Source organism: Prionailurus bengalensis, chromosome E2, assembly GCF_016509475.1.
Source record: "Prionailurus bengalensis isolate Pbe53 chromosome E2, Fcat_Pben_1.1_paternal_pri, whole genome shotgun sequence".
Classification (NCBI taxonomy): Eukaryota; Metazoa; Chordata; class Mammalia; order Carnivora; family Felidae; genus Prionailurus; species Prionailurus bengalensis.
Genome location: NC_057352.1, coordinates 704,286 through 841,269, shown reverse-complemented (window position 1 = coordinate 841,269; position 136,984 = coordinate 704,286). Strand labels below are relative to the sequence as shown.

General features: G+C 44.9%; 5 protein-coding genes and 1 long non-coding RNA gene across 12 annotated transcripts; 1 reads left to right on the top strand and 5 right to left on the bottom strand.

Moving 5' to 3' along the window:
* Nucleotides 1–33,526: 33,526 nt before the first annotated feature.
* Nucleotides 33,527–44,911, bottom strand: CE2H19orf18 (chromosome E2 C19orf18 homolog). 2 transcript variants are annotated; one of them, XM_043600035.1, is made up of 6 exons: nucleotides 44,100–44,911; nucleotides 42,930–43,976; nucleotides 39,868–39,960; nucleotides 39,151–39,253; nucleotides 35,188–35,354; nucleotides 33,527–33,813 (listed from the first exon to the last, which is right to left on the bottom strand). In XM_043600035.1, the coding sequence occupies exons 2-6, from the start codon at nucleotides 42,955–42,957 to the stop codon at nucleotides 33,698–33,700; spliced, it is 507 nt and encodes a 168-aa protein (XP_043455970.1). In that variant the 5' UTR covers nucleotides 42,958–43,976; nucleotides 44,100–44,911; the 3' UTR covers nucleotides 33,527–33,697. The 2 variants fall into 2 exon arrangements, with proteins under 2 accessions (XP_043455970.1, XP_043455969.1); XM_043600034.1 differs by having other exon boundaries at nucleotides 42,930–44,911.
* Nucleotides 44,912–47,807: 2,896 nt separating this feature from the next.
* Nucleotides 47,808–49,373, bottom strand: LOC122495200 (leucine-rich repeat extensin-like protein 5). The gene is made up of 2 exons (XM_043600958.1): nucleotides 49,314–49,373; nucleotides 47,808–48,482 (listed from the first exon to the last, which is right to left on the bottom strand). Exons 1-2 carry the CDS (start codon nucleotides 49,371–49,373, stop codon nucleotides 47,808–47,810), a joined length of 735 nt encoding a protein of 244 aa, XP_043456893.1.
* A 651-nt stretch (nucleotides 49,374–50,024) lies between these two features.
* On the bottom strand, nucleotides 50,025–77,687 carry ZNF606 (zinc finger protein 606). Of its 5 annotated transcripts, none has more exons than XM_043599986.1 (8): nucleotides 77,201–77,687; nucleotides 76,698–77,040; nucleotides 76,017–76,123; nucleotides 74,675–74,731; nucleotides 74,038–74,126; nucleotides 65,077–65,203; nucleotides 64,508–64,603; nucleotides 50,025–50,601 (listed from the first exon to the last, which is right to left on the bottom strand). In XM_043599986.1, exons 3-8 carry the CDS (start codon nucleotides 76,045–76,047, stop codon nucleotides 50,534–50,536), a joined length of 468 nt encoding a protein of 155 aa, XP_043455921.1. In that variant the 5' UTR covers nucleotides 76,048–76,123; nucleotides 76,698–77,040; nucleotides 77,201–77,687; the 3' UTR covers nucleotides 50,025–50,533. The 5 variants fall into 5 exon arrangements, with proteins under 5 accessions (XP_043455921.1, XP_043455922.1, XP_043455918.1 ...); XM_043599987.1 differs by having other exon boundaries at nucleotides 50,025–50,458; XM_043599983.1 differs by lacking the exon at nucleotides 50,025–50,601 and adding an exon at nucleotides 54,927–58,939 and having other exon boundaries at nucleotides 77,201–77,682.
* Nucleotides 77,688–90,705: 13,018 nt separating this feature from the next.
* On the bottom strand, nucleotides 90,706–102,614 carry LOC122494680. Of its 2 annotated transcripts, XR_006300248.1 has the most exons (3): nucleotides 102,140–102,561; nucleotides 100,688–100,783; nucleotides 90,706–91,512 (listed from the first exon to the last, which is right to left on the bottom strand). It is a non-coding gene; the product is annotated as an uncharacterized LOC122494680 (long non-coding RNA). The 2 variants fall into 2 exon arrangements; XR_006300247.1 differs by having other exon boundaries at nucleotides 100,688–102,614.
* Nucleotides 102,615–105,152: 2,538 nt separating this feature from the next.
* LOC122495199 (translation initiation factor IF-2-like) lies at nucleotides 105,153–115,297 on the bottom strand. The gene is made up of 5 exons (XM_043600957.1): nucleotides 115,277–115,297; nucleotides 113,395–114,038; nucleotides 108,886–108,968; nucleotides 106,516–106,659; nucleotides 105,153–106,086 (listed from the first exon to the last, which is right to left on the bottom strand). The coding sequence occupies exons 1-5, from the start codon at nucleotides 115,295–115,297 to the stop codon at nucleotides 106,082–106,084; spliced, it is 897 nt and encodes a 298-aa protein (XP_043456892.1). The 3' UTR covers nucleotides 105,153–106,081.
* ZSCAN1 (zinc finger and SCAN domain containing 1) lies at nucleotides 114,137–136,581 on the top strand. The gene is made up of 7 exons (XM_043600956.1): nucleotides 114,137–114,255; nucleotides 114,624–116,943; nucleotides 123,889–124,030; nucleotides 124,253–124,338; nucleotides 130,497–130,722; nucleotides 130,844–130,902; nucleotides 131,005–136,581. Exons 2-7 carry the CDS (start codon nucleotides 116,574–116,576, stop codon nucleotides 132,099–132,101), a joined length of 1,980 nt encoding a protein of 659 aa, XP_043456891.1. The 5' UTR covers nucleotides 114,137–114,255; nucleotides 114,624–116,573; the 3' UTR covers nucleotides 132,102–136,581.
* The last annotated feature ends 403 nt before the right edge of the window (nucleotides 136,582–136,984 follow it).

Genomic DNA, 136,984 nt, shown 5'->3' with positions numbered 1-136,984 from the left:
AGATTACTAAAACAAAAGAAAAAACATAAAAGAAACTTAAAACACACACACACACACATTAATAGTAAGAGAAAGATACTAACAAAGTGCTTAGAATGTGCCTTTTTTTAAAGGGGTTTCCACAATGTTCCAATCACTATAGCTGTGAAGTATTGGTAGATACAGAACTTCTCTGACCTGAACTGTGAATCTTCTATAGCATAAGGCACAGTGGGATAAAATAATCTAAAAGTTTCGTGGATTCTTGTAGCCTCTCTGGGATGTCCTCCAGGCCATTTCCATGCAGAGAAAAATATGAGTACAGAGAGAAGGGATAGCTCTTCTTCAAGTTATGGGAACCTTAGGACCCAGCCAGGATTCCTACTGAATCTGGTGCTAAGTCTTCATTATTCACTTAATTTTTGGCCACTGAGGCAAGAAGCCCTTCCCAGGGCATGAGGAGAGAGATGATGAAGTCAATGTAAGGGATTCTTAAAATAGGACATTGAAATTTCTTTCGAATTATATTTTTAAAATGTTAATGAGACATAAATGATAAAATATATTTTCAAAATGCAATTTGATAAATTTTGACATTTATATATAAATAAATGAAACCATCATGTTTGTAATTCACCTATCCCTCACCCCCACGCTTATCTTTAATGATGTCACTGTGCTCTGTAGTCAAATATTGATTTACCTTTCATTACAATATATTCATCTGCATTGTCTGGAACTTTATGATTAAAGTCATTAAGCGTTTGTTCTGTGGATTTGCCACTATTAGTTTACGCATTCATCAGTAGGAATACGAGTTGTCTTCAGTTTTTGACTGTTGCAGGTAAAACTACAGGTTTGAATACAAATTTTCATATGGATAGGTTTCATTTTTCTTTTGTTAATACTTTGGAGTACATGTCTGAGTTACAGGGTTAGTGGATATATAGCTTTTTAACGAACTCCATACTGTGATCTAAAACAGTTGTTTCCTTTTGTATTCCTAACAGGAGTGTTTGGAACTTCTAATTCTTCCATATCCTTGGCAGTAGTGGGCATGGTTAATCTTTTTAAAACCTTTAACCCTTTTAATAATTGTGTAGCAGTGTCCTACTGTGGCTTTAAACTGTATTTCTCAGATATTTTATGATGTTGAGCATTTTTTCATTTGTTGATTTGCCAGCTGTGCGTCCCTTTTGGCAAAATGTCTTTTTTATACTTTCGCCAAGTTTTTAAGATATATATAAAAGAATGAAACAACAACGACTTATTCAGAACTTTATTCACTCTTTAGTGATGTGACATTTTGGCAATAAAAAGAATTGCTTTTAAATACCAGAAGAATATTTCCTAAATCATCTTCTGCTATACACAATACAGTGGCCACACACAGCATATACTTTAGAGTTTAATATGCATTAACATGTTCTCCATCACATAAGTCTAAATATCTAACAACAAAATAAATAAAGCCATCACTTGTAGTGTTTGCAGTTTCCCCAGTGTAAATATTCCCACCGTGGCCAAGTGAAAACCGCCAGTGTGATATCACTGTAGCTGGAGTTCCAAGGTGCCAGGAGTATGCTAATCTATCTTTTTTTCCACCATAGCGATCCAGTGGCCACAAATAACCTCAAGAACACAGAAAACAAATGTAGTGGAGTGACTAGAAAGGTACAAGTTTTTATATATTTTTAAGCAGTTTTGTTTTGTACAATTGCATAAAATAAGCTGCACATATTTCAAACGTATGTGTTCATGTACTTGGTTACAACTTAAACCAAAAGCTTCCTATTACCACCCCTCATTTCCCCCTGTTTTTATTTTAAAGAGGCGGCTCCCAGATATTTGAGAAAGACATTTCTGTTCATCAAGGTGGAATAAAAGGGAGAGACCTATCTTTCAAAGGGATATACCTTAAAGAGATGCAGAATTAACAAGTTTTCTAAGGTAAATGAGGAAAGGGAGGGGAGTAGAAACACCCCATTGTCTTTCTTTCTTTTTTTTTAATGTTTATTTTTGAGAGCGAGCAAGAGAGAGACAGAGCACGAGTTAGGGAGGAGCAGAGAGAGAGAGGAAGACACAGAATCTGAAGTAAGCAGGCTCCAGGCTCTGAGCTGTCAGCACAGAGCCCGATGTGGGGTTCAAACTCATCAACTGTGAAATCATGACCTGAGCTTAAGTCAGATGCTTAACTGACTAAGTCCATCAGGTGCCCCAAACACCTCATTTTCAAAAGAGAATTAAGCCTCTTATTTTTAATTTATATTTGTCTTTACATGACATACCTGTGATGAAGGAGCATGAAGCAAGCTGAGGGCAAAGTACAAGTTAGCACACACCCCCCTCCCCAGGTGGGACATGAATGATATTCCTTGGACACTCCCAGCTGCCCCAAAACAGGAAAGGACAAAACAAACCAACCAACCAAACAAACAAATAAAAACATGGACAAACGATAAGAGTCTCCACCATTTTACCAGAAAAAGGCAATCCCATCGTAGCCTAAAGTCCAGGAACTTCCTACTGTCTTAATGTTAATGCCTTGCTAGAGAGAAAAACAACCTTAGCTTGACAAGAGCTAGGCTTCCAATAAGTCTTCAGCATGTGAAAGTCTCTTTGGAAACTCCCTCTTGACTTTATCTACCCTCTGGACTTTATCTCCCCTGACTCCATAAAACACTCACCCCCACAACCCCAGTGCAGCTCTTCCTGCCCACGGGTCCTGTCCTTGTGCTTTAATAAAATCACCTTTTTGTACAAAAGACATCTTCAAGAATTCTTTCTTGGTCGTCAGCTCCAGACCTCATGAACCCCCCATCACTCTAAAACTTCATCACCTGGAAACACAAAAAGCGTAACTGTGTTTTCCTAGCACATAGTTCCACAGCCTGGAATCAAACATTTCAGATATCAAATGTGACCAGTATGTGGTGATGATACCAAAGCACAGCCTGGAGACCAAAGTGGACTGGGCACCCTGTGTGACAGATGTAGGCTTTAGGAGACCCTAGATCCAGGTCTAGCCTGGGTCAACAGAAACAGATCAGGAAGAACTTTAATACAGGAAAAGAATTGTTTTACTTGAGCCACATTAGTATAGCTGCCTAGGAAACGTGATCTTCATGGGGAAAAAAATGCTCCAGAGAATGAACAGTTTTTATAGGATTATATACTTTTTACATAAAGAGCCACAAATCGGTGTATCAGAGGTATGTTCTTGTAAAAGTTTAAAAAGATCATAGATTAACATGTAGGCAGGAATAACAAGTTTCAATGTCCAGGAATGCAAGGAGTAGGAGCACTGATCAATACTGTAAGGGTGGGGAAAAAAATTGTAAGGGTGTACATTTAAGGCTATTCGTTTACAAAGCAGACATACAATTTATGCTTGATGGGCCATGAGTCAGGCTTTTAGTTCAAACAAACTTTAAGTATAATCGTACTGACTTAGAAAGAAATCTAAAATGGCTTCCCTTAGGGGTGCCTGGGTGGCTCAGTCAGTTAAGCTTCTGACCAGCTCAGGTCATGATCTCTGGCTCTCGAGTTCGAGCCCCACATCAGGCTCTGTGCTGACAGCTCAGAGCCTGGAGCCTGCTTCGAATTCTCTGTCTCCATCTGTCTCTACCCCTTCCCCGCTCGTCCTTTCTCTCTCTCTCCCTCTCTCCCTCCCTCCCTCTCTCTTTCAAAAATAAACATTGAAAAAATTAAAAAATAAATAAAATAAAATGGCTTCCCTTATATATTGGGCTTTTAGAGTTTTTCTCTCATTATTTCTCCCTTTTGATCATATTCTTTCAACAGAAAGCATTGCTGATTATTTTGTCCCTCAATGCCAAGGTGACGACTCATTTGCCCTAGATCCAACATGTGCCTCCATTCTAGGCCAATTTAGGTTGCTTAGGAGTCTACATGGAGGTGTCAACAGTGCAGCCTTTAATAGGGTATATTATTACCATTTGTTCAGTGAGGATCCAATTGTTGTGCAAACACTCTATGTGTGCTTTGTGGTTTTTCTCTTTACATTTTTAATAATATTTATAGCATAAATACAGAAATCATAATAAAAATCCAGTCAATAATATTTGAAGCAACCAGTGGGGAGTAGGTACAGAATTAGAAGGGCAAGACAAGAATCCAAAAAATCTATTACAGATATTTTGATAATCTTGAATTAATTTAAATATGTTTGCCCCCTTTATCCACAGTTATTTGTGCTTTGTGATATGTTTGAGCTTTAAGATAAAATACATGCCTTACAAAACTACATAGGCCTTTATCCCCTCTTCTCTAGCTCTGGGAACCAGAAATGTCTTTCTCAAGAACCCAGGACCTGTCCCTTCAAAATGCAAAAGCATCAAGGGAGACATCTCCTCTATTAGTTCCTGATAGTCCCCTGCCCCGGAGGGTGGGAGCCTCCTCTTCGTGGACACCTTGCTCCAACCCACAAAACTACCTCCCGTTATTAGGATAAGGTTTGTCTTTCCTCAATTCCTTTTCCAATAAGCTAACACAGATAGTCACCTCAATGACCAAGTTAGAACAAACTCTATGACAAATACTGCTGTCAAGCTGTCTTACTTGAGGACTAGTTACTGTGTATCTGAAATATATGTACCTACTGGGTTGTATCTGTTGGCTCTAGAAGGAAGTGAGATTTTTTCCCCCTGTCTTTGCAGTTTCATGGTGAATGATAGCAATTCATGGCACATTGTGCCATTGACTAACAGTGTTTTCTGTCTCTACTGTCTCTGTGGAGAGGATCTGTGGGTGGAAGAAGATTGTTTTGTGTCCCCAACAGTTACCATCACACAAGTCTGCAGCAACAAACCTCATCGTCCGTCTCATCACTATTTAGTGTACACATCATGGGTGAGGGGGATCAGCTGGACAGTGTCAGAGACTCCATAAGCTACACCTAGAACATACCAAATTTTAATGAAAATGCCCCCAGCAACATCAACAAATAAGAATTTAAAAAGGTAAGCAGACCCTGAATGTTAAAAGACTTCTGAGACACAGCTACTGAAAACTGGAAAGGATGTATTTTGGATGCTGATTGCAATTAATCTGACTTAGAAACAAACACATTTTGGGGCACCTGGGTGGCTCAGTCAGGTAAGCATCTGATTTTGGCTCAGGTCATTATCTTGTGATTCATGAATTCAAGCCCCACATCAGGCTGTGTGCTGACCGCTCAGAGCCTGGAGCCGGCTTCGGATTCTGTGTCTCCCTCTCTCTCTGCCCCTTCCCACTCATGCTTTGTCTCTCTCTCTCTCTCTCTCTCTCTCTCTCTCTCTCTCAAAAATAAAAACATTAAAAATTTAAAAAGAACACATTTTGAGACGACTGAACATTGATAAAACATATTTTTGTGGTAACTACTGGCTTATAAAGGAGACCTTACATTTTAAAAATGCATTCTGAAGAGAGTATGCATTAAATGATAACAATGTCTGGAAAAATATGTAAACTAACCCACTTGTATACACAGGGATAGACAAAGCAAAAACAGCCATGAAACGATAAATAATGGTGGAAAATTGAAGAAGGGTTCACCTGGCTTCTAATATTGTCATTTCCTTCGTGAGTGTGTGTACACTTATATATTTTTTTAATGTAAGCTCTATGCCCAATGTGAGGCTCACAACCCTGAGATGAAGAGTCACATGCTCTAACAACTGAATCAGCCAGGAGCCCCTTGTAAATATTTGAAAATAACCATAACCAAAGATAGACGGTGTTGCTGTATCAGTAATTTTATGTGTTGACAAGGATGAATTTTATTTTATTGTATTTTTTTTTTATGTTTATATTTGAGAGAGGATACAGCGCAAGCATGGGAGGGTTAGAGAGAGCCAGAGAGAGAATCTGAAGCAGTCTCCAGGTTCTGAGCTGTCAGCACAGAGCCACGCAGGTCTGGAACTCACAGATTGAGAGATCACGACCTGAGCCGAAGACACTTAACCGACTGAGCCACCCAGGCCCTGCGAGAAGGATGAATTTTAAAAGGAAGGATATTTTTGGTTTCAGGGTGTAAGCATGAATCAAAACATCAAAATGTACATGTTAAGTATGTGTAGTTTGGGTACCTGGGTGGCTCAATCAGTTGGTGTCTGACTCGTGATTTCAGCTCAGGTCATGATCCCAGGGTTGTGGGATCAAGCCCTGCATGCGGGTCCGCGCTCTGTGTGGGGCCTGCTTGGGATTCTTTCTCTTTCTCTCTCTCTCCCTCTGCCCTACTCCCCCGTTCTCATTCTCTTTCTCTCTCTAAAACAAAAACAAAACAAAAAAAGTTATGCACAGTTTAAGTCAATACACCTCCACTGTTTTAAAAATCAAATATAAAAACTACTGATTTCCTAGTGATTATACTACATTTTATTATTTTTATGTTCTTGGGTTAATTGCAGCATTCTATCAGTATGGTAGAAATAGAATACAACAGTAGGCTACTGGCAATTCTTCCCAGTTCCACTTTCCCAACTGCCTTTTCCACTGATGTTTTTAAATTGGTCATGCTGGCAGTATTTACACCAGAAAAATTGACAAAATGAACACTACAAATCATGGCTTGATTTATTGTACTGTTGAATATCTACACCTAAAAATGTGATGGAGAATATATTAATAATGAGATAAAACTTAAAAGCATATGCTATATGTGGTCACTGCACTGTGTACAGCACAACATTTTGAAAATATTCTCCTGGTATTCAAAAACAGTATGGCTGACAGCAAACAAGTCACATCAATGAAAAATGAATGAGGTTCTTAACATAAGTGTTTGTTGTTTCATTCTTATCTGTTAACAAAAAGAGAAATGGCCAAAGTTCACTTTTAAAAATAAGCAAAATTTGGGGCGCCTGGGTGGCGCAGTCGGTTAAGCGTCCGACTTCAGCCAGGTCACGATCTCGCGGTCCGGGAGTTCGAGCCCCGCGTCGGGCTCTGGGCTGATGGCTCGGAGCCTGGAGCCTGTTTCCGATCCTGTGTCTCCCTCTCTCTCTGCTCCTCCCCCGTTCATGCTCTGTCTCTCTCTGTCCCAAAAATAAAATTAAAAAACATTGAAAAAAATTAAAAAAAAAAAAAAAAAGAAAAAGAAAATAAAAGGGCTAGGTCAGATTTCCGGGGAGTACTGTCTGCAGCTAATCAACCAAGTGTTTGGAGACAGGATCTTGGATTCTAGAAGCTCGGCATGTTCCTAGTGACTAAAAATATTTCTAGATGCTTTACAAGTTCACAAATCCAGGGGCGCCCGGGGTGGCTCAGTTGGTTGAGCATCCGATCTGACTCTTGATTTCAGATGAGGTCATAACCCCAGGGTCATGGGATCCAGCCCTGCTGGGGGGGGGGGGGGGGGGCTCCGCGCTAAGCATGGAGCCTACTTAAGATTCTGTCTCGTACTCTACCCCTCTCTCCTGCTAGCGCTCTAAAATTAAAAAAAAAAAAGGCACAAATCCAAATGCTTATCTTATCCCATAGAGTCATTCAAACACAAAATACATTCACTGGAAGCTGAATCTAAAGTAATCTAACCACACTCAAAATATGGTCACATATGGTAAGCCCCATGTCAGCACACCAAAATATAACTGAATTTCTTTGTTCACCTTTCCTAGAGAAGGAATGCTTAGGTCAACCAATTAGTACTTGCCTGACCCACACGTCACCTGACTGGGCTCCAAAACTTTTCTTTGCTCCATTTAAGGAATGTAACTCTGCCTTAACCAATCAGCAAAAATGCCTTGTATGATTTGTCTGTTCCTGCTCCCTTCTGTCTATACAAATCATTCATTGGTACAGATCTCAGAGCTACTTCCTATCTGCTAGATTGGATGCTGCCCAATTCATGAATTGCCAAGTAAAGGCAATAAGATCTTTAAAATTTACTCAGTTGAATTTTGGTTTTTAATACCAATGAACAGTACCCACTGTAGCTCAATTGCATCACTCTGAAGCTTTAAAATCATTTTTTTCAGTCACCTTTGTGTATATTTGGTCAGCAATAAGAGAAAAAATAATCCTCATAATGACATGGCAAGGAAGGTGGGGGGAGGGGGATGTTGGGCCATGCTGAAGCAGGAGTATAAAAATGGACCTTCATAGTTCCCACAGAAAACATTTCTCCTGCCTTTAATCATATACAATTTATTGAGCAACACATATCTGTTGAATTTATCTCTCTTTATATTCTTCTTAAATAAACTCTACTCCCCCAACATGGAGCTCAAAGACAGGACCTCAACATCAAGACTCTCATGCACTACTGACCCAGCCAGGTGCCCCTCTCTCATTTTATATTCTGACATATATTTCTTTAGGAATCCGATACCAATCTCAAAAAGAGAACCAGAAAAACCATGCTGTTTGATACAGAGCAGTGACTGCAGTGTTCAAAGGTAGAGCACAAATGCAAAGGTTGTTCTGAAAACTGAGATATTGGGAATATCTTAAATCCATGATTTCATCTCTTTGCTAGGAAATTACCATCATTTCTCTTGTGGTTGCAGAGGCTGATATCCATGGGAATTGATATTATCTCAGAAAAAAAGTTGTAAAATGCAACTTACAAACAGCTAATAACAGTATCTATGTAGTTATTCAAAAGTGGTGGCAAAAGGGCACCTGGGTGGCTCAGTAGGTTGAGTGTCCAACTCTTGATATCAGCTCAGGTCTTGATCTCAGGGTCATGAGTTCAAGCCCTGTGTTGGGCTCTGCACTGAGTGTGAAGCCTACTTTAAAAAGCATGGGTGTAATATCATAGATGGTGAAAAAAGGTAATACCTCAGAGAAGTTGCAGCAATGTCTGAGAACAGATAAGAGTTAAGCTGAGCACATGAATAAAATGGTCATTCTTTTTTTTTTTTTTTAATTTTTTTTTTCAACGTTTATTTATTTTTGGGACAGAGAGAGACAGAGCATGAACGGGGGAGGGGCAGAGAGAGAGGGAGACACAGGATCAGAAACAGGCTCCAGGCTCCGAGCCATCAGCCCTGAGCCTGACGCGGGGCTCGAACTCCCGGACCGCGAGATCGTGACCTGGCTGAAGTCGGACGCTTAACCGACTGCGCCACCCAGGCGCCCCTAAAATGGTCATTCTTAATGTTTCATTCTCCAAAATGCGAATCTTTTTCATTCTTGAGAACGTTGAACAATACCAGCATGTAGGGAGAACCAAAGAGGACATTTACAGCAGCCAGAATCATCAAAAAATAAACTGAAGCTGAGGATCGGGTGATGAGTGTGATGTATGTTTGCTACTTGTAACAATGTACCATTCTGATGGTAGATATTGATAATGGAGGAGACTATGCATGTGTAGGTGAAGAGATATAGGGAAAAATCTCAGTACTTTCTGCTTAATTTTGCTGTGAACCTAAACTGTTCCAAAAAAGAAAGTCGATTTTTAAAATGCAGAGGGATTTTGTGAGCGCCTGGGTGGCTCAGTTGGTTGAGCATCAGACTCTTGATTTTGGCTCAAGTTGTGAATGATCTCGCAGTTCATGAGTTTGAGCCCCACATCAGGCTCTGCACTGACAGTGTGGAGCCTGCTTGGGATCCTCTCTCTCCCCCTCTCTCTCTGCCCTTCCCACTCTCTCTCTCTGTCACAAAATAAGTAAACTTAAAATGCAGAGGAATTTAAACATGTATCTACTTTTGGGGCCACCTGGGTGGCTCAGTTGGTTGAGCTTCCAACTTCAGCTCAGGTCATGGTCTCGTGGTTTGTGAGTTCAGGCCTCATATTGGGTTAGCTGCTGTCAGCTTGTCAGTGAAGAGCCTGCTTGGGATCCTTGGTCCCCCTCTTCCAGCCCCTCCCCCACTTGCACTCTCCCAAAAATAAATAAATATTTTAAAATAATAATAATAAATAAACGTGTATCTATTTTTTATAAACAAGGCAGGAAATAAGTAAAAGGTTATTGACATATCTTCATATAGGGAGGAGACATCAATCATCAGGAAGCAACAATTACCTGAATTTTATGTTATTGTTTTGACATTTCAACAACTGTAAACATTTTACCTAATTATAAAACAGTAATCAAAAACATTAAAACAAAAGCAATCTTTAAAAATATTCTGAATACTTGGAAAATTAGTGACATTTTCACATCAAGAGAGATTTGATTATTAGATTTAAAAAGATAAACTACAGACTCTACATCACTAGTCGATTATATCTTAAAGAAAAATACCTGAAAATATTCAAACTGTTTTCCATTATATTATTAGTAAATTAATGGCATTGACATTTTTTTTTAAAAAATGTTTATTTATTTTTTAAAGAGAAAGAGACACAGAATGCAAGCAGGGGAGGGACAGAGAGAAAGGGAGACACAGAATCTGAAACAGCTTCCAGGCTCTGAGCTGTCAGCACAGAGCCCAATGCGGCGCCCTAATCCATGACCCGTAAGATCATGACCTAAGCTGAAGTTTGATGCTTAACTGACTGAGCCACCCAGGAACCCATGGAATTGCTATTTTCAAGTATGAATGTTATTGAGAACCAAAGTTTTCATCCCAAGAGAAAAAAATGCAAGTATAAGATCAAATAATTAAAATTGTGTAATTCTAAATCCAACTAGAAAAATCATTATTACTATTCTCATGAGATTCATTAAAATGAGAAGTTTTTTGAAACAGTTCTTGGTTGTTTACATTAAATAATTAAAAATTTTAAAAGTAAAACACATTACATTTGGAGGGGAAGAAAATAGTAAGTCTTAATAAACCAAAAATTTAACCATGGAAAAGAAAATCAGGTGTATGGAACATCCTAATGGCATTGGTCATTTCGTGTTTCATGATCATAAATCAGATTCAGTTAAAGATGGTTTGAGGAGAATGAATTCAGCAGTTAAGGTACATAGAAAATGAGCAAATGAGGCACCTGGGTGGCTCAGTTGGTTGGGTGACTGACTTTGGCTCAGGTCATGATCTCACAGTTTGTGAGTTCGAGCCCCAAGTCGGGCTCTGTGCTGACAGCTCAGAGCCTGGAGCCTGCTTCGGATTCTGTGTCTCCCTATCTCTCTGCCCCTCTCCTGCTCACACTCTGGGTCTTTCTGTCTCTCAATAATAAATAAATGTTTTTAAAAAAATTTTTTTAAAGAAAAGAAAATGAGCAAATGAGTATAAGGAGATTTCCCACCACATTTGAATAGGATAGAAAATATTTCTGGAGAAATACACGAATTAAAAAGAGTGCTCTCAGTCTGTTATACAGCAGGTGATTCAGAGAAGCAAATATGCTAAGCAATGTACATGTATGGCCTAGTTAAAATAAGGGAAGGAGGGAAGAAGGGAGAGAGAAGACAAGAAAGAAGAGAGCAGAGAGTAAGTTCTCTGAGGTCTCTTATAACAACATTAATCCCACCATGAGGGTTTCATACTCTCAACCTCATTTAAACTCTATTTCCCAAAGGCCCCACCTTCAAATCCCATCACACTGAGGAACAGGGCTTCAACATATGAATTTAGGGTGAAGGAACATCATCCAGGCGGTGGTAATGACAAAGGCAGAAGCAAAGTTCAGGCTTTCTTCCCCTCCATCTGGCTGTGCAGAACACCAAGAATCGCCATTGGCCAGAACTGTCAACTACCGTGGGGTGCCCCCTCAACCACCTACTTGCACAGCCCACTTGTGTTCTCTGCATCTGATCCAGCTAAATCTTGGTTATAACCAGGAGGTATACATTATACGTGTATAAACGTATACATTTCCATAATAATGGAATATAGCAAGGCTGTTCTGGATGCGTGATTTGATGCCTCATATTTAACTATTCTGTTCTTATGTGAGGACAGTGACACAACAGGAATTGTTTCAAAATGATGTAGAAATCTGGACTTCAGGTGGCATGGACATCCTCCAGAGAGGCAGGAGCATGCATGGTGATTCTCTGGCTAGGGACTGCCCGAAACCAAGCACTGGACATCTTCCCACCACCAATGCCTTCAGTTCGAAGGGGTCTGTTAGATCATGTGGCCTGAGTGGCAGGACTGCTTGCACCACAACCAGGACATTCTGGAGTCCCTTCCTACTCTAGGATTCCCTCAATGCTGACCATCTTCCATGTCCCCTGTTTTATCAGCTCTATTTCTAGTTGACAAAAAGTTGCCTTTTAAAGTTAAAGGAAGTTACCAGGTACTGTGCTTTTTTTTTTTTTTTTTTTTTGCAAGAAGATTCAAGAAACACTTTGGAGAATGACAAAAATTAAAAGGACTGATTAAGCCAATTGTTGGTGAGGATCTGGATAAGCTAAAATTCTCAAACAATACTGGTGCTGGTGAGACTGTAAAATTGTCTAACCACTTTAAAAACAGTCTGACAGTTCCTTAACAATAGATACACTCACCTATCATCTGTATGAGTGATTATACTCTTACGTCTTAACTTCAAGGAAATGAAACAAATTTCCACATAAAGACTTAATATAAAATATAAATGTCTGTGGCAACATTATCTCTAACAGCCAAAACACCAGAAACAACCACATGTCAATTAGCAGATGAATATATAAATAGATTGTGTTCTATACATACAATAGAATATTTAGGGAAACACACACACACACACACAACTAATCAAAAAATCCCAAATCTACTTATACACCATATGCACAAGGATGAATCTCAAAATAATTATGCAGTAGGAAACAGACCACACAACAAAAAATAAAGATTCAATTGATATAAAATTCTAGAAAAGGCAAACTAATCTATACTGAAGTAAACAAACAGTTGTCGGGAAAGGAAAACCATGGAAGACAGCAAGAGAGAAATTGTCTAGGGGCAGGAGGTAACATTGGGAAGGAAGGATAAGTTCATCATTTTGTTTGTGAAAATTGTTGCACCAGTGTGTTTGTTCTCATTTCCACAATCAACAAACCTGCAGGAATGATGGAGAAGGTGGTTGTCTCCAAGCCAGGCTGTGCCTGCCTTGTCACACCCAATCCACGGACACTGTGTGACTGCATGTGTGTCTCAAACACCAGCTTTGGCATAACCCTGTCGCATGCCCATCTCACACGTCTCTATGTAGTATGTGTGGTTTCTTTTTTTTTTTTTAATTTTTTTTTAACGTTTATTTATTTTTGAGACAGAGAGAGACAGAGCATGAACGGGGGAGGGTCAGAGACAGAGGGAGACACAGTATATGAAACAGGCTCCAGGCTCTGAGCAGTCAGCACAGAGCCCGACACGGGGCTCGAACTCACGGACCGCGAGGTCGTGACCTGAGCCACAGTCGGACGCTTAACCGACTGAGCCACCCAGGCGCCCCAGTATGCGTGTTTTCCTATGGCCACACCTGCTGTTGTGTGTCAGCACCTTCCTTTTCACCACGGGCCTATGGCCTTTTACAAATGCAGGTTCCGTCTCACGCTTGTCAAACTTGTTTTGTGGACGGGGTGGTATATGTGTATGTGGGTCCAGGCTGTCTTGAGGAGCATCAGCATCCCACACCTGTCCTCAGGCTGGAAGTGGGGCCTCCACAGGTTTGTCAGTACCACATAACTGTCACAGAGAGCTGCTGGGATGTATATTTCTCTAGACTATGCTGCAGTGTAACAGGTGCATATTTGTCATATACTGGGGCATATGGTATCTGAAATGTTTGGGTTTCCAGGCAGGGAGGACATGTCCTCACAAACACCGTATGAGCTTCCAGGTATATCACCAACACACTCATCTGGGACTACAGCTCTCTGATCCATCTCATTGATACCTAGTTTATGAGAAATTTAGGGAAAGGGTAACCAAATTAAACTGCATCAGATATGCAAAAAAGACAAATCCAGAATGTGACAAATGCTAATGGACAAATGATTCAGGAACTTCAAGAATAAATAAGAAGAAAAAAAGGTTGAAAAAAAAACATTAGCTATAAGTTAAAAGAGAATTATGAGACAGAACTACTTAAGTCATAGATACATTTGGAACCCGATTGCAACCAACCTGCCTTAAAAAGCAAGCACAGGAGTACCTGGGTAGCTCAGTTGGTTAAGCATCTGACTCTTGATTTCAGTTCTGGTCATGATCTCACAGTTCATGAGATTGAGCCCTACATCAGGCTCTGCACAGCCTGCTTGGGATTCTCTCTCCCTCTCTCTGCCCCTACCCCACTCATGCTCGCTCACTCTCTCTCTCTCTCTCTCTCTCTCAAAATAAATAAACATTTAAAAAAAAGGAGCACATATTTTAGATAATAGAAAAAATTGGGCATTGAAAACATTTTATTATACTTTAAATATTTTTTGAACAAGTTGTTGAGGCCTTTAAACTTGAAAATGTGTTCTGCAGATTATGCATTAAGAGAGATGTCAGGGTGACTGGGTGGCTCAGTTGGTTAAGCCTCTGACTCTTGATTTCAGCTCAGGTCATGATCTCTCGATTTGTGAGTTCAAGCCCTGCATCAGGCTCTGCACTAAGCCTGCGCAGAGCCTGCTTGGGATTTTCTCACTGCCTCTCTCTCTGTCCATCCCATGCTTGCATGTACTCTGTCTCAAAATAAATAAAAACATTAAAAAAAATTTTAAAGACAGATAAGATGTCAAGATTAGAAGTAAAACAGCATAGCAATGTGCATCATAATAGAAGAAACAAGAATGATGATGAAATGATAAATGATGGAAAACTGGGGAAAAGTTTATGGAACTTAATAACACAGTCCTTTCCTTTATGTATATATTTGAAAATATCCATTATAAAAGGTAAAATATGTCCTTGATTCAGTAATTTTATATATTAATGATGGATTATGAAGGGCAAGAAGGAACTTTTAGTCTCAAAAGTTTAAGAATACCAAAACACAAATCGTATGCTTTAACTATACAACAATTTATGACAAGACAACTATATAGTCAATACTCATTTTTCATGGATTTTGTTATTTATAAATTTGCCTACTTGCTAAAATTTGAAACTATAAAATCAATACTCACACTTTTATATTTACCCAGACACATGCAGAGCTACAAAAAATTTGAGTCACCTGATGTGCATGAGATCTACAAAGCCACAGGATGCCTTCTCATTCACACTGAAAACAAGTGTTCTTCTCATGATCTACTTATTGACATACTTGCAGTTTTCATGATTTTGTGGTTCCAAATGGCCTCCAAGCCTAGTACCTAAGTGCTGTCTAATATTCCTAAGCACAAGGAATGTGCCTTAAAGAAAATACATGGTAGGTAAATATTGGTTAGGCATGAGTTACAGTGCTGTTGGCTATAAATTCAATGTTATTCAATCAACAATATACAGTAAATGAGTTGCATTTAAATAGAAACACATGTAGGGGGGGCCTGGGTGGCTCAGTCAGTTGAGCGTCTGACTCTTGGTTTTGGCTCAAGTCAAGATCTCACAGTTTTGTGAGTTTGAGCCCTGCACTGGGCTCTGCACTGGCAGTGCAAAGACTGCTTGGGATTCTCTTTCCCTCGCTCTCTGCTCCTCCCCCACTCGCACTGTCTCTAAAATAAAATTTTAAAAAATATGTTCAACAGAAATACATGTAAAACAATGTTATGTATTGACTGACTGATGAAAATGTGACCAGAGGCCCTTAGGAACCTTATTTCCCCAGGAACAACGGCTCTGTATTCACTAATTCAGTGCTCCCAGTAACTTTCTAGAACATAACTATCATGAATAACAAGAACTGACTGTACTTCAATAAAGCTGTTAAAAGAGCAAAGTAATTCTTAAAATTTGTGACTTCCTAATTATTTTACTATGTTTTTATATGTTCTTGGCATTATTCATGGCTACCTATCAAGTCCAGTGAAAACAGAATATGCTGTGGTACAAAGAAATTTGTATCTTTGTCCCCTCTCAGTCTGCCCTAACAAAATACCAGGCTAGTTGGCTTAAACAGCAGAAATTTATTTTCTCACGCTTTAGAGGTTAGAACTCCAAGACCAAGGTGCCATCAGGATTGATTTGTGATGAGGCCACTCTTCCTGACTTACAGCTGTCTTTATTAGATGGTCTGTCTTTTGTTAATGGAGAGAGAGAGAAAGACAGAGCACACAAAAGTACACAAGGGCCACACCTTCTGGTATCTCCTCTTCTTAAAAGGACGCCAGTCACATTGGATTAGGACCCCATCTTTATGACCTCATTTATCCTTAATTATCTTAGTAAAAAAGTCACATCTGAAATACTTACATTAGGGATTAGGACTTGAACATATGAATTTTGAGGGGACACAATGCAGTCTATAACAGACTTACCTGTGTTATGTAAAGGGCTTTTTTCCTTGTGGATATTCTGGTGTTTTAGGAGATGACAGTTGAAGGTAAATGATTTTCCATGTTCACTACATCCATAGGGTCTTTCTCTAGTGTGAACTCTCTGATGATTAATGAGGTTAGAACTCTGGCTAAAGGATTTCCCACATGTACTGCATTCATAAGGCCTTTCCCCAGTATGAACTCTTTGGTGCTTAATGAGGCTAGAGCTGTTGCTAAAGGATTTCTGACACTCATTACATTCACAAGACCTTTCTCCAGTGTGACTTCTCTGGTGTCTAATGAGGCTAGAGCTGTGGCTAAAGGATTTCCCACATTCACTGCACTCATTCAGGCCTTTCCCTCATATGAACTCTCCAGTGTAGAAGGAGCATAGAGCCATGGCTAAGTGATTTCCCACATTCCCCAGAATCAAAAGGCCTCACTCCAGTGTGAATTCTCCAGAGTGTAATGAGGTAGGATTTGCAGCTAAAGAATTTCCCACATTCACTACACTCAAATGGCCTGTCTCCAGTGTGAACTCTCTGGTGCTTAATGAGGTTGGACAAGTTGGTAAATAATTTTCCACATTCATCACATTTGTGAGGTCTTAAACAACTGTGAATTCTCTGATGTTGAAAGAATCGGTAACTAGAGATGAAGAATTTCCCACACTCATTGCACTCATAAGATCTTTCTCCAGCATGAACTCTCTGTGGTGTTTAATAAGGTGAGAACTCTGGCTAAAGGATTTCCCACATTCCCCACCCTCATAAGGCCTTTCTCCAGTGTGAATTCTCTGGTATTTAATGAGACTGGAGCTGTGGCTAAAGGCTTTCCCACCTTCACTGCTCTCATAAGACCTTGTTCCAGTATGAATTCTCTGGTGAGTAATGAGGTCAGATTTGTAGCTAAAGAATTTCCCACACTCACCACAATCATATGGCTTTTTACCAGTGTGAACTTTCTGATCATAATGAAATTGTACTTCTTGCTAAGTAATTTTCTGCATTCATCACATTCATGAGTTCTTAGCCTAGTGTGAACTCTCTGGTGTTGAATGAGGCCAGAGCTTTGCCTAAAGGATTTCCCACACTCCCCACACTTATAAAGCTTTTCTCTAGTGTGAACTTTCAAACGGTCATGGAGGCTACAGCTTTTGCTAAAGGATTTCCCACATTCACTGCAGCTATAACATCTTTCCCTCGTGAGGACTTGTTGGTGCTGAATAAACGTGTGTTTGGGGCTAAAAGTTTTCATGCAGTCTCCCTGGTTACAATGACAGTTTACATTGTGGAAGGCCACCACACACTCAGTTACACTGTTTGACTTCTCCCCAGTGTGAGTGACCTGTTGCCAGAGAAAGTTGAGCTGGCCAAGAAGTCCTTCCTAATTTCTTTGCAGGTAAAGGGCTTCACTGACATCGAATTTGCAGTTCTCTAAAAGCAAGGCTCCGCCCATATTGCTTCTGAAGTGCTTCTCTCCAATGTGCTGCTAATGGTGCTGATGAAGGTTTGCAGTGACATGAAATTATTTTCCAAATGCCCCACATATGTACAATTTCTGCTTATGATGAGTGTCCTGGTGCTCGATCAAATGCAAAATGTCTCTCAAGATGGGTCCACAAATCTTCTGGGGAGACATACCTGCTTTGGAAGTCCCGTCCTGTGACAATACTCTCGCAGAAATGCACTGCTCAAAACATATGGCCTTATCCTCCACTCCACACCGACAACCTGAAGGAAAGAAACATTGATGAAGTGCATGTTGACTCTGGTGAGAAGAGGAAACCTGTAGAAAAGTTATCTGACTAACCCAGGAATGAATCAGTGGGGCTATTCTGAGGACCAGAGATCTGGGTACAGATTGTGGATGGGCAGCTTATCAGAACTGGGCCTCTAAAGATCATGGGATGGGGGAGGCCACACAAGGTAAAAGACACAACCATGGGGTGCAATACAGGAAGGAGCAGCATGGTCTACTACTTGTCCCTCTACAAACAACATTCAGCATATCTTGTCTTCTGCTGCCGTGGGTGATGTTAGGTAGAAGAATGTGTTCAGGCAGGAAAATGTGACTGCAACAGAGCAGCTGGTATGTGATGACTGTCTATGTGCACACATCATGACCCAACATGTAGACGCCAGTGTTAGAGCGCTCCAGGCAGAGCAATAACAGGTGAGATGGAGTCCACCAATGTGGGGGAATAACCCTGCTCTGGAAGTAAGAGTAGAAGCAATAAACAGCAGACATGACAGTTGGCAGTGTCAAGAATGGGAAAGGCACTAATAAGGTTTAGTCACCCCTGTCATTACACCACAATATCAAACAATAAGTTTCTGATATGATTTGAACACAGCCCTGACACTGTGCCTCCCCCAGGGCCAGGTTTCCATTGAGCTCATCTTGCTGGGGCTGGATTCATGCTATGGACTCAATGTTTGTGTGTCTGCAAAATTCTCATGGTGAAATCTTAACCCTCAAGGTGATGGTATTAGGAGGTGTGTGTGGCCTGTGGCAGGTGATTAGATCATGAGGGTGAAGTCCTCATGAACGGGATTAGTGCCTTTGTAGAAGTGACTCTAGAGAGCCCTCTCATGCTCTTTCTGCCATGTGAGGACATGGGTACAAGATGGCCATTTATGAACCAGGAAGAGGCCCTTACCACTGAATCTGCCAGTACCTCCACTGAGGGCTGCCCAGACATCACACTTGTGAAATACATATTTCTGTTCTAAACACCCAGCCTATGTTAGTTTGTTATAGCAGTTGAAGTGGGCCAAAACAGAAATTGGTACGAGAAGTGGGGGCCTGCTGCAACAAATACCTAAGAAAGTGGAAGCAGCTTTGACACTGGGAGGTGGTGGGTAGGCTGGAACAGCTTTGTGGTGTGTACCAGCAAAGGCCAATACTGTCACGAAGGGAGTGCTAACAGCAATTCTCATGAGACTTTAGGAAGAGGAGAGTTGTACAGAAAGTTTCCATCATCTTAGATGATACTTAAGTAATCATGAACAGAATGTTGGTAGAAATATGGATGGACTTCACCAGAATGATGGAGGAAATAAGGAACATGTTATTGGACAATGGATATAAAAGGATGAATTTTGTTCATGTTCTAGTATTTCGTAGAAGTAAAATGTAAAAGCAATTAAACTGGATATTTAGCTGGGAAAATTTCTAAGCAAAGTATTGAAGGAGTTGCTTGGTTCTTCTTGAATGCTTATAGTAAAATGTAATTAGAACTGATTTGAAGATGGGTGCTCTGGTTAAGCAAAAAGGAACCAGAACTTGGGGAGCCTGGGTGGCTCAGTTGGTAAAGCGTCTGACTTCGGTTCAGGTCACGATCTCACGGTTCATGAGTTCCAGCCACACGATGGGCTCTGTGATGGCAGCTCAGAGCCTGGAGCCTGCTTCAGATTCTGTGTCTCCCTCTCTCTGCCCCTTACCGACTCATACCCTGTCTCTCTCTCTCAAAAGTAAATAAACATTTAAAAAAAATTTTTTTTTAAGGAACGAGAACTTAAAGATGTGGAAAATTCTCAGCCTATCCACGCTGAAAAAAATGAAAAAGCAGTTTTCTTAAGAAAACACTAAGGACGTGGGCAAGTGACTGATAAGGGTATCAGAATGCATATGAACCAGACGTTATCAGCCACCTCCATAGAAGCCAGGTGCTATTCTTCAAGACAAGGGAAGAATGACACCCTCCTGCCCAGCACCTCAGGGTCATCAGACCCTCAGGGCTGCCATTCCCACCAACAGACCAGAGTATGGGCCAGTGGGGTACAGTGATTTCATTGGGGGTGGGGGGGAGAGGGTCCACTTCCCTGGTTCAGCCGGGCCAGATGTGCCTACCGGGGCCTCAGGAAGGGGCTCTGGCAGAGAGCTGTAGTGTGCTCGCCAGAGAGAGGGGGCCAATATTCAGAATAGTAGGGCCAGGACCCAAAGCGATAGAGTCACCAGCTTATAGTTCCAGTTTGAAAAGAGCTACAGTCATGAAGTCCCAATTCAGGAGAGCACCAGAGGCAGGACTGCTGCCTACGAGAGCCTTGAAGGTGGGACTGCTGCTCCGTGGACCCAGATGGCACACCACGGAACCATAAAGTATTCTTCAGGCTTAAGGTTTAATGAAATTTGCCTGTGTGTTTTGAACTTATTTGCTATCTATCACTTCTCTTTCTCATGTCTTCCTTTTGGAACAGGAATATCTACTCTACCTCTGTTCTACCACCATAGTTCATAAGCACGTAACTTGTTTGGTTATATAGGTTCACAGCTGGAAAGAAATTTTGTTGCAGGACAAATCATACCTCAAGTTTCACCCACACCTGATACAGATGGTATTTAGATAAGGCTTTAGAATTCAAAGTTGATGCTAGAACCCGTTAAGATTTGGGGGCTGCTAGAATGGGATGAATGCATTTTGCATGTGAGAAAGACATGAATTTTAGGAGCCAGGGGTGGAATGCTATGGACTGAAAGTCTGTGTCCCCCCAAAATGCATGCTGAAATTCTAACCCTCAATGTGATGCTATTAGGAGGTGGGGACTCCGTGAGGGGATGAAGGTAGAGCCCTCATGAATGAAATTAGTGCCCTTATAAATGAGACCCCAGAGAGCTCCCTAATGCCTTTTACTATGTTAGGACACAAAGAGAAGGCAGCAGCTATTAACCAAGAACAAGGTCCTCAGCAGAACTAGACCATGCTGGTGATGGACTTCCCAGCCTCCAGAAGTGTGAGGAATAAATGTATGTTTAACGGCCCAGCCATGTTGGTTTTTTACAGCAGTATGAAGACAATTCATTTCCATCCTGTGAACCACAGGAGCTCTCCACCTCACCCCCAAAATAAGCAACTACACAGGACCTGGGTGATACAAGGATTCAGGGAAAGACAGAAGGGCACCAAAGATGGGCCCAGAACAACTCAGCATGTGATATACCGCAGGAAAGAAAACTAACAAAGAGAGCTTCAGAGGAGGGTCTTGAAAGAATAGATTCTGATCCATGAGTAGTGACTGTCAGTAATAACAACACCTGGCACAGGCAAGCATGAAGAAATGTCGGCTAGAGGAAGGAAGGACACCTAGGCACACATGTGCCTTGGATCTGCACACAATGACCTGGCCTGTGAGAAAGTAAGCAACGTAGGATTCATTAGGATGACTGCATCCTGACCCTCCTGACCCTGCATCCTTCCCTGGGAGTCTGCAGGGAAGCAGGTGCTAGGGCTGCTAAAGGACAGAAGAGGGCAGTGCACATACCTTTGCCCAACCAACCACAGCACCTACCCAGGAAACTGAGGAAGGAAGCAATGCCCATGACCCTGGTGTGAGAATACAGCTGTCCCTTGGGAAAGAGGAAGGGCAAAAAGTATCTTAGGGCACAGGGGTAGGTTTAAGAGCCTTACCCAGGGAGGTCATAAGTGCCAAGTTCTCCAGCATCACATTGTGGTATAGGCACATCTGAGCCTCATCAAGGAGACCCCATTCCTCCCAGGAAAAGTACACAGTCAAGTCCTTGAAGATCACAGTGCCCTGCTGCGATGGTGACAAATGAACTATAGACAGTCCACTTCTAAGGAGACACAATCCCTTCCCCTACACATCTACAGCATGCCCACCCTCCTTCCAAGCTCCCCAACTCAGAGGAGAAACTATGCTCTGGCACCACTGGTATCACTGTGTCTTCATGGGCCCATTAATCATGGAGTCCAGACATTAGCAACAAGAGGCAGGTGGACAAATGTGTATCTAAGTTGTAGGCCTGGCATACAGGGATCCAGCTGCTCATATTATCCTGTTATGGCCAAGGTCTCAACACCAGGTCCTGGGACCATCAGGTATACTCTCTCTCCAAGGACACATCATTCTTTATAGGGCACATCCCCTACATCTCTGGAACCCACGGCCACATGCCCACGGCCACCAACACCTCATTGGCCCACTCCATGTGGCCAGGCATGTCCCTGAACTCTCCACACATTATTTGTGTTTTATTCAGCATCTCTTCAACCCACTGGTGAGGGTGGATTTCCCACCCTACAGTTATGGAGATGGCCAAACGTGAAGTCTGACACTGGCCAGATGAGAGCAACAGCAATTTATTAAGCACACATACTCACAGCATAGGAGTGAGACAATGCTACACCACACAGGGCCACACGGAGGTGGTACTCCAGAAAAGAATGAAGAACAGAATGAGTCACCAGGGGCTCTGAGATGGAAGCTTTGTAGTATCAAGAAGTAGTGTACCTTAGTTCCCATGGGAAGAGGTGACTGGCTTGTCACATAAGTCCATGGATTGGTAGGAAACTGAGACCTGCTGCAGAGAGATACACTGGAACTGCTCTAGTCTTCTTGATAAAAAGGGGGTGTTTGGTTTGGAGAGCTGACCCACAGGAGCAGAGTGGGGATGGGAACTTGCACTCAGGTCATCTTAGCCATCCCATTTTCACCATATTTTAAGGGTATCCATAATAGGTCTTAATTTTAGGCCTATGCTAAACTTGGCAGATGGCATCCAGACTATGCTTGACCTATCCAAACAGGATCCAGTATCATCTCAGACATCCTATGGCTTCCTTAGTGGTCACAGCACCAAAGTCTACAAAGATTTTCCTTCCTGTTTCCATCCCTTGCCTCAGACTCAACCACACAGAACCACGGATGGCTCTCAGATACCCGTGGCCCTCTTCCACTTCTGAGCTGCCCCTGTTGTCCTCTCAATAGTCACTGCCTACTCCTCATTCAAAGCTCAGCCCATTGGTGGCCCACACCAGTTCTAGTGACTCTTACCAATGACCACATGTGCTCCTGACCCTCTTGTTCAAGATGAATGAAATACCATAAGCCCCATAAAAGTTCCTACAAAATCCTGGTGTGTAGAGAGTGGTGAATAGGCACCTGCTCTGACCTGAGACCTTGCCTCATTCTCGGCCTCTCTATCCAGCTCATGTCCACACTTCTCTTGGAAGCCTTGGCCACCTGCCAGACAACACTGTCGCTGGGGCCGGCCCCTCCCCACTTTCCCATCCCTCTACCCCCACTGATAACCACTTGCCTCCCTCATCTGTGTTTGCAAAGCTTGGTAACACCAGCCAGGTAGGTATCCAGGCCAGAGACCCAGGCCTCTGCCTCCACCCATCCCTTCAGCTCCCTTTAGAGCTTTACATCATAGCTTGAAGATCACCCCTCCTAAATGTGACCAACATTCATTCACTGGGTTCCACAGAGCAGCCACCACATTTTTGGATGCTTTCACCCTGAATCACTCCCCATATTTCAGACCTATGTATTCAGCTGCCCACTTAAAGGCCTCCCCTTAGTGGTCTCCAAAACATTTCAGACACTTAACAGGGTTAAAACACAGTTCCTGACATCCCCAGTGAATACTGCTCCTATAACCAAGTTCCTCATGGCAGATGATGGAACTTCCATCCCTACTTTTTTAAGTTTATTTACTTATTTATTGTGAGAAAGAGTGAGAAAGAGAGAGCACATGTGCATAGGGGAGGGGCAGAGAGAGAGAGAGAGGGAGAGAGAGAGAGAGAATCCCAAGCAGGCTCCGCACTGTCAGCAAAGAGCCTGACTCCTGGATCAATCTCATGAGCCATGAGATCATGACCTGAGCTGAAATCAAGAGAAGGATGCTTCACCAGCAGAGCCACCCAGGCACCCCCCTTCCCTACTTCAAGACCAAAACCCATCTCTGAACTCTGTTTCACACCTTCAGCATTCACATCAGAAAATCTAGTTGCCCCTTTAAAAACACAGATCCAGGGGCGCCTGGGTGGCGCAGTCGGTTAAGCGTCCGACTTCAGCCAGGTCACGATCTCGCGGTCCGTGAGTTCGAGCCCCGCGTCAGGCTCTGGGCTGATGGCTCAGAGCCTGGAGCCTGTTTCCGATTCTGTGTCTCCTTCTCTCTCTGCCCCTCCCCCGTTCATGCTCTGTCTCTCTCTGTCCCAAAAAAAAATAAACGTTGAAAAAAAATAAAAAATAAAAATAAAAACACAGATCCAGAATCCAACCATATCTCAGCTATGACTGGGCCACTGACATTCACCTGGATTTTGGCAGTAGCCTCCACCCTGATCGTCCTTCCTCCTTCTCAAGCCCAGCCTTTGCCTCCTAATACTGCATCCAGTTGCAGCCTGTGAAGACCCTGGTTAAGATCGCCTCCCTCTTCTGATGCAAACTTCGCACTACCTCCAGAGTAGACACCCAAGTTTTCAGGCAGCCACTGCAGTCCTGACTCCTATTCCCCTGCTCTTTGTTCCCACCTGAAAGAAAGTCTTGTGGTTTCCTGACTATTCTGAGCTCAGTATTACCTCTAAGAATTTGCACATCCTGGTATCAAATCTAGGAATAAACTTCCACATGTGTTTACACTGACTGCTGGAACAGGCACACCTCCATATAACCCCTGGCATGGACTTAGGACCCTATTTTGGGGTCCCTAGGCCCAAAGACCGAGTGAAGGGCACTGGAGTTCCAAGACACCACAATCCACAGGACATGTGGTTCAGGGTGAGGGACTGAGACACCCTCCCGTCCCTGGAGTTCCAGAGCCGCTTCTGAAGCCATGGGAAATGTGGAAAAAGACTGGCCTTGGATGAATGAGTCCATGGTGGGGTTCGATGGACTCAGGTTTCCCTGTACCCCTGCCCGGTCCTGAAAAGGAGACAGGTGACTTCGTGCTGGCTGCTCAACCTGAGGCACAGATCTCAATATCGCCGCTCACCATGCGTCCCGCACCCGGTCACGTCGGCGCTCAGACACGGGGCCCCCGCCCTCCAGCTCCTCCCCCTGCCCGGGCACCGGGACGTGGGCCGCAGGGACGCGAGCAGGTGCCCCGCGCTCGGGCCTCGAGGGTCTGCGTGGGGAGAGGGCGGGGAGGGCCGGGGGCCGCGCGTTCACCTGGGCGAAGGGGATACTCTGTGGGCGGAGGGGACACTCGGCCCCGGCGCCGGGCAGCCAGTTGGCGTCGTCGAGCCACAGACCCCTGGCTGCGCGCCGAGGTCGGCTCCTCCCCTCGCGCCTTCTCGGTCAGTTCTCTTGGTCCCAACCCCAACGCTCCTAACCCTCGACCCGGATGACAAAACTCCAGCGTAATTACTCCAAAGTAATTACTGGAAAGACGCCGGAAGTCTCTCCCCGACGTTTTGTGCCTCCTACCAAACGGCAATTTTCTGGGTCTTAATTGGCTGGGCAACGCTATCTCTGCCCCCACGCCCCCACCCCCTCTTCCGTCGCACCTCACCTCCAATCGAAAAGGCCCAGCTCCGCCGCGAGGGGCGCTGGGAAATGGCGACTCCAGGTCCCGGGGCTGAGGAGGGTCTTAGCGCCTTCTTAAAGAGGCGGTACTCAGATTTCTGGATAGTCTGGCAGCAACTGGTCATTTATTTAGAGACCTGTCATTTTAGAGTCCCTGAAACTCAGCATGCTCTCAGAAGCTAAACATACTCTTCCAGATGGTCCCAAAAGCTACAGATCCAGATGCACATATTATTTCAGAGTTAGTCACAAAATGTGTCCAATGGTAGAGGAAACTAATAAAAATTACCGTACTGTAATTCAAATGTATGAGCTCTGAAGAATTAGAGCCAGTTTTAGAAACTGAAATATATGTGGGATGCCTGGGTGGCTCAGTTAGTTAAGCACCTGACTTCGGCTCAGGTCATGATCTCAGGGTTCGTGGGTTGGAGCTGCACGTCAAGCTCTGTGATGGCAGCTCAGAGCCTGGAGCCTGCTTTGGATCCTGTGTCTCCGTCTGTCTTTGTTCCTCCTCCATTCTCATTCTCTCTCTCTCTCTCTCTCTCTCTCTCTTCCTCTCTCTCTCTATCTCAAATAAAGATTTTTTTTTTTTAAAGAAAAAAAGAAAAGAAACTGAACTGTATGTTCAATTAGAGACAAGAGGAATGCTCCAGATAGGGGCATGACAAGAAAGATGGAGGAGGATGTTGTGCCAGCCTGAAGCAGGAGTACAAAAATGGATCTGTAGAATGTATGGTGTCCAGTTTGGTGGGCAACACTTTTATCCATTCACATTTTCTATTCAATGTCCTTATATTCACTTCCTTTAAGATCTGACATTGATCTCAAAAAGAGAACAATGAAAGAAATACTTATTTTGATATAGGACAATGTCTGCAGTGTTCACAGGTGGAGCATGCATGCAAAGGGTGCTCTGAATCCTGAAATATAAGAGGATCTTAAATCCATGATCTCATCTCATTTCTGGGAAGTATTATCCTTTTCCCTGTGATTATAGTTCTATACTGCATGAGGAATTGATATTATCTCAGAAAAACAGTTGTAAAATGCAAATTATAGAAAGCTATTAATTTTTGTAACTGTGAGATGATGGACATTACTTAACTAGAGTTATTGTAATCATTTCACAATGTATACAAACATGCAATCTTTATGTTGTACACCTGAAACTAATATAATGTTATACATCATTATACCACAATTAAAACAGATTTTATTTTTCTAAGTTTATTTACTATTGAGAGAGAGAGAGCAGGGGAGGGGCAGACAGAGAGGGAGGGAGAGAATTCCAGACTGTCTCTGAACCATCAGCACGGAGCCTGATACAGGGCTCCAAAAACCTATGAACTGTGAGATCATGACCTGGGCCAAAACAGAGAGTCGGATACTTAACCAACTGGGCCACCCAGTGCCCCAATTAAAACAAATTTTAAGGAAGGTTATTAATTATGATTATGTAGTGATTCAAAGATGGTGGCAGAAATGTCTCTGGAGAAATACTTTGTATGGTGAAAAGAGTAAAGATCTCTGAGTAGCTTCAGTAGTGATGTCGTTGGTGGTCCATGGATAATTTGGGGATTTTTGAATTGGAATTCCAAGAGCTGATCATCTTGTTTTACCATTAAAAGATTGCACATTCGGGGCGCCTGGGTGGCGCAGTCTGTTAAGCATCCGACTTCAGCCAGGTCACGATCTCGCGGTCCGTGAGTTCGAGCCCCGCGTCAGGCTCTGGGCTGACGGCTCAGAGCCTGGAGCCTGTTTCCGATTCTGTGTCTCCCTCTCTCTCTGCCCCTCCCCCGTTCATGCTCTGTCTCTCTCTGTCCCAAAAATAAATAAACGTTGAAAAAAAAAAAGATTGCACATTCCCTAAGGGCGTCAAGGTGGCTCAGTAGAATAAGCAGCTGACTTCAGCTAAGGTTCAGATCTCACTGCTTGTGTGTTCCTGTGTTCATGGGTTTGAGCCCTGAATCAGGATCTCTGCCCTCAACACAGAACCCGCCTTGGATCCTTTGTCTCCCTGGCTCTCTGCCACTCCCCTGCTTGCGCTCTCTCTCTTCCTCTCTCAAAAATAAAAATAAAACATAAAAAAAAGTTTCCACATTCCCAAGTAATAGAGTACCATTCAATTGAGACAATTTCACTATGAAAACATTGAGCCTGTGAAGAATATTAATACATCTAATTAAAAGACTTTAAAAAGACCAGAAAATCCTAGTTTATCTGGGCATAAGACTCTCTGAGAAGAAATAGCTCTTTCATGTAAAAATAGCATTGCCATTGAGTTTGTTGAAAGTAGGGAAGTTTTTTAGAAATGATTGCTTTTTATAGCATCCATGTAAACATATTGTTTTAAAATGCTATTTAGACAATCCAGTTACATGTTTTATGTTTAAATATATTTGACTATTTTACATTTCTAACTTTCAAAATTAAGAAATCAAAAGTAATTTTCAAATTGTTAACCTTAAAAATAACAACTGTCAGTTATTTTTCCAGCAAAAGCTTTATTGGGGAATAAAAGAGAATTGCAATCCAGGACAAAGAAGCTGCAGCAAAGCCACGGGCAATTATGGAGAACAAAGGATAAATACATTTTTTAAAAATAAGAAAAGAGGTAAATTGGGAAGGCAGTTATAAACTAAAAGTCCAGGAGCACTTGGGTGTCTCAGTAGGATAACCGTCTGACTTCAGGGAAGGTCATGATCTCACGGTTCACGGGTTCGAGGCCCACTTTGGGCTCTGTGCTGACAGCTCAGAGTCTGGAGCCTGCTTTGGATCTGTACTTCCCTCTCTGTGTCCCTTCCCTGATTGCACCCTGTCTCACTCTCTCTCTCAAAAATAAAGATTTTTTAAAAATTTAAAGGGGCTCCTGGGTGGCTCAGTCAGTTAAGCGTCCAACTTCGGCTCAGGTCACAATCTCACAGTTCATGAGTTTGAGCCCCGCGTCAGGCCATATGCTGACAGCTCAGAGCTTGGAGCCTGCTTCAGATTCTGTGTCTACCTCTCTCTCTGCCCCTCCCCTGCTTGCTCTCTGTCCCTCTCTTGAAAATAAATAAACATTAAAAATTTTTTAAATAAATAAATTTTTAAATTTAAAAAATAAAAGAGCAGCTACATAATTAATAAATTCAGTTAATAAGTAAGTCCCACAAATTAGTGAGACAAAAATCATCTCAAAAGAATGCAAAACTTCTGTATAGATGACAAGAATTCCAAAAGGCCCACTATGCCAATAAGAAAAACAATTTTGAGGGTTGCCTGGGTGGCTCAGTAGGTTAAGCATCCGACTTCAGCTCAGGTCATGATCCCACAGTTCATGGGTTCAAGTCCTGCATCGGGCTCTGTGCTGACAGCTCAGACCTGGAGCCTGCTTTAGATTCTGTGTCTCCCTCTCTCTCTGCTCCTCCCCTGCTCATGCTCTGTCTCTCTCTCTCTCTCTCTCTCTCTCTCTCAAAAATAAAAAATTAAAAAATTAAAAAAAAAAAGAAAACCAATTTTGCAAGTTTAACCTTAAATCAGAGTGACATCAGTAAATGGCAGATTATGGAACTATAGGCCCTTGCTACGTTTAAAAACACTTGAATAAACAAAAACATGCTGACCAAAATACTTTATGAGTACTTACAAATCAGTTGAAGGTCTGTAGAAACCCAGGAAGGATGGAAAACAGTGGGGCTTGATTGCAATGTTCTAACTTGTCTGAAGGCTGAGGATAGGACCAGTTTCTGCATCTCCTGCCTCTGCACTGATGGGAATGGTGGCAATAGTTTGGAAACCAGGTAGGAGGCCAGTAAGGATATTGGCAGATTCCAAACTCAGGATAGCTGCAGGAAGACAGCAGTCCAGCAGGTGCCGGGGATAGATTAGGCAGAGGAATACAACAGAACATTTATGCCCTGAGAAGAAGCGGGTGTGAGACCTTTAGGAAAATTAAGACATGTGTACCGCAGAATTGGGGAAAACACGCACGCGCGCGCGCACACATACACACCAGGGGAGATGTATATGCCCGGAAAAGATCCAAGAAGGCCTCAACGTTTCATACTGTGTTGATTAGCACAAGTTTTTCCCTGCATTGAGCCAGTCCCTAACGACTTGGGGATGTGTCTCTCCAATTTGCTAAGTCAGAGTCTTCTGTAATGTAGCAATAAAAAAGCAACTATCCTATCACCTCCGCCTAGTCATGGGAATGCTACATGTCACATTTTCATATTCGCAGAGACACACTCAAGGGAGGAAATGATACAGCTGTGAACACCAAAGGCAAGAATCTTGGGGGGGGGGGGCATCGTAGAACTCACCATAGCACAGCGGTTTCTGCTAAGAGACATTTGCCCATGAAGACTCATGTTCTTCCCTTGTTTACTCAATATAATGAAAAGCAGTCCAGCCTCTCATGCTGGTGTCTATATTCGGGATGGGGTGCACTGCTCACAGAACCAACACTGGAATATGTACCAGGTTGTCTGACAGTGCCCAGAGGGCCTGGCCACAACTCTCAATGGATTCCAGAGGCATAGAGATATACTGGACCCTGGCCTCCCCACCTTCTGGGACCTGCCTCCTCCAGGACCACCTCGCTACCAGGAGAGTTTGTCTTTCCCAGGAGGGATAGGACGGCCACTACGGGGCAAGGAAAGAGGTCTGAGGAGACACCAGCCCTATTGAGACCCTTAATCTCAGACTTCTGACTTCCAGCACTGAGAGAGAATAAACACCTGTTGATTAATAACGCAAAAAAAAAAATTGCAGGGCAGACTTCAAGCTGTATTACAAACCTGTAATCAAGACAGTATTGTACTGGCACAAAAACAGACACTCAGATCAATGGAACAGAATAGAGAACCCAGAAATGGACACACAAACATATGGCCAACTAATCTTTGACAAAACAGGAAAGAATATCTAATGAAATAAAGACAGTCTCTTCAGCAAGTGGTGCTGGGAAAACTGGACAGCGACATGCAGAAAAATGAACCTGGACCACTTTCTTACACAATATACAACAATAAACCCAAAATGGATAAAAACCTAAATGTAAGACAGGAGCCATCAAAATCCTTGAGGAGAAATCAGGAAAAAACCTCTTTGACACTGGCCGCAGCAACTTTTTACTCAACACATCTCCAGAGGCAAGGGAAACAAAAGCAAAAATTAACTATTGGGACCTCATCAAAATAAAAAGCTCCTGCACAGCGAAGGAAACAATCAACAAAACTAAAAGGCAACCGACAGAATGGAAGAAGATATTTGCAAATGACATATCAGATAAAGGGTTAGTATCCAAAACCTATAAAGAACTTATCAAACTCAATACCCTAAAAACAAATAATCCAGTGAAGAAATGGGAAAAACATATGAATAGACACTTTTCCAAAGAAGACATCCAGACAGCAAACTGACATATGAAAAATGTTCAACATCACTCATCATCAGGGAAATACAAATCAAAACCACAATGAGATACCACCTCACAACTGTCAGAATGACTAACATTAACAACTCAGGTACAACAGATGTTGGTGAGGATGCAGAGAAAGAGGATCTCTTTTGTACTGCTGGTGGGAATGCAAACGGGTGCAGCCATTCTGGAAAACAGTGTGGGGGTTCCTCAAAAAATTAAAAATAGAACTACCCTACGACCCAGCAGTTGCACTACTAGATATTTATCCAAGGGATATAGGTGTGCTGTTTCGAAGGGGCATATGCACCCCAATGTTTATAGCAGCACTATAAACAATAGCCAAAGTATGGAAAGAGCCCAAATGTCCACTGATGGATGAATGGATAAAGAAGATGTGGTGTGTGTGTGTGTGTGTGTGTGTGTATATATATATATATATATATATATATATATATACGTACACATACGAGGAAGTATTACTCGGCAACCAAAAGGAATGAAATCTTGCCATTTGCAACTACATGGATGGAAGTGGAGGGTATTATGCTAAGCAAAACTAGTCAGAGAAAGACAAATATCATATGACTTCACTCATATGATGACTTCAAGATACAAAACAGATGAACATAAGGGAAGGGAAGCAAAAATAATATAAAAACAGGGAGGGGGACAAAACATAAGAGACTCTTAAATATGGAGAACAAACAGAGGGTTACTGGAGAGGTTGTGGGACAGGGGATGGGCTAAGGGGCATTAAGGAATCTACTCCTGAAATCACTGTTGCACTATATGCTAACTAACTTGGATATAAATTTAAAAATAAATTAAATAATAAAGAAAATTTAAAAATTATAGGGCATAACCAGATGGCACTGGCAGAGAGTTTCTTAGAGTTGGTACCTACTCCTTCAGATACATTGTACACTACAGGTAATCCAGAAGTCATAATATTTATTGAGAAATATTTAAACTTGCTTGGCCACATTGTCTATCATATGAATAAGCTGCCAGCACATGGTGGCCACTCAACAAATATTTTCCGAAGAGCAAAATGTATTTTCAATGTTTGTTTATTTTTGAAAAAGACAGACAGCAAGACAGAGCTCCACCAGGGGTGGGGGAGGGAGAGAAGGAGACACAGATGTTTAAGTTGGATGCTTAACCAACTGAGCCACCCAGGTGCCCCACAACTAGCTAATTTTTAAACATTTTCATTGCCCCAAATGGAAACCCCACAGCCATCAGCAGTCATTTCCTTTTCTCCCCTCAGCCAGTTCCTGTACACTTATCCACTTTCTGCCTCTGTAGATCTGCCTCTGTGATTATTCTGGGCATTTTGTATAAACAAAATCATACAATGTCTGACCTCTGTGTCTAACTTATTTCATTTAGCATGTTTTCAAGGTTTTTCTATGTTGCAGATATATCAATATTTCTTTTTCTTATTTAAAAAAATTTTAACATTTATTTGTTTTTGAGAGACAGGAGAGAGACAGAGCATGAGCGGGCGGGGGGGGGGGGAGGGGAGCAGAGAGAGAGGGAGACACAGCATCCGAAGCAGGCTTCAGGCTCTGAGCTGTCAGCACAGAGCCCAACACAGATCTCAAACTCCTGAACTGTGAGATCATGACCTGAGCCAAAGTCAGATGCTCAACTGACTTAGCCACCCAGGTGCCCCTCTTTTTTAATTTTTATTTAAGAGAGAGAGAGGGCACACCAGTGCGGTAAGGGAAGAGAGAGAGGGAGAGGAAATCCCAAGGAGGCTCCATACTGTCAGCGCAGAACTCCATGCAGGGCTCGAATCTACAAACCATGAGATTATGACCTGAGCTGAGATCAAGAGTCATATACTTAACCAAGTGAGCCACCCAGACACCCCTGATGTATCAATATCTCTATCTTTCTTCTGGCTGAGGAATATTCCATTGTATGGATAGATTCCCATTTTATTTATCTTTTTATCAGTTGATGAGACATTTGGGTTGTTTCTGCCTTCTTGCTCTTATGCATAACATTGCTGTGAACATTTGTGTTTAGGTTTTTCTGTGTGTGTTTTCAATTCTCTTGGATATAACCCTAGGAGTGGAACTGTTGGATCATATAGTGACTCTGTGTATAACTTTTTAAGGAACCATCAGACCATTTTCCAAAGCACTGAGCCATGTGAATTGAGCCCTGACTCTTGTATTTCCGTACCTCTCCACAGCTCCCAGCTTTTGCAGCAGCCAACACATCTGGCCGTGCTTTACAGCAACTTGCCTGCAGACCCTTTTTCTTTGCCAGGGCCCAGCTCCTTAAAAACAGGGATGATTGCATTTTAATCCAGTGTGGTGTCTATTTTGATATTTTCAGTCTCCTTTTGAGTAAAACGGAGACAAGGTGCTGGAACTGATAGATAATATCCCTGGAAAACTTTTGTATCATGAGAGAGATCCCTTAGCATGGCCTGGGAATGTGCCCAAAGAAATGATTTGTGCTTCTGTTCAGGAGCAAGAAAAGAAAATCCTGAAAAACATTAAAAAAATTTTTTTGAGAAAAAAGATAAAGAAAATTCTGAGAATTTCTCTTTTGTACATATGAAATTGGATTTTTCTCTTTTCCAATTAAGTTATAATTATTAATGAACTATGCAAGAATTGTTGTGCATATGGATTTATTTTCTCTTAAATACTTCCAGTTGGCTTCTCTAGAGTGCTCCGAACAGAACTCTCCAGGAGTAAGTCATACTCAGGTCCCCCATCGTGGGTTGTCCCTGCAGCCGTGGGCTCCACGCTGGCTAGCGCATCCTGCGTCTCTTTCATTTGCTCTCACAGATTCTCCGGGCTCACACTCTGCATAGAATTATCTAGACTTGTTTCCCTTGATAACGACTGTTCTTTCTTCAGTCTGTTTTCCATATGTTTTCTTCTTTTGGATCTAATAACTAAAACGTAGACATGATGTTATTGAGATGCTATTAAATGAGGAATAGAGACAAAAGAGGTAAGGGAAAACATGGAAAAATTAAGGTACAAACAATAGAATTTTCAAGATATAATGAAAGCTATCTGTCTGAAAAAGATGGTGAAATTTGAATTTTAAAATTATTCCCCCCCCCCAAAAAAATAAAATTATTTTCCCACTTCCTATATACAGGCTTTATAAATGCCCAGTTTAAAAAAAAAAAAGAATTTTGGCTGATGAATGAATATGTGGTATATAGATACAAAGAAATATTACTCAGCCATAAAAATTAATGAAATCTTTCCATTTGCAATGACATGGATGGAACTAGATTGTATCCTGCTAAGTGAAATAAGTCAGTCAGACAAAGACAACTACCATATGATTTCACTCATATGTGTAATTTAAGAAAAACAAATGAGCAAAGGTGGGGGGAAGGAGGGGGAGGCAATTCAAGAAACAGACTCCTACCTATAGAGAACAAACTGCTGGCGACCAGAGAGGAGGCAGGTGGGGGATGGGTTATGTAGGTGATGGGGATTAAGGAGGGCACTGGTGGTGAGCACTGGGTGATATATAGAAGCGCTGATGTATATTGTGTACCTGAAATTACTATTACACTGTATGTTAACCAACTGGAATTTAAATAAAAACTTTTAAAAAATGTATACTTCAATGTAAGGAAAAGACATTGAAAAACCATTTCCTAAGGGTAAGCATTGGCATCAGTGAGGATCACTGACCACCATACTCCTGACCTTGCAGCCTGTTTCTGACTGTCGCATCTGGGACCGTTACAGAGGAGATGCATACAAGGGATGACAGACATGGTTGAATCAGACACTGCACTCTACATAGTTTTGCTCTAGAATTTTTTAAAGCAAGTATCCAAGAATCCCTGAACTCCTACAAAAGCAGGTTCATATGAACATATGTGCTGCCCTCTCCTCACAAAGATTTGCAGGCATGGTGAGCATCTCGCACACAAGGGTCTGTTCTGTGCACCTGGATCCTATTCCCACATCAGGTGGAGGCAGACGGTGCAAGAAGGACATCTGTCTAGCTGTGTTCTAGGCTCAGCAATAACACTGCACTGATAAGTGTTTGGGGCAAGTTTTGTCTCCTGAACTCTGTGTTTAGTCCTGGGAATTGCAGTCCGTGGCTATTTGCCCCTCTGTATAATTTGATGAGAACAGTTCATTTATGTAGGTGTGGCTATGAATATTCACCTTTATTACCTCAAGCTCCATTAAATCCCACCCAACTTTGCCTTTGAAAACCAAACCATCACTGCCCACTCAGCTTTCATGTGACTTTGCATCTGACAAGATAAACTTGTGGGTCGGGTGTTCACCTGAGTGAATGAACTTTTCCAGCTCCTTCTCGTTCTCTGGAAGTAGGTAGGTGGACTCATCCTGGCTCTCATCCTCAGAACCCTCGTCCTTGTCTCCCAGTAATGGTATCCTGACATTGTTATAAAGCCAGGCAAGTTGCTGTCTTTCCTCAGCCTGGACCAGCCGACTGGAGAATAATGTAGAGGAATTTTTTTTTAATGTTTATTTCTTTTTGAGAGAGAGACAGAGTGGAAGCAGGGGAGGGGCAGTGAGAGAGGGAGACACAGAATCCGAAGCAGGCTCCAGGCTCTGAGCTGTCAGCACAGAGCCCGATGCGGGGCTCAAACTCACAAGCTATCGTGAGATCAAGACCCCAACCGAAGTCAAATGCTTAACTGACTGAGCCACCCAAGTGCCCCAGTAAATTATCACATCTAATCCTGTGACTTTTGACTGAATAGGAGTCACTGGTACATGATAGTAGGCGGGGGAGGGAGGCAGAAACAGATTGCTCTCCAATGGACGCTGATAGGCAGAAAAGGAGTAACTGCCAATGCCAAATGTGGTTCCCAGCCAGGACAGGGTGAGGTGAGGAAGGAACTCATGTGGGGTACAAAACCCCATAATCAAGATAAATAGTATATTCAAGATAAATAATATCATAATGCAATATTTTACTAAAGAAAAATGAATGCCAAGAAATCCACAATGAACAAAATATCAACATTCTTAAATAAAGTCCATACAGGTATTAGGGATTTTTCCTTTTGTTCACTCTCTAACATGGCTTGGCCTAGCACTGCTACTGAGGCTATATTTAAAATGTTGGTAATTTGGGGGCACCTGAGTGGCTCAGTAGGTTAAGCGTCCAACTCTTGATTTCAGTCCAGGTCATGATCTCACAGTTCGTGCGTTTGAACCCCGTGTCAGGCTCTGCACTAACAGCTAGGATCCTGCTTGGGATTCTCTCTCTCTCCTTCTATCTCTGCCCCTACCCAGCCTTCTCTCTCTCTCTCTCTGTCTCTCTCAAAATAAATAAAAATAAACTTCAAAAAATAAAAACAAAACAAAATGTTGGCATTTTGTTCATCATGGATATTTTTTGAAATAAATTTAGGTTTTATAAAATATTGAATCAAAATATTATTCATCTTGATGACTGAATTTCTTGGCAACCCCTTAAATTTTGCACCCGAGGTGAGTGCCTTGCTCAGTGCGTTCTAGATCCAGCCCTGGAATTGGATTTTCAAGCAGCTACTTCTGTTTGATATGAAAAGGAGTAATAGAGGGATTTCCTTTTTGCTAATATACATATCTTCCTAATTCTGTTTGACATACATAATCAGGAAGAACTGGTCTGATCCTAAACGTGATTAACAGTAATCATCCAAATCCTGGTCTCATCCCAATGTCTTGATTCCAGTTATAAAATTTAAGGGGGTGCCAAAAAACTCAGTAATGATAAATATTTGAGCTCAATCTTTTAACAAGTTGAAATGAATGGGGAAAAAATCCATGATAAACCAAATATCAAAATTTTAAATAAACATAAGATCCAACAGTGCTGTGATGAACCATATGGGAACCAGAGTCAAAAGAAAGATGTGAGTCCCTATATACATGTTTTTTGTGTTTTTAAGTGGATATTCTTTTCCAAAACACTAACGTTGATAATGTATTACCAATTTGAAAAGTAGTGTATCAAAACTCACCTTATGTTAAGTTTAAATATTTTATCTATGCAAGAAACAGAGTTTATTATAATTTTACCTTCCTAGTTTAATTGAATGAAACTTACCAACAGTATTTTCAAAACCTCTTCTGGAAAAAATTCACCACTAAAAATTACATGAAAACCTGTACTTTGCTGGGGCTCAGTCAGTTAAGCATCTGACTTAGGCTCAGGTCATGATCTCACAGTTTGTGAGTTCGAGCCCTGCATTGGGGCTGGCAGTGTGGAGCCTGCTTGGGATTCTTGCTCTCCTCTTTCTCCTCTCTGAACCTCTCCTGCTCATACTTTCTCTCTCTCTCTCAAATAAATTTTTTTTTTCAAAAAAAATTTTTTTTCAATGTTTATTTATTTTTGGGACAGAGAGAGACAGAGCATGAACGGGGGAGGGGCAGAGAGAGAGGGAGACACAGAATTGGAAACAGGCTCCAGGCTCTGAGCCATCAGCCCAGAGCCTGACGCGGGGCTCGAACTCACGGACCGTGAGATCGTGACCTGGCTGAAGTTGGACGCTTAACCGACTGCGCCACCCAGGCGCCCCTCTCAAATAAATTTTAAAAAATTAAAAAAAAAAACATGTAACTTTGGAACATATATTTTTCCTTTTGCCTCATGCTCTAAAATAACTTGTTGTGGGGGCGCCTGGGTGGCGCAGTCGGTTAAGCGTCCGACTTCAGCCAGGTCACGATCTCGCGCTCCGTGAGTTCAAGCCCCGCGTCAGGCTCTGGGCTGATGGCTCAGAGCCTGGAGCCTGTTTCCGATTCTGTGTCTCCCTCTCTCTCTGCCCCTCCCCCGTTCATGCTCTGTCTCTCTCTGTCCCAAAAATAAATAAACGTTGAAAAAAAAATTAAAAAAAAAATAAATAAATAAATAAAATAAAATAAAATAAAATAAAATAACTTGTTGTGGCCTATGAGTAGCATGAGTGTAAAAGCTGTAAGAGTTGACATTAGCTCAGCAACTTAACTGGACACTGCAAGTCCTGGAGGATACATTTGAGGGAATTCTCATAGAAAACTCTATGTATGCTAACATCTTTGTGTACACTACTGAAAAGAAGCTGAAATTGCAATGACATAAATTGAGTGAAAGATCACCGCACTAGATGTCCCAGAACTAAACATGCTGCTTACACTCTCTCATTAGTAAATGTCTTCAACTTTACCTTTAGTCTTATTTGCCTTTACTGGACATACTGTGAAGTGGTCCTAAAGTGGCCACCTTAAAATACCCAACACATGGCAACAGGCTCTTTGTGTTCATACTCAATTCCAATAGAGCAAGTAATTTACTACTTCCTCAAGCTGTTGGTTTTTTTTTTTTTTAAGAATCATTATCTTTGCAATCTTTTTTTAGTGTTTATTCATTTTTGAAAGAGAAAGCATGAGTCAGGGAGGAGCGGGGGGGGGGGGGGGGTACAGAGGATCCAAAGTGGGCTCTGTGCTGACAGCAGAGAGCCGGATGCAGGCCTTGAACTCATGAGAACTGTGAGATCAAGACCTGAGCTGAATTCGGAGGTTCAACCAACCCAACAATCCAGGCGCCTACACTGTTTCTGATGGGATATAATGGAATCCCAGCACTGAATCCTGGAGAAGGAATCAGTATATATAGTTCTGGTCAGAGTAGCATCATGTCACAGTACAGATCATTTTTGTCTAATACTAATTTCAAAATGATCACATCACTTAAAAGAGTTTGACCACAAACTTTATTTGTGCAAACAAGATGAAGTATCTTCCCCAAATGCTACTGTTTCCCTAGATAATAAATATCTAACGAAAAAGAGAGTGATCACTCTTTTCTGCTTTGCACTAAGGTTCCTTCCAAAGTATCAAGTTCACTTTAGAACACCATGTTTTGGAAGGATGCCATCATCTCAGACAGTGGTTTTCAAACATTTTGACCGTGATCCACAGTAAGAAATATGTTTTACCTCATAATTATGTATCTGTTTGTCTGAAAAGTTAAAAAATGAGCATTTATGTTAAGACTTGTAATGCTTTCTAATATTTTCTATCCTACTAAATTGTATTCTGTCCTATTTCATTTTTTTTCCATTTATATTATGACCCAACATGAGTACAGTCCATATTCTGAAAAACCCTGATGTGGAAATTCAGGATGACCATAATACTTTAATGATTATAAGAATTATCATCATCATTGTTATCATTATCATTACTAAATAATAACCTAGTTAATCTATTATGTCTTACTTAAGGATGGTAAATGTTACTTAGTATATACCTACTATATCACATAGGAAATACTGATTCCACATATCAGAGCAATGCTGAAGGCTATACACGCAATCACAATTACTTGAACAAGAGCAGGTCTACGTGGAATCAGTGCTAAAAATGGAAAGAAAAGATTTCATTTTACTTGTGTCTATCGGTTAATATATTTGTTAAGCATATTGTTATTCCAAAGGGGAATGGGAGACAAAATCAGAAGTACCATAACAAACAGCATCTTTAATTTTTAAAAATATGGAGGCTACATTGCACAGGGAACATATATAATTTGAACTCCCACGTAAAGTAATCCCTAACTCCTTTTTCTTTCTCTGGCTCTTGTCCTTTGTCAAAACCCTCTTTTACTCTGTAGAGATACAGGACCCCTGACTCAGTACAGCAGCACCTGCTGTCCCTGTAGCTGAAAGGAGAGTGGCTTTAGTTTCACGACTTGGGCGCTGCACTCATGGTCCGGGGTGTGCAGCACTGTGCTGAGATTGATACCTTAGGGAGATTCCGAATGCAATTCCAGGGGCACCTGGGTGGCTCAGGCAGTTAAGCAACCAACGCCGGCTCAGGTCATGGTCTCACTGTTCATGAGTTGGAGCTCTGCATCAGGCTCCATGTCGTGGAGTCTGCTTCTGGATTCTGTCTCCCTCTCTCTCTGTCTCCCCACCCCCCCACACACAATAAATAAATAAACGTAAAAAAGTGAATGCAATTCCACAAACCTGCATTCCAGGTATCAGCATTCAGGGGTGCTGCATAGGTTGTTAGACTCCCGTTAGTCTTTATAGGGTTATGTGTATCACCCTTCCCGTTACCTGGGATTAAAAAAAATAATAACCAGAGAGTTATTGTTTATACAAACTGGACAAAAAAGCAATTGGCAAAGTAAGTACATTATTCAGCCACTTGTAAAACCTGATAAATTGAGGTGATTACTCTTCGTCCTGCACTTGGCCTTCCCTCACTGTCTGTCCCTTCCCTAGCACAGAAAGAGTTCAGCAACTGAACTGAAAAACGCCCTGAGTTTCACCCATCAATGAAAGGTCACCTGAGCCTGACAAAAAGAACCTGGACTGTGAAAAGTCTAGCGGTGTAAAATGCTTGATTGCAGACCTCAAACGTGGGAAATATGGGTGTTCATTCTATGGTTTTCTCTACCCTTCTGTGTGCTTTCAGGCTTTCACAATGAAATTCTGGGGCAGCGAGAAAAAAAATGGGCTACAGATGGTTTCAGTATAGTGAGTACTAAAAACTGGCCGCTGGGTTTGGCCACAGGAAGGTCACTGGAGACCTAGACCACATTGGTGCTAGCCACGTGGGGAGGGGGGAATGCCAGAGTGACCGAAACAGTTCAAGAGAGAACAGGAGGAAAGGAATTGGAGACTGTGAGTTTTAGGAACTCTTTTGAGGAACTCCAGTGTTGTAGGGGGAGAAATGAGGGCAGCTCCCAGAAGGGCTGAGGGATCCACAGATGGGTTTTGCTTTCTCAGATGGGAGAACCAGCAGCACGTTCACAGGAGAAGGGAAGTGATATGTTAAATTGCAATACCACAGGAAATGGGGAGAGAACTTCCGGTAGTGCGGAGGGTTGGCGGAGCTGGAAGTTGGCACACCCGCAGGGCTAGTCCTTGGGCTGAACCGGAAGGAAGGCAGAGAAAGAGGGTGCAATTGCAGGTAGATGGAGCAGGGATGGGGGTGAGGTGGCGACACTCTGTTTTGACCGCTTGTATTTTGCCAGTGATGGAGGTAACAAGGTCATCCCCTGAGGGTGAGGCTGAGGTAAATATGATGGGGTTTTGCAGAGCAGAAAAAATAGATGAGAAAGTCACCAAGCAGAAGGAGAGTAAGTGTGCTAGGTAAATGAGAAACACATTTTTAAATAAAATGTCCAAGAAATGAAACTTCTAGGTATATTGGCTATATATATATATATATATATATATATATATATATATATTTTGTCCTTCCAAATTATTTTATTTCTTTTTTTTTTAATTTACATCCAAGTTAGTTAGCATATACTGCAACAATGATTTCAGGAGTAGATTCCTTAATGCCCCTTACCCATTTAGCCCATCCCCCTCCCACAACCCCTCCAGTACCCTCTGTGTGTTCTCCATATTTTTTAATTTTCTTTAAAGATATTTTACTTTTAAGTAATTTCTACACCCAGCATGGGGCTTGAACTTACAAGCCCGAGCCTACGAGTCACACACTCCACCAAATGAACCAGACAGATGCCCATATTTTCTGTATATTGATGCTCTGGCATTTACTGGCTTGATCCTGGACAGAACAGCCCTCCCAGGGCTATTTGCTACAGATTGCAAACAACTCCCCTGCAAGTGTGCCTTTGATATAAACCAACCAATCCAGAGCCCACACCCTCAGCCACCTTCTTTATCAAACTCTCACACACCAAGCCAATGTTTCCCCTGACCTAAATTATCCCAGGACCAGGCACTGGACAACTAGGAACCACTCCTATAGCCTAGAGCCCACCAAAATCATTCCAACTATCCACTACTCTGTGTACCTACCTCACCCACTCCTTCCCATGAAAACACCAATAAAGACTCTGGGCCAAGCTCTCCCCTCTTGTCTCCCCCACCTCTTGCTTCTAGGAGTGTGTGAGTATAATGTTCTTCCTCCATGACAATCATTTCCATGTCTGTATGTCTTATCATACCTGATTAAAATAAATCCCAGGTATATTTCATCACTCTAGGGCAAAAAGTGAATACATTCTTTTTATATTTATAAGAATTGCCAATTGCCCTCGATAGACGTTGCACTCATTCCTAGCCTACATATGAGATTATATTCACTTGAAACTAGTAGGATATTATATGTTAATTATACTTCAATTAGAAAAAAATACAAGATATTTCCCAAATCCTTTGCCGTTTTTTTTTTTTTTAATTTTTTTTTTCAACGTTTTTATTTATTTTTGGGACAGAGAGAGACACAGCATGAACGGGGGAGGGGCAGAGAGAGAGGGAGACACAGAATCGGAAACAGGCTCCAGGCTCCGAGCCATCAGCCCAGAGCCTGACGCGGGGCTCGAACTCACGGAATGCGAGATCGTGACCTGGCTGAAGTCGGACGCTTAACCGACTGCGCCACCCAGGCACCCCATGCCGTTTTTTTTTTAAATGAAACATTTTGCTCACTTTCAACATGACAGCTGAAAACTGGAATGAGTATTTCCTTATTATGAGTTAGGCTTCTTTCCATATAAACAAGAGCTCAGGGTTACAGAGAAAATTGGAGTCTTCCAGTGATCTAAAACAATTCTGTCCTCTATCTCCATATCGGAACCTGCACCTGGGACCCGAAGCTCAGGCACAGCAGAGGTCTTAGCTGTGCAAACCTCTAGTGCAAGCTCACAACACAAGTTAGTTTCAAAGTAAAGATTAGTTGCAGGCCTCCTGATACCTTGGCCAGAATTCAATCTCTGGGTAGTGGGGTGAACAGGCAAGTGAGATATTCATAGCTGAGTTTTAGAAAAATTAATGATGTGTTTGGGATGGCTGGATGTATTAATCACGTTTTTAAGATCAACTGTATTTCCTGATGCTTCAACATCTGTGCTATTTTAGAATCTGCTCCTAGTGGCATCATGACTAACCCAACCATCCAGAGGGCACTTCTTTTTCTAATTTGCACAAAGAGCTGTACAGATTAGTGCTGACCACCGTGGGGCGCCCTCTGGAGCCCTAGACCACAACAGCCTTGGGAATGTCCCTGTATCCCAGCCACCCTCCAAGACCCCTTGACTTACCATTATTGCCTGGTAATTGCCTGGGCATAGGACGTTTCAGAGCTCAAAGTCGTTCAAAGGATCAGAGAGAAGAGACAAGTTCAAGATAGATTTAGGAAAATAAAGAAATAACTTGTATTAGACAAGGGGACCTAAAAGCTAAGATGGTAAATGTCGTTAATACATTTATTACAATGCCTTATAGAAATATGTGGCTTAATTTGGAAAAGCATGGTGTTCTGTTTGCATCCACGAATATGGGGTGTTAAGAACATAATGCATTTGGCTTCTGGTCTGTTTTTGCAGTCACGTGAGCTGGTTGAGGACCTGATAGATTTAGCACAGAGTTGAAGGGGTCTGGGCGGTCATCAGAAAGTCAGAGAGCCAGTGCCAGAAAGCCATGGCAATACCCTTTCCTCCTACAGAAATTAGATGCTTTTATACTGTGCAGATGGCATTTCCCTTGTACAGAACAGAGATTGTTTATAAGTACCACATATCTTCACAAAGAGTTGCTGCCTGATTTCACAGATTGGCAGGGTCAGTTTCTCTGTTTTGAGATAAACAAAGTTCCCTTGAGGACTCAAAATGCAAAGCATAGAAGACAGATGATTATAAAGAATATTTTACACTCACAAAACATCTGTATCTGGACTCGTATGGTCTACCGACAAATGTATACTCAATTACAATTAAAGTCATACAGACACATTCAAACCACTCTGATTTGGTCAAGGTTTCTGTGTGTGCCAAGTGAAATAAAAGAGAAGCAAACCAGTCCCTAAAGAGAAAGCACAGCTTCCAGAGACAGAATAATATCAATTTCCAAGTTTCCAGAGACATAATAATATTGGATTAATTTCCAAGCAATGCTTATCTAATTATATTATTGTATGGACCATGCTCCTAACAAATACACAAGAAAAGACACATTCATACAGCAGATGAGAGGACCCCAGTCTATGGTTCTCATTTCACCAAATGAGTAATACAATTACTTACCTCTAAGTCTTGAGGAAACACTTTCCTGCTTAGTGATATTTGTGGATGTTTGTGACTGATTGTAACCTTGAAAAGAAAACTCGTAGCAGTGAAATATTATTAACCCTTTTTACTTCCCCTGAAACAAGTAAAAACAATGGTTGAAGCTACCCATTAAGCCTGTTGCTAGTTCAACTGGTTTGAACTCACCTTCATAAGGCAAACATAAAGGTGGGCATTCCATTAAAAACAAAACTAGAAAGGTGAAAGAACTCTGAACCTTGTCCATCACTCCAAAACTGTTAGTCTTTTATCACATGGAGAAAAGGAAATATTTAGCTATAGTGCAGTTTCTGCCCTATATTTCTCTGAGAAACTAAGAAACTCTGCTCTCTACAGAATGTTGGGGTTCTGACTTGGAGCCACCAGTGTGAGGTCAGCTAACGTTGCCAACACAGCCTTCCTTCACGGAACCAAGTCAGCCAATGGGGAGACTAACAGGATGGGGTGTGGGAGAAGGAGGCACATCTGTGGGTATAGATATGGATAATACCAGGGCCCTCCCCTCAGGGAGTATACAGACCAGTGAGGAGGCAGAAAAGATCAGTTACAATTCAATGGGACATACATAAGAAGCAAACAGAATGCAGTAGGGCTCTGTAGTCAGATGCCTGACTTCTAATCCTAATCTCTGCCTTCCTACACATTTTTGCTTGATCAGGTTACTTAACCCCTTTGGACTTCAGCTTCCTCATCTGTAAAACAGAAGGAAGAAATAGCACCTACCTCACAGCGTTATAGCAATATTCAAATAACGAAATCCATGCAAAGCTCAAAAATAGCGTTAGTACTGAGCGTTAGTTCTGGAGAGCATTTGCAAAAAAGCAATTCAGTACACCTCCACCTGATGGGTACCGTTCAGAAAACTAGACTCCAGGGGCTGCCTCCAAAAGTTTTTTTAGAGGAAATTAATTGAGGGGCACCTGGGTGGCTCAGTTAAGCGTCCGACTTCAGCTCAGGTCATGATCTCAGAGTTTGTGGGATGGAGCCCCACATCAGGCTCTGTGCTGACTGTGTGGAGCCTGCTTGGGATTCTCTCTCTCTCTCTCTCTCTCTCTCTCTCTCTCTCTCTCTGCTCCTACCCCACTTGTGTTCTTTCTCTCAAAATAAATAAACTTAAAAAATAAATAAATAAATAAAATAAAATAAAATAAAATAAAATAAAGGAGATTAACTGAATCATCTCAAAATATGGAAATGGCATTGAAAAGTAGATAGCATAGAAGAAGGTTGTCCCGTATACTTGTCTTTTGTCCATCCAGTAGTTCTCAAAATATAGACAGCACGTTTCGATTCACCTCTACCAGTTACAATAAGAGACCAGATCTTTTGATGCTTGTAAAGCTTCCTAGGTTTAGAAATTGGTTCCACTTGCACTGTACCCCAAAGGCAAACTATCCTTTCTGAATGTTTGTGAGATGACAATGCTAAGATCCTCTAGACATACCCATGAAGCAGACCACTGCCACCTTCTTGCTTAATTCTTACAACACCTGAATTCCCACTCCTGTCTTCCTTTCATCCAGCCATGCCTACAGGATGATCCATATAAGAACTTGGTTTCCACTCTCTAGAAGTCCTGCAATCTCAGAACTGCCTCTGGTCAAACCCATCTGAATAAGTTCATCTGCTGTATCTCCTTGAACTTGTTTTTGGACTTCCAATCTCCCTATGGGCACTGCTGCCGTTAGACTTGATTTTGAACTGCCAGGCTCCCCACGGACACTGTTTTCTTTGGAGTTGGTTTTAGGATACCAACTTCCCAATGGTTACTGCTGCTTTGCTCAGTCTTTTCCCTTAGGAAAAGGGAACACCTGGGAACACCTTAGGGAACACCTAAGGAACACCATAGGGCTGTGAACACCTGGCTTTTCCCAGACTTGGTTCTTGAATTGACTCATATATCCCATGCACCCAGACCAGCTGGATGAATTACCAATCCATCGGAATACCACTATGGGTTAATGATACTGACAGATGTGTAGATCAGGTCAAGCTATGAAAATTAGGCTAAGAGATAAAGGTCTTTCATAACATAACCAAAACTTTCCAACAGATTCCCTTAAATCCAGAGTGCCCAACCTGTTCTCTTGACTTTCTCCCACCAAGTGGGATCCCTGGTTGAGAACTGGGTCCCACACCCCCCTCACATGCCTAATAGGACTCTTCCTAGTTGTCACCTTTATCAAAGTTTGCCTTTGGTGGCTAGTCAAGCAATACCAGTCATCTTTCACATCGTCACAACCTGGGTGGCAAGCGTTATCCATCCCAATTAGTATTGTTAATGATGTTGAGACACCACAAAGTAGATTGTATCGTAGTTTTTTGAGTTCTAATTGACAAAACATCATATTAGTTTCTGGTGTACAACCATGACTTGATATTTGTACACACTGCAAAATGATCACAATAAGTCTAGCTAACCTCTATCACCATACAGTTACAAAACTTTTTTGAGATTGGAACTTTTTTTTTTTTAATGTTTATTTATTTTTGAGACAGAGAGAGACAGAACATGAACGGGGGAGGGTCAGAGAGAGGGAGACACAGAATCTGAAACAGGCTCCAGGCTCTGAGCTGTTAGCACAGAGCCCGACGCAGGGCTTGAACTCACGAGCCTTCGAGCTGTGAGATCATGACCTGAGCCAAAGTTGGCCGCTTAACCAATTGAGCCACCCAGGCGCCCCGAGATTGGAACTTTTAAGGTCTACTTTCATAGCAACTATAGCATTAAATATGCAATATAATATTATTAACTTTAGTCACTATGCTGTACATTACATCCCCATGACTTATTTATTTTATAACTGGAAGTTTGTACCTTTTTACCTCCTTTACTCATTTTGTTGTATTGTAAATTTTAAAACTATATTTTCCTGCTGCCTCCATATCCATGCAAACAGGTTGTGAGCACCCCACCCAGGTGACCAGGTTACCTAGGTGATAAGGCTAGTTCTGGCCACAAGCTCCCTTCTGCCCTTCCCTTCAACATTCAAATGTAGCAACGATATCCTCTCCCGCCTATTCCTGTGTACTCCATCCTGACCCCTGATAAATGGACTTGCCCATGGATACTCACCTTCTGCTCCCCACCTGCTTGGTTGAGCCCGCTCTGTAGGTGTCCCTATTTTGCCGCCCCTCATGGCGGTGCACTTGACTTCTGGTATTATAATTCAATGGGTTTTGACAAATGTATCGTGACATGTATCCAACTTTTTATTATTATACAACATAACTGCTCTACTCTAAAAATCCTTTATACTCCACCTATTCATCTCTCCCTCTACCCTGGCAATCACCAATCTTTTTACTGTTTACATAATTTTGCCTTTTCCAGAATGTCATATAGCTAGAATCACATATGAAGCCTTTTCAGAATGGCTTCTTTCACTTAGTAATATGTATTTGAGGTTCTTCCAAGTTTTTTTCATGGCTTGATAGCTTATTTATTTTTAAAAGCTATAATTTTGGATAATCAGTTTGGATGTTCTTAAGTTTGTTGATTAATTTAGGAAACACATTTCTACATTACCGAGTCTACTCAAGCAGGAACCACTTAGATTGTATCTTTTAATTATTCACATTTGCATTTATGTCTCTTGAAAATGTGTGTAAATGTATTGCCATAGGATTCGGTTCTTTTCATTTTCCCCTCAACATTAAAATTTTTGTATATTTGCAAAATGGGATTCCTCTTCACACATCCCATCTGCGGTGGGCGTATTAGCAGAACGATTGTTCCAATATTTGCAAGCTGCCCACAGGCTAGCCCGGGTGCAGCGACCCACGTCGTATCCTCCCAGGGACGTGGAGGACCTGCTTTGGGAGATTTGAGCCGGGCCGTGAGCCAGACGACGTTCACGCAGCTCCAGGACCTCTGCCGCCGCTCAAGGGGCCAACAGCAGAAAGAGGCGGGCTGGGCGAGGAGGTGGGCCCCGAAAGGGGAGAAGGCGGTTCACCGAGCGTTTCCATTGGGCGGAGCGCGGCGCGATGCCTTCCGGGCGTTGTAGTCTGAGGCTCCAGGGCAGGTGGACTACAAGTCCCAGAAGGCCGCGCAACCCGGCCGAGTGTGCTAGGTAACCCTCGCCTGTGCTGCGCTCCGTGCCTCCAGGCTGACAGTGGTCGGGCGCCCGAATCCCTCTCGAGGCCGAGCGGGGCGGCGGGACCACCGAGGGCAACGTCTGGAGGCGGCAAAGGCCGGAGTGGTTCCGGGAGCGGCCAGGAGGCTGGGGCAGGGTCCGCCGGAGACCGGGGCGGGACGGGGTGCTGTAGGTCTGGCCAGGAGGTTCCGCTGCCGGCGCCTGGTGTGAGGGCAACGTGCGTGCAGCTGGGGTTGTCTCCCCTGGGGCTCCCTCGGTTTCCAGCTATGGCGACCCCTGGCTCCGTCTTCGGCCTACTGGGCCAGGAAGACTGCCGCTCCTCCGTGCCTGTGCCCAGATGCGGAGTTCGTCTGGGCGGGTTCTCTTCTTGCGGGGACAGGGCCGCTAGGGCTTCTCCCTGCTCCCATCGTCCCCCGGTTGCCTTGGCGTTTTCCTTAAGGTTGGGAGTTCCAGTTATTGCTGCCAGTAATGTAAGTCGGATCCAAGCTTCTCTGCCATGGCCGTGACCTTTTGCTGCTTTTAAGCTTCTCTTGGCCTTCAGTACTTTCGCTAGGATGTGGTTGGTGTGTGTTTATCTTGCTTTGCGGTCCTTGTCTGAAACTGCAGGTTGAAGTGTTTCATCACTTCTCTCCACATCCTCCGCACCACGTTGGTCCAAGCCTCCAGTAGCCCCCAGGCTTCTCTTCCTATCGTACCATTATCTCCATTAGTCCATTACCCACACAGCAGCCAGAAGAGGCTTTGTCAATACAGGAGCATTCTTTCCTTCCTGGTTAAAGCTGCTTGGTGGTTCCCGAAACCCCAATATCATTCCAATACAGAAACAGGGCTTTCATGAATGTTTTCAGGCATCAGCATATTGGAAATGAAGATGTGAGGGTTGGGATGTTTGTGAGTAACTGGGCTATTTATATCATGACCTTAAGAGACTTGTTTACATGCATTTACCTATAATATTAATTGTGGAAGATCTCCCTGCCCTCTCTTTGGGGTCTTTGCACCCCCTGACAGTGTTAAGGCACTGGAAGATCCACTGAGCCTTATGACAGTCCCAACCCAGTTTACACCAAGTTCCAAAGGAACAAACTCACAGCCTCCCAATCCAGGTGGTTTTTTCACTGAACAATTATAACATCCAGTAAGTAAACCAGGGCAAGTAGAGCACCCAAGAAGTCCTTAAGCATAGAGGTTTATTTTTCCAAATATTCAAAATCCAGATCAGCCTCACCTGTTATTCCCTCTGTCTGCTCTAACAAATCCATACCCCCAACTTCTTCCCTTTGGCCTGGGCTGCCTTCCCTGGACTCTGATGGGGCCCTTCCATTGTCATAACATGGGAGGGTGTTTAGAGTCTGAGCTGGGAATAACCCTAATGTCAGTTTAGCCTTTTGTTCAATAGACATTTGTTGAGAACTTGCTATGTGACAGACACTTCCCAGGTCCTGGAGATACAACACTGAACAAGTGAAAAACCATGCCCTATTGGAGCTTGTATCTAGTTAGAGTGATACAGGCAATGAAAAGAAATATAATTTGGTTACATAGTATGCTTGAAGTTGATAGGTGTTAATGAATATTTAGAATAAAAGAATAGAGTAGGGTAAGGGAATCAAGAATGAGGGATCTGCTGCTTTATTTTTTTTTTTAATTTCTTTTTTTTTTTTTTTTTTTGCATTTATTTATTTTTGAGAGACCGAGAGTAAGTGGGGGAGGAGCAGAGAGAGAATGAGACAGAATCCGAAGCAGGCTCCAGGCTCTGAGCTGTCAACACAGAGCCCGACATGGGGCTCGAACCCACAAACTGTGAGATCATGACCTGAGCCAAAGTCACACGCTTAACTGACTGAGCCACCCAGGTGCCCCTGCTGCTTTATTTTTTATTTATTTTTTTAAGCGCTTCTTTTTGAGAGAGGGGAGGGGATGGGCAGAAAGAAGGAGACAGAGAACCCGAAGCAGCAGGCCCTGTGCTGTTAGCACAAAGCCCAACACAGGCTGGAACCTACAAACCTTGAGATCATGACCTGAGCCAAAGTTGGACACTCAACCAACTGAGCCACCCAGGCGCCCCAAGGGATCTGCCATTTTAAATAGAACCTCTTGGCCTTGGACTTGCCTGTGCTGTGTGCTGCTCCTACGGAGAAGTTGAGAGAATAAGGGGAGCTGTAATGGGACGTGGTCTCAAAACCTCATGTTGAGACAATGTACTCAAAGAAGATTCACAACAGAGATTCCCGTTTTGGTTCATACAAGCCAATTCAACCACAGACACCTACCTGAGATAAACCCAGGTATAACCTAAGAGGCAAAAGATCTGGGAATATCAGAAACTGCTAGAAAGACTTGGGTTGGTACCTGATTTGAACTAGTATGCTGGGCTGGCTGGCTGGAGCAGGAGATGGTATAGCTCAGCTGTAATAAAAAAACAAAAGGAACTTCTGGAGTTTGCACTTGTTTCTTCTCTTCCTTTGCCTTAGAACAGTGTGCTCACAGCTGCTGTAACCCAACTTCTGGTCCAGACATCCTGAGGAGTGGAATTAAGGCAAGGCAGTAGCCTGTGAGCAGCAGAGAAACAGGCACAGAACACATCACCTCAGGCAAGTGTTTCTCCATCCTGCCTCCTCAAAGCTCTGGGATGGTGAATCACATTCCAAGGAGTTATCTCATGGGACGAGGAATCATTGACTAGCTTTCTGAGGCCTCAACCTCCCCTCCCAGGATCCATTGTCTCTACCCCTGAACTCAGTGGGGTTTATAGGTACCAGGATCTGATCCCATCACATGTATGCGTAACAATTGATAAAATAGCCAGTGATCCCAAAAGATATATACTCACTGGCCCAAGTAATAAGCAATTTTCAGAGCATAACAATTTCAAGAGAAAACAAACATTGGATTACAGAATCCATCAGAAACAGATATATTAGAACAGATGGAACAAAATTTTAAATTAGTCTATTAAATGCATTTAAGGAGTAAAGCATGGTAGTAACAATAAGAAATGAGAATAATGACACATAAAAAAGAACCAAGTATAAATATTAGGTATGTAAAACAATAGTTGAAATGAAGACACAGTAGAGGCAATAAATAGCAAAATGGACAGCTGAAAAATAAACTTAGCAAACTGGAAGAGCAAATTGAGAAAATGTCCAGACAAAAGAAAAAAAAGAAAGGAAAAGGAATTAGAGAACATAAAAGAAAGGCTAAGAAATATGGACAACAGACACAGGTGTGCTAACCTTTGAATAATCAGAGTCATAAAAGAGAAACTTTTTAAATGGAAAGGATGAAATATTAAAAATAAGATAAATTTCCATAAAGTATTTAGCACTGGTCCTAGAACATCTCATTCAAAATTCCTTTACTATATTATGACATATAAAATTCTAAATTTGTATATTTTTGTTTGTGCTAATAACAATAACAGTACAGTTACTGTCATAATTTACCTTGTTTTTACTACAGACATAACACCGCTTATATGCAAAGCTACTCAAGATAAAATCGGAAACACAGGAATTTGATCTTAGAAGGAAATGTAACATTTGTCAAATCTGACTACCCCTGGGATGATTTATTGCCTCTTAGTTCTTTTTTCTTCTTCTTTTAGTCATCAATGCAAAGAAGGGAGGCAGTTACTCCCTGGTAAACAAGGAAAATACACGAGAGGGAAATAAATGTTAAAAAGCTCAGAAAGGAAATTTAGAGGCATAGAATGAGAAGAGGAATTTGGGAATACCTGATTGCTTTCCAAAGAAGTGGGCTAGAGCTGGTGAGCAGAGCACCCTGGTAGATTAGCAAGGTGAATGCGTATAACCAACTGTGCCTGTACATAACTGTCAAGGATGTATAAAACTAACAGTGGAAGTTCAGAAAAACAAAGCCCACTATATGCTATGTGGCTAAAAGAGTCGTAATCAAGGAGGTTTAACAGAAATCCAGGCAGAAAGAGCCTTAAACCTATAGACTGGCCTGACTTGTTCCTTGTTTTCTATATTTACCAATCCTTGTACAAGCCTCACTACCATCATTCTGTTACCATTTGTCACTGGAACAAAAGTAAGCCTTTATTTGTTGGTCTCAGATTTAAGCATATCACAGACTTCTAAAAACTGACCTTTTTATCTCTTGTAATGCTCCCTATGCTTGTATCCTCCTTGTGCAATAATGTTTTGTGGTTCTTATTTTTTTTTAATGTGTTTATTTATTTTTGAGACAGAGAGAGACAGAGCATGAGCAGGGGAGGGGTAGAGAGAGAGGGAGACACAGAATCTGAAGCAGGCTCCAGGCTCTGAGCCATCAGCACAGAGCCCGATACAGGGTTCAAACTCACGAACTATGAGATCGTGACCTGAGCTGAAGTTGGATGCTTAACCAACTGAGCCACCCAGGTGCACACCCCCCCCTTTTTTTTTTCTAACATTTATTCATTTTTGAAAAGCAGAGAGAGAGCACGAAGTGCTTCTTATTCTTTAAAAAAAAATGGATAATATCACAAAAAAAGACATTTCCCAGAATGTAAAACAGATTAAAGACATCAGACTAAAAGCCCACAGAGAGTATCTTAGGAAGTTATGCATATACTTCAAACCCAGCCACTCCACTCCTAGGTTTTTACCCAAGATAAATGCAAACTTACACACACAAAAGCCCTGTGGTAGAATGTCTGTATCAGCTATATTTACAATAGCCAACAAATGGAAACAACTTTATGCTCATCAGCAGGTGAAGAGGATAAGTAATGGTAGCACATTCACAGAATGGAATGCTACTCAGCAAAAAAAAAAAAAAAAAAAAAAAAGGAGTAAACTACTGATACGAACTACAACATGGATGAACCTCAAAAACAGACAAAAAAACATGTGGAGAAAAGACCTGATCCCAAAAGTGTCCACATAGTAAAAGTAGTATATGAATAAAATACCGTGTGATTCTATTTATATGAAACTCTAAAAGACAATCTTAGTATGTAGTGGCAGAGCAGACAGGTGTTGCCCAGAGGTTAGGGCAGTGGGGTGTGATGGGGATTAACTAAAGAGACATAAAGGAACTTTTTGGGAAAGGGAAAATATAGTTTTGATTGTAGTGATAGTAACAAGGGTGTAGACATTTTTCAACACTCATCAAACTGTAGCCCTAAAAGGAAAGTCCTCAGCATAACAGTGGTGTTTGAAGCCTCAAGACTGGATGAGAACTTCAGGGATGTAAACAGGAAATGGGGCACCCTGACAGTAAGAGGTAAGGGAAGTGGGGGAGGAAACAGCTAAGGGGGCCTGAAATGAAGGCCAGAATCAGGTGTAAAGTCCTGAAAGCCATGTGAAAAACATGCTTCAAGGAGGTAATGATCCATGATCCATAATGCTGCTGGTATTTCAAGGAAGTAAAAAACAGAATTGACTACTAGGTTTAGCAATGTGGAGGACATCTGGCAGTGAGGTAGGTTTGGAGAGGTTTCAAGAATGGAAAAGAAGTGGAGACAGCAAAACAGACAACTCTTGAAAAATTTTTGCTTTCTATAATGAAGCAGAGAAATTATGCAGGAGCTAGAAGGGAATGTGTTATCGAGAGTTGTTTTTTTTTTTAAGTATGTTTACATATTGGTGGGAATAATCTAGTACATAGGCAAAACGTGATGATACAGGAGATAAGGCAAACTTGCTAGAGCAATGCCCTCGAGATAGGCTCTGGAGTCAACCCAGCCAGTTTGTATGTAGGTCCCTGTGGGACAGCGCAGACACTGTGGACAATGGGTAGATGTTATGGAAGGCTTCTACCGATTCCTTCTGTTCTCAGGTAAGCGGGAAGCAAAGTCACCTGCTGGCAGTGAGCCTGAGGGAAGGTTAAGTCAAGGAATTGTTGGAATTTTGATACTAAATAGCCAAGCAGCTTAGGAAACAGATGGTGGAGGGGTTCCAGTCACTAGTAATGGAATGGTCCTAGGGATGACCATGGGAGTGACTGACTGTGGCAAGTGGTTGACAAAACCATAAGCAGAGGGGTCCTGTGAGGTCAGGACATGGGAAGATCATTCAGATGGATGATGGAATGGTTCTAGATGCAGTAAGGCAGGTGCCGAATTCTTTGATATGTGGATGAGTGACTCATAATAGATGACTGGAATGAAGGGAAGCAAGTGTGATGGTCTCATGTCCCAAGAGTCAGAGGTGAGTTTTAGAGAGAAGGGAGGAACAATCTAGAGGCTGCAAATGAGAAAAGTGGGGGGGTGGAGGGGAGGAGAAAGGAGCCACCCCTTGAAGCCATCATAAGAGACACTGTGCATAGGGGAGACTCAAGCTTCAGTCACAGCAGGAAGGTTTCAAGGAAGAGATCATGATGAAATGAGTTCCAGTTGGGCCCAGCAGAAGGTTCCAGAGTTGGGGAGTTGAACATGGGGTTAAAAAAAGGGGGGGGGGGCAATGAACTAAGCCATACATAGGTTAGAGGGTTGGAGTAAGGGAGGTGAAGGGGTGTGGGAGTCCTGAACATCCAAGGCACACTGTGCATATAAGGCTGTGTGATAGATGATAGAGATGTAGGGATCCTTCCAGGAGGAAGCAGAAGTCTGGGACTTTCTCTTGACTTGTGATATGGGCTGGGCCACAAAAGGCACTTTTAGAAAAACTTTTTTAAAAGATATTAAGCTGCGTAATATAGAGTGACTTGTCAGGATGCTTGTGTAATATTGTATATGAATTATGAGATTCTTTGGAGTCGCTAAATCAAAGAATCTCGGTTTGCTCAAAGCGTATTACACTGGGTATTAGAATACTCTACCCATATATTCACAGTATTACTTGACACATACTACTTTCTCTTACAGAGATAACATTGCTAATTCTATTCTAAAGATATTTGCAGAAATCACATGAGAAATGCATTCAGTTAATTTACTCCTGCAACATTTATTGGGTGACCACTATGCACTAAGCCCTGAAAGGTAAGGAATCAGAGGTTACATACCTATGTGAGTTCCAGCTACAGAACACACACCCTCCCACACCAGTAGGCCACTGTTTCTCAACCAATGGGGAGTCATGGACCCTGTAAGAACTAGATGAACCTTTTGTATCCTGGATTTCTAACCAATGTCCTTGAAGCCTATCCAAGGATTCCTGGCCCGTAATTATAGTCCTACTTTAGGGAAATAGAGGAAATATCTGTGAACAGGAGAGAAGCCACCTAAATCTGCTTATCCATCCTGCCTCCTTTCCCCTAGGAGCACTCAGAGAGACTTCCTCACTCTGATGAATTGGTGAGTTTCCTTCCCTTCTGAAGTGCCCCTACTATCAAGCAATCTTCTCATCAAGAGAAGATAAAGAAAGCATAAACACTGAATTTGAGAGAGACCTTGAGAAACAATGCTCCCATGTGCTGTAGTGTCTCTTGCTCTCTGCCCCACAAGGGCCATTCTAACCCCATCAAGAGGCATTCCTCAGCATTGCCCAAACCTCCGATTTGTGTTCCAGTCACTGTTGTGCTATAATGCTCAGTATTGTGGGTGGTGAAATCTTAGGGAACCCAAGTCCTAGAAAATGGCAGTGATTCTGACTGTCCAATCCAGACTTCATATTCCAAAGGCAGCTTAGCTCTCATGTTACCAGAAATCATTCAGGTCAGAGAGCCAGGTAACTTTATTTCTCACTGTTTAGGAATTTCTCGGTTTTTATTATCAAGTTATCTACTATAGAAAACTGAACAAAAGAAAAATTTAGGGGAAAAAAAAATCACTGGAGAGGCAGCATAACATGGTATTTAAAAACATGACTCTAGAGCCAAACAATCTTGGTTCCATTCCTTAATAGCTGTGTGTCCTTAGGTAGGTTTCTCAACACTCTGCACGAGTTTCTCCATTTGTAAAACTGGGATAATAATAGTACCTATCTCATAGAGTTAAGGAGATTGAACAAGTTAATATTTGAAAGCATTTAAAACAAAGCCTAGCACATAGGTGCTGTGTTTATAAAAATTTTTTAAAAATCTTAAATTAACAAGGTTAATTTCTCCATGGATCCTTCCAGTCCTTATCCATATACATTTTTTAGATGTTATAATAGATACGTATATACAATTTTGTGTCCTTTTCATTCCTTAACATTATGTATATCGATGCAGTGTCCACAACTGTAACTTACAGTGATTGCCTAAAACAGATTACAAGTGAATTGTCCAACAATGCAATCATGAGTAAACCATGGACACTGACACAATGGGTCATAAACTGTCAACTTTTGTTCTAACAACATCAGTCTCATACTTCTAGGTAATAATCTTTCCACCATTAGTAAAATCACTTACTAATGTTTTCTAAGGTTAATCTTGATCGACAGTAAATATCCCATTCAATACTAATTTTTTTTCTTAAATTCAGATTTAGTATTTCATATTGTGTTCCTTAAACGGCACCCACATTCTCCCTTTGTAACAGCAAAATCTGTATTTCCATAATTATGCACAAGATGTTATTATAAAGCTTCCTATCCATTATTCCAGCTTGATGCAAAACAGTGTACTTTCAGTTAAAAAACTTTTCCTAGAATAAGGTTCCCCTTAACAATGCACTGCGATCCACAAATTCAGACCTCAGTTGAGATCTCTTACTGAAAGAAGTCTTATTCTCTATATTCATGTTCCTCAAGTAGGATTCCTGGTAGGAATCAAGTAGGACCATGAGGGGATTTGAGGTTTCTTCACTGTAATTCTCTGATGTTAAATAAAGGCTACATAACTGCTGAAAGCTTTGTTCTATTCTTTTCATTCATAGGTTTCTTCTAAGGAGATATTTTCTACCAAATAATAAAAAGAAGTCTTTCTGAATTCTTACTAAACAATTTGCCCTCTTGATTATATTTATAGGGTTTTTTTTTCAGTGTGTTACCAAATGTACAATAAAAGAAAAATGTCTTATCAATTCAATTCACAGTTTCTCTTCACTATGATTTCTCTGATGCTGAAGTAGGGCTGAGTGACCACTAAAGGCTTTTCCACAGTCATTGCATATAAAGCGTTTCTCTCCACTATGCATTCTCTGATGAATAATGAGAGAAGAATTCTTACAGAAAGCTTTCTCACAATGATTACATTTGTAGGGTTTTTCTCCAGTATGGTTTCTTAGATGTACAATAAGGGAAGAACTCTCATTAAATGCTTTCCCACATTCATTACATCTATATGGTTTCTCTCCAGTATGAGTTCTCCGGTGTGCAATAAGGTGAGAGCTACAGTTAAAAGATCTTTCACATTGATTACATTTATAGGGTTTCTCACCAGTGTGAATTCTCCGATGAGCAACAAGGTGACAGCTCTGACTGAAGGATTTTCCACATTTATTACACTCATAGGGCTTTTCTCCAGTATGAGTCCTTTGATGTCTAACAAGGTGAGCCATCTGGCTGCAGGACTTCCCACATTTATTACATTCATAAGGCTTGATTCCAGAATGAATTATTTCATGTTTAGTGAGGGCTGAGCGTTCTCTGAATGCTTTGCCACATTCCTGACAGTTATAGGGTTTCTCTCCTGTGTGAGTTCTCTGATGGGCAATAAGATGGGAACTCCAGCTGAAGGATTTTCCACATTCAGTACATTTATATGGTTTTGCTCCAGAGTGAGTTCTTTCGTGTTTACTAAGGGCTGAGTAATCCCTGAAAGCTTTTTCACATTCATCACATTTAAAGGGCTTCTCTCCAGTATGCATTCTCATGTGGGCAATAAGATGGGAGCTCCAGCTGAAAGATTTCCCACATTCAGTACATTCAAAGGGTTTCTCTCCGGTATGAGTTCTCTGATGTCCAATAAGATGGGAGTTCCAGTTGAAAGATTTCCCACATTCATTACATACATAAGGTTTCTCTCCTGTATGAATTCTCTTATGTACAATAAGATGAGAATTCCAGCTGAAGGCTTTTCCACATTTATTACATTCATAGGGCTTTATTCCAGTGTGAGTCCGTTCATGTTTAGTAAGGGCCGAACGATTCCTAAATACTTTTCCACATTTATCACATTCATAGGGTTTCTCTCCAGTATGAGTTTTCTTATGCTGGATAAGGTAAGAGCTCCAGATGAAAGATGTTCCACATTCATTATATTCATAGGGTTTCTCTGAGGTGTATGTGCTTGTATGTTGAGTAAGGAATGAGTCATACCCAAAGACTTTCTCCCATTCATTGTATTTATATGCTTTCTCTACAGTACCAATTTTTTGACGCTCCATAAATGATGAAAAATAAAAGATATTCTCATATTCTTTGTAATCATACTGGTTTTCTCCAATATGAAGTCGTGGGTGTTCATTAAATGATGGGCTCTGGTTAAAGATTTGATGGCATTCCTTATATTCATAGAGTTTTTCTCCTGTATGCATTCCCTTATGATCACCAAAATGTAGTATATGATTGAAAGATTTCACAGCATCAGTACATTTAAGAAGATTATCTCCAGTTTGCATCCTTTCAGGCTGATTAGGTTGTATGGACTGGTAGAAAGTTTTGTCATAATCATGATTTCCACAGGTAATCTTATCTGCATACATTATGGCTGAGTTACACCGCCAGCTTTCAGCATTTGTATCAGGCTTATAGAAATGTTCTATTTGAGAAACTCTCTGAGATGGAACAAAGTTTAAGCTCTGGCTACACTCTGCTCCAAGTTCACAGAATTCTGAACCTCTTTGAGATAGTACTTGCTTTTGCATGAAGACCATTTGCCTCATAGCTGTACTCTGGTTCATGTGATACATTTCCAACTGGTCTTTACATCCCAAGACTTCTAACCTGGAGAACCAAGGATCATCCCATATGTATCTTTCCAGCTTCATGCTATGGGATTGTTCTTCCTCAAAAATGCTTTGTGTTGGGATCAATGCTTTGCTTTCAAGATTTCTCATCCACTCTGAAATAATCAGAAAAAAAAGCCATGAGAGCACAGAGAAAAAATTTCCGAGAATAGAGTGGGAAAAGTGAGATTTATTGTCCATATTATTGAAAAGGCAGGTGTGACCTTGTTTTCAAATAGATTTGTAACACAAAGATCATAACAGGGAAGAGGAGAATAGTGAAAAAAAAAAGTATGTGAACCAGCGTAAGTGTATACTGGATACCAATAACAACCATTTAGGGGCATTTTCCCATAGAAAAAAAGACCAGGATAAAGGTGTATGGTAAAGGAATCGAGGTCCTGGAATGGTCTAAGAGTGTTTTGCATGCTTGAGGCCTTGAAGCACACTGTGTAGTATCTCTCTAGATAATGTGTACAAATGGCATTTATGGTCATTTATGGTGAACATCTGCTTTCCTTCTGGGGGTCTGGAGCTTCAGTGGTTACAGTCAGTTACACAGGCACTGTGTATTCAAATCTCCAATAAACACCCTGGACTCCTAGGCTCTGGCCAGCTTTCCTAGTAGATGACATGTCATATGTGTTGTCACAACTCACTGCTGAAGGAATTAAACGTGTGTGTCCTCTGCAACTCCACTGGAAAAGGACTACTGAAAGCTTGCACTTGGTTTCCCCCAGACTTATATTCATGTGCTTTCTCCCTCTGCATTGCTTTGTATCCTTTCACTGTCATACACCATTACAAAAGTACAATGACTTTTGAGTCCTGTGCATCCTAGTGAAATCACTGAACCCAAGGGTGGCCTGGGGGATCCCTGACAAAGGGACCCAGTGAATATTATTAAGGTGAAAAAATAAGAAATAACTTGCTTACAAGATAAACAAGCAACCAGGCCTTTAACTTATGTTTAAATGATGAAAGTGTCCTAATTCACTTCTGTGTTTTAATATCCTGACTCCTTCCCTATTTTGACACCTGCCCCCCAAAAAGGAGGGACTGGCAGTAAGAGAAAGTATCACCAGCAGAAGCTTCAAGCAAGGATCTTATCTATGATAATATGCTGTCGCATTGTTTCATATTCCATTCAGTCAATGACACAAAATTCGTCAGCCCACAAATCACCATAGATTAAGAACACTCCTACAGTTACAACCCTTCTAACTACAGAATGATTTGCAAAGCAATGGCACACAAGACAGACTCGAAAGGCAACACATTATGATGAAGACACAGGAGTTATAGCCTGATATAATCTGTATTTAAGTTGTGGCTCCGGGCACCTGGCTGGCTCAGTCAGTAGAGCGTGCAACTCTTGATCCTGGGGTTGTGAATTCAAGCCCCACGTTGGGTGTAGAGATTACTTACAAATAAAATTTTTAAAAATCTATGTATATATAAACACACACACACACACACACACACACACACACACACATTCATACATACTGGCTCTATACTATCCACAGAGGATGTTTCCAATATCTTCGCGAGATTGTGAATCCAGTGAAATGTCTGGCAAGTTCAACATATGAAAGCTATCCACCATCACTGCTGAGGTAACAGTCCTCCAACAACTGAAGGGGTCTGTCTGAGTTTCCTACTGCTGCTGTAACAAATTACCACATATGCAGCAGCTTAAAATCACACAATCTTATTACTTTACAGCTTTGGAAGTCAGAAGTCCAAAATGGCTTTTACTGGGCTACAATCAGGGGAGCCTCCCTCTAGGGCAGAATCTACAGCGTGGCCTTCTCCTACTTTTAGAAGCTGCCTGCATTCTTTGGCTTATAGCTCCTTCCTCCGTCTGCAGAGCATAACACTTCATCCTCTGTTTCTGTCACCACATCTCTCTGTGTCTCAGACACTCCTGCCTCGCTCTTACAAGGACCTTGCAATTACCATGGTCATTCAGATAATACAAGATAATCCCTCCATCTCAAAATTTATTCACATCTGAGAAGCCCCTTTGCCATACGAAGTACCATATTCACAAGTTTAAGATGTGGACATCCTTTGGGAGAAAGGGGGTGTCATTATTTACCCTACCGCAGGGTCTAAGCCACAGATACCTTATTCGACACAGACTCTTGTCCGCTTTCTCTAGGTTTTTCTTCTGTCTTCACTATACACCATTTCCTTCCTTTTACTATCCAACTCCATTACAACAGGGGCCCTACTTTGCTCAAGATGTGGCATTTATTACTAATTTCAAGCTTAGCTCCTAGAAGTTAGGGAATGATCAATCTTCATATAGATTTTGAATCCTTCCAGTAGAAACTTTAAGAAATGGTAGCTGAGCAAATGAACAATTCTTGTCCTACTTTATAGTTGGTACTTGTAGTCTGAGTATCCAGAACCAGAGACAGGACAACAAAGTATCATCTAACCTGAGAGTTAGAACCTATGTGATGAGAGGACATACTAAACAGTTGTCAACAATACACACAGTGTATCACTGAGCCTGAGGGGATGCAGTTGCTGGGCGGGTGGGAGGCTAGGAAAGGAGATCAGAGATTAGTACTCAACAGAAACAATCTAGGAAGGTTTCGCACAAGAGAAATGACATGAGCTCAGCCTTCAGGCTTTACTTGAATATAGACATACTGCTCCTGTACAGCACGAGCTAGTGACAAAATGAGAAAAATAACAGAAAAAAATGGAAGGTCTTGAAATCTAGTCAGAGTTATTTAAAAGGCTACTCGAATCACTGCAGATTTACTGACAGAGAGCTCATAATAGAAGATTTCAGGGAGGTAGATCAAGAAAAAACACCTGAGGTAGCTAATAATAAGTACAGATTTATTCATTAACTTGATCTGGAATTTGGTAAGGGACCTGCGGGTGATGTTGGTAGAAGCTGAGTGACACACAACTAACATTTCAGAGGCAGAAAATCTCAGGAGCTAGAAGAACCATTACATCTTGGAGAAGAAAAGGAAGGTAAGACTTCTCAATTTCCAGCTTGGAGGACTCACAGGAGGCTGGTAGCAGCGATATGCATCAAAAAGAGGAGGAAACATAATTTAGAAGGAAGAGATGAGCTTCCCGGTTCTAGCAGGATCACAGAGTTGGTTGAGGTGATTTGCAAGACAGTAGAAGTTTAAGAATGGAGGTGGTGGAACCAAACCTCAGGACGGTGGTTCAGGATAGTAACTCAGAATGGTCAGCACCAAGAGTAGGAGAGTTAAAGCTCCTGGAATTCAGAGCCCTTGATGGAAGGTTTCAGATATGAATGGGGGCAACTGATGAGACTCCAAAAAGCCTACTTCATTAGAATGGATGGGAAGATAGCCACCTTCACAACTCAAGAACAGGCTGTTGTACATTATTAAATTAAAAACAGCAAGATACACAACAGAATAGATTATAATCTACTTTTAGAAAGGTGAAAATAACCGTATCTCTATATGCTTTTAGCTGTGTAAGGAAACTCTGGAAACATAATAGAAATTATTAAAACTGCTTATCTTGGGCAAGAGGTCAATAAAAATGGCAAAATAGGGCCTCTGAAATTTCACCGTTCCATAAAAGCAACCAAAAACTGTCAGAATCAATTTCCTCAGAATTCTATAAATTAACCAAAGTCCTCTGGCAGCCCAGAGAAGAGTTTATTCAAGAAAGACAGCTGCATTTTTGGAACAGTGGGCTTTGGGGCACTGTAACTTACCCTGGTCCCATCTCTGGCTCCCCGGCTCAGCAGCAGCCTTGTAAAATAACAGCCAATATTTCTGGTACTAGAGGGAACAGAATGAAGCTGGGGGTTCCCCAAAGCCTCATTCCCAAAGAATAGTCATTATTTGACCCATTTGGTGGTTGTCAGGCCCTTGAAAGGTTGTCAGGGGCTGGAAGCCTCTAGGAAGCAGGTATTTGTCAAACATTTACAGGCAGTATATTAAAAAGTCATTACTGGGGCGCCTGGGTGGCTCAGTCAGTTGAGCGTCCGACTTCAGCTCAGGTCACGATCCCACGGTTTGTGAGTTTGAGCCCCGCATCAGGCTCTGGGCTGATGGCTCAGAGCCTGCAGCCTGCTTCCGATTCTGTGTCTCCCTCTCTCTCTGCCCCTCCCTCATTCATGCTCTGTCTCTGTCTCAAAAATAAATAAACATTAAAAAAAAATTAAAAAAAAAAAAAGTCATTACCGCCTGAGACGATGGCAAACAGCTAAAGCAAACAATACGCAAAACCAAAACGATTTTTAAAAAGCCAAGGAAAAAGACGTTCTTAGGGGCTTTGAAAAGTTCTAAAACATTTCTGGGAACCTAGAATACCCATCATAATTAAACTGTCAAAAGCCAAAGCCTGATAGAGGATGCTGAAACCAGCAAGCAAGAGAAAAGGTATTCATCATATCCAAGTGATTTTCATATGACCAACAGGGCATACCTGTCTGGAAACCATGGAGGTAAGAAAGAAAAATACTGCCAACCAAGAATCCTGTATGTGGCAAAACTCTCCTTCCAAAATGAGGGGGAAAGGAAAGCACTCCAAGATAAACCATCTGAGAGAGTCTGCTGCCAGCAAACCTGCCCTAAAACAAATGGAGTCCTTTGGGTGAAATGACAGGACACAGGCAGTAACTCAAAATACAGGACACCAATAAATGTAACTACATAGGTAAATATGACAAGGCTGTCTAAACACATTTTTTGCTTGTAATTTTTTTTTCCTATCTGATTTAAAAGCCAAAAACAGGCACCTAGGTGGTTCAGTTGGTTAAACGTCTGACTTCAGCTCAGATCATGATCTCACAGCTCTTGAGTTCAGGCCCCACACCAGAGGCCTAGAGCCTGCTTTGGATTTTGTGTCTCCCTCTCTCTCTACCCCTCCCCCAGTCACGCTCTGTCTCTCTCTCAAAAATAAAAAAGAAATTAAAAAAAAGACAAAAACAAAGCAATAATTGCAAGTCTGTGTTGATGGACATACTATGTATAGATGTAATTTCTGACAATAACAGCATAAATGGGTGAGGATAGAAATACACAGAAGAAAAGTTTTTGTATGCTACCAAAATTAATGGTATTAACCAAAGTACATTACTATAAATTATTAATTATAATCCCCAGGGAAACCACTAAGAAAATAGCTGAAACATTTATAATAAAAGAAAAGTGGTTACCTGTGTGTACGTGCCCTGTGGGGAGGTGGGGTAAAATAATGTGGATAACAGCAGCAAAAATAAGTGAGATTTTTCAGCTCACACATTCTATGTAGCTCTGAATTTTTTGAATCATGTGAATACATTACCTATATAAAACCCTTAAAAAAAAAAAAAAGAGTCTGTGGCTCCTGGCTATGAGTCTGTCACAAAAGGAAATGAACACACTAAAAAGCAGGTAAGTGAGTGAGAAATTATCTCAGAGAAAGGGGCAGCAGAGAATATGAGAGGCATCAGGAGAATGGATGGAGAAGAATGGAAACTGCAGCTCATACAATCTGCTACCTTGTTAATAGGGTGGCCACCTTTGCTCTGAATCAACAGCTACAAAAAAGTCAATACATGGGATACAGCTCCTTGGAGGAAATTGTGAATGTCTCTGAGGAAGGTAACTCCTCATGGCCTCAGCCCCTTTCTCAAACAAGGAGGGCTTGGAGGAAAGTTCCTTGCTCCCACCTGCCCTCACCTGGACAAGTGCTTTGAGGATATGCTTGTTCCACTGACCATGGTTCTTCTCCTTGCTCCAACAGAGAGATGACCTCCGGCTTGGCAATCTGATTCCCTACACATGGAGGAAAAAACACAGACTTGTGTAGCCTTGAAAATGTCCTTGCCTGTTCTTCCCTGACTTATCATTTGGGCAGAATAAGCATACTTTATGCTTTATAAGTATTAGGAATTTTGTTCTTGAACCTCAGGGAGGCCTCAAGATCATCTCAGCCCTTTTGAGACCCCCCATGAGCTCTTTTTTATTTATTTATTTTTTATTTATTGAGTGTTATTGGTCAGTGGTGGTGTTATGCATTGCTAATTTTTAAAACTGAGATGTAATTGACACAGAACATTATATCAGTTTCAGATGTACATGTTTCAATATTTGTATACATTGTGAAATTATCATTTAGTGTTATTATCATAACACTAAATCTAGTTAACATATATTACCAATAGTTACAGCCTGTGAGCTCTTAAACACAGAGAACCAGAAGGTATTGCATGGAAACACCTTCATTTACTCAGGCAGCACCACCTTACCCACAGAGAGCAGATGCCCATAGGTCTCCAGCATCACGTCACGGTACAGGGTCCTCTGAATAGGGTCCAACTGCCCCCACTCCTCTTGGGTGAAGTCTACAGCCACATCCTTGAAAGTCACTGGTTCCTAAAAGAGCACAGATGTTCCTCCTCAGCCTGCAGCCACATCCTCTAATGTTTTCTGGGGATGGAGTGAGGCTGACCGCACTGGGGAGGAGACAGGATATAGAATTATCCTGGATATGTTCAGTACTATAGCTGATTTGTCAGGCCTCACTGGGAGCCACCTAAGGGCCCCCTATTTGGGATACTCTTAGGAAATTAGGTATCTAGGCCCATGATAACCACAACAAAAATGAATAGGTCTCTCTTAAGGCTCTTACCCAGTTCTAGTAATACTGGCTGGTATGGACAGGACTCCCACCAGGCCAGTGGCGCCCTTCTCTGGAGATAAAGATACTCAAGTCCAGGACCAGGGAGGAAACAGACTACAAGCACTGCCTGCAGGCTAAACAGGTTGGAGTCTTTGCTCAACATGTGGATCTAGTACCTGGAAGGGTGATATTAAATATTCACAGACTGTCTTCCTAGGGACTATATGGAGGTTTCCATTCCCAGATCATCTCTGTCCCAAGGACTGGAGCTAAGAGTATGATAGCTTTGAGCAGAGCAGCCCAAGCCAGAGAATCAGGTACGGTTGCTGTCAAAAAACCCTTGAGTTTTGGGACACCTGGGTGGCTCAGTCGGTTAAACGTCCGACTTCGGCTCAGGTCATGATCTCACGGTCTGTGAGTTCCAGCACTGCATCCAGCTCTGTGCTGACAGCTCAGAGCCTGGAGCCTGCTTCAGATTATCTCCTTCTCTCTCTGCCCCTTCCCTGCTCACACTGTCTCTCTCAAAAATAAACATTAAAAATTTAAAGAAAAAAAAACAACCTTGAGTTTTAAAATGTTCCAACTGATGTTTTTAGGAAAAATAGAACCAGGAATGCTCACTAGAAACATAGAGGGGAAGATGATTATAACCTTTTGCAATGAACCCATCGCTCGGCCCACAGTGCTCTTAAGCACTCAGTGTGAGCTTCAGTTATCTGGGCACTTCCAGGGTGGAGTGGGAGCGTGCTTTCCCTTGTGGTGGTGGTGGAGTGAGCTGTCCATCAGGGGTGGTATACTACAATTCCCACAGGCCCTGATAGCTTCTAGGTCCTTCCCTCCATCTGGAAACCAGCTTTCTGGTCCACCTCCGTGTCAGGGAATTTCCACACTGAGCCTCCTGTGAACTTCTCCCCACGCCTTCATGGCCCGCTATGTTACTGCTTCCCCCATACAGCCTTTCTCACGCCCTTCTTTTCTGTCCCTGCTGGTCAAAGCTCACAAATTGAGCTCGGTATCTCTGATCAGGTTCACCCTCATGGCTGGTCTTCAATGTAACAACTTTTATTCTGTCAATCCCAACTGCTCCCCCTCCACCAAACAATGCTTAGCTTAAAACACACAACTGATTCTGCTGCAGTAATTCCCTTACTCTGAAAAGCACTTAAAACTGCAGAGCAAAACTTCCTAGTGCAACTATCCCTAACCTTGGACTCATCAAGCCAATACTTTGGCTTTCTTCTACAGATCTGCCTAGGGCCTCAGTTTCCTTGCTGGGTGATGCTTCTATGTTTTTAAGTAATAAAAACTTTTTATTATAAGTGTAACATTCGGACAGTGAAGTGCACAAAGCCCAAGTGAGCTGAAATAATAAGCTCAGTGTACTTTCACAGAGCAATCACACCCAATCACACGCAGCTGGGAGGCCATGCTTTCTCACCAGGGTGCCCTTGGTGTGCTCCCTCATGCCACCTAACTCCTCCAGAGGGTGGCATCTACTTGATGGCTTCAGTTCAGCTACACTTAACAAGCTTCAAACCCACACCCTAGCAGCTGTTAAGCTGGTGAACTGAGTCATAAGTTAACCTCCCACCCCTCCCAAGACCCCAATGGAATCCCTATACGCACCTAAGGAATAAAAGAACTACATCTAACAGACACTGCAGGGAGCGATTCTGCAACCTTTAATCAAGTAGTCGACATTGGCAATGATCATCAGGAACTGCTACATCACACATGGAAGGCAGACACTGAACATGTCTGAATAACGTGAAGAATAATGGAGGGGCGGCTATAGTTAGCCTGACTAATCCATCACATCTTCCGAAAATGGGACAATCAGACGTCCTGTACCCACTAATGCAACAGAGTAGGAAGGACCCAGCACCTCCTATGGTGTACTCTCACCAAAAATATGGGACCTGAATCTACTCACCCCTCTAGTCCAATTATCAGCTTATGGAAGGCAAAGGGATGGAGGAACTCACCCAATGTCATCAAGAGGGCAAAATCAGGCAACCAACAAGAAAGTGACCTGGTTCTTCAGCATATTAAGCACACAGTGTGTGGTCCTCGTTTGGATCCTGATTTGAACCAAATGTAAAACATATTTTGGGGACAATTGGAAAAAACTGAACATTGCTGGGTATTAACTAATAACAGGGACTTACTGTCGTTAATTTTGTTGGGTGTGAAAAAGGTGTTGATAAAGTTATTATTTTCTAAAAAGGATGTTATCTCTTAGAAATTACACAGAAGTGTTGATAAGCAAAATGATAGAATATCTGAAATTTGCTTTAAAATATTCCAGTTTTTGTGTCAGGATAGAGAAAAAGGCACAAAGCTAAAAGCTGACAGTTGAAGTTATTGAACATGGGTGTTTGTAATAACACCCCTCACCAAGACATGGCAACATCCTAAATCCCAGAACCTATAACCATTATGTTAAAGGGGCTCTGCAGAAATGTGATTACATTAAGGATATTGATTTGGGGAGATTATCTTGGATCATCTAGGTGGGCTCAATGTAATCACAAGGAGGAAGGAGGAGGGTCTGAGTAAAAGGAGACATGATGTTGGATCAAGGCATCCTGAAGATGGAGGGTGGGGACCACAGGCCAAGAAATTAGGGTAATCTCCAGAAGCTGGGAAAAGCAAGGAAGCAGATTCTCCCCTGTAGCCTCCAGAAGGAACACGGCCTTACAGACCCATTTTTTTTTTCCTTGTCTTTGAAAAAGGTTGCTATTTATTGACATCTGAAGGGGAGAGAGAAGACATAACAATATGTCAAAGAAGTGGTATCAATGAGAACACAGAACTGGCTGACTGCCAAGAGCCTACAAACCCATTTTAAACTTCTGAGCTCTAAAACAAGACAGTAAATTCATATTATTCTAAGACATTAAGTTTGTAGTAATTTGTTACAATGCTAACAGGAATTAACACAAGGTCCAGATTCCACTTTAGGGTTTAAATATCTCCTAAATAAAGTTTGAGAAAGAGAAACATCCCAGCCAGTGAAAAGAAGAGGCCATTGGCACGTGTTGTTCCACACGTTCTTGCAAGATGGGGAACAGATGAAAGAGTAGCAGACCAAGGAAACAAAGCAGAGGGAATCCCAGCCCCCACACATTAGAAGGGCTACGGTGGAAGAGGTTCCCAGGAGAGGCTTGGGGCTCTGAGCTTAAACGATTGTTAAGTCAGGAGTGAGAGGCAGGCTGAAAACAGGTGACAAGGCAAGTCCATACTCAGGACAGCTTTGCTAGCTATCCCAGCTCCCAACCAGCCACTTGTGGGCAACACCACCACCAAATGCCCTGCACTTACACTCGGGTAACACTGCCTTGACCCTGCTCAGACACAGGAGTGCATGAGGTTCTCCAGCTGCTCGGGTGACCAACAACCCCAGAGTTGAAACCTCAACAACGTGGGGTAGGAGGTCTGTGGCCTGACAGCCAGCTGCATGCCCGGAAACACAACCAACCTGAGGATCCTGGCCCAAGCAGGTCCATGGAGCTCAGAGTGAGATTCGTTGGGAGGGAGACACACACACACACACACACACACACACACACACACACACACAGGAAGGCCAATCAGGAACCAAACCTGCTCAGCCACAGGAAAGCAGAACACTCAAACACAGCCTCACAGCTCTTCCCTGGTAAGCAAAGGAGACCACAAGAGCCCTGGATACGCAAGGAACATGTGCAGCACAGGCGGGGAGACCAAACGCAGAAGCCAAAAGTACACAGAATACTGGCAGTATCTACAATCCTACTTTCAATGAACTGCAATCCCAATTCTCTGATTGGAGGGATTTCAGTATAAAACAGGATGACACAAGAGGGGCCCTGAAAGAACAAGAATTTATTAAATGTGAACACACAGCAATTGCTTCAGGAGGCCCACCATGTAAGAGAAGACCTCAGAAACAACCTAAAGGAACAGAATTTTTTTTTTTTAAATATGTGAATTCTTTAAACAAGAAACAAAAACACTAGCTATAAACAAATACAGATACGGGAAACATGGGACTGACAAAAGAACACCACAAAGTTAAGACAAGCTACAGACTGGGAGAAGACAATTCATACATGGCAAAGAACCAGGATCCAGAATGCATACAAAATGCCTACGTATCAACAGGTCAGAGTCTACACAGAGGTAGGAGTGGGAGAGAGACAGAGAGAAGAAATCCAGATGACCAGTAACAATATGTAAAGATACACAACCTTGCTAGCAATCAAGGAATCTACCATTGAATCTACCGTACAATCTACCATTTTGGTCTTGAGCTATGCAAAAATTAAAAGACCCGACACTGCCACTCAGCAGCAGAGATGCAGGGAGACAGGCTCTCTTCCATGGCGGTGAGAACGAGAGGAGGCCCTTTCCAAGAGCCACAGGGCAGCGCTGGTCATACTGCAAACGTGCACCCTAAAACTCAGCATACTTCTGCTTTGAGGGGTATGTCTAGATAAACATTTAGATGCATGCACAAAATGATATTACAAGAAGGTCCACACAGCTTTTCAAGGAATAAAAATGGGGGGGGGGGGGGCTTCTACGCCCATCCATAAAAGGGATGAACAGAGGGCAAAAGGAATGAACTTATCACATGGATGGATCTCAAAGTTGACCCTGAATAAGCAAAGAAAGGTATAGAAAGGCTACGGGTAGGAAAAGCATGCAACTCTTGATCTCGGGGTTGGGAGTTTGAGCCCCACACTGGAGTATAGAGATGACTTAGGGAAAAAAAAAACTTAAAAAGAATTAGACCACTATCTATGTGATGTCTATATAAATAGCTTATTATCTACATATGAGTAAGACAATTGATTAGCTGTGTATACACCATAAGCAGTTATTCTGGGTAAACATGGGAAGAGAATGTGACTGGGGAAAACTAAGCAAATATTACAAAACATTAACAACTTCATTCTGAGTAATGGAGACCATATTTGATTACTTTCCATACTTTTCTGTACTTACGGGATTTGTCAAAACAAAACTTTGAATAAGTAAAAAGAAATATTTCCAGATTTGTAGATGTTATCAAAGGGGAAGGAACTCACGCGCTGCCAAAGGGGAAGAAAAAAAGATGCCCAGCTGAGTATGTCCCCATGTTGGGGTCCACACTTCATGGAGGCCTTGAAGAGGCAGAAAAGGCAAAACCAGGGGCACCTCAATGGCTCAGTCGGTTAAGCGTCCGACTTCGGCTCAGGTCATTCATGATCTCATGGTTCGTGAGCTTGAGCCCCACGTCGGGCTCTGGGCTGACAGCTCAGAGCCTGGAGCCCGCTTCAGATTCTGTGTCTCCCTGTCTGCCCCTCCACTGCTTGCACTCTGTCTCTCCCATTGTCTCAAAAATAAACAAACATTAAAAACAAATTAAAAAAAAAAGAAAATGCAAAACCAAGACTAGGAGTGAAACAGAAAGAGCAGATGGAGGTCAGGCACCCAGTCTCACCACTGTGGAGAAGAGGGACCCTAGAAGCTCCCACAGGAAGCAGCAAGCCGTTCCATTCCCGGGTTACCCTTACGTGAGGTTGCACTTTACAAACATCTGCTAGGGTGACTCGCAAATGTCCCACCTAAATTTCCTGTAGTCATTCTTGCAATTTCACTTTGTTCATACGTATGAGCGCTTACCAGGGCTCTCAACGGCACTTTATGGAACCCGGCTGTACATCTACATCATGGGAAGGTTTGAGAGAAGATGTAAGGGTGCCGAGGGAAGATGTAAAATCAGCTCCTGCATTTTATCATGGACAGCTGGCCCATTCACGAAATCTGGGGAAATTCAGATGGGTTCTTTGGCAACTTCAGAATTTCATTAGTATTTTCAGGTAAGTTTTTTGCAGAGAAGGAAAACAACTACGTGCACATCCTCAGACCAGCCAGGGATGGATACAGAGTATTACTGTTATTTATGTGCACACTAATCGTGCACCAATCATCGGCGGATTGTTACAGACAGGTTGGAGAGTTTCCATATCTGAGGAGGCTGGCTGGAGTTTTTTAAATGGGGTATCATTTTCCCTATTCTTCAAAATAATGGGATCTGGGCTCCCACTAGTTGAAACTTTGCTATGCAACATGTTCTCCAAAATGGACTATTCAGATAACAAGGGATGACAGCATTTGATGTTTTCACCAGATGAATGCTTTATTTCAGTATTTAACTTGGAGGGAACAGTGGAGGGACATGGGGCTCTCGTTAGTGTTCCTGAAGACCTCGCTTAGTACAAAACTCACAGGATTCAAGTCTTGAATCTCCCACAGGGAAAAATTTGAAGTGAGTGTGGGGAGGGGCCAGGAGCATGTTCTCAGAAATCACAACTCTTCAGACACTGGAGGGTGTTGTTATTTTAATTCTCCATTTTATTTTCTCAGCATTAACCCTAATAATTCTCAGGAACCCTCACATAAATTAACAGCAGGGTGCAGCCCAGTGGTTATTAAGACTTCTTCACAGCATTTTATTACAACTAACTTTTGTTCCCAAGCGACTGATTCAGGGCCCATCTTTCAGCCTTGCCTCATTGCCAATTCTTTTACAGAATCTAAAAATGACTATATAACATATCAGCCGTGAACATCAAAGCTGCCCGAGTTCTGATGCCAGACAACCACCACTCTGCACCACGTGGTTCAGGCCCTCTGCTCCCCGGGACAGCCATGCTGCCACGTGAGGACAGCATACTTGCGATGCACTTCACCAGTCAACTTTGAAACCATGGGAAATTTCATCACATATTTTTAATTTGGGGGGGAGGCATTAAGTTACGTAGAGAAGTTATTAATAATTTTATACCTCAGTACCTTACATTTGTTTGATCCATTATTTAAACTTAGCAAATAAAACCTAAATATGTAACAAAACTATTTTGCTTCATTTTTCATAGTAGGGAGGCAATAGTAAATGTAAATTTCATGAATCAGGATGAAAATCTCATTTAGAAATATGGAGACAACCCTAAGGAACCAAAAACAGTAAGTTAAAAATGGCTGCCTCTGAATCATATAAATAAATAAAATACTGATATGTACTGCAACATAAATGATCCTTAAAAATATGCTAAGTGATAGAAACCAAATGCAAAAGGTCATATATCATATGATTCCCTTTATGTGAAATGTCCAGGAGAGACAAACACATAAAGAAAGTACATGAGTCGTTGCCAGGGGTCGAAGGTGGTAGGAACAGGGAGTGACTGCTAATGGGTATAGAATTTCTTTTGGGGATGAAAAATGTTCTAGAAGCAGAACCAGAAATAGATACTGGTTGGTAATAGTTGCATAATTCTGTGAATATACAAAAACCCACAGAACTATACGCTTTTATGGTATTTGAATATTTTAATAAAGTCATTAAAACAATTGGTTTTTCTTAAGTGGGTGTCTCTAATGAAGAGGCTGGGCAGGAGAAAAAGGAGTGGACACCTTTCCAGTATCATCAACTCTGCTATCCTATTTCCTGCCACCTCTTCCATATCATGTCTCCTGTTATATTCCTCTCAGGACCCATCCTCACATGCTAATAGTCTCAAAGTTACCCTGCATCAACTCCCTTACACCTCTTAAGGTCTTGCTCCCAGGCCCTGGTCACACTGACACCTGAAATGCCAGGCTGCTTCCCACGACCCCGTTCCCCCCACATTCCTGCCAGGGACACCCTTCCAGCCACATTTTAGACAATGGCCTAAGCGCTCACTGCACTTAGGAAGCTCTTTATTACCACCAGAATGGAGCCCTGGCTCCACAGTAGGCATTCAGGGCCTGGTTAGGTTCATCCTGGCCTCTGCATCCTCAATTCTAACTAGGGTCATCCTTCACCCAGATGCCGGTCATGTGGTGCCCCCACCCTCACCCAACACACACGGGCAGGGTCACAAAAGGCCAGGCCCCTGCAGCCCCCTTAACCTCTTGGTCCAAGTGCATCATGTCTCTTGGGCAGCGTCCCTCCCCACAGCGGAAGGACTCCAGCTGCTCTGTGCCCCAGTGACTTTATGAAGACTGTCTCCCACTTCTCGAGGCCTTAGTTGGGCTCAGCCTCTCCAAGGCTTGGGGCCTCCCTAAGCATCTCAGGCCCATGTCCTGAACCACAGGTGTGGCACCAGCAGGCCATGAGGCCTCAGTAGCTGACTGAACCACCTTGGGAAAGGGGACTGAGAATTCCTTGGGACCAGGGCTTGGACTTATCCATGTTCTCTGCCCAGCAAGCACGGAGCTCACAGGACAGCATCAACCCAATATGGCACTGAATACGTGAGGTAAGGTGGGAGGAGAAAAGGGGGCTGCTGCCGGCCAAAGGGGCTGCCCCTCGTCCACCAAAACAACACACGGCATTGCCAGGGCTCAGTTCTGTGAACAGGTTGGTCGATAATGTGTTTCCAAGTCACAGAAAACTGTTTGAATTCTCCCTGTCGGTGCTTTGAAAGCAATCAACTTCTGGCCAACTCTTTCTTGAGGCAAGGTCTAGCTGCTATAAACTTAAGAACACAAAGACTAGGATGGTGGGGGACAACCTGGACACCCCAGGGTACAGGACAGCCCTTCAGGAAAAAGCAGATGCCTGACTCACCTGGACCTGGGCTGTCGGGAGCCCAGTGACCCTCCTCTCCTCCTTGGGGCTCTCTTCCACAGGCCAGGCAGAGTCCTGAGGACACAGAGCTGGGGAGGAAAACAAAGTCACGGAGGCAGCTCTCCCCACCGGAAGTATGCCGACGAGTCCTTCCTGGTCGGGGTGACGGCGGGGGCAGGGAGTGCGCTGAGGGAGAGCTAGTTCCTAGCCGTGTCCATTGGGCAAAGAAAGAGACTCCTCATTTTATAGATGAAGGAAAGAAATGGGGCTCAGAGAAGAGAAGTAATGTTCCTAAACATGAGTCCTGCACTGGCCCCCTTTGCCCAGAAGCACCATCTCTGAGAAGTTGTACCAGTTCACATCCTTTCTGGGCCCGAGCTGTAAATGGCCACACACTTATTCTCATGCACCCTTCTCCTGGAGGTGTCACCATCACTCTATCATATCACCCAATGGGATGTTCTGATCCATCCCTGTTCCCGCTCTGCACAGAGAGACCTGGACCAGAACCCCCCCGCCCCGCGCTAAATCCCCACCTGGCTCCCCAGCTCCAATCCCTGGCCACGGCAGGTCACTGCTGGAAGAAGCATGACACAGCAGCAAACATGGCCAATGGGGACACAGGCTTTTGACTCACCCCAGGAGGTCCACGGGTCAACAGCCGCCATTCCCCAGGACTGGTCCGTAAGGACACCTGCACCAGATCAGGTTGGGACAAGTAAAGAAAAGCCACTGTGACAACAATCCCAGTGACTAAAGGCAACAAAATAGAAAAGCAGATCTGTCTCACTAATGGGTGTAATGAAGTTCCATAAACAGAGCCCAAGGCATGTAACAAAATCCAACATAACAAGCTAGATTTATACTAGAAATACACAGGCAAGTCATTACCCAAAAATCTGACATGATATAGCCAAGAAGAATCAAGAATAGAATCACTTGGCGGCATCTGGGTGGCTCAGTCGGTTGAGTGTCCAACTTTGGCTCAGGGCATGATCTCACTGCTCTTGAGTTCAAGTCCTGCGTTTGGCTCTGTAGTGATGGCTCAGAGCCTGGGCCTGCTTAGGATTCTGTGTCTCCCTCTCTCTCTGCCCCTCCCCTGCTCATGCTCTCTCTCAAAAATAAACATTAAAAAAATTTTTTTTAATAATAAAAAAAATAATAATAATAGAAGAATAGAATCACTTGAATGGCTGAAGAGGTATCTGATAAAATGTTTAAGGTTACCCAATTTTAAAAATAATCTAAGTAGAGGGGCGCCTGGGTGGCTCAGTCAGTTAAGCATCTGACCACTCAGGTCATGATCTCACCATTAGTGGGTTGGACCCCTGCATCCGGCTCTGAGCTGACAGCTCAGAGCCTGGAGCCTGCTTTGGATTCTGTGTCTCCCTCTCTCTCTGCCCCTTCCCCACTGGCACTGTGTGTGTGTGTCTCTCTCTCTCAAAAATGAATAAACATGAAAAAATAATTAATTAAAAAATATATAAAATAAAAATAATAATCTAAGTAGTAAGATACTCCCTTGATGTCTTTAGTGATAAATACATGAAACCTCACTTAAAGATAACACATCACTGACACCACGCTATTTAACATTGTTCTTAAATTACATGCCACTTCTACATAAATGAGAAACAACACTAAAGGTAAAAAATATGGCAATGATAGAGAAATTCTGACTGTATGTATGTCTGTCTTCTAAGCAATCCCACAAATCAGTAGAAAATCTCTTAGAACCACTAACACATCTTACGACTGTAGATATACAAAATAACACTGTCTTTTACACTAATCACTTTCCTTTTTCACCAACAACCAAGTTGTCTTTTTTTTTTTAATCTCACTCAGTTCTAATTCTATACCAAGACAGAGAGACTCCCTCCAATCCCCCAAAACTCTCAGTCCCTCCCTAGCTCTGACCCCTGGCTGCAGCAGGTTCACCACTGAGGAGGCCTGGAAGACACAGAATTGGGACTTACCCCAGGAGGCCCACGGATTGACAGCTGCCATCCCACAGGATCAATCCACCAGGTGCCTGGCCAAAAGCACTGGATTAAGGTGATTCACAGACAATTGCAATACCAACCTAATGACAAAAGTGGAAAAGACAAAACTGGTCCTTTGTCACAGAAGAGCCAGTGGGAACAAAGAACACAGCCCATCCAAGGAAGCAACAAAAGACTTGTAGGGAGCATTGTAAGAAAACAGAATTTACGTGTCAAAAACAACAGAATTCCAGGACATAAATGAAGAGTGACTTGAATAAGCTGAAAAAAAGACCACACTCCAGAATGAGAGGGTATAAATTTGTCAGTGGTTGTTAAGAGACAGTCAGTGACAACCTCGAGGTTACTTTTTGGTTGATTTGACAAAAACTACTGTAAAATCCACCTGCACCCTCCCCCCCCCCCCCCCCCAAGAAATCAATGGTTGCCAAGAGCTGGGCGGGGAGGGAGAAATGCGCAGTGACCACTTAATGGTGCGGGTGGTTTCTTATAGGAGGTGATGAAAATGTTCTGTTAGATAGTAGTTATTATTGCACAACTTTCTGAATATACAACAAAACCCACTGAACTGTACTCTAAAATGATTTTCTGTTATGCAACCTTTATCTAAAAGGAAGGGAGGAGGGAAACAAGAACTCAACCGGCAAGACCTACCGGGCCCAAGTCTGTCCGTTTCCTGATGTGGAGCCCAGACCACAAAGTCCGTCGGTTCCAAGTCTTTGTGCAAGTCCCGAGACCTCTCGAGGGTACGAGGGCCAACTGTCAGAGCTCTGCGGATTCCTGGGAGTGAGTATAAAGCACCAGGACGCCTGCTGGCCCCAGGAACACCGGGATCTGCGCCAAAACTCAAAGTAGGCAAACGATTCCGCACCGCTGTTTGCAACCTAACCAAGTCCGCCGTCACTGCACGGTGAAGAGAATAGGGGATTGTCCCCCTCCCACGGTCGCCGTCGTCCCTCGGCGCCTTAGCTGAACCCGCGCGGACGAGAAACACCCGCTGGGGAAAGAAAGGTGTTTATTATTCCCTTTAACGGCCTCAGAGGCGCCGCATCACCTGCTGCCTGGCCTCCCGCCCGATCTCTTATGCACCACCGGAGGCGGAGGCGATGCTCGGGAGCCCGCACCCGCGAGCGGCCGGCCTTACCTGCTGGCCTTACCTGCTTCCCACCCCTGCGGGCCGGTCCCCGCCGCTCGAGGCAAGCGACTTAGCAAGCTTGGGGTCGCTTCGCCGCTTCACTTCGGGCTTTTGTTCCGCTCCAAGGTTCGGCCTGGCGGTACGCTTGGGATCTTCACGCGCGGCGGGGCAGACAAAGGCGCGCTAAGCCGACGGCTGCTACCCAGCGCCAGGCCCGACGTGCAGGGCTCACCGGGGCCCGCCCAGCCGGCCCAGCGCGGCCGCGAGCCCAGAGGCGGGAGGCGGGAGGGTCGCAGAACCAAGGGAAACAGGGGCGCGAAGGCGACGCGGAAGGGGCAGGCGCGGAATCCGCGCCGGCCCCGACTGCAGGCGCCGCGTCTTCGCGCTTGTTCTCCCAACCTCCTGGCTCCCACGGCGGCAACGGCGGCGACCCCACCGCCTGGGCGACCGCCTCACCTCGGCGGCGGACAATGGCGGCCGCTCCCCCGGCGTCGACCAGGACGCGTCGCGCGGACTGCCGGGAGTTGTAGTTCTGGGCAGTGGGCTTCCGGCTGGCCCGGAAGCGTCGCCATGGCACGTACTCCGAGCGACTCCGCCGCGAGTCCGGCCACCGCGGCGCCTGGGGCTTACCTCGGCAGCTAGTATCACAGCCGCCAGGCGAGCCGACGGTACTGTCCGGGGCCTAGACGGCCCTCCCCGCCGCTGCTGCCCATCTTGGAAAGGCTTGGGTAGATCGCGGCCCCGCGAGCCTCAGTTTGCCCGTCTGTGAAATGGCGGCTCACCAGTGCAAACTTGACGAAGTCTGATCGTTTAACGCGTCCCAGACGCAGGCCTGAACGCATTCAAGGGGTCCTTTCATTCAACATAGCTGTGCTGATACTCCTTTTCAAATGAAGAACCTGGTTTTGAGCTTCTCGCATAAAGCCCTTTAAAACATAAGGAATTGTTCCCAAATCTCTTCCTGGACGGCGAAGCTTTATGGCAGCCTGCGTTACCATCGACCTATGTTGGGATGCTTCCTGGAGTCAGCCTTTACTGAGCCTCGCTGAAGAAGAGCAGGGAACATGGCTAACAAAATCTCTGCCTCAGCGACTGTCACTCAAACCACTACTCAAGAGCACGGACGGGGACGACCAAAAGGCTCCTCATCCAGCACGGGGAGGATCCCTGGGCCACCACCCCCTCCAGCCCTAGCTGAGCCTGGAACTCCCTACCCCCCCCCCCCCACACACACACATTGACAGCCCTTGGGGACCCTGTTGGAACCTCTTTCCCACCCGTGTTTGAGGTGACCCTCACCCCCAAGCTTCCCTGGCTCCCCCACCTTTTCCTCCTTGTTCCTGATTCATCTTGGCCTGTGCATTCGTCCACCCTAGTTTTGACTGCTCAGTTGGGGGAACAGCACAGTGGTCAGAGAGACCGTGAGGGGTCAGGCCCTTGAAACTAATGCAGTAATCAAAATGAAAAAAGGACAGCTTGGATCAAAGTGGTGGTGATCCGCATCCAGTTGTGGACGTTAGTATTTTTTTTTTTTAATGTTTATTTTTGAGAGATAGAAAGAGAGCACAAGCAGGGGAGGGGCAGGCGGAGAGACTCAGAATCCAAAGCAGGCTCCAGGCTCTGAGCTGTCAGCACAGAGTCCCATGTGGGGCTCAAACTCATGAACCATGAGATCATGACCTAAGCCAAAGTTAGATGCTCAACCAACTAAGCAACCCAGGCGCCCCCCTTAGTATTTTTAAGTTAAGTTTATTTATTTATTTTGAGAAAGAATGCGCAAGTTAGGAGAGGCAGAAGGAGAGAGAAAGAATCCCAAGCAGGCTCCATACTGCCAACACAGAGCCCAGTGCGGGGCTGGAACTCACGAACCTCAAAATCTTGACCTGAGCCCAAATGAACAAAAGTTGGACATTTAACTGACTGAGCCACCCAGGCGCCCCCGTGACAGATAGTATTTTAAAGGTAGAGGTGGGCGCCTGGGTGGCTCAGTTAGCGAGCGTCTAACTTCAGCTCAGGTCATGATCTCAGTTTGTGGGTTCGAGTCCCACGTCAGGCTGTGTGCTGACAGCTCAGAGCCTGGAGCCTACTTCAAACTCTGTCTCCCTCTCTCTCCACTCTTCCCCGACTCTCTCTCTTTCTCTCAAAAATAAATAAACATTAGGGGGCGCCTGGGTGGCTCAGTCGGTTAGGCGTCAGGCTTCAGCTGGGGTCATGATCTCAAGTGTTTATGAGTTCGAGCCCCCAGGTTAGGCTCTGTGCTGACAGCTTGGAGCCTGGAGCCTGCTTCTGATTCTGTGTCTCCCTTTCTCTCTGCTCCTCCCATGTTCATGCTCTCTCTCAAAAATAAACACTAAAATAAATAAATAAACATTAAAATAATAATAAAAACATGTAAAACATAATACAATTTTATGGATTTCAGTGAAAGCACTCCTAACCTGGAAAAAAAAAAAAAAAGGACATTATCCATGCAGCTGAAACCTGTATTCCCCTCTTTGACAGAAACCACCTTCTAGAAACAGCCATTATCCTGAATGAGATGTGGATTATTGTTTCTGAAACTTTACAACATATGTGTATCCCAGAGCAATACAAAACATTTACTGTCCATTTTTTGCATTCATATAAATATATCAATACAAGATTTTATCTGCAACTTAAATTTTTTGCTCTGTGTTTACCATTGCAAGATTTTTCCTTTTTGATATGTGAGGCTCTATTTCATTTATTTTCACTGCGATCTAGTTTCCTTTTGAATGAGTGTACCACAACTTGTTTATCCCATCTTTTTTTTTTTTTAATATTTATTTTTGAGGAGAGACCAAGTGTGGGGGAGGGGGCAGAGAGAGAGGGAGATGCAGAATCCCAACCAGGCTCCATCCAGACTCTGAGTTGTCAGCACAGAGCCTGATGTGGGGCTTGAACTCATGAGCCATGATATCATGACCTGAACTGAAGTTGGACACTTAACCAACTGAGCCACCCACGTACCCCTATCCCATCTACTTTTGATGGACACTTAGGTTCGTTCATTAAATATTCATTAAAGAACCTACTATGCAAGGAACTGGGAATAAAGCCGTGGATAAAAATCACAAAACCTCTGCCTTCATGGAGCTCACATTCTACAGGAGAATGTGCAACAGAAAAATAAGTAAAATATATAACACATCAGATGGGGATAACTGTTAAGGGCCAAGTAGGGAAGGGGGGCAAGGAATGCTGGAGAGAATGGTTGGGGTTTTAAGTTGAAGTCTTAGGGAAGGCCCCACTGAGAAGGTAATCTGCAAGTAAAGCCCTAAAGTCAGGGGGAAAACCAGCCACACAGATATGGGGGGTGGGGTGGGGGCAAGAGCACTGCAAGCAAAAGGCTTCCAGCTACTATAAATGATGTTGCTATGAACATTCATATACAGGTCTCCTTATGGACACATGCAGGGTTTCTCTGGGGTACCCCTCAGAGCGGTACTGAGGGCATGAATATTTATGTCGACATTGATAGATAGGTCACCTTCTTTCCAAAATGATTTCACCTTGTCTTTTAAAAAAATTTTTTAATGTTTATTTTTGAGAGAAAGAGAGGGTGCAAGCAGGGGATGGGCAGAGAGACACAGAATCCGGAGCAGGCTCCAGGCTCTGAGCTGTCAGCACAGTGCCTGACATGGGGCCTGAATCCATGAAACATTAGATCATGACCTGAGCTGAAGTCTGATGCTTAACTCACTGAGCCACCCAGGTGCCCCAGGATTTCACCTTTTCATATGCCCACTGGCAACGGTTAGAGTTCCACTTGTTCCACATACTCACCAATGCTTCGTAGTGTCACTTTTTAAAATTTTTGCCAGATTCATGGGTAGGAAATGGTATTTCATTGTGATATGTTTGCTGTTCTCTTGTTGGTGAGGTTCAGCATCTTTTCATAGTTTCAAGCATTTGTGTTTTCTCTCCCTGAATTAAGTTCCCACTTCTTCCATGCATTTTTCTCTAGGGTTGTCTTTTTCTTACTGGTTTGTAGAAGTTCTTTACATAAATTTAACACTAATCTTTTATTAGGAATATATGCTTTCCAAGTTGTGACTTACCTTTTACTTTGTTTATGATGTCTTTTGACACAAAGAAGGATTTTTTTAAATGTATTTTCCAATCTAGATTCCTTTTATTCCTCTTTCTTGCCAATTGCCTTGGCCAGAACCTCCATTATAATGTTGAATAGAACTGGTGAGAACAGACATCCTTGCCCTGTTCTAATCTTAGGGATAAAGCTTTCAGTTTTTTACCAAGAGGTATGATATTACCTGTGGATGTAGATGTCCTTTGTCAGGTTGAGGATATTGCCTTCTATTCCAAGTTTGGTGAGAGTTGTGTTTTGTTTTAAATTTTTTTTAATTTTAGAGGTGCCTGGGTGGCTCAGTCGGTTGAGCGACCGACTTGGGCTCAGGTCATGATCTCACGGTTTGTGGGTTTGAGCCCAGCGTCGCACTGTGCTGACAGCTCAGAGCCTGGAGCCTGCTTAGGATTCTGTGTCTCCCTCTCTCTCTGCCCCTCCCCCACTCATGCTCTGTCTCTGTCTCAGAAATAAATAAACATTAAAAAATTTTTTTAGTTTCATTTTTTTAAGGTCTATTCATTTTTCGGAGACATAGAGAGATAGAGCATGAGTACAGGGGAAGGGGCAGAGAGAGAAGGAGACACAGAATCCAAAGCAGGCTCCAAGCTCTGAGCTGTCAGCACAAAGCCCGACACAGGGCTCGAACCCACAAACTGCGAGATCATGACCTGAGTTGAAGTCAGACACTTAACCGACTGAGCCACTCAGGCAGCCCTGTTTTTTAAATCAGGAATGATTGTTGGATTTTGTCAGTTTTTCTACATGTATTGAGATAATCATACACTTTTTTTTTTAGCTTGTTAATATAGTGAAGTATATTTATTGATGTTGATTAAATCAACCCTGAATTCTTTTTTTTTTTTTTTTAATTTTTTTTTTCAACGTTTATTTATTTTTGGGACAGAGAGAGACAGAGCATGAACGGGGGAGGGGCAGAGAGAGAGGGAGACACAGAATCAGAAACAGGCTCCAGGCTCTGAGCCATCAGCCCAGAGCCCGACGCGGGGCTCGAACTCCCGGACCGCGAGATCGTGACCTGGCTGAAGTCGGACGCTTAACCGACTGCGCCACCCAGACGCCCCTCAACCCTGAATTCTTGAGATAACCCCACATGGTCATGACTTTTTTCTTTTTTAAATTTTTTAAATTTTACTTTTTTTAACATTTGTTCATTTTTGAGAGACAGAGACAGAACATGAGTGGGGGAGGGACAGAGCGAGAGGGAGACACAGAATCTGAAGCAGGCTCCAGGCTCTCAGCTGTCAGCACAGAGCCCAATGCAGAGCCCGAACTCACAAACCATGAGATCATTACCTGAAGTCGGACGCTTAACTGACTTAGGCACACAGGCTCCCCTCTTTTTTTTTTTCTTTAGTGTTCATTTACTTATCTTTGAGAGAGAGCATGTGTGCACGCAGGGGAGGGGCAGAGAGGGAGACAGAGAATCCGAAGCAGGACTTCTGCTAACTAAAGCCTGATGTGGGGCTCAAGCTGATGAAACATGAGATTATTACCTGAGCCGAAGTCAGACACTCAACTGACTGAGCCACCCAGGGGTCCCAAGACTTTTTTTTTAATGTTTATTTTTGAGAGAGAGTGCAGGGGAGGGGCAGAAAGAAAGGGAGACAGAGGATCCAAAGAGGGCTCTACACTGACAGCATAGAGCCCAATGCAGGGCTCAAACTCAGGAACCGTGAGATTATGACCTGACCAAAGTCAGATGCTTAACAGACTAAGCCACCCAGATGCCCTGCCTCAAGACTTATTTCCATTATTTTATTATTATATTACTGGATTCAGTTTGCTAAAATTTTGGTTATATTCGTAACATACACATTTAACAAAGGACTTGTATCTAGAACATATACACAACTACTGTAACTCAATAATAAAGACAAACAACCTAACAAAAAATAGGCAAGAGGCTTGAATAAACAATGCCAAGTAGTCAATAAGCACATGAAAAAGGGTTAGCTGCCATTGGTCCACAAACCAGAATGAGCTGTCACTACACACTCACTGGAGCAACTAAAATGAAAACGACGGACAATGCCAGATTGTGGTGAGGACGTGGAGCAGCCGGAATGCTGATAACACAGGGCTGGGACTCGCATCAAGTACGACAGCCACTTTGTGGAACTGACCGTTTCTTAAAAAGCTGAGCATACATCTACTCTGTAACCCAGTCATGTCACCTCTAGGAATTTATCCCAGAGAAACGAAAGCCTATGTCCTATGTGATAAATACATTCATAGCAGCTTCATTCAAAGTAACCCAAAATTGGAAACGTCTCCTATTTCCATCAATCTAAGAAGAGATAAATTGTGCTACGTTCATACAATGGAATAAATACTACCCGGCAACAAAAAAGAATTACTGATCCATGTAACAACATAGAGAAGTCTCGAAGATTTTTTGCCAAGGGAAAGCAGCAGACACAAAAATGCACAAAATATATGATTATAATCTCGCCCTAGGAAATTCCGGAATTGGCAAAAACAATCCATGCTGATAGAAATCACTGCTTGCTTTGGGTCTATATGGAAGAACTGTCTGGTAAGGGACAAGAAAGAACTTTCTGAGGTAATGGAAATGTTCTGTGTCTTGATCCGCGTTTGCCAAAAATGTGCCGATTTTGTACCTAAGAGCAGAGCATTCCACTGTTCTGAAGACTCAGCAAAATTCTAAGGGGATTCTCAAGAAAAGGAATTCTCAGAAAATCACTCTTACACTTGGGGTTTTTCCAAGCCACGTTTGGGGCTCTGTCCCCCCTGCCCACTGCTGTCAAAGGCTCTGCTGCTCTCTTCCTTTGTGCACTTGCTCCATCAATTGCCACCACTTTGATGCCACCTGCACCTGGACCAGGTATTCGTCCCCGGCACGGCTGTGTGCTCACCTGTAGAGAGTTCACCTCCCTTTGGAATTCCTCAAGTCTTCCTCGCTCCCACCTCTCTTCACTAGGGTACAATAGAAAAGTATCATTTTTTTTTTTTTCTGTTTCTTTGGGAGCTAAGGTTGTTCACATACTCCTAGTCTTAATTGGAAAAAGAAGTTTGGTATTGACTTTTTTTTTTAAGCTACCTCTGTGGTTCTAATATACAGAGTGAGAATCACAGGTGAGGGGTCCTGCAGGCTGTTCATGATCTGGATGAAATGCAAAATCACTGGAACATTCTCCACAGAGGCCTGGCATGATGGGAGTTAGGATTCAGTAGGTATTCTACTGTAGACAGAAAAACAGATAGACAAATCTTTGTAAACTGTGACATATGGTGTGAAGTTCCACAGTGGGATGAAGGACCAGCTGGGTCTGGTTGGTCATGAGTGGCCTTTCTGAAGTGATACTTAACCCAAGACTGGATGGATGGGTCCTCAGCCTCCCAAGGGTTATGGCAGGTTGACCGTGGTTCCAAATGGAATTCAAATGGACCGTGGTTCCAAATGGAATGTGAATCCAATGGGGTTCACGGAGTACATCAGCATGTGCAAGGAAACTGAGCAGGACCAGTGGAACCCAAGCAGTGTTGTGGCAGGGGAACAGGAAGGCAGGCAGACACAGACATACAGGTTGGGAAACGACTTGTTCTGGGAACTCTGCAGTCTTCAAATGGCCCTAAGTCTCAGGAGGAACACAGTGATCCTGTTTGTACTCTGAAAAGTTCACTGTGGCTGCTTGTGGGTACAAAGGACTACAGGAGTGAAGAGTGGACATGGGGAGACCAGTGAGAAGCCACTGCACTGGTTCCAAAGAGAAGATGGCAGTGTGGCCTAGGCAGATGGCAGTGGAGGTAAGAATAATTGGGCTGTCAGATGTGTTTGTAGTTGGATATCCCAGGATGCGTGGATGGACTGAGTGGTGAACCAGATTATCCAGGTAGATATTTATGAACATCATGTATAGGCATCAAGGGTCAATATCTTACTGGAATGGAAATTTTATTCAGAGACTTGGTTAAGTTAAGTTGTGGATTTGGGGGGCTTCTATAAAGGCTGTACTTTTTCCTTGATTGTTTGGTTGTTTTGAATTCATATTAGCTGCATCCTGGTTTTGTCAGTTATTTTTATGTCCTGAACATCCAATGATGGAGACGTTTTTACTTCTCACAAATGAGGGACACACCAACTCACCATGCTTACGTCTATGGTGTGGAGAGCCAGCCTTGGTCCACCAGGGTCGCCAGATGGGCATTTGCATTCTGGCCAGGCTGCTGAGGCCCATACAGCTAGCTTTTAAGAAGCAGGCGTGTTACTTTGTGGATACATTAAAAAAAATTTTTTTAATGTTTATTTTTGAAAGAGAGAGACAGAGACAGAGGGTGAGGAGGGGAGGGGCATAGAGAGGGAGACACAGAATGTGAAGCAGGCTCCAGGCTCTGAGCTGTCAGCACAGAGCCTAACACAGGGCTCAAACTCACGAACCGCGAGATCATGACCTGAGCCAAAGTCACATGCTTAACCAACTGAGCTACCCAGGTGCCCCCATTTTAAAAAATTTTAATCTCTCTGTGTCTCTCACATACACACATACTCATTCCTGTATATTATCAGGTCAATCTCCCACTCTAATAGCAATGACCGTATCTCTGGCTACACACACATGAATGATCTGTATTCTATTTCCCACCCAGTAACATGGAACAATGAAAATTTTGGATTTCATTATTTTAACACTATTCCTAGATGAAAATAATTTTCTTTTAAATTCCAATTATATACATTTATTGTAAACAAATTAAACTCCTTTAGGAAAAGACAAAGAGAAAATATTGCTTAAAATCCCACCACCCACAGATAACAAACTGTTAACATGTGGGTGACATTTTTCCACAGAGCTCCCATGGGAAAGGTTTACAATGTCATACAGTTGGGATCATCCGTGTTGTTATGAACCTAATTTTGTCACACAACAATATGCCATTTAATTTTTGCACCATAATTAAACTTCCTCCTCTTGGGGAACATTTGATATTTTGCTAGTACACACCATGCCGTAACAAAGAACCTACACCCACATTTTCATAGCTGGGCAGTTATTTCCATGGGTAAATTGGAAAGGGGAGATTGAGGAATCAACCCATGAATGTACTTTACTTTACATCTGGACATTTCCAGCCTAACTACCCTACAAAGACAGTGAACCTATATAACCATCCATGAGTGCTGAATAGAATCCTTCCCTACTATTTTTTAAGTTTTCTTTTTTTTAATATTTTAACACTTATTTATTTTGGGGAGAGACAGAGTGTGAGCAGGAGAGGGGCAGAGAGAGAGGAGACACTCTCAGAGGAGAATCTGAAGCAGACTCCACACTCCTGAGCTGTCAGCACAGAGCCCCACACGGGGCTCCAACCCATGAACCATGAGATCATTACCTGAGCCAAAGTAAGCTGCTTAATTGACTGAGCCACCCAGGCGCCCCCTTTTTTTTTTTTAATGTTTACTTATTTTGAGACAGCAAGAGTGACTGAGAGAGTGGGGAGGGGTAGAGAGAGAGGGAGAGTGAGAATCCCAAACAGGCTCCACACTGTCAGCACTGAGCCTGATGTAGGGCTTGATCTCAAGACCATGAGATGGTGACCTGAGCTGAAATCAAGACCCGGACGCTCAACTGACTGAGCCATGCAGCCGCCCCTTCTTTCTTTTTTTTTTTTTTTTTCTTAAGTAAACTTTACCCACAACGTAGGGCTTCAACTCACAACCCCCAGGTCAAAAGTCCCATGCTCTACTGACTGAGCCAGGCAGGCAACACTGTTTGCTATTTTTGCCATTCCCAACATGGTCCTTTAAGATTGTTGCCAATCGTTACCTGCCAATTGGCTTCTCTGGACTGTGTTTTCTGCATCTATAAAATGGAAATAATAGAACTTGCCTCTCCAGGATCTTTGTATTAAATGAGGTAATGTAGACTGCATGCCTGGGATACTGCCTACCTCCTAACAGCTGCCCAAATATTGGTTTCCATCATTTTTATTTGCATCTCTTTGATGAGTGATGAACTCATATACTTCTTCATGTATTTCTTGTCCATTTGTACTCCTTTTGTCAGTTTCCTGTTCATACATGAGGACTTGTGAGCAAACGTGCCTTGGTCCTCCCTGAATAGACTGGAGATGGCTCTAGATCTGGGATTGGCAAGGCTTTTCTAGTAAATATTTTGCCCTTTCAGACTATGCAATCTCTTTCACAACTACTCAGTTCCACCTTAGTTGTTAAAGCAGCCGTAGACAATATGGACATTGGCAGGTGTGGCTATGTTCCAATAAAATGATTTACAAAAACACATGGGCGAGATTTGGCCTGTGGGCCATAGTTTGCCAACCTCCGTGCTAGTGTCACTATTTAAAACTGGTATCATTTGATAAAAATATTTTTTTCCTGTTACCAGGGTTTTTTTTCCTTAAATAATCTTTAAATATTAAGTTTTATCAACTTCTCATTAATCATTGAGATGACTAGTTTTCTCCATTGCTTGACTACAACGGGGTATTCTAGTTATGTATTTCCTAATAGTCAACACCCTAATTCCTGGAGTGAATGTTTCTAAATTCAAGTGTATTCGCTCTACTATCTTTACTGGCAGGATCTGATCTGGAACTGTTGCATTAATAGTCCTGAGAGATATTGGCCTTTCACGGTTCTTTCTTTGGGCTTTGACAACTGGTGTCACAAGAAAGATAAATGTTCAGCTTTCTACATATTCTGGAACAGTTGTGTATGAAAGAGTTTTCTACTTCTTGAAGGGTAGAAATAATTCACTGATAAACAGTTTAGGCTTAGAATTTTATGTGTATGGGTAAATGAGAATTTTTTTGCAGTTTAATCTAAAATGTTTAGTCTATTTAGGTTTAGTGTGTTCTTCAGTCAATATTGTACTTGACAGGATTATATTTTCCTAGAAAACTGTCTTTTTCATCTAATCTTTTAAGTATATTAACAGAAAAATGTACAATTTTTTGATATTATTTTCTTTATGTATTTCTCTTTTCATTCCCAGTGTTGTAAATCTGTGTCATTTTTTTGTTTAAATTTTTTTTAATGTTTGTTTATTTTTGAAAATCAGAGCTCAAGCGGGGGAGGGGCAGAGAGAGAGGGAGACACAGAATCCAAAGCAGACTCCAGGCTCCGAGCTGTCAGCACAGAGCCCGACACAGAACTAGAACCCACGAACCATGAGATCATGACCTGAGTCGAAGTCGGACGCTCAACCGACTGAGCCCCCAAGGCGTCCCTGTGTGTCATTTTTCTTGATCATATCAGTTTGGAATTTATCCAGTTTGTTTTTCTTAGAGTTGCCTTTTACCATGTATTTTCTGCTTTTATCTTTACTAGATTCTTCCTTCTACTTTGATTAGAGATAATTTCTTGGGGCACCTGGGTAGCTCAGTCAGTTAGGCATCCAACTCTTGGTATTGGCTCAGGTCATGATGTGGCTGTTATGGGATCAAGCCCCATGTTGGGCTCCATACTGAGCGGACCCTGCTTTGGATGACTCTCTCTTCCTCTCTCTTCCTCTCTCTCTGCCCCTCCACTGCTCCTGTGCACTCTCTCTCTCTCAAGATAAATAAATAAACTTAAAAAAAAAAAAGAATTACTTTTTCTAACTTCTTGTGTTGACTGCTAAATTTATTTACATTTCCTCTTGGTTTTGCTACCTTCATACACCCATTTCTCTGTGATTCAGACTGACATTTGATCTTCTTTCTCCTCCTTGTCTTTTTTTTTTTAACGTTTATTTATTTTTGAGACAGAGAGAGAGCATGAACGGGGGAGGGCCAGAGAGAGGGAGGCACAGAATCTGAAACAGGCTCCAGGCTCTGAGCTGTCAGCACAGAGCCCGACGCAGGGCTCGAACTCACGGACTGCGAGATCATGACCTGAGCCGAAGTCAGACGCTTAACCGACTGAGCCACCCAGGCGCCCCTCCTCTTTGTCTTTTTACTTATTGTAAAATTGTGGCAGTTTTGAACATAAAAGGAAGCCATACAATATCCCAAGACGCATTAATCAGCTATGTTCATTTATGTTTCCTTCTAAGCCCTTATCCAAATGCACATATAGGGCAACACAGTCACAAGAATTCAGCACATTTCACTGCAGCTGACCCTTGAACAATGTGGGAGATTGTTGTACTGACTCCCTGCACAGCTGAAATTCCACATATAACTTTGACTCCCAAAACTATACTAATAGCCTACTATTGACTGGAAACACTATCAATAATATAAACGGTCTGTCAATTAGCACTTATTTTATATGTCATATGTATTATATATTGTATTCTTACAATAAAGTAAGCTAGAGAAAAAAATCATAAGAAATACATTTACAATACTGTACTGTATTTGTTGAAAAAAACCCATCTATAAGTGGACCTGCACAGTTCACAACTGTGTCATTCAAGGGTGAACTGTATTATAGGAATTTTCTATGTTTCTACACACTGTCCATAATTAGTTTATAATGACTTCCTGAAACACATTAGAGGCAGCCCAATCTTGTAGCTCTGGGGGAGCAAGGAAGCAAATAATAGCATTCTGACTCTTTGGAACAGTCTATTCAGTCATTCAGTCATTCAGTCATTCAGTCAAATATCATCAACCTATTTTGACTTCTGAGCTACAGTCCTTCCCACACTGGGTGATCATATTAATTAGTATTATTGAAGAGAGCTTTGATCTCATTAATGAAAAATTTTCCAAGGTATCAAATGCCACCCAGGTTCAGCCCTTCTCTGGGAATGACACAAAATTTAAACGTATGTGTACAATTTTGGGGGGGCACCTGGGTGGCTCAGTTGGTTAAGCATCCAACTTCAGCTCAGGTCATGATCTCGTGGTCTGTGAGTCCAAGCCCCACGTTGGGCTCTGTGCTGACAGCTCACAGCCTAGAGCCTGGTTGGATTCTGTGTCTCCCTCTCTCTCTGCCCATCCCCCTCTCATGCTCTCTCTCTCAAAAATAAATACACATTTAAAAAAATTTTTTTAAATAATAAATGTATGTGTACAATTTTTATATATTAAAATGAAATATGTAGTGTTTTTCCTCTGGCATGAGTTCTTTGGTGCCCAATAAAGTTAGAACCTTGACTGAAAGCTCTCACACACTGATGACATTTATATGGTTTCTTTCCAGTGTGTGTTCTCTTACACTGAGTGAAGGATAAATGAAAACTGAAAGTTTTTCCCACATTCATTACATTTATATGGTTTCTCACCAGTATAGATTCTCTTGTGAACTTTAAGGTGAGAGCTGTGACTGAAGGCTTTTCCACATTCATCACATTTATAGGGTTTTTCTCCAGTATGTGTTCTCTTATGCACATTAAGATTAGACCTTCCACTGAAGGATTTTCCACATTCATCACATTTATAGGGTTTCTCTCCAGTATAAATTCTCTGGTGTACATTATGGTAAGAACTATGGCTAAAAGACTTTTCACATTTATTACATTCATGAGGTTTCTCACCAGTGTGAGTTCTCTGGTGCAAAATGAGGTGAAGGCTCTTCCAGAAAGACTTCCCACATTCATTACATTCATAGGCTTTCTCTCTATTGTGATTTCTCAGATGGTAAGAAAGAGATGAAAGTTTCTTAAAGGCTTTCCCACATGCATTATATTCATAGGGTTTCTCCTTAGTATGAGTTCTCATGAAGTGAGAGAAGCATGAGCTATGGGTAAAAAAATCTCCACTTTCTTTAAAGCCATAGGGTTTATTTCCTACATTAATAATCTCATGTGTAGAAAGGTATATGCTCTGGTTGGTATATTTACCATGCTCAATTTATACAGATTTCCTAAGGCTTTTCCACGTGGATTGCCTTTATAAGCTTTCTTCACTACCAAGATTTTCCTGACAATTTTTTAAAACAAAATTATGCTGGAAGCTTTGAACTGAGTCAATTTGACAGAAATATTCTTTGACAAGAAATTTCTGTGCAGAAAGAAAGTCTGAATTGAAGCTGCATTTTTCCACAACTTCAGCATTTCCCCAGTCCCCATCCTGGGTCACTACTTGCCCTTGTTCACGTTCCATTGACCCCAAGCTGCCGTCATGCATCTTCTGCTTCTCTGGCTCATCCCTAGACTCCCGACTGTCTGCTCGGGTACAAGGCCAGCAATCACCCACTGTGGATCTTGTCAGGTTCACTCTGCTGCTTGGTAACTCTTTACCAGAAAAGGCCTCTGTTGGTGGTGACTCTTGGCTTTTAGGTCTCTTTTTCTACTCTGGAAGGAAATTAAAAACAATTTGAGTGCTTGGAAGAAAACTGCTAGAGTGAGAATGTCAAGATAAAAGCAACAGGATGTGCACAGCAAGGGTAGATGCTTTAAAATACCAACTATGGGGCACCTGGGTGGCTCAGTCAGTTAAGCATCTGACTTCGGCTCAGGTAATGATCTCGCAGTTTGTGGGTTCAAGCCCCAAATCGGGCTTTGTGCTGACAGCTCAGAGCCTGGAGCCTGATACAGATTCTGTGTCTCCTCTCTCTGCCTCTCCCTCACTCTCATTCTGTCTCTCTCCCTCTCTCTCTCTCAAAAATAAACATTAAAAAAACCTTTTTTAAATAAAAATAAAACACGAACTAAACTTTGAGAAGAGAAACCATAAAAGGTATAAACAGAACAAAAAGAACCCCCAGGAAGACTGACCAATGAAAAGAGTGAGTAGCACAACAGGCAGAGGGGATGCCATTACGGGACAGGCCATGGAACAGGCAGCCATTCATAAAGACAAGATGTTTGGGACAGCCACCCTCCGTTAATGCTTGGACCTCTTGGAATTCTGATCCATCTCCCCACTTAACATCCCTTCTGCTTGTAATTGATACCAAATGAATCTTCCAAACAAAGCAGTTTCACAACACCAAGAGAATACCTCTTTTGCACAAGCTGTCCAATGCACCCAGAAGCGGGTCAGACTGCCTCAGTTATCCTCATTCCTACTCATTCTGGGTTCCTTTCATTCTCCCTGGGCATGACCATGTCCATCATTAACACGCAGTTCCTCTCTCCTTGAAGGCCTTCCTTTGGTCTCCAAAGTCTTAGGTGTCAGCAACCCTTCCCTCCTCATCATTCAGCTCTCAACTCCCAGGTCACTTCCTCTGAGAGACCCTTCCTAACCTCCCAGCCCACATGGGCTCCTCACCTTCCAGCTCACTGTCCTGTTTTATTTGCCTCACACCACTGTTTCACACTAGTCAACATCACCTTGTTCTTTTTGTTATTTCTTGTCTGTCCCTCCTCAGACACCATACGCTAGAGGCTTTGGTCTCCACAGTGATGGGGACCTTATCTGTCCTGTTCACACTGTGACTAGTGCCTAAAATGTACACAGAGGACAAGAGGACTCCACAGGCAGGCAGATAAACAAAAAGAGTGGTCAGCACATCAGGCAGAGGGGACACACCTGGAGCACTGGGGATGCCTGTGACATGTCTGTGAGGTGGTCAGACAGGGTACTCAATCATGCTCCCCAGCAGCCTGACTCCCATCAGGTGGGTGGGCCTTATGTTTCTGACGATGGGGAAAAGGCTATAGAATTGAATGTGAGGAGGTTTTCGCTACGTCACACAGACCAAAGAGGGGTCCAGAAATGTGCAAAGGGTTTCTCCTGGAGCCCTTGACTGGACCTCAACTGCAAATGCACAGAAGGCTAACGCCTGCCACAGAACAGCTGCTGGGGGCTGAGCAGAGGCTCCAGAAGTTACCCGGTGTTGGTGGGCATTGCAGCCGTGACCCAATAGGCACCCTAGGCATTCAGGGGAGACCTGAGAAAGCTACATCTTAGAAGGGAACACCAGGCCCTAAGGATAAGGACTACATCCAAGTACTAAAGCAAAGCCAAAGTTACACTCCGTCGATAAATCCTTAAACCAAACCTCATCAGGATTAGCATGATTTGAAGTAATATAACTGCCCACCAGAACAAAACCGATACTCTTGCTAGAAGGCAACAATCCATAGTCTCTCCAATGCACTGTCTGCAGCACCTAGGACACAAAAATTGACTATACATGTAAAGAATCAGGAAAATGTGACTCATAATCAAGAAAAAAGTCAATAGAGGGGCACCTGGGTGGCTCAGTTGGTTAAGCATTCCACTTCAGCTCAGGTCATGATCTCCTGGTTTGTGAGTTCAAGCCCTGCGTTGACAGCTCAGAGCATGGAACCTGCTTTGGATTCTGTGTCTCCCTCTCTCTCTCTGCCCATCCCCTACTCATGCTCTGTCTCTGTCTCAAAAATAAATAAACATTAAAAAAAGTTTTAAAAGAAAAGAAAAAAGTCCATAGAAAAGTCAATAGAAGCAGACATACCAAACATTAGAAGTAGTAGGAAAAGATTTAAAAATAACGGTTTTAGTTCTTTCTCTTCAACTCAGCGGCTGAGCAGCAGATGCACAGATGCAAATCTCTGTGGAGACCCTGAAAATCAAGACCATCACCCTTGAGGTCAAGCCCAGTGACACTGTTGAGAATGTTGAAGCCAAGACAATGAAGGCATCCCACCCGAGCAGCAGCGTCTGTACTCAGAGGCAAACAGCTGAAGGATGGCTGCACTCTCTCAGATACAATATCCAAGAAGAGTCCTGCACTTGGCGCTTGGCCTGGAGATGGCATTACCCAGCCCTCCCTCTACCAGCTCTTCCGGAAATACAAGCACAGCGAGCGTTGTGCTCCCGCCAGACGTGCAACCACAACCACCACCCGCACCCCCAGAAGGTCAATAAAGCCCCTCCACCTGCTCTTCCTTTGCCTGCAATGTGGCTTCCTGCCTGAGCCCCATGGCCCTGGGGCCTCAATAAAGTTTCCCTCACACTGACTGGGGAAAACAACAACAACAATCTATTATAAACATAACACAGAATTTCATGGAAAACCTGAAAAAAGAACCAAATGAAAATTCTATTCTGGAACTAAATAAAAATATAGCATCTGAAATAAACATTAATGGACTTAACAAACTGGACACAGGAAAAGAAAGATCTGTGAATTGAAAGGCAGGTTATTGGAAATTTTATGATGATACAAAGGGAGAAAAAAGAATTTAAAAATAGAACACCTGGGGCGCCTGGGTGGCTCAGCTGGATGAGCATCTGACTCTTGATTTCGACTCAGGTCATGCCACCAGGGCCAGGGGATCAAGCCCTACCTTGGGCTCCACACTGACCACGGAGCCCACCTAAGACTGACTGACTCTCTCTCTCTCTTAGCATGTGGGTGGCTCAGTCAGTTAAGTGTCTGACTTTGGCCCAGGTAATGATCTCATGGTTCATGAGTTTGAACCCCATGTTGGGCTCTGTGCTGCCTGCTCAGAGCCTGGAGCCTGCTTCAGATTTCTGTGTCTTCTCTCTCTCTACCCCTCCTCCACTTGGGTGCTCTCTCAAAAATAAACATTTTAAAAAAAGATTCTCTCTCCTTCTGCCCATCTCCCCTGCTCTCTCTCACTTGCTCTCAAACTTAATAAATAAAATAAAATAAAATAAAATAAAATAAAATAAAATAAAATAGGGGCGCCTGGGTGGCGCAGTCGGTTAAGCGTCCGACTTCAGCCAGGTCACGATCTCGCGGTCCGTGAGTTCGAGCCCCGCGTCGGGCTCTGGGCTGATGGCTCAGAGCCTGGAGCCTGTTTCCGATTCTGTGTCTCCCTCTCTCTCTGCCCCTCCCCCATTCATGCTCTGTCTCTCTCTGTCCCAAAAATAAATAAACGTTGAAAAAAAAATTAAGAAAAAAATAAAATAAAATAAAATAAAATAAAATAAAATAAAATAAAATAAAATAAAATAAAATAAAATAAAATAAAATAAAAACAGAACACGCCTGACAGACTAATGTGTAGCCGGAGTTGCAGGAGAGATCACAGCAGAGGAAACATTTGAAGAGGTAACGGCAGAGAGTTTATCTAGACTGATCAAAGGTACCATCCTGGGTGTTCACTGTTCAAGAGCAACAATCTGTAGAGAACATCTTGAGTTTAACATCTGACATCAAACTTCCCGGCACCTCATTACATACTTCAATGTTAAAAATATAGCTAGTAAAACCATGCTAAATGGCAGTCCCTGGGGGAAAGATATACATGAAAACTAAATTCCCACTTTTAAAATCCAACTTTTTATTGTACACCTATTAGTGGCTTACCAAAAAGAGTGAAAGGCAGAGACAGTCTGGTTTTAAGTGCCATACCTGGAGATGTAAGAACCAAACCATCAATGCTCTCCAATGTCATTCATTTTTCCCTGTAAAGAGGTCTGCTCTCCAAAGACCAGTTGGTGAAATGCACCTGCCTTTCAGAGAGAACTGAAACACAAGTGGGAGGCTCATCCAGGCCAGAGTGGCAGAAGAGGACAGTCCAGGAGGAGCCAAGACTTTAACGTGATGACAGACTTTATGTGAAAGCTCCCTCCGGGTACAGCGTGTTCTTTAAACTGAACGGAAATAATCAGAGGTAGAAGACTGAATCTGTAGAAAGGAATTAAAAGCAACCCAAAAACGAATTAATTGGGAAAAAATATTGTACAAAATTACTTTAAATTCCTTTAAAAGGCTGTTGACTGTATAAAACAAGAATAACGATGCTCAGTGGGGTTTATATAATATGTGGAAGTAAAATATATGACAACAGAGAAAATTGTGATTATATTAATGTGAGTTGTTACACTGTACACTGAGTGGCACAATATTAATTCCAGATAGTATATGATACATTAAAGATGTGTATTTTAACCATAAGGCAAATAAGACTTAAGATTAAGATTAAAAAGACATAATGCTAAAAAGGAAAAAACAAGGAGACAAAATGGAATAGCAAATAATACCAAATTAAGGCCAAAGAAGCCTGAATGGGAAAACAAAGGAACAAAGACCAAATGAAGCAGAATATAAAACCCAAGCATATCAGTAATTATACACTACATACAAATTTACTGAACAGTCTTAAAGAATAAGCTTGCTAGGGCGCCTGGGTGGCTCAGTCGGTTGAGCGTCCAACTTCAGCTCAGGTCATGATCTCACAGTTTGTGAGTTCGAGCCCCGCGTCGGGCTCTGTGCTGACAGCTCAGAGCCTGGAGCCTGTTTCAGATTCTGTGTCTCCCTCTCCCTCTGCCCCTCCCCTGCTCACGCTCTGACTCTGTCTTTCAATAATAAATAAACGTTAAAAAAAATAAAAAAAAAAAGAATAAGCTTGCTGAAGTGGGTTACAAACAAGACCAAATTAAATGCTGTTTCCAAGGAACCCACTTTAACATTTCAACAGATAACCTGAAAGTAAAGGTACAGAAAAAGCCATATAAAGCTGTATATTGACTGCAGTATAAGAAAGCTATTTGGCTACATTAAAATCAACTAGTGGATTTCAAAACAAGAAGTATTACCAGAGGAAAAGAAGGTCATTTCACAGTGATGAGACGGTATGTAGAATAGGAACCAGGAACACACAATAATCTAACATGTCATTAAACTCAGTAACACAGCTTTAAAACACATGAAAAAAAATTGATTAAGAAACATTAACATATATATTAACAAATACAGTCACAGTTGGAGATTTAACACTCTTCCCTGAGCAGTTGAAAGAACAAGCAGACACGACAGTCCATAGGAACAAAGTGTGTGCAACTTTATCAGACACCACGCCCAACAGTAGCAGAATATGCATTCACCAAAACAGACTACACGCTGTATCATAAAAACATTATCAATACATTTAAAAGGACTGGACTCATGCAGAATATGTTCTTGAACCACAATGGAAATAATCTAGACATCAATAACAGAAATCCCCTCATACTCGGAAATTAAACAATGTACTTCACAAATCAAAGAAGAAATCAGTTTCATATGTTGTATTTTCATTACCATTCAGATCAAAACATCTGGAAAACAAAAATAACAATGAACTGAACAATAATGGAAATGAAACATGTGAAAATGTGCAGAATGCAGTTAAGATAAGGCTTAAAGGGAAATGTGTAACTATAAATGCAAACATTGGAAAGGAAGAAAGCATTGGGGCGCCAGGGTGGCTCAGCTGGTTAGGCATCCACCTCTTGATTTTGGCTCAGGTCATGATCTCATGGTTCGTGAGTTTGAGTCTCACATCAGGCTCTGCACTGACAACACAGAGCCTGCTTGGGATTCTCTCTCTCCCTCTCAGTCCCTCCCCCACTTGTGTTCTCCCTCTCTCTCTCAAAATAAATAAATAAATTAAAAAAAAAAAAAAAAGAAGAAAGCATTAAAATTAACAACCTAAGCTTCTGACCCAAAAAGTCAGAAAAAGGGAATGCAAATTAAACCAAGACAAAGGAAGGCAATAACAGAAAGCAGAAATCAATGGATGAGAGAAAAAATTCAATCATGTCAACAGATGTACGTGGAGTATTTGATTACACCCATTCATGATAAAAACTCAGTAAACCAGGAATAGAACTTTCTCAATTTGATAAAGGGCATCAGATCATAATTAATGGTGAAATACTGAATGCTATCCCCTAATATCAGGAGCAAGGCAGGATGGCCATTCTCATTACTTTTATTTAATATTGTACCGGATAATCTACCAGATTATCTGGTGACAGGTACCAGAAGAATGGTTGCCACACTGGGGGAGTCCTAAGTGATAAAAGACATAAGGAAATGTATGGGGAGATGGAAATATTCTATGTGTGGACTGGAGTACGGGTCACACAAATATACATTTGCAAAACTTTATTGAACTGTACTCTTAGGAATAGCACTTCTCACTGTATGTTAATTACACTGGGCTCTGCACTGACAGCACGGAGCCTGCGTGGGATTCTCTCTCTCCCCACCTCTCAATCACTCTCTCTCAAAATAAATAAACTTAATAGAAAAGAAAAAGCATAAAGTCTGAAAAGGAAGAAATAAATCTTTACTTGAAGATGACATGATTATATAAGACATCCAAGGAAACTGACAGATAAATTAACTTAGTGATTTTAGGAATTTCACACAGGATAGAATGTCAATTAAAGAATAAATTACACTAGGGCACCTGGGTAGCTCAGTTGGTTAGGCGTCTGACTCTTAATATCGCTCAGGTCATGATCTCACCGTGAGATCACACCTTGCATCTGTGCTGTTAGCACAGAGCCTGCCTGAGATTTTCTCTCTCCCTGTCTGCCCCTCCCCCGTTCTCTCTCAAAATAAATAAATAAACATTAAAAAAGTATAAATTATCCTTGTATATACTAGCAACAGTTAGAAAATAAAATTAGATATATTTACAACAGCATGAAAAATATTAAGTTTCTAGGAATAAATTTTTTTTTTTTAGGAATAAATTTAATAAAAGATGTGCATGACCCATATACTTAACAAGTGCAAAATATTACTGAGAGAAGTACCCAAATAAATACACCATGATCACAGAATTAGAAGGCTCAACATGTTAGACATAAATTCTTCCAAAATGATCTAGAGATGTAAGGCAAGTAGAAATGTTGTGAAATGAAAAAGCTTGACAATTTCCAACTGACAAACTGATTCTAAAGTTTATATGAAAAAAGAAAAAATAATAATTAAAATAAAATTTATATGAAAGTGCCAAAGACCTGAATAGCCAAGACAATTACAAACAATAAAGTTAGAGGATGGTGGTCACCACCTCATTTCAAGATTCACTGTGAAGTACGATAATTAAGATGTACGATGCTGGCACAGAGCAGGAACAATGGATCAATGGAAGAGAAGAGAGCAGAGAAAGAGACCCATACATACACATTCAGTTGATTTTCAACAAAGGCTACAGTTCAATAACATGAAGGAAATTTTTTTCTTTAAATGGTGCTGGAACTACATAACCATAATGAGTGCCTTGTCTACTACCTCACACTTACATAAAAATTAACTCAAGATGGATCATAGGTCTTCTATATATATATTTTTTTTACATTTATTTATTTTTGATAGACAGAGAGAAACAGAGCACAAGTGGGGGAGGGGCAGAGAGAAAAGGAGACACAGAATTGGAAGCAGACTCCAGGCTCCGAGCGGTCAGCACAGAGCCCGATGTGGGGCTGGAACCCACAAACCGTGAGATCATGACCTGAGCCGAAGTCAGACACTTAACCGACTGAGCCACCCAGGCATCCCAAGATGGATCATAGGTCTTAATGTAAAAGCAAAAAGTATAAAAGTACCAGAAGAAAACAGGAAAGTATCTTTGTAATCTTGGCATAAAGCTTTCTTAGGATGTTAACAAATACAAACCTAACAATAAGAGAAAAAAATAATAAAATCAAACCTTGCTAATCTATCACCCAACAATTCCACTCCTAGATTAACCCAAGAGAAATGAAAACATAGGTCTGCTATAAGCACTACACAAGAATGTTCACAGCAGCATTATTCATAATAGCCCTAGAGATAATCCAAATGTTCATTATCAAGAGAATGGATATCAATGGATATCAAGAGAATTACAATTCGTTCAAAAAGCAAAATACCTGTGGGGCGCCTGAGTGGCTTAGTCAGTTAAATGTCCAACTCTTGATTTTGGCTCAGGCCATGATCTCACAGTTTGTGGGTCCGAGCCCCACATCAGGCTCCATACTCAAGAGCACACAGCCTGCTTGGGATTCTCTCTCTCTCTCTGCCCCTCCCCTGCTTGCTTACTTTCCTCTCTCTCAAAATAAATAAATAAACTTAAAAAATAAAATATCCTAAATAGTAAAAAGTAAAAAAGGAATGAAATAATAATGCATATATCATGTATGAATCTCAAAAATCTGAGGATAAGCCTTACACAAAAGTAATAATGTATGATTCTCTTTATATGAAGTTCTAGAAAAGGCAAAAAGAACCTATGTTAGAAAAAAAATCTCAACAGCGTTTGCCTTTCTTAAGTGGAAAGAGGTAACAAAGGAACTCTGTGAGGTAATGAAAATGTCCTCAAGCTCCATTTGGGTGAGAATTACATATAAGCACACATTTATCAAAATTCTCCAATTGTATATTTAAGATTTGTGCATTCTAAAGGTATCATTAGCAAAAAAATAAAAATAAAAAATACCCATTGTCTTCAAAGTAACAATAAGATGGAGGTTGACTTCTCAACAGAAATCATGGGGTCTGGAAGAGAACCAGACAACCGCATGGTGTCTTTAAAGTTCTGAGGGGGAAAAAAAATCCTGACAAGCTAAAACTTCTCTGCCTAAAGTATCTTTCCAAAATGAAATAAATGAAACAAAGGCATTTTCAAGCAAACACAAAGTGAGAGAATTTTGTCACTCTGAAGGAAATGATGAATGGGGCTCTTCAAACAACAGGAAAATAATCCAGATGGAGTTATGGAAATGCCACAGGTAATGAAAACCACTAGAAAAGGAAGATATGAAGAAACATATAAATAAAAACTGACTGCAAAGATCCTTTCACCATCTCACCTAGGCAGGAATCTTGGGAGAGCCCTCTGTCCATCATCCGTGGCTCTATTCTGAATTCTAGGTGGGCAACGGTATCTGGCTTTGGGGTCCAAGGTCCTGTCCAAATGAGTGATCAAGCTGTGAGGTTTTGTTTGTTTTATTTTTAATATAAATTTTACTTGTAAGAACATTTTATTTTATTATTTTAAGCAAGTTCTATGCCTAAGGTGAGGCTTGCACTCACGACCCAGAGATCAGGAGTCACGTGTTTTATGAACTGAGCCAGCCAGGTGATTCAAGCTGGGAGGTCTGATGTAGAGAAACACTCCAGTGACTCCACACTCCCAGCTATGTCAAACCCACTCTGCCAAGACCCCAAGCAAATACAAGTTGACGTGGGAACAGCCTCACCCACGGCAACCAGGTGCCTTAAAGTCCCCAGCATCACACTGTGGGACAGGGTCCTCAGGGCAGGGCCCAGCAGCCCCCACTCCTCCTGGGTGAAGTCCACCACCACATCATCCAAGGTTATCTGCTCCTGAAATGTCACCCACGTGTCTGCTGAGTCAAGATCCTTATTCTTGCAAAGTTCCCGGAAGAGCGGGGAGGGGCTACATGGGAATGTGAGGATGCCGCCAGGTGTACAGGGAGATGTCCTGAAACGGTTCTGGCTTCCGAGGGATGATACACCTGAGCCTTCCTGTGGGCATCAGGGGTCTGCATCAGCCATTTCAGAGGCGAGCCGGCATAACACTGAGATGTTTACCCCCTACTTATCCCACCAATTTATAGATCGACTAGTGATCTTCTGTAAGACCAAATGTACAGTCCCCTTTAGGATTCCCCTTCTTGTCCCCTCCCTTTTTTATACCACCAGGTATATAAAAATGATAACGTTAATACTGCTGATTATGTTAACCATTTGCCAAGGGTTCTCTCTCCGCTCTGGGCGCTGTAGCACTAATAGAAATTTTCTTAATCCCCACAAGTCTCAGGAAGCACTTCCCAGTTCCTAGGGTCTGTTTTTTTTTTTGTTGTTGTTTTGTTTTGTTTTGTTTTTTAAATGAGGAGCCTGAGCTCAGAGTTTACAAGTCTTAGAATCATAGTTACATTGGCTTCATTAAAAACAAATTGAGAGATGTTCCCTCTTTTAGACAAATCATTCCAGATGATGGAAAGACGGGAACTGTTTGTTCCTTAAATGGGTGGTAGCTGAAGCTGTCTGGAACGTGGGTCTGGAATTTTCTTGCTGGGAGGTTTTGTTTGGGTCTTCAAAGGTTACAGGATTTCAGGGATACACGTGAGGACTGCAGGATTACTGAGGTTTTCCACGTTCCTCCGCCCGCAAGACGGCTGAGAAGGAAGAGCGGGGACAACGACCCAAGGCTGACAAGCGAGGGCACAGACTCCCACGCAACCCTTGGGCGCAGAGTCCAGGCCCAGCCCGGGGAGGGAGGGCGAGCGGCCACTCACCGGGGGTCGGGCTGTCAGGATCCCTGCGGCCAACGCCTCGGCCGACTCCGAGGTCCTCACGGAGTCAACCTGCAGCCCCCCCCCCCCCCCCCCCCGCTCCTCGCACCGCCCTCCGCTCTCGGGACGGACACCCAGCCCAGCCCCGAAGCGGACGAGCCGGCACCGCCCCGCCCTGTGGCGGGAAGGAGTCCAGGCGGACACGCCGAGACGGCCCGTCCGTAGACCTGGAGCCAGACCGGGACTGGGGCTCTGACCAGACCGCCCGGGACGGCCACACACAGCGGAGCACACCTGGTACCAGAGCCCACCGCAGCCTCACCGCCCGACGGCGGCGTAGGGCGCAAAGCGGAACTAGCAGGACAACAAAGTCCCGCGCTGAGGCCGAGGACTCCGGAGCGTCGGAACGCCGCCGCATGTGTATTCTGGGAGTTGTAGTCTTACGGCCGGAGCCCAGCTCTGTCCAGCAGTCAGTACAACCGAGAGCCCAGAGAGTCAGACTACGTTTCCCAGAAGGCGCGGCGGTGCAGTATCCACCCAATGGACGTGCACGACCGGGCCTGGGCTGCGGCTCGGGCCCTCCCTGGACTTGTAGTCCAGGCTCACGGGCCAGGCCTTGGCTGCAGTGAAACGGGTTTCTCTCACTATAATTTCCAGAAGCTACCGTTGTCCAGGCTCCTGATCTCCAGAAGCGCGCAGTCGGCGGCTCCTGAGAGTCTGGGAAGCCTCGGGAAGAGTTCTAAGTTATAAGGAATTGTAGGTACTCCAGCTTCGCCCACCAGGTGGCAGTGGTGGACACCCAGGGTCTCGTACTACACCTCCCAGAAGGCCCTGCGGCGGCGCGAGGTCTGGAGGCACCGCAGCAGCTCGATCTCAGCACCAGCTGTCGAGGGTGCAGGCTTCACGAACACACCTACGTAGGCACGAAGTCAAAATCAGTGTTTCGATGTGCTTTTTGTGTGAGACAGAGACACGCATTCCAATGTTATGTCCATGTCTCGATGTTTCTGTTCATCGGGTGAAGGCAGGCATCTCTCATTCCTCCATCCAAGGTGATGTGTGGTCTCCGCTAAATCCCTCTGGTGTCATAATCGAGATTTTCACAACGTTTATATTTTCTTGACAATAGCGCAACATTAGAAAACTTTGAGTGGGTCGTTTTGTTCTCCGTTTGGAGAACTAAGATGTGGAGAAACTCTCCTATACCGACAACCGGAATTGTCAAAATTCTGAGAGCGAAACCTGGGTTTAGGAAGGCAGGTGCAGACATAGCCCTGAGTCACCTTCCTTTGTACAGCTGCCCTCACCTCCCTCGGGTGCGTGTGAGGTTGAGGTGAGCATTTCTTGCACTCCAAATGTGGGCATCTCGAGGAGCTCTGAGAACCGGCCTAGTGCTTGGTGGAAGATGTTTTCCACATACTTTTCACATAGCAGCCAATTTTCCGCACAGGACCGATTCACAAACCCACGTTCTCTATTCAATTCTTGCCGGTTCTTTAAGGAATTTTCGAAACCTCTACTTTATGGAGAATTTTGGACATACAGAAAAGCAGACAACCATTATGTGGCCTCAGTGACCATCAACCCAGGGGTAGTCCCCACCCACTAACCCCAGCCACTCTGCCATTCTGTGTCATTTGAAAAGGAATCCCAGTGTTTTGGTATCCTATTTTAACTACAATATGTAATTGCAAAAACAAGGACAATTTTCTAACATAACCGTAATTCCATTATCAATTTTTTAGAAAAAAAATAATTTGGGGGGCGGCCGGGTGGCTCAGTTAAGCCTCTGACTTCGGCTCAAGTCATGATGTCATGGTTGGTGAGTCCAGCCTCACATCAGCCTCTCTGCTGTCAGCGCAGTGCCTGCTTCTGGTGCTCCGTCTCCTTGTCTCTCTCTGCCTCTCCCCCCCACCCACCGGCGCTGTCTCACTCACTCTCTCAAAAATAAACATTAAAAAAAACTTTCAAAAAAGGTTTACCTTTCTAAAAAGGTCTACTGAATATTAAGCATTACAACTTAAAATTATCTCCACTTAAAAAAAGTGTTTATTTTTGAGAGAGCGAGAGAGCACGAGTGGGAGAGGGGCAGAGAGAGAGAGGGAGACACAGAATCCAGAGCAGGCTTCATGACCGGAGCTGAAGTCAGACGTTTAAGCAACTGAGCCACACAGACACCCCTCCACTTTTTAAAATAATTTGATTTTTTTTTTTAAAGATCAGGATATAATGAAGGGCCACATTTTGTAATGTATTCTCTTTTTTTGTTTTTGGGTAACAACTTTATTGAGCTTTCATTCACAAATGATAAAATTCACCATTTGCAGTGTAGAATTCAGTGGTTTTCAGTATATCCACATATTTGTGCAACCATCAAAATTGATGTTAGACTATATCTTCACCCCAAAGAGAAACACTGCCCTTTTTAGCCTTTTTAGCCCAGCCCTAGCAACCACTATCTGTCTCTATGAATTTCCCTATTTTGGACATTTCAAAGCTCATCCATGTTGTACTTTCAGTAGTTCATTCCTTTTATGGCCAAATAACATTCCACTGCATAGATATGGCACATTTTGTTTACCCATTCATCAGTTGAAGGAAATTCGAGTTGTCTCCACTTTTTCGTTGCTCTTAACATTTGTGCACAAGTTTTCACGTGGACGTATATTTTCACTTCCCTTGTCTATCTATCTAAGAGTGGAATTTAGCAGGTCATATGGTCATTCTACATTTAACTTCCTGGAGAAATGCAAGACTGTTTTCCAAAGTAGCTGCACCATTTCACATATCCACCAATAGTGGATGTGGATTTTAACTTCCTCACCAACATGTTACCACCTTTAATATTGTTGTTGTTATTGTATCATGGGCCTTTTTCAAACTTTAGTTTTATTTTTTTAAGTTTGTTTGTTTAAAGTAAACTCTACAGCTAATGTGGGACTTGAACACATGACCCCAAGATCAAGAATTACATGCTTTTCTGACTGAGCCAGCCAGGCGCCCCCAAACCTTTTCATTTGTGAAGATTTTCAACAATACCTACAAAGAGAATAGTCAATGACTATCCATATGTCCAGCATCTTTTTTTTTTAATGTTTATTTATTTTTGAGAGGGGAGGAGGGGCAGAGGGAATGGGAGACACAGATCCGAAGCAGGCTCCAGGCTCTGAGCTGTTAGCACAGTGCCCCCTGGCAACGTGGCTGGACTCTGAGGCTGTCCCTGTCAGGGAACGGTAGGAAGCTGCCCAGCCGGACCCCACAGAGAAATACTCGCATCATCAGGTGATGAGGACAACCCGGGTGGAGGCACAGTATACCTGAAGCCCTGTTGCCAGGCCTGGTGACTCTGAAGGCCAGGACCACAGTCTGGCCAAGATGGAGAAATGGCCATGGTGAACATGACAGCAAAAGTTGTCTGGTGGAGAAGGAAGGTGGCAGGGGTGGGACGGCTGAAGAAGAGCAAGGGGCAGAGGGGCAGAGTTAGGGAGGTGAGAAGCATGCAGCTGAGAGCCCTGTCGTTGGCCCTGATCATGGGCATGTCCCAATGCCTCAGGGACATCACTAGGAATAACATGGTCAGGCTGGCCAACGTGAGCATCACTGAGGTCAGCATCAACCCCAGGGGCTCGTCAAAGACCAGGAAGGTGTCCATCCTGGGCAGGCAGTGGACTCTGGCCTGGCTTGGGTACTGCTCCTTGGGACACAGAAGACATTTCTTCATGTCTGTGGGAGACATAGAGTCCTGCCTGCCATGTGATGGTAAGGAGGCCAGCTACAGGGAGGGAGGATCCCATGAGCATTCCACATATTCCATGTACCGATTCATTCATTTCTTCTTCTTTCTTCTAACTTTGCTGATGTATAACTGACAAATAAATTTGTGAGGTATTTAAAGGGTACATCATGATGATCTCCCTGCTGGTGGATCTGGCTGGATCCTGGAACTCAGGCTGCAAGCAGAGGAAGGATGAGCAGAAGGTGTTGTCAGTGACCAGTCCAGGGGCAGGGTGCTGGGTTCCTGTGGGAACATCCCAGGGGAGCATTCCATTGTCCTTCCCACACAAGAAGGCAAGGCTCCTTTCAGCAGAAAAACACCATAGTTATACCAAAGTCAGACTGGAGAGGCACCCACAGACGCAGCAAATGAAATAAACCTTCAGGTGGGTCTGATGGTGGCGAGCCTGGGAACACTGTGTGCAATGGTGCCATTCCAGCCTCTGGGGCATGAAGGACACAGGTACTGATCTCCCCCCTCCACAGCCTTCCCTTGGACAGCCAGTGGATCTGCTCAGGACTTGCAAAGGGATGGTCTGACTCCCTGAGCCCACCTCCCACCTGAGGGCAAGAGTCATGGGGAAGGAGGCTGGGGGTGAGAATACCTTTGAGGGAAGTGTTGGGGTGCTGGGTCCCCAACCCCCAAAGGGGAGCACCGTGTTCTTTCCTGTCAGGCCAGTTGAAAAGGACTTCAACGGAGCCCTCTGAATGTGGTCCAAGGATGGGCGCCTGACTCTCAATTGGAAAACCTGAAGGCCATCAATGGAAGAAGGGGGTTGCAATGGAAGGAATAACACACCCAATGCTGGCACCAGGGGGCCAGGGTGTCTCTGTGAGCCACAGAAGACACTTGGACATACCTACCCAAAGCTGGCAACTGACTGTTAATAAACAAAACAAGGACACCTGTCCCGCCGCGCCTCCCAGATGCTCTATGGGAATGTGTGAGGTGGAGTGTTTTTCCATCTTCCCAGTAAATTCCCCACTTCTTCGCCAAGCAGGTCCCTGAGTACAGACAAGAAAAATACTCTAGGGTAAGGTCACCTGGGTGGCTCAGTTGGTTGAGTGTCTGACTTCAGCTCAGGTCATGGTCTCATGGTTTGGGAGTTCAAGCCCAGCATCAGGCTCCTTGCCTAGGATCCTCTGTTCCCCTCTTTCTGACCCTCCCTGGCTTGCATGTTTTTCTCTCTCTCAAAAATAAATAAACATTTTAAAATCTTTAAAAATTACTCTAGGGTAAATCCCTGATGCAAACTCTAATTCGACATTGGTGGCTCCAATATTTTCATTTTGGATGATAAGTAAATGCCTCTTCTCCCCTCACGGAAGGGTCTGGTTATGGCCAAAAAACATAGATGAGTTACAACTGGCCCAATTTAGACCCCCCCCCCCCCACATTCTACATCAGACAGCCACTTGGACCACTGGCCTCTGAGTTCCTCGCTGGCTTTAGTTCGCCAGGACTGAGGTGATCTGTGTACAACTCACCCGGAGCCCCTCCTCCATCAACTGGACCATCATTCCACCCCCTGAGGAGGTTTGTGGGTCACATACATCTACGTGGACAGAGTAGAACAGGCTTTTACAGTTTGATGCCCTTGGAAAATGTCAAATCCTGTAACTCTGTCTCCATTAGCATCAAAGACAATCTCTGCCCCATTGGTGATCTTTAAAAGCACCTTCCTGAGAGGACGCAGAAGCTAGAGGAAGGAAGAATGATGTTATAGATAGGGCAGGGCCCGTCCCTGGGGGTCTGTCCTAAATGTCACAAGCCAATGACCCTGTGATGAGCAGGTGACACTCCAGGCAGGGCCAACTTATTCACAAGACCCATGAAAATATTTGAATTTTACCCACTTGTAAAATCAGAAGGAAAAAATCGAGGGGTGCGTGGATGGCTCAGTCGGTTAAGCACCTGACTTCAGCTCAGGTCATGATTTCAGTTTCGTGGGCTGCAGTCTCGCATTGGGGTCTGTGCTGACAATTCAGAGCCTGGAGCCTGTTTCCGATTCTGTGTCTCCCTCTCTCTTTCTTTCTGCCCCTCCCTCTCTCTCTCTCTCTCTCTCTCTCTCTCTCTCAAAAAATGAATAAACATAAACAAATTAATTAAAACCGATAAAGTTATAATGAATAGGTAATAATGAATGGAGCCTGGATTTATGTTTGCCTAGATAGCAAGGCAGTAGTAAAATATGATTTTTGATATTTTTTTTAAGGGAGGAAAGGACTGGGGCGCCTGCATGGCTCAGTTGGTTAGCATCTGACTCTTGATTTTGGCTTGGTCATGATCTCATGGTTGTGAGTTCGCATCCCTCACCAGTCTCTGTGTTGACAGTGCAGAGCCAGCTTGGGATTCTCTCTCTCCTTCTCTCTCTGCCCCTCCCGCATGCTCTCTCACTCTCTCTCAAAATAAATAAACAAACCTAAAAAAAAAAAAAAGAGGAAGGGACCGACAAAAGTCATAGGGCAGCTGTGGCATCAGGAACTCTGTCTGGCCCTGCACTCCCTTCCTCGGCCTCCCCACTACCCCCAGTAGCGTCCAAACCCCACTGGGCCTACACAGCCTGGTGTCTGCCAGCTTGCGATCCTGATCCCTCTGAGCGGGTCTCCCATGCCTCCTCTACCCCGGCTGTGTGACTGCTCTTGCCCTTCCTGGCTGAAGAGCCCTGTCTCTGTCCTGCCTTCCAGGCTCAAGCAGAGCGAGCAGCCTCCTGCCACCAGCCCCTCCCCGAGTCTTCTACACATTCTCTGTCACCTTCCAAAGCTGTAAGTACCGCATCCCATCCCTGTGCCCTTCAAGGCAGGGGCAATGTCCCTGCTACTCGCTTCCCAGAAAGGGTGCTCCCGGCCCCTCAGACTCCTGTTCCCTGAGCAGAACCCCACTACCCCACCACCCTGCTGTTCTCCACTGGCCCTGGCTCCTGCAAGCCCACACATGCCCTAAGGTGGCATCCCAGACTGCTCCAAGAACTTGCCTTCCAGGGTACAGGTGGGGTGCAGGCAAACGGAGAACTCAGGGACGCCAGGGCTTGGCTGCTGTGCTGTGGAAGCAGGAGGCCTGCAGGGCAAGCAGAAGATGCAGGGGTGCTCAGGATGCCAAGCAACTGCAGCTGCCCCAACCTGCCCTGGGCCACTGGGCCCAGCAAGCCCCGCAGGGTCTGGGAGGTGCCCAGAGACTCTGGGCATGGCCAGGGCCAGTGTGGGGCACCGGTGTGCGAAGCCTCAGCTGGACCTGTCCTGGGCCATGGGGCACCAAAGCCCTGCACATTCTGGGATACACCAGGCCTGGCTGGTGGGGCCTTATATATATGGGTGTGGGACCTTAGATAGACCAGCCCCGAGCCTCGAGACCCAGACAGCCCAGGGCGGATGTGGTGCTGGGTGTGTGGGGCCTGACCTGGACTTATCTCAGTTCATAAGCTCCCGCAAGCCCTGCAGGGTCCAGAGGACACTGGGGGTGGTCAGGGCTGGCATGGTGCTTGGTTGTGGGGCCTGCCCCAGACCTGCCCCGGGCCATGGACTTAGGCAAGCCATGCAGGTTTGGGAGACACTGGAGGGCCAGGACCGGCATGGTGCTGGCTTGTGGGACCTGACCTAGACCTACCCCTGGCCTCAGGCGCCTGGTAGACCTGCAGGTTCCGGGAGACTCCAGGCCTGATTAGGGCCTGCAGGTGCAGGACATTTAGGTCCTCACCCAGACCAGCCCTGCGCTTTCACACCCAGCCAGCCCTGAAGGCTCCAGGAGATGTCTGAGGGCCCGGGCCAGCGTGGTGCTGGGTGTGTGGGGCCTGACCCGGACTTACCTCAGTCCGTAAGCTCCAACAAGCCCTGCAGGGTCCAGAAAACCCGGGAGGGCCAGGGCCAGCGTGGTGCTGGCTTGTGGGGCCTGAACCAAACCTGTATCCATCCTCCAGGCCCAGCCAGCGTGCAGGTTCTGAAAGATGCCCCCAGTGGCCAAAACTAGTATGGTTCTGGGTATGTGGGGCCTGACCCAGAGCTGCCCTGGGCTTTAAGCTCCAGCAAGCCCTGCCGTGTCCAGGAGAAACTGGAGGGCCAGGGCCAGTGTGGTGCTGTGTTGTGGGGCCGACCTGGACCCACCCCCATTTTCTGGGCCCAACCAGTCTTGCGGGTCCCAGAAGACACCAGGGTGCTAAGGCCCGGCCTAGTGCTGGTGTGGGGGACCTCACCTGGACCAGTCCCCAGCCTCTGGGTCCACCCAGCCCTGCATGATCCGGTGGTGGCCATGGCCAGCCTGGTGCTGGGTTGTGGTGCCTGACCCTGACCTGCTCCAGGCCATGAGCTCCAGCAAGCCCTGCCAGGATAAGAAGACACTGGCCCTGGCTAGGGCCTGCAGATGCAGGGCTTTTGTGACCTGACCCAGACCTGCCTTGGGCCCTCGGATCCAGCAAGCCTAGCTGGGTTTGGGAGATGCCACGGGTATCCAGAGCAGACATGTGCTGGGCTGTGGGGCCCGACCTGGATCTGCCCCAGCCACTTGGCCCAGCATCCCTGCAGGGTCTGGGAGATGTCAGGCCTGACATAGGCCCGCAGCGTTGGGGTGTCTGGGTCTTGACTCAGACCTCTCCCGGACCAACTCTGGGCCCCTCAGCCCAGAAAACCCTGTAAGGTTCGCAATACTCCTGGGGTTGCCTGGTCTGGCATGGTGTGGGGTATGTGGGGCCCGACTCAGACCACCCCTGGACCTTCCCCGGGCCACCAGCTCCAGCAAGCCCTGCAGGGACAGGGAGACACCAAGGTGACCAGGACCACCTGACCCACCTGACCTGCTCCTGAGCCTGTAGTGTGAGTGTGAGATAACTAGCAGGCCTGGACCTGGGAAGGCAGGTTGTATGGTACCTTATCCAGAACCACCCTGGGCGGCAGGCTGCAGTAAACTATGAGCGGAGGGGCGGGGGCTGGCATTCTCTGGGGGTGGCCAGGGCCTCGGGGTGCGGGTGCATGTGGCTGACCACAACCTGCCCCAATCGCTAGGCCTAGCAAGACTTTCATGGTACCAGAGACCTAGGTTGCTCAGGAGGGCTATTATGTCCGTGGGTGTTTGGCACTCTGTCTACCGGAGGATGGCTTCTGTCTTCTCTAGTGCCCACTGAGAGTGATGTTGGAGGGGGCTCAGCACAGGTGCTGGTCTGGCTTAGCCCCAGCTGGCCAGAGAGCCGCCCTGCTTCCCACGGTCCTCATCTTGGGCCAAGATGTTCACCCAGTGCCACCCGAAGTGGACAGCCGGCTGGGTCCAGGAAGCACGTGAGACGTCTGGCCAGGGTCCGAAGGAAGGACGGGAACTCAGGTCTTGTTGCCAAGGCTGGCAGGGGTGGGTAAGTAACTGACCTGGGCAGGGAGGCAAGGGGTGAGGACAAGGAAGCATGGAGCGGGGACTCGGGCACAGGCTGCTTCTTGGGTGTACATGAGCCAGGACAGAGCTGGGGGACCCACCCACCCGAGTTCCACCACATCCCATGGACACCCTCAGTCCTGGGCCAGCGGTAGGGGGCAGTCACTGTATTTAACAGAGCCTGGGACACGGTCATCTCGTAATGGCACTCCACCTGGTCTTAAGGGTTAACTTGCTTCAAGCTTATGCACCCCTTACCTGTTGACCTAAGTCCCTCAGTCTGTAGCAGAATGAGTCTACCTTCCTTGAGATCTGCAGACCACTGCTCTCCAGGAGGGAAGGACCAAACTTTCCAAGACCACATTCAAAAACACTGGAGCAGCAAGTCTGCTCAGGGTCACATCGCCAAACTACGAAGTAGCTTCCCATCTCTCCTCTTCTAGCCCGTGGAGATCACAATGGTTCGGCTTCCAGCAGACTTACTTTTAAATTGAGATTCACCTCAGTGTCATTTGGAACAAAAGTTTCTGTTGCTTACAAATTGTTTGGAAGCCTTGGTCTGGCACCAGACTGCCTCCCCGTGGATCTAGCATTCAAGTTGCCTAATGATGACAGGGTCTTTCACCCTGACTCTAGAAACAAAGTGAATGCTCTCTCCAGGGCAATTTCCTGAGGTGTCTTGCAGAGTTATAAACACATAAATAAGGCCAAAAGATCAGGCCAATTTCACCTACCAAGAAAATGAGTCAGGGAACTCAGGTCACTATGAGTGTATAATTTACAAGAAGGAAATAATAAACCCTCAGCACTTGGATTTTATTTTTCCATCTGTGGCTTCTGCATGCAGCAAGCACCTGCTTGAATTCAACACTCCAGGGACCAGCAGCCAGCAGGAGATGAGAGAGAGGTGCAGCTCTGACCACCCAGGTAAGTAGCCCCTCTTGCCCCTCCTGAGACTTTATATTTCTGTGCCTCCTTTTATTTTCTCTAAGGCACTTACACTTCCAGCAAGCATCTGCTTTCTCTACTGGTATGTAAACTGTGGGCTCTTGGAGACCAGAGCCACATCAGTCTTGCTCACTGATGTGCCCCCTCACACCCTGTCCGGGTCCAGAATAGCACCTGGCAGGTGCTGCTGTCCAACAGATAAATGGCATTCGGTCCTAGGCTTCGGGAAGTGGGGTCCCCATCTCCTTTGTTAGGTCCCCAATCCCACTCACGTCCTCCTGCTACTCCATCTCAGCACTCGCTATAGCCACCCTGAGCCCAGTCCCAGAGCTGTGAAACCCTCTTGAATCATTATTTTCCTCCCAATCTGAATTTCAAATAATAACTTTTTAGTATATTCTAAACATACTATTGGGATGTGCTTATACTAAAATATATCATTAGTATTTAAAAGACTATTTGGTATTAGAATATGTTTAAATATGTCCCGAATATACCATTCGGATAAATAATAATAAGATATACTATTCGTAATTAACATAGTATTTATTATTATTTATATCCCAACTATACTATTGGAACATATTTATACTAAAAAAATTTCACCTGAAATTCAGATTTTACTAGGAGTTGTCCTATATTTTTATATGAGAAATTTGGCAACCCTACTAGGACATATACATATATTAAACAAGTTATACTAAATATATTTATATTAAAAAGTTTTAAAAATATAATAAATATAGGTAATAGTTACACTAAAAAAGTACTTATTGTTTACCTGGAATTCAAATTTAGGTGGGCATCCTGTATTTTTATTTACTAAATGTGGCAAGTCTACTGTGGGACATAGCTACACTGAAAATTACTTCTACTAATCTACATATATTTTATAATTTTTAAAAGATACACTAAATGTGAAACACATTAATACTTTTTTAAAAATCGCTGTTATCTGCAATTGTGTGCCTCCTGTGTTATTGATATGCTAAATCTGGCAATCCTATTCTGGGACATATTATATTAACACAGACTTATATTTAAAAATATTTTTAACATTCGAAATGTGAGACACTCTTATAGTAAACAAACAAGAAACCACGTTGTTTAAATAGAATTTCTGCCTTTCGTTTGGCAAGCGCATAGCAAAAGGAGAGCGCTCGGGCAGCCCTCCCCATCCTCTTACCAGTCACCCCGCACCATCCTCACGTCGCTGCGCCGCGGCGTGCCCCGTTGCCGTGGCGACCGAATCCCTCCAGGGTAACTCTGGGGCACCGTGGGGGCGAAGGACCTATTCCGGGCGGCTTCCGATTGGTCGGCGAAGTCCTGTGCGTTACGACCCCTCCTTCCCCGCCAGGGGGCCCGTGGCGCGTGACGCTCGGGGACGATTCTGTGCGCCCCTCCGAGCCAATGGCCGTCGCCCGCGGCGCGCGGGGTTCTGGGAGTTGTAGTCCGCGCGGCGGCGGCAGGGCTCGCTCGCAAGCCGAGGCGCCGCCATGACGGAGCGGCCCTGGCCGGAGCGGAGCCCGCGCGCGGTGAGTCCGCCGCGGCCCGTCCGGCCCTCCCGCCGCCCGTCCCTCGTCCGTCAGTGCGCCCGCCGGGCTGGCCGGCCGCGGGAAGGGGCCGCGGCGCGGGCCGAGGGCTCCGGAGTCGGCGGGCGCTGGCCGGGATCGCGTTAGAGGAAGCGCGGGTGGAGACGAGTCCGGGCTCGGGCGGGAGGCACAGCCCGGGGCAGGCGGCGGGGCCGAGCCGGGTCGGGGAAGCCGTCGGGGGGCCCCGAGGTGCCCCGGGATGAGGGAGACGGGCGAGCCTCGCAGGCCACGCGGGGGGCTGAGGTGGAGGGGGCAGGGGGCCGCGGCGCGCCCTTCCTCCCAGCCCTGGCACCGGTTGGCATCTCCCCTCCCCAGAAGCCGGGGCAGAAAGCCCCTCCACCCTCGTTCGTCCGCTCCGGACCCCCCTCCGCCCAGCCCAAGCCCTCCCTCCCCCCACCAGCCAGCAGCCCCGAACCTGACACAGTGTCAGCAACAGATGTCAGTGCCCACCCCAGGTAAGCCTGGCCTGTCCACGTGGCTTGGAGCCCCACAAGTGACACTCAGAGACCCCCCCTCCCCACATCAATCCAGGTTACCCCCAGAGTGGATCTCCAGGACCTCAAGACCACAGCTCTCCCTACGTAGGCCCCAGAGCCTCCTTGCTACATAGACGTTAAGTCCCCGCCCCATCAGCCTAAGACCCCTACATCTTTCAGGACCCCTCATCAGCCTGGGCTTCCCATGTGGTCCACACCCCCACATGATAACATCATCCCCCCACTGTGGACCCCAGACACGTGCCCATAGGCCTCGGGTGCTTTCAGCTAGGGGCCCCACTTGATCCCCTCTAGATCCTCCATAAACTCAGCTTCTCCCCACGTAGACTTCATCCCAGGACCCCGGAGGGTGCTGAGGGGCTGCAGTTCTCCACCCTGGAATCTGCCCGGGGCGCACTTCCCTGCTCACCGGCGAGAAGGGTAAGGTCTGAGATCCCAGAGCAGAATGGCTGCTTGAACCTTGTGGAGCTGCGAACGGGCCCTTTTACTTTTTAAAAACTACACATAGGAAAGTGTTACTACAGCATAAGAGTGTTTTTGCCTGTGGTCTCAGCAGGGGTGACAGAGCTTGTAAACTCCCAGTCAGGGTGCTGGCGTCAGAAAGCAGGCTTGAAGCTTACTGGCAGGGCACAGCCCTCGTGAGTTGCCCTCCCTGCCTTGGTACACCTCTCCTTTCTTCCTGATTGTAAAACCCACACACGTGCACATGAAAAGTTCTCCAGAGGATCCAGAAGGAAAAAATCACATGGAATGTTCCTCCGCTTTTCACTTGTCATAAGCATTTCCCATGTCATTAAAAATCCTTCCTCAATGGTTTTGTTCTTTCCTCCCCTCCCCCCACATGATCACAATACCATTTGGGGGAGATTCAGAGACTAGGAAGAACACGGAGTATATGGCTGGCCACCCTTGGGCCTCTTTCCCAGTGGCCCTTTTTGGGACCCTCATACATCATTTTGCATCCCACTCTCCCCTGTACCTCATGCCATCTATATGTCATGTCTGTGCTTCCCTTGAGCATGTAATGTTACCATGTATTTTGCAGTCCTAAATTCTTTGCCATGTGATGGGAGGGCAGTTGATCCCGCCAGGCTTGACTTTTGGGCACTTTTGTTGTGAATCTTGGTGCCTAAATCTTTGTCCCAATTTCAGATAAATTCCACAGCATGCGAACTTCCAGAATCGTCTTGATATACAAGCTGCCACAGTGCTTTCCAGAAAGGTCGTGCCAGCTTTTACTTTCATCATCGGATCAGCACAGAGTACAAGTGTTAAAAAAAAAAAAAAAGAAAAAAAAAACCTGCTCGTTTTTATTTTTATGACTAACATTTCAGTTATATGTTCACTATAGGAAGCTTGGAAGATGCACAAAATGCTATTTTCTCCCTGCCCTTTCCACTTTCCCTCTGCTTTTAAAGTCTCTATCTCTCCCTTGTCCTCCTTACTACCTCCTCCTTCAGCTCTAACTTGGCCAGAAGTAGACAGCATAGGCAAGTAGAAAAGGCCAGAAAGCTACAGGCAAAGCAGGAGGCCTCTACTGCGCTATTGCATAGCATATCCAGCTGTTTCCATTTAAAGGGGATTTAAACTCCAGTTCCTTATTTTAAGTGCCAGGAGCCCCATGTAGCTGATGCTACCACGTTGGACAGTACAGGGGGAGAGCATTTCTAACCCCATAGGAAGTTCTGCTGGGCAGTGCTGGCTACTCCATCAGGGCAGGAATCCTGTTCCCCTAGATGCTCTGTAAACCGTGTATTGAATGACTAAATGAATGAAGGATGGAAATGGATACTAAGCTAAGTAGGGAAATGAGATATGTTCATGATGAGATAAGGGTTGTGAAGACAGCACAGTGAGCTTGAGGAGACAAGGGTGACGTTCTGAACCAGAGCATGGTGACACCCTGGTGTGGTGACAGCTGAGCTGGGATGAGCATCAGAGAGGAGTGTGGGTGGAACAGTAGGTGCAAAGGCCCTGGGGTGACCAGTGTGTTGTCTTCACAATGTAGCCTGTGAGGGCCATGTGTAAGATCAGGTCAGAATGAGATGGGGAGGGCTAAGGTCAATTCCTTGGGAACTGGAGGTCAGGGCAAGGAGGTGGGGAGCCAAGGGGAGTCCTGAGCAAGGTGATGGCTACCATCTGATGTGGCCACTTTGCGCCTGCCCCTCTCTGCAGGCCCTGACTGCTGACTGCATCTGCCTGCCGCCACCTGGGTTTGTCTGGAGCTGCTGGGACTATCCTGGGATCCAGTTCGCTTGCCCCCTGAGGCCGGAGAGATGCTCCCGCTGGCCAGAGCCCTCGCCTCCCCCAGGAGTCCCCAGACCCCAGCCCTGAGGGAGCAGGACAGGGCCCCTCAGCTGGCCGGCCCTGGGGATACTGAGGCCTGGCGCCTGCGTTTCCGACAGTTCCAGTACCGCGTGGCAGGAGGGCCACACCGCGCGCTGGGCCAGCTCTGGATGCTGTGCCGCCAGTGGCTGCGGCCCGAGGCGCACTCCAAGGAGCAGATGCTGGAGCTGCTGGTGCTGGAGCAGTTCCTGGGTGCGCTGCCCAGCAAGATGAGGACCTGGGTGCAGTCGCAGGGCCCTCGCACCTGCAGGGAGGCCGCTAGCCTGGTGGAGGACCTCACACAGATGTCGCAGCAGGAAGGTGAGGGGACGGGCCTCACCCCTGAGAGCGAGTGGCTGCAGGGGAGGAGCAGGTGCCGGGTTTGGGTTCTGGCCAGTGTCTCTGTGGCCCGGTGCCCAAGGATCGCGCTGCTTTTTCCTTTCGGACTCACAGTGTCGCATCCACCCAGCACTGCTCCCACCCACCCCCCACCCGCTCCTGTCCCGTTCCCCCTCCCGACCAGCAGCGCCCCAGACCATCTGAGCAGAACCCCTGCCTGTACATGTCCTACCCAGTGCACATTGTCGTATCACACACCTGTGTTTTTGATTTTGTTTTTTTTTTTTTTACATAAATGTCATTGTGCTGCACACCTCTGTCTGCCTCACTTCTCTCAGTCGGTAATTGAGAATTCCTCCATTTTACCATGTATCCATCTGGCCTGTGGCTTTGCATTTGTCTGCTCTCCGTCAGAAGGACCCCGGGTCCCTCAGCCCACACGAGATGCTGTGGACCACGTGCCTCCCACCTCAGGCCCTGTCCAGGGATCCTGGAGGTGGCTAGTCCCTCCCCTGCATCCAGTCCATGGGACACAGACCCATCTCAGAGGTCCACAGGCTGGTTGTGGAGACAGACACCTGGGGCCACAGTTGTCACAGAATGGGTGTTAGAGGGAGCTCAACAGATGGAGGGGACTCCAATAGCTGCAAGGTCCACAGGCGGATCTGATGCTACCTGGGCTCCCCTCTCCCCCACAGGTGCTTTGTCCTCATGCTTTCTTGCCCCCGTGACTCTGTAGAACTCCCAGCCTCCCAGGCCCATGAAATGGGTTCCCTCTTTCCTAGTAATGTCAACAAAAGTGCAGACCCCATCACAACATCTGGAGGAGGTCAACTCAGGGCCTGGCACAGGTGCTGTGATCAGGGTGTCTTCAGGCCCTCGGTTCAGAAAAGCCTCGAAATCTACAGAAAACAGGGGTCTCAGGTCTCCACACTGCCTGCAGGAAGCTGGCTGACGTGCTCAGGAAAGCTGCATGTCCCATTTTGCAGAGGCAAGAGCCTAGTCCAAGTTAGAAGGCACTGAATGCCATCATGGACTCTTGTTCCTGGGTTCCTGTGGCATCATGAAGACGTGCAAGGCAGATAAAGTGGCCCTTGGAACTCACTGTTCCAGGGACAAAGAGGCCAAAAAGCTTTTGCATCTGGCCCCTGGTGGACCCACACAGCCTGCCACACTTAGGAGGCCCAGGCTAGCATTAATACTCTGCTGTTGCCATCTTGAGATTCTGTATCATTTTTCAGCAGGGGGATTATGTACATGTTTTGCACAAGTTGTGGTCCTGTGGACAGTGAGGTAGTTGGAGCAGCAGGTGGCTGGGCATAAGAAGGCGTTTCTACCTGCTGCGTGAATGCCTGGAAGTCAGGGACATGGGCAGGTGGCATCTGCATGCTGCTGTCTCAAGATTAGGCTTCATTCCTTGGGTGGGGAACCTCCCGGAGGGTAGTGAGTGGGAAGGAACAGGAAGAGATGCACACTGAGGATGAGATGTGCCCAGGGGCTGGCTGGGGCAGGGCTGTGGACAGGGTGCCTAAAGCCCAGATGAAATCCAGTGGGAGCCTGACTCTCTTTCCTGTGAGTGGTCCTCTCCAGTCGCTGTGGCCCAAATGCAGGGTGAAGACAGAGCCAATATTTCCATTCAAAGTTCCTGATGGCTGGTGTCTGGAAAAATATCTGAACAGAACAGGTCTCTTCTCATTTTAGTCCATAGTGTGTCCCTCCCTCTGGCCCAGCCGTGAACCTGGGTACCCAGGAGTGTTGTGCCCACTGCAGCCTGTTTATTGACAGTGATGCTCTCAGGCACAAGAGGGAGAGCACTGGGAGAGAGAGCACACGCCTGGGGCTCTGCTTTTATTGGAGGGAGGCTGTCTAGGGTCTTAGAAATATACTCTTTATTGGCTAATTTAAAGCAGAAGAGTGGTAATTAGAGTGTGAGAAAGGAGAACTAGGTCACCCAAACTGTCAGTTATCTGGACTACCCAGGGCTTTCCGAAAGAGGGACCTCCATGACTGGGGGCTGCCCAATTCCTTATCTCCTTTTTTGCTGGAAGCTGTGTCATACAGCTGCAAATATGTTTATTCCAGATGGATGTATTTGAAATGGTTGCCTCAGCAATCAAAAGTTTAATGACTCCCCACAACCATCATCCTACCTTCTGTTCACACAGAAGCAGAGGGAGCTGTCAGCTCCTATGCCAACCCTGCAGCAGTTCTGACCCCACATCCTGTCCTGGCTGGGTGCTCTGATCACCTACCTCCACGGCCTTCCCTCCCTACAGTCCGCAGCCTTGACCCTCACTGGATCCAGGGGTATCCAGCTCATCTTCAAGGCCTGGCTCAGACATCCATCCCTCTGAGAGGCTGCCCTGCAAGATGCCACTCATGTTCTTCGGGGTCCTTACCCCTCTGCGATGTTTTTAGGGTTTATCCTTTCCCTGCATGTGTCCTAGTTCTCTGTCCTAGTTTATATGAGCTTTATGAGAGCAAGAGCTCTGCATCCACCATCAGGTGGTTCCTGGACAGTGGGCAATACCAGACACCTAGGGGGTGCACAGCCAATCCAGGAGGGGAAAAGGCAGGTGAACAGAAACAGCAGAAAGATCCAAGGATGGGCCTTTGGCAACCACCAGGCACTGTTGGGTATATTGTATGAAGTAAGGGTCCAACTTTATTCTTTTGCACGTGGATTACCAGTAGTCCCAACACCACTGTTAAAAAGACTCCTTTTCCCCACTGAATGGTCCTGGTACATTTGTGACAAATCATTTGGCCGTAGATTCTTAGTTCTGGACTCTCTTAGTTCTGGACTCTCAATTCCTTTCCATTCTACAAGTCTGTCTTTATGCCAAATTTGTCTTGTAGCAAATTTTGAAAATTGTAGTAAATTTTGAAATCAAGAGGTATGTGTCTTCCAACTTTGTCCTATTTTAGGGCTGTTTTGGCTATTCTGGGTCCCTGGCAATTTTATATAAATTTTAGGACCAGCTTTTTATTTCTGCAAAGAAGGAAAAATGCTGTTGGGGTATTTATAGGGATTACATTGGACCTGTAGATCACTAAATAATTTTGCTGTCTTAATAATATTAAATTTTCTAATCCATGAACACAGAATGTGTTTAATAATAATAAATAATCATGTTATTTTTCTTTAATTCCTTTCAGCAGTTTTCCGGATTTCAATGTACAAGTCTTGTATCTCCCAGGCTAAATTTATTCCTAAGTATTTTATTCTTTTTGAGTCTATAAGTGGAACTGATTCTTATTATAAATGAAATTTCCTTAGTTTCCTTTTGGGGTTGTTCACTGGTGTTTATAGAAACACACTAATTTTTATGTGTTGATATTGTGTCCTGTAACTTTGCTGAATTCACTAATTAGCTCATGCCATCTGTGAATACAGATAGTTTTTCTTCTTCCTTTCGAATTTATTTTTATTTTTTTTTAAGATTTTATTTTTAAGAAGTCTCTGCATCGAACGCAGGGCTCAAACTCACAACCCCCAGATCAAGAGTCACACACTCCACCCACTGAGCCAGCCAGGCACCCCTTCCTCTCCAATTTAGATGCCTTTTTTTTTTTCCTTTTTGTTGCCTAATTGCTCTGGCTAGAACTTCCAGTACAATGTTCAATAGAAGTGGTAAAAGCAAACATACTTGCCTCATTCTTGATTGGGGGTAAGCTTTCTGTCCCTCAAAATTATGATGCTGTATCATGAAAGGGTGCTGGCTTACATCAAATGCTTTCTCCTCGTCAATTGAGATGATCATGTGATCTATTAATATGGTGCAGTACGAAGCTTGATTTTGATATGTGGAACCACATGAGAGTTTGATTATAGCATGTCTCAGCGTGGGTCTCTTTGAGTTCATCCTACTGGAGTTTGTTCAGCTTCTTGAATGTGTAGATTCAGGTATTGTATCTATTTTAGGAAGTTTCCAGCCATTATTTTTAAAAATATTTTCACTCTCTTTTGATCTTCTCCTTCTGGGATTCCCACTATATGTCTGTTGGTATGTTTTATGGTGTTCCCACAAGTCCCTTAGGCCCTGTTCATTTTTCTTCTCCTCAGACTGTACAATTTTAATTGACCTATCTTCAAGTTTACTGATCCTTTTCTCTGCCAGCTTAAATCTGCTGTTGAACCTCTCTAGCAAATTTTTCATTTTAGTTCTTATATTCTGCTCCAGAATTTCTATTTGGTTCCTTTTTATAGTTTCTCCTTATTGATATCCTTTATTTGTTGAGAACACAATTCCCCTGATTTTTGATAGCTCTTTGTTTATGTATTCCTTTAGCTCTTTGAAGGTATTTAAGACAGTTGATTTCAAATCTTTGTCTAGTTAAGTCCAATGTCTGGGCTTCCTCGAGGATAGTTTCCATTAGTTTCTTTTATTCTTGTGAATGAGATATACTTTCTTGGTTCTTTGTATGCTTCTTAATTTGTTGTTGGAAACTGGGCATTTTTAGTATTTGATAATATAATGTGATAACTCTGGATATCAGATTCTCTTCCCTCTCCAGGGCCTGTTTATGCTTATTGTGGATTTAATTGTTTATTTTGATAACTTCTTTAAACTATTTTTGAACTATGTTTGTAAAAACTACATTCTTTGTTGTGTGTGCTCACTAAAGTTTCTGTTTCACGAATTTAGTGGTTAGCTAGTGATGTGACAGAGATTTCCTTAAATGCCTGGAGCCAACAAAACAAAACTCTCCTGGTTTTTGTTGGTTGGCTCTGAGTTGAGGTCCTCCTTCAATGCTTAGCCACTCCATTTACAACTATCTTTAAGTCTTCACTTCCCAGTTAATGGGGCCTAAAGATCAACCAGAGATGATAGCTTGGGATCTTCTCATGTTTCCTACCATGTGTTTAGCCCTGAGCATATGCATGGCCTGCTAGACTCTCTAGTAAAGTCCTTATTCCTACATGTACTTCTTTCTCCAGACTCTTCTTTCCTAGGCTTTTTGGTCTCACTGCTGCTTGCTCCACTTATCCCTTGTTTCAGGTGACTAGTATGTCAGGTTGTGACTAGTATGTGCCTTTAAATGCTTTTGGCAAATGCTGTTCCGGAGGCCACTCCAGTCCTGAGGGTTCTGAGAGGGCATAAGGAAGGCAACCTCCTGACCCAATCCTTCAGAGAGTCATCAGACAGGTCAAAACACACAGATGCAATTCTTTGGGAACAAGATATGTTGTGCCCCCTGTGGCTTCAGCAAGCCACACCAATAATATGGATTGCCATCCCCACAGCCCCTTTTAGCTGGGGAGTGGGGTTGGTAGGCAGGTAAGTAAAAATGCCACAAAACCTTCTAGTTGAAATTCAATAGCTTCTTTCTTCATTAAGCATTCCCTCATCCTTGTAAGTTTTTTTTTTTTAATCAAATTCAAGTTCCCAAAAAGTTAAGTCTGGAAGTTTTTGCCAGCTTAATTGTTGCTTAATTGTGGATGCTTAATTGTGGAGGGATGGACTTTGGGAGCTCCCTACTCTGCCGTTTTTTGGTAATGTTACCTTCCTGTTTGCTTTTTAAAAATAATAATGTTATTGAAACATAATTTCCATACCATATAATTCACCCACTTAAAAATACACAATTCAGTGATTTTTCATATATTCACAGAGTTGTGCAACCATTACCACCATCCAATTCCAAAACATTTTACTCCCTCCAAAAGTAAACCTCAGACCATTAGCAGTCACTCCCCATTCTCTTCTCCCCCCTAATCTAATCTACTTTTTGTCTTTATGGATTTGTCTGTTCTGTACATTTCATATAAATGAAATCACACAATATGTGGCCTTTTGTGTCTGGCTTCTTTCACTTAGCACAAGGTTTTCAAGATTCATCCGTGTTGTAAAATATATCAGTACTTCATTTTTTTTTTTTTATGGCTGAATAATACCCCATTGTATGGATATACCACAGTTTGTTTCTCCATTTATCAGCTGATGGACATTTGGGTTGTTTCCACTTTGGGGCTTTGATGAACAATCCTGCTATGAGCATTCACATACAGATACTTGTGTGGACATATTTTCATCTCCCTTGGGAACACACCTAAGGAGGAGAAGTGCTAGGTCCTATGGTAACTCTATGTATAACTTTTTGAGGAACTGCCAAATTGCTTTCCAAAACTACAGTTTGCTTTTTATATGACACATTTTGAGCCTATAAAACTGTGGAAAGTATTATAATGAACACCTGTGTAACTGCCATGAAGCCATCTCAGAGCCTAACCTCCTGAAAGGCAGCTTGATTTGAAGAAATGACACACTGTGGAGTTCACTGGATCCTCATGTCCCCTCACACTCCTCTCAACCCTACTCTCCCTGTTGCTCCAGAGGCAAAGCCTTGAATCTCTCATTGCATGTGCATGTTTGTACTTTTTCCTCTTATTTTGTATCCATAACAGTGTATGGCTCTGTTTCCCAAGTCCTAAACCTTCTATAAATGGTGTACCTTCTGTTAACTGTTATTCTGCCCTGGCTTTTGTCCCTCTACAATGTGTTTTGTGGTAGATCCAAGGGGGCTCTGCTTCAACCGTCTTTGCTACCTGACCACATTCCACCTCATAAAGACTTCTGTCCAGGCTTTTCATGTTAGTGCTACAGGATATGTCTTCTTCATGGGCCTCTCAGGAGCACACATGGGCATGGAGTGTTGGGTGAGAAGACCTGTCCTCGGCTGCCTCTGGGATCACCATGGCATGCCTGGCAGCCGTGGAAAGGTCTGGAGCAGGGGGTGGGGTGGGGCTGCATTTAGAAGCTTGTTGGAAGGATGGAGGCAGTGACACACTATTGCTCTTACCTTGGCCTCACTGGGGGTCTTCAGAGATGTTCCTGGGATGTGTTGCCCTCCTGGTGCAGGAAACCTGGGGGATTTGGGGGCTCTGGGCCCACAAGCCTCTCACCATCCCTTTCTCCCACCCAGTTCTGGTATCTCTCACCGACCACCAGGACGGGAGCATCAGCGAGGAGGAAGACGGGAAGAACCAGAAAGACCCATGCCAGGTGAGCCCAGGGCCCCTGGCTCCATGCTCCTACATTCCCAGGGCACCACGGGCATCAGTGCTGTGACAGGCTCAAGGACATCCCACCCAAGCTCTGTGCAAGGCTGTCCCCAACACTCCCAAGAAGCCTGAACTCCACACCTCTAAGTGGTCCCACAAATCCCAAAACCTGCTGGGGCTCAATGCCGGGCCAAATACAGTAAAATAGGGCTGTGCTTTGCTGCAGACATCACAGACACCATCTTCATCCCCCTCCACTTGGGCCCTCATCCAGTCCTTTCCCAGACACGAGCCAGATGCTGTAGCCCACGACTACATGCTGGGCGGTCAAAAGATTTCTGGTGCTACCACTCCCAAGTGCCGGCACATAGGTGCCTGGGGGCCCTGGCCTGGGTCCCATCTGTGTTACTCTCTGTAGTAGTCTTATACCAGAAAGCCCTGTGGATTCTTGGAGGAGCCGGGAAAGACTCTGAGAGGGTGTCCCTCGCAGCAAGATCTGTTCCTGCAAAGGCCCCAAGTGAGAGGGGACCTGGGATCAAGTGTGTGTCAGGGACCCAGGGAAACTTGGTGTGGCTGGCACTCACCGAGTGATGGGGACAGGCCTCCAGCAGGGACTGGAGTGATTAAAACCGGGTGAGGGGGGGATGGGGGAGCAGGGAAGACCATGTAGATTTGTTAACAGGTAAATCACAAAAGAAACAAAAGCCAAACCACATTTCCTTCCCCCGGCACCAGATTCACAGCACCTTCCTCTCACCTCCTGTCACCTCTGTGACCTCACCCTTTCCGAGACCACAGGCCCCTCTGTCTCTCACTAATCTGCCCCTCTCTGAAATGTTAACCCTCCGTGCGAAACCCCTGTCAGGATCTTCATCCCCTGCAGGTGGCTGTCAGCCTGGTGTCCATGAGGCATCCTACCTCTCATACAGGGTCGTGTGGCCCCCCTCATTCATGATCCATACCGCCATCTTCCCCTCCCAAGCCCCTCTACACCATTCACAAGCAACCTGGAAGCATCTCTGGCTTCCTTGTGTTTTCTATGTCCGTGCTCTGAGAGAAAAAGGACAGGAGTCATGTGCTTACCTTTTAAAAATGGGAATATCACAATGAGCACATTTGGAAGATGGAAGATCACTAGCCGTCAGGGAAATGCAAATTAAAACCACGGTGAGACATCATTACACACCTGCTGGAATGGTTAAAAGTAGAAAGAGGGACAGCACCAAGTGCTGGCAAGGATGTGGAAAAACTGGAACTGTTTCATTGCTGGTAGGAATGGAAAATGGAAAAATGGTTTGTTTCTTATAAAGTTAAGTATATACATGACATATGACCCAGCAATCCCCCTCCTGGGACTGGGTGTTTACCCAAATGAAACAAAAACTCATGTTCCTACAAAAACCTGTACACAAATATTCATAGCATTTGTTTGTAACAGCCCCAAACTGGAAACAACCTACATGTCCCTGTGATTGGATAAACACTCACTTATCCTGCACACCATGGAATACTACTCAGCAACATAATGGAAGAAACTCTTGATTCACACACAACTTGGATGGATCTGAAGGCCACTATGCTATCAAAACAGTTAATCTCAATAGGTACATACTATGAAATCCCATTTATATGACAATCTTGAAAAGACAAAATGATAGCCACAGAGAACAGATCAGTGGACACCAGGCAGGAGTTCTGGGTTGATGAAACGTGTGACTATATGGGGCCAGCACGAGGGAGTTTTCCCCAGGTGGTGGGACCATTCTGGTCCTGACTGTGGTAGTAGTTTCATGAATCTATATATGTGTTAAAATTCACACCTGCATATGAACATGTGTGCATACACACGCATACATACATACACGCACACACACACACACACACACAACAATTTTATACAATTAAGTAAAATTAAGATAAGTTAAATGAAAGAACCATTAAAAATGAGAATATTTCCCATCAAGCCAAAGTCCAGTCCCTTGTGTATCCCCAGAGACCACCGCACTCATGCTACTGGGGTCTAGCATCATTTTGAGGTTTGATTTGCATGGCTGGTTTTTTGAAGGACCCACCAGTCTGTATTTTGTTTCTTCTCTGGCCACTATGTTCTTCTGCCTGGAGACTGTTTTCATCTTTAGTTAATTAACAACAATAAAAGAAAGACATCTAAACGAAAACATGAGACAAAAGATGAATAATCCACCCACCCTCAGCAGAAGAGCCCATCCCACCAAAGAAACATGTGTACCTTTGTAGACATCACCGGCAGATCATCCCCGCCCTTGAACTCACCTGTGTGAGTTTCTATCTCTGACCTGCTATGGCTGAGAGGGAAAAAAGAGTTATTAGTTGTCTTGTTTTAGGCTTGCAGGAGGAAATATCTTTTTTGTTTATTTCTTTATTTGAGAGGGGAGAGGAGAGACTGAGAGAAAGGGAGAGAGTAAATCCCAAGCAGGCTCCATGCTCAGCACGTGGAGCCCTACTTAGGGCTCAATCTCACGACCAGGAGATTACGACCTGAGCCGAAACCAAGAGTCAGACACTTAACCGACTGAGCCACCCAGGCACCCTAGAAATATATTTTCAAGTATCTTTTTGTAAAACTTTTTATCGTGGAAAACTTCAAACACACACCGTGTGGCAGGATGAATAATGACTCCACCAACCCCCTTGGCCCCACCAAATGTCCATGTCCTCATCCTTGGGACCTGGGAATGTTACCATAGGTGGCAAAAGGGACTTTGCAGGTGATTAAGTATGGAATGTGAGCAGAAGAGATTATCCTGGACTATCTCAGTGGATTCTAAATGTAATCACAAGTGTACTTAAAAGAGGGAGGCAGAAGGAGGTTTACCAACAGGAGACAGGGCAGTCGCCTGTGCACAGAGGTAGTGAAAATGGAGGAACGGCCATAAAACAAAGAATGTGGATGTGTCTAGAAGCTGAGAAAAGTCCAGGGAACAGACCATCCCTGGAGAGCCTTCAGAAGGAATGAGCCTTGGCCAACTCTAACTTTAGCCCAGAGAAACTGATTTCTGGCCTCCAGAACTGTGAGAGAAATCTGTGTTTTTTTCAGCCTCTAAGTTTGTCATGATTTGTTACAGCAGCCATAGGAAATCAATACACACTGCATACACCAAAGTAGAGAGGACAATGAACCCAGGGTTGTGTTAGGAATTTCGTGGGTCCTAAGAATTTTTGCCCCATAAAAATCATATCAAAGTTATATTCATGAGCTTCCACAAAATAGTAAAAGTTATATTTTATGACCATTTGGTATAAAGATGAATATGTTCCAGGCTGGAATAGTTGCTATGTTCATTTTGTGTATGTGTCAGCTTTTAAAAGAAATTAAAACATTATCATGAGAAACCCCTTTCTCCAAAAAGTTTCATGGGCTCTGGGCATTATATTTCTGGCACATGACGGATAAGTCAGCCCCAGATGGGCCACAAGTGCCTGACACATAGCCAGATGTGTTGATGAAAATCCCTTTTCTATCCTGAATTCTCCCCTTGGAAATCACACACATGCTCACACTCCATCTCCATGCACTGCAATTAGGGTCTGGGCTTCAAGGACTTTTTTTTTTCCCCCAACTGTATCTATAACATCTTTTTATTTTTAATTTTTAATTGATATAACTGATGTGTAACATCAATTAATATGTATCAGGTGTACAACATAATGATTCAATATATGTATATATTGCAAAATGATCAACTACAATAAGTCCAGTTAACATCCATCACCACACAGTTACCATTTTTTTTTCTTGTGATGAGGACTTTTAAGATTTACTCTTAGCAACTTTTATCAACTACAATCTCCAATCCGTATGTTACAGCCCCAGGAATTACCTTTTTTATAACTGGAAGTTTGTACCTTTTGACCCCTTCATCTATTTTGTCCCACCCCCACCCCTGGCAAGTCTTTTTTAGACATAAACCCAGCTCTGCTTCCTCAGCTAACGCCATTAACAATAATCCGTCAACAGCAGTAAAAGGCTGGTTGGCATTCACATATCCCATTGTTCTTATTTTCTTTTTCTTGGCTGGTTAGATGACAGATGTGGGCCCTCACATCTCACTCATTGCCCAACACTGTCCCTGGAATGACCAGACCCCAGGGCCAACAGGACTTTGGGGACATTTTTGTGTTTGGAGATATAGAGAAGGCCCAGAAATATCCCGGTTTTTGTGCCTGGCCCAGGTCTGTATATCTGCAGACATTTCTGCATGGCAACCTAAGCTTCCAAGCCAGGCGGACTAATATGCCCTAGCACGCCCCCACCAGCGCGCGCGCGCACACACACGCATCCTGGGCTTTCTCTCTCACTTAACCCCTCCACCATCCATGGTCATGGCCTCAGCCACTGAGGAGGCAGGACTGGCAGCAGCTGAAGGTCTCAGGTGGTTGGGGTACCAGGAAGAAGAGGGAGAGGAATTCCTGCCTACTCCCTTGCAGATGGCAGCCTCTCTGGTGACTGTTATAGAATTCAATAAATGTTGTTTTATAATCAAAACTAGTATTTAGCACGAGACAGAAAATCAATAATTCAGCCAAACACATTATCCATATATTCTCAGCCTGAAAGTGAAGAATCTTATACCTTAATTCCCTCCACTGCACCCTGTCCTCAGCTCCCTCCCTCCATGAGTCTCCAGCACCTATCAGTCCCGTCTGGGCCTCTGGGAAGCCTTAGAACCCTGCACCTGCACTCCAGCACCCTGGGAGGGTAGGTTGAGAGAAGCAGAAAGCAGAGACCAACCAAAGACAGGCCTTTCCAACATGGGCTTGACCTCCTGCCTGCTTCTCACTTCTTGTTGGTCCCAATGCACTTTCTCGAATATTGTTTATTTGTATTGAGGGATATCACTGTGCTCTTTCTCTAGCCACAAAGCCTGAATGACCCAGCCACTACAGTGGAAGTTTGCGAAGCCCTTGCCAGGTGCCTAGCTCTGAGCAAGTCGTGCAGATATCCCCTTTGAGACCCAGAGAGGAAAAGCTCCCAGGGCCATACAGCAAGTGGAGCCAGAGCCTGGATGAAAGTTTCAGATTCTCACTATTCAGTGGCAAGCACTGATATCACTTTGTGTGGGATCTGTGTACCCATTGGTGGGATGGGTGACAGGAGTGCTTTGGTGACAGATGAGACCTAGAGCCCCACTGCTGCTCACCACCCTCGGGGGGGGGGGGGACACGCTTGTTCTCAGGGACAGTGCAGCTGTGAGGAACAGTTCAGAACCCCATAAGTGATATTGACCTGACTCCATACATAGGACTCTTCTTAATGCCACCTTGTTGCCATGAAATTGTCAATGGTTTTCAAGTGAGGGTGTATTAGTTAGGGTTTTCCACAGAAACAAAACCAGAAGGATTTATATAGACATACAGAGAGATTTACTGTTGCTTCTTGGCCTTTTGGCGAAGATGAAGTGCAGAGAGATTTACTATAAGGAACTGGCTCACACGATTATGAAGGCCAAGAAGTCCCTGATCTTCTGGTGGGGATTCCATCTCAAGTCCAAAGGTCTGAGGACCAGAGGAGTCCCAGTCTGAGTCCAAAGGCCAATAATCAAGGTGGGGTCCAATATCTGAGGGCAGAAGGTGGCTGTCCCAGCTCAAGCAGAGAGCATAAAGGCACCCTTCTGCCTTCATGTTCACCTTGGGCCCTCAAAGGATTGGGTGATGTTCACCCACATTGGTGAGGATGACCTTTACTCAGACTACTAGTATAAATGCTGGTCTTCCCTGGAGACATCCCCACAGATACCAGGAATGATGTATTACCAGCGATCAGGTCATCCCTTAGCCTAGTCACATTGACACAGAACTGGACACATAGAACACATCACAAAGGAGCCTTGTATTTCCATTTTGCAAGGGGGGGGGGGTGTCTCAAATTATGTCCTAGTAACAGCCCTCTGGGAATGTGCATTTGGGATGTTAAAATTAAATAAAAAAGGAAACTAGATCTGAACATTCCCTGAGCAGACAAAGCCACTTAAAGCCACAGTAAGTGAAACTTAATTTAGTGTGTTCTGCAAAACAAGTGAATTATAATCTGGGCCACCTTGTGCAAATGCCTCTGGCGATTATTAAAGAAACTTAGGTCATCTTCCTAAACGCAGTGTAAGAATAATCACTTTGAGTCAACCCCTGCCACTGGAAAACCCCAGTATTACCTATTACAAAGGTAATAACTGTCACCAAAAAAGTTAAAATGCCTTCCTCACTTTCACTGTATAAGCCTCCAAACTTCCTATCAATCTTGGATTTGAAAGCTCTCAGTTCACAGACTATTCCTATATGCACAATAAACTGTTACTAACTACTATTTATTGGTTTGGTGGCTTTTTTTTTTTTTGGCACCTTTTTTTGGGGGGAGGCAGTGGCTTTAGTTTCGCTATTCCTGGATTTTTGAAAGGAGGCAATGGTGTCTGTCCCTCTGCTGTGGTGGCACTGGGTGGATGGCTCTCTGGTGGCTGCTCCAAGCTGTGGGTGGCATGGGGCAGTTGCTGAATGGGACTGTGTTTGCCATTCCAGGCATCGGAGCTGGGGCTCCCCCAGGAGGGCGAGTGGCTGCAGCCTGCCCAGCCCCAGCGGAGTCCCCACACCAGGGCGGGGGCCGAGGCATCCTGCACCCTGGGCTCACTCGGTGAGTGTTTGGGTCCTACAGCAATCCTGAGGACTGGGGCCTGGCAAGGGTTAGACTTTGCTGATGGCAGTGTTGGGGGTGGGGGGGAGCTTTGGTGATTAACTCTATACCTCCTCCAGATTGTGCACACCAACAGTGGGGACTGATATTGGCACCCCCTGCTCCAACAGCTACTCAAACGTTTCCACCCCTTGACCAGGGCTTCAGCCTCCCAGCATGAAGGCAGACAGACTGAGGATGCTGCAGCATGGGGTCCCTTCAGCAGACTGCCCAGGTGAGGACAAGGGGGCCCTGGGGCTGTGGGATCTGCCCCCAACCCCATGTGCCCCTTTATCTTAAGAGAGGGAAAGATGGAGAACAAGAAGGCTCTACTGAGTACCAGCAGCTGGCTGCCTGCCCTTCTCTGCAGCCCTTGGGGGGCAGGGGCGGGGAGGCAGTGTGGCCTCCAGCCTCTGTCCCTTCACTAACAACCCTTTTCCCTTACCCTCCCCAGGCCTGGGCTGCTTGCCTGTGAAGCCTAGTGTCTGGGATGAGGCTCCCTGTGGGCAGGTCCGGGACAGAGCCCTCGAAAACAGGCACTGTCTCCCCAGGCTGGCCCAGGACACTCCCCAGGCCGAAGGGAGTGCCTGGCAGGCAGGGGCTGCCCCCAGGGACACTGTGCTTCAGGGCACTGCGGGCCAAGGGCCTGCTCCAGAGAAGCCCCTGCACCTGCGCCCTCAGCCCAGCCTGGTTGCAGACCTCACCCTCCCAAGTGCTCAGAGCAGTAGTCCCCAAAAGGGACTTGGGGACCGTGATGCCAGCAGCACCCACCTGCCCTTACTCAAAGACACCAAAGCCTCCCCCGAAGAGTCAGGGCGACCGGCTGTTGCCCCCTCCTCCGGGAGCTCAGCGGCGCCGCCAGTCCCCCCAGGGACGCGGCCCTTCGCGTGCGCCGAATGCGGGGAGGTCTTCACCTGGGTCACCCACTTCATGGAGCACCAAAAGCGCCACCTGGAAGAGGGGCCCTTCTCGTGTCCTGAGTGCGGCAAAACCTTCCTGCACGCCTCTGTCCTGGGGGAGCATCGGAAGATCCACCTGCTGGAGCCGCTGCCCAAGAGGCCCCGCCGGAGCGGGGGCGAGGAGCCAGGAGAGGCCGACCCCCAGGAAGCGGCAGGGCAGGCCCAGGACTCGGATGGAGGCCGGCGCGGTGAGCCCTCCGGCCGCGGGGAGCCCTCGGGTCTCGGGGAGCCCTCCGGCCGCGGGGAGCCCTCCGGTCTCGAGGAGCCCTCCGGTCTCGGGGAGCCCTCCGCCCGCGGGGAGCCTTCCGGCCGCCGGGAGCCTTCGGGCCGCCGCGAGACCTCAGGCCGCCGCGAGCCCTCGGGCCGCCGCGAGCCCTCCGGACGCGAGCGGCCCTTCGAGTGCGGCGTCTGCGGGAAGGCCTTCCCCTGGATGGTCCACCTCCTCGACCACCAGAAGCTGCACGCCACGCAGTGAGCGGACGTGCGTCCCGGGTGACAGCGACCCCCCGGCGGGCTCGTCCCGCGGGGCGACCCGGGACCCACCGCGTCCCCCCCCTCCCCGGTGACAGCGACCCTCGGTGGGCTCATCCTGCGGGGCGACCCGGGACCCGCTTCCCTGCCGCCGTGTCCCCCGGATGACAGCGACCCTCGCGGACTCGTCCTGCGGGGCGACCCGGGACCCGCCGCGTCTCTGGGTGTCGCCGCGCCTGCCTCTTACCCCGAGTGACAGCGACCTTCGGCGGACTCGTCCTGCGGGGCGACCCGGGAGCCGCCGCCCCGTTCTCCAGGTAACAGCGATCTTCGGCGGACACATACTGCGGGGCGACCCCAGAACCGGGCGCGCCTGCCGCTTACCCCGAGTGACAGCAATCACCGAAGGGCTAGTCCTGCGGAGCGACCCGGGACCCGCCACCCCCGCCGCCGCGTTCCCCGGGTGACAGCGACCCCTGGCGGACTCGTCCTGCAGGCGACTCGGGACACGCCACGTCTCTGGGTGTCGCCGCGCCTGCCGCTTACCCCGAGTGACAGCGACCCACGAAGGGCTCGTCCTGCGGGGCGACCCGGAACCTACCGCGTCTCCCGGGTGTCGCCGCGCCTGCCGCTTACCCCGGGTGACAACGAACCTCTGCGAACTCGTCCAGCGGAGTGACCTGGGACCCGCCATCCCCGCCGCCGCGTCCCCCGGGTGACAGCGACCCCTGGCGGACTCGTCCTGCAGGCAACCCAGGAACCACCGCGTGTCTGGGTGTCGCCGCGCCTGCCCCGTTCCCCGGGTGACAGCGACCCCGGGTGTTCGTCCTGCGGGGTGGCCTGGGACCCACCGCGTCCCCCGGGTGTCGCCGCGCCTACCGCTTACCCCGGGTGACAGCGACCCTCTGCGAACTCGTCCAGCGGAGGGACCTGGGACCCGCCATCCCCCCCGCCGCGTCCCCCGGGTGACAGCGACCCCTGGCGGACGCGTCCAGCAGGCAACCCAGGACCCGCCGCGTCTCTGGGTGTCGCCGCGCCTGCCCCGTTCCCCAGGTGACAGTGGCCCCCGGGTGTTCGTCCTGCGGGACGACCCGGGACCCACTGCATCCCCCGGGCGTCCCCGCACCTGCCGCTTAACCCGAGTGACAGCGACCCACGAAGGGCTCGTCCTGTGGGGCGACCTGCGACCCACCGCGTCTCCCAGGTGTCGCCGCGCCTGCCGCTTACCCCGGGTGACAACGACCCTCTGCGAACTAGTCCAGCGGAGCGACCCAGGACCTGCCACCCCCGCCGCCGCAACCCTCGGGTAACAGCGACCTCCGGTGGACTCGTCCTACAGGTCACCCGGGACCCGCCGCGTCTCTGGGTGTTGCCGCGCCTGCCGCTTACCCCAGGTGACAGTGACCCCCCCCCCGGGGGGCTCGTCCTGTGGGACGACAGGACACCCACCTTATCTCCCGGGTGTCGCCGCGCCTACCGCTTACCTAACCGAATGACAGCGACCACCGAAGGGCTCGTCTAGCTGAACAACCTGGGACCAGCCACCCCCGCCACCGCGTTCCCCGGGCGACAGCGACCCCTGGCGGACTCATCCTGCAGGCGACCCGGGACCCGCCGCTTGTCTGGGTGTCGCCACGCCTGCCGCGTTCCTTGGGCGACAGCGACCCCCAGCGCCGCGCTCAGCTGGGCAGTCCGCCGTCTGTGTTCCGCAGGCGACAGAAGAGGAGCTTCGCCAGCGCCAGTTCCAGGAGCTTTTCCGGGGGGCGCCCTTCACCTGCCGGCCCTCCTGCACTCCCGGGAAGGCCACCTCCTGCCCTCACCGACCCTGGGACCCTGGCACAAACGCAGGGCTCTTCTATGTGGTCTTTCCCTTTCCTCTTCTTCTTCTTTTTTTTGTCCCAGCCCACCTTTTCCTTTTTCACTCTTTTTTTATGATAAAGTACACACAACTTAAAACGTGCCATTTTAACTACTCATAATGCACAATTAGATGGCACTAAGTACGTGCATAGGGTCGTGCAACCCATGTATTCTGGTACATTTTCATCACTCCCAAAATGGATTCCCCGTATCCACTAGCAGTCACTTCCCACCTCCCCTCTCTCAGCCCTTGACACCTACTAATCTGCTTGCTTTCTGGAAGATTTTAGGCAGGATTTTTAGGACTGACCAAAACTGACCTGCACACGTTTCCGTTTGACTCACAGAATGACCTTTGTGTTTTTGTTTTTTTTAAAGATAAATGCAAACATTTTTCAAACCATAGATGTCACATAAAAATCTGGCATTATGGTCACCCTGGATCTCCCCAGAGCAGGTGTTGGATCACCCAGGTGCCTCAGTTCACCCCACCACTGCTGGGGATGGCCCACGTGCATCTGGATTCAGCTTGACATCCATCCCTACCCCTTCATCGCTGGGCACCACTTGCCCCCATGCCAACAAAAGCCTTACAAGTGTCTTTTTTTTTTTTTTTTTTTTTTTTGAATTTGGATAGTGTTGGATTGACTCTGACCCCACATAAGCAGAGACCTTCTCCTTTTAATCATCCATAAGTCGCCTTTCAACTGGAAAACTCTTCTGGACCTGCCCCGCCCAACCCACTGCTGCTTCTCAACCAAGCTGCCTCCTTCCTGCACCCATCCGTAGCCTGTGTCCCCTGGCACCTTCCCGGGCCATGCAGGTCCCTCTGCTGCCTTCGCGCTATTTGCTGCACTTGCCTTCTTGGAGCTCTCTCTAGCTGGGCCTCCGGACCTTGTTCTTGCCTCGCTACAGCATCCTGGCTTATCCTCACTGAGGGCTTCCGGCTCTACTCCATGCCTTAATTTCTTGTGAGCTTCAGCTCCCTTCCCAAGCACCTTCTTTCTCATCCTGCTGAGGCGGAGTTTCTTCTTCGAAGCTCAGGTGGCAAGGTGGGGGAGAGGGTCTTGACTCCACAGTCAGCCTGAGTCTTCAGGTACAGCACACACGATGGACAGGATTATCCAGTGTCCCCACTGGTTGGTGACCAGGAGTTTATTCCAATGCAGTTTCCATTCCGATCCCCCTAAGTCAGAGGCATGTTCATAGCTCTCTGGGATGGAGCAGGATTGCAGGAGAGAGTGGGGGCTGCTGCCAGCAAGGCATCAGTCAGACCCCTAACTGCCATGCCCACCCCCCCCCCGAGCCATCCTTGCGTGAATTCTCCGAAGATGTCTGCCTCGGCATCCCACGGACCAACTGCCCTCCAGTGACATCTGCCTGGTGTCCCTCAGTCCTCCACCTGAGCTTGTCCAAAGAACCCTAGTGCGAAAGAAAACCAACAGCCTCCCCTATGCCGTCTCTCCACCCTCCAAGGCCCCAGGCTTGCCCTGTTCCAGTTTCTCCTCTGCACTGAACTGTGCCCGCCTCCCTCTCTCTCTTCTATCGTCTTTTCTCCATCTTTCGATGACTGCAGCTGTGTCTAGGCGAACTCTGCCTCCAGTCCACTCCCCTCCATCCCATCCAATACCCACAGCCAGCAAGATCCTTCTGAAACAGACACGCTGAGATGACATAAAGCCCAGCAGACCAGTTCCCTCGAATCTCTTCCCACGTCAGTAGCTCTTGGCACTGGGGTGGTGGAGGCTGGCCTCCGGTGCGCACTCAGTTCCTGCTTGTCTCCACAATGACTCCTATGCTGGGCCTCCTCACCTCCTCGAGGGATGCCTCCTCTGCTTAGAAAAGTCTTCACTGCAGCATTTACCAGCACCTGGCCCAGAGCAGCCCTTCGTGAGTGAGAATGGGTGAATGGTAACCAAATGAGTATGTGAGCTGCAGCCGCTGCCAAGACCCCACCGCAGGGCTGCAGTAATCAGCCAAGGAAGCCTTACCTGGACCTCTGAGGAGGGGAGCTGGCAGCACCATGGAAGGCTCCCCTCAACACCCTCTGCCTTGGCTGACAGGGGCAAGGATGTGGCCCAGGGCCCTGGGCCTGGAGAGTTGCTCCTCCGAATCCCGATTCACCAAAGCCACCAAACTGAATTAATTGCCCGGCCTGCCTAGTCCCAAGATGCTGCTCAAGCTGTAGTGAGATAGAGCACCGGCCCCTCTCTTCTCTTTCTCCTCACTCCTTGCATGCTTGGCTCACCCTGTGCCTTCCTCTGCCAGCGTCCCCTGCAAGACCCCAACACCTGCCCACTAGGACATTTCCCAGGCTCGTCTGTCCTCCAGCTCTTGTCACAGAGCATCTGCTGGGCCAGGCACTGGGTGCTGTGATGCAGCGCAAATCCTCATCATCTCACGCTCCAGGGAACCAGAGGAAAACAGACCACCCTCCTTCCCACTGAAGCCAGGACCTCTGGGAGGAGAAGAGGCCTGGGCACTGCTAGGTTCTGAGGCTCCCAAAATGATTTTTTGTTTAAAGGATGAAATATATCCACAAGGATAAACGCTGTAATATATTTAAATGTATATGTCAAACAATTTAACAAAATTAGAGTGTAATGAAGTTGTGCTATCCATAATGATTATAGAATTCCTTGAAAGCCACACTGATTTCTAATGCACCTGCTTCTGGTAGGGTCCTGTCACAGCCAGGTGAAGGCGACCCTGAGGTTAGAGGAAGTCGAGACTGGCCTGAGTGGTACCCAGCCACTGGTTACCAACACGGTCTGGAGTGGTGAGAGCATCACAGAGCTAGCCTTCAGATCATCCTGTTTAATGGACAGTGTTTTAAAACTCTTTGAATACCCTGTGAATCAAGAGATTTCACACAGAGATCCAAATTTTTGGCTTCTTTTGAGAAGTTCAGACCTGCGACACTCGGCTTACCTGTCCACGTGGCACCACTTGGCTGAGACCATCAGCATCCATCCCTTCAAACAGAGCCCAGCCCCTGCAGGCATTTGAGTTTGTGAAAGTTGGTTG

Excerpts from the sequence above, each read along its gene's own strand:
- LOC122495199 (XM_043600957.1), bottom strand. The coding sequence starts at position 115,297 with ATGACATATAGATGGCATGAG. Across the intron at positions 108,969-113,394 it reads AGGATGGTGCGGGGTGACTG|GCCTCCTGCTTCCACAGCAC; the intron begins GTAAGAGGATGG and ends CTTGCCCTGCAG. Across the intron at positions 106,660-108,885 it reads CCCCACCTGTACCCTGGAAG|GTTTTCCAATTGAGAGTCAG; the intron begins GCAAGTTCTTGG and ends GATGGCCTTCAG.
- ZNF606 (XM_043599983.1), bottom strand. The coding sequence starts at position 76,047 with ATGGCAGCTGTCAATCCGTGGGCCTCCTGGG. Across the intron at positions 74,732-76,016 it reads CAATCCGTGGGCCTCCTGGG|GTGTCCTTACGGACCAGTCC; the intron begins GTAAGTCCCAAT and ends GATCTGGTGCAG. Across the intron at positions 58,940-64,507 it reads TCCTCAAAGCACTTGTCCAG|AGTGGATGAGAAATCTTGAA; the intron begins GTGAGGGCAGGT and ends TGATTATTTCAG.
- CE2H19orf18 (XM_043600034.1), bottom strand. The coding sequence starts at position 42,957 with ATGCCCAGGCAATTACCAGGCAATAATG. Across the intron at positions 39,961-42,929 it reads GCAATTACCAGGCAATAATG|GTAACGGGAAGGGTGATACA; the intron begins GTAAGTCAAGGG and ends TTTTAATCCCAG. Across the intron at positions 39,254-39,867 it reads TGCTGATACCTGGAATGCAG|CACTGATTCCACGTAGACCT; the intron begins GTTTGTGGAATT and ends TTCCATTTTTAG.
- ZSCAN1 (XM_043600956.1), top strand. The coding sequence starts at position 116,574 with ATGCTCCCGCTGGCCAGAGCCCTCGCCTCCCCCAGGAGTCCCCAGACC. Across the intron at positions 116,944-123,888 it reads ACAGATGTCGCAGCAGGAAG|TTCTGGTATCTCTCACCGAC; the intron begins GTGAGGGGACGG and ends TCTCCCACCCAG. Across the intron at positions 124,339-130,496 it reads TCCCAAGTGCCGGCACATAG|GACTGTGTTTGCCATTCCAG; the intron begins GTGCCTGGGGGC and ends GTTGCTGAATGG.
- LOC122495200 (XM_043600958.1), bottom strand. The coding sequence starts at position 49,373 with ATGGAAGGGCCCCATCAGAGTCCAGGGAAGGCAGCCCAGGCCAAAGGG. Across the intron at positions 48,483-49,313 it reads CCAAAGGGAAGAAGTTGGGG|GAAAACGCCAAGGCAACCGG; the intron begins GTATGGATTTGT and ends CCCAACCTTAAG.